Source organism: Podarcis gaigeae (genome assembly GCF_964106915.1).
Source record: "Podarcis gaigeae genome assembly, chromosome: 4".
NCBI classification, from domain to species: Eukaryota; Metazoa; Chordata; class Lepidosauria; order Squamata; family Lacertidae; genus Podarcis; species Podarcis gaigeae.
The window spans coordinates 58281727-58425905 of record NC_139677.1 but is presented as its reverse complement, the minus strand read 5'-3'; the positions used below and the strand labels follow the sequence as shown (position 1 = coordinate 58425905).

At 39.9% G+C, this 144179-nt stretch overlaps 3 long non-coding RNA genes across 3 annotated transcripts; 1 reads left to right on the top strand and 2 right to left on the bottom strand.

The window, feature by feature from the left end:
• Nucleotides 1-8838: 8838 nt before the first annotated feature.
• LOC310843923 lies at nucleotides 8839-40837 on the bottom strand. The gene is made up of 7 exons (XR_014563786.1): nucleotides 40540-40837; nucleotides 26172-26265; nucleotides 23688-23772; nucleotides 22467-22585; nucleotides 15889-15991; nucleotides 15389-15422; nucleotides 8839-9975 (listed from the first exon to the last, which is right to left on the bottom strand). It is a non-coding gene; the product is annotated as an uncharacterized lncRNA (long non-coding RNA).
• An 8993-nt stretch (nucleotides 40838-49830) lies between these two features.
• Nucleotides 49831-128743, bottom strand: LOC310842813. The gene is made up of 5 exons (XR_014563354.1): nucleotides 128723-128743; nucleotides 126742-126852; nucleotides 125533-125606; nucleotides 119705-119751; nucleotides 49831-49959 (listed from the first exon to the last, which is right to left on the bottom strand). It is a non-coding gene; the product is annotated as an uncharacterized lncRNA (long non-coding RNA).
• Nucleotides 72079-82025, top strand: LOC310843918. The gene is made up of 2 exons (XR_014563780.1): nucleotides 72079-72318; nucleotides 81645-82025. It is a non-coding gene; the product is annotated as an uncharacterized lncRNA (long non-coding RNA).
• Nucleotides 128744-144179: the final 15436 nt, after the last annotated feature.

Below are 144179 nucleotides of genomic sequence, written 5' to 3'. Positions count from 1 at the left end.
CAACAAGTTGAGTCGCAATCGGTGACAGAAAAGAGTGAGCACGCATGCCTTGTTAACCGTGAAGTATGAGAAAACAGGCAGAAGCAACAACAAAAACAACCTGTGAAAATCTAATAGGCCACTTTTATTTTTGCACAACAATGAAACAAGCAGAATGCATACCTAATTTTGGTACAAGAAAGAAATGTTTCAGTGCATTTCTGGGTTGCAGTCACAAAGCGTGTTCTCCTTCATGGAGAGCACATGTTGCGATTGGGGCCGACAGGACACTCCAAATTTGTGGGGCAGGCTGATTGATCGTTGGCCACAGATGTGATTGGGCTTCCCTTGTTGTTGGGAAGAAGCTAATGTTGCCATTTGTTGATTGACAACCAGAAATACTAAAACTCCCTGCACGAGGCGTAGAGCTTTCTCTTTTTGCCCCGTGCATCGGATTGCCCATCCCACCCTCCCTATATTTAGGGTTGTTCGCTTAGACCTTGCTATGCCTGTCATGGGGTCGTCTGCTCTTGGGGCCCGGTATGAATTTTGTCCATCTGGCTGATTGGCTGTGGCCATTTGGTTTTTGCCTACTGCATAGCAAATCGTCACAACTTGTAAGGTTGCTGTTAGGCATTGGTTTATGGTTTGGTTGGCTGAGGGGCATGGATTGGCTGTGCCTGCCCCTCTAATGCTGCTGCTGCAAGGGATTCTGTTAAAGGAATACAGGGGCTCACTATTGTTCACCTCCGCTTTTGTTCACCCTGTCAAGGGGCTCGGGACATGCAAGAGCCCCTGGTTGCATTTGGGAAGGGCTGAGGGCAGCTTCCCTGCTCCGTCGCTACCCCCAAGTGTAATCCCCTTTTCTGACTTTCGAGGGCGTGGGGAATGTCAGTCTGTCCCCCATGGGGGGGGGGCAGATAGTCGCAACCAATGCCTAAGCAACCACTCACATTTTTGTATTTTAATAAAGTTGTGGCCAAAATTATGCCAAAAACCTTAAACAAAATTTCTGTGTGATGTGTGAGTTATTGGAGTGGCCCTGGGGACCTCGACACGCAAATGTGAGAGAGCATTTTTTTCCATCTTGAACATAATATGCATTGTCAAACTTATTTTTTCTGTAATAGAACAGTAGTCATATTGAATGCTGATTGGTACAAAGATGGGATAAATATCAATGCAACAGAGGAGGACCAGAAAGAATCTAAAGATTGTCATGTCCTGTAACATTCCTGTAGGAACGGAAGCAATCCTAGCTCAGTATTAGGGCACATGCTTTACATGCAAAATGTTCCTCGCCTGATTCCTGTAATGTCCAGTAAAAAGGGTCAGCTAGCAGAGTTCTGAGACTCTGGAGAACTTCTGCCAATCTGAGTAGAGCCGTAGACCACAGTGAGACAGATGGACAAATAGTCTGTCCTGATATAAGACAGCTTTAATATGTACTTACACTAGATGGTAGAACCCATACAAGCATACCACCCAGTAAATGCAGATGCTGCCAGCTTTCGAATAGTGGATCTGGCAACATTCAGGCTCCTTAAAGCCCCATCGTATTCTATTGCTGCCACACATTCATAAGCCTCGTCAAATGAAAATGCAGAGCTAAAAAAGCCAGGCCCATAATTATGGATGGCATATTCTCTGCACCATTATTAAATGGCAGAATCTCATGTATTAATTTTTCTACATATGGCTCAGAGCTGCTATAGTATTATAGGCGGAGTGTTGGATTTGGATGGGGAGTCTTGCATTCAAATTTCTGCTCCACCACATGAAGTAGCCCCAGCAGTTCACTATCAGTCCACCTAACTTAGCTGACGAGATTGTAATGAAAACAGGTATGGCTCCCTGAGATCTTTCTCTGAAAGGCAGCATGAAATATCTAAACTAATGGATGACAGAATGGAAGGCCTTCAAGCTTTGGATCACATTCCATTCAAACAGAAAACCTACTCAGGCATTCATAACAGGGCTTAAATAAACATGTGAAGAGAGTAAAGCATGCATGAGTGTGATAACTTCACATCGCTCCCTCTTCACTTCGATTTCTACGTTTGCTGTGGAGTAACCTCTGTACATTCAGCCTTGCATGCACATGGTTACAGGGATGGGAGAAAGGCTACTGTGCTCATGCATACTTTCTCTTTTTGACATGTTTATGTAACTCCTATTATGAATGTTTAAATACTTATAAGTGTGAATGGGTGATGTGTGTTTTTCATCCTTACTCTGGTTTGACTACAAAGCTCATACATCCAAGCTCTCTCAATAGTTAGCAAGGTTCTCCTTAGGTGGCTTTATTCCACAAGTTCCACAAGTCTTCTATAATCAATGAGTTTATTTCTCCCTTTCTCTCTCTTAGTGATATTTTTGCATTGTTGGTCTGTAGTGTTTTCCCTGTTTTTCTAACCTGTATTTTTAACTTGATTTCAAAATTAAATTCCATGGTACAGGGGCTCATCCTAAGATAGTAATATTTATAATATTAAAAGCTATCTCACATTTTTCCCAGACAGGGACTCAAGGTGGCAATGAAATGCTAAGAATTTTTACGAGCAACCTCCTCCATCCAATATTTTATAGTAAACTGTGGCAGAACCACTTTCCCCAGTTGGCCATGGGGGTGCTGGCATCTGCTATTCAAGAAAATGGAAGTCTAAAAGTTCCTCAGGGTCATGAAATTGGTTTTTACAAATTTTGGGGGGTGGGGGTGTGCAAAATGAATATGAATACTTATCCAACACAGGTCCAGTGAGATCCATTCCAAGGTACTTAAATCATGCATTCACTAGATGACATTTTAAGCTAATAATCCACTACCCCCCCCCTCTTTTTGCCATCTCTAAAACAAGAATAGAAATAAGTTACCTTCTGGGGCTGATTGTGAGGTATGATAAGGTAAGAAAATGTTATCCTGTCTAATGCTTTAGTGATAAGATTCTATATTTTTAAACCTAATATGAGAAGAGTTCAAAAAAAATTAAGCAACTTTTTGAAAACCCACTGTTAAAACAACGTGTGTGTGTGTGTGTGTGTGTGTGTGAAAGCTCCTAGTCCTCATGGACATCCACAAAAGGATAGCAAGTGGTCAATGATACTTATACTGTAGGTCTCATCAGTGCAGCTACCTTTCAACCACACTGGATGGGAAGGAGCTATATAAGTATGTTTTTATGAAAGCTGTGATTGAGACTTCTTGAGTAGTTTTCTTTCATAATTACAAATGTGATTCACAAGAGTATTGAAAACAATTCCAACGGAATAGGTTAATACTGTAATGTGTACTCTTCTACCACCTGTCATTTTCTAATCTCTCTTCTAGTTACCTACCAATTAACTGGGTCTGTCAGCAAATCTGTGTTGCGCATATGGATAGTAAAAGAAAAAGACTCCTCAGCTTCTGAAATATGGCATCTGCTCTTGCTTTGGGAATGGTGGCTCAGTGTTATATTTGTGCAACATGCTGATGTTGCTCTCACATTGGAAGTCCTGTTTATAGCAGGGGAATGCCTTGGCTTTGCGTGTACCCCAAAATACATGGTGAATTCATGAATTCATGGGGTGATTCAGGGAAGGTTATCACATTCTGAGAATTCAGAGTCAGATAGTGCAGTTAATAAGGTGTCTTGAGGTGGATCACTATGTGGCCTCAACTGCTCAAGTGTGTATATCAGAAGTTAAACAAAGGGACTTAGGCAGCTACCTTATATTGAATCCACCTAGTTGAGCATTGTATACACATAAAAAGGTAAAGGACCCCTGACAGTTAAGTCCAGTAGCAGACGACTCTGGGGTTGCGGTGCTCATCTTTCTTTACAGGCCGAGGGAGCTGGCGTTTGTCGGCAGACAGTTTTTCAGGGTCATGTGGCCAGCATGACTAAGCTGCTTCTGGAGCAATGGAACACCGAAACCAAAGCATTGCACAGAAACGCCATTTACTTTCGAACTGCTAGGTTGACAGGAGCTGGGACCAAGCAACGGGAGTTCACTCCGCCATGGGGATTCGAACCACCAACCTCCTGATTGGCAAGCCCAAGAGGCTCAGTGGTTTATAATAATGTAAAAAGTACCCTGTTGGATCAGAACAAAGGTCCATCTAGTCCAGCATCTAGTTCTGACAATGGCCAACTAGATGCCTATTGGAAACCCTGCAATTGACATTCAGATGCATGCCACCTCTGATACTAGTCTAATCCCTATTAAAGACAGTTCTGTTGGCAGACATGACTACATCTTGTGATAGCAGATTCCATATTTAACGATACGCTGTGTGAAGAAGCACTTCCTTTTGCTTGTGCTGAATCTTCTGACACTCAGCTTTGTTGAATGTTCTGGGTTCTAGTATTATAAGAGGAGGAAAACTTCTCTCTATCCACCATGGGTAAATTTATACACTGACCAGAAGCGGCTCTTTGTTATTGGGATTACCTGCTCTTCTCTTCTCAGGCACAATTTACTTCCCTAATTCAAAAAACCAACAAAACCTCCAAATTAAAAAACACACACAAGTTAAAAACAATTTAAAGCAATTGAAGCAATAATAACAGCAGCAGCAGCAGCAGAACACCCCCCCCCTTTTGCCCAAGAGTCTGGTCAGCCACCTCATCTTCTGTAGCTGCAGTCAGTCAGGGACCCAGATTCCCAGACCTGCAAGGCAAGGAGCAGGTATTCCAGGAGTTATAGCCAAGATTTTAATTGTAAGTTACTGACTTGAAGAGTTACTCCTGATTTTAATCAGCCTCTAATACTCCAACACCTGAAGTTACAGAATCTGAAGATATATCATGGTAATTAGGCTTTCATTAGTTGAACCTCCATATCAATTACTCCCTAGGCAAAATACTTTGGGTCCAAAAACCTCTGTGGAGCATAAATACAGCATGTGAAATATATCTTTGCTTCCCTGTAACCTAATGAAAATCAATATTGATGGCAGGCTATGGCTATAGGCCAACTAGATGTGGTGCCCAAGGCATTATGGCTAATGTACATCTTTCTATAAGGCTGACTGCTCTCTTCATTGAGGCTAACAGGAAATGTACAGATCACAGTGGAAAGAGAGGGGTAGTTTAATCCCCCATTATCCCATGATTCTGACAAAAATCACCTCCCTACTTTGCTCTTGTGCATTGAGAAGTAAGATGTCATTGCCATTGATGTCAATGCAAAGAGCAATGTTGATTGCAAGGTGTGAGGTTTTAAACTCCCACTGTCTACTTGTTGATTCCCAATCCAGCTCACCACTCTGTGGCATCTGTTTGAAAAATTCACACACATTAAATGCTTTAATGTGGGCTTTTGTCCTACCAGCCAGATAATGTGGTCAGATAATATGTTACTTGTTTTTAATCTGACCTCCTTGCCTCTGTTGTATTTTTAATAACGTGGTTTTATGATGATACTGTGATATTACTTGCGGTAAGCTGTCATGAGTGATGCATATGCATTACAAGGACATGATAGAAATTCTCATATAAATAAAATGAAAACAAATTTAATCTTATGTCTAGTTTGGTCCTATGAGGCCCATTGATTTCTTTCCCCAATGACTGTATGCCACTATTAATTCCCTCAATATTACCTTCTAAACAGTTGTTTTGTGGGAAGAGCTTAGTACAAGAGAAATAGCATAAAGCAGACATAAAGTGATCCTTTGCAGAAGTTTTAACAATATCGCTGATGAACTGCTATAAAAATGCTCGAATGAGAAGGAATTAATATGGAAATATGACCTGTCTCTGCTCCAATTGTCATATACAAGAAAGTTTAGAAATAAGTGGCAAATGCCACAATAAAGGGAGTTCCCCTGTGAACAACAACCCAAGTGAAAATTCAGTGTTTGAAATGTTACATACCAAATTGCTAACAATGAGGTTAAAAAGGTAAAGGGACCCCTGACCATTAGGTCCAGTCGCGAACGACTCTGGGGTTGTGGCGCTCATCTCGCTCTATTGGCCAAGGGAGCCGGCGTACAGCTTCCGGGTCATGTGGCCAGCATGACTAAGCCGCTTCTGGCGGAACCAGAGCAGCGCACAGAAATGCCATTTACCTTTCCGCCAGAGCGGTACCTATTTATCTACTTGCACTTTGATGTGCTTTCAAACTGCTAGGTGGGCAGGAACTGGGACCAAGCAACAGGAGCTCATCCCGCCGCGGGGATTCGAACCGCTGACCTTCTGATCGCCAAGCCCTAGGTTCTGTGGTTTAGACCACAGCGCTACACGCTTTCCGAATAATGAGGTTAATTTACCCTAAATCCAAATACTTCAACCAAAGCTGGATTATATAATGGGATTTCAAAAATGTAGTGTGAACATATTCACCCACATAGTGTTCAGTATTTACTCATCAGGGGTAACACATTTCGGGAGTTATACAAATATATTACAGCATTAGAAAATTCATGGCAACTTCCATATTTGTTCTTGTTGTTTTAATCGCATCATTAAAAGCTTTTGGAGAAATAGATTTGGTGGCATGTTCTCTCTTTTTTTCTAATGATATACAAACTTTAAAAAGGTAAAGGTACCCCTGCCCGTACGGCCAGTCGTGTCCGACTCTAGGGTTGTGCTCCCATCTCACTTAAGAGGCTGGGGGCCAGCGCTGTCTGGAGACACTTCCGGGTCACGTGGCCAGCGTGACGAAGCTGCTCTGGCGAGCCAGCACCAGCGCAGCACACGGAAACGCCGTGTCCCTATACAAACTTTAAGTTATAACTATTATAAATGCCATTTTAATACCCCAGTATTGTGCTGTGTCAGCCCAAAGCATGTGTATTGAAAATGGATGAAAAAAACAACAGCAATTTATATTACTATTATTTAGATTCCTTACCTGTCCTTCACCATGAGGTCCCAAGGTGGGTTGCAAATATGTTAAAGGCAGTTAGAACAGATTACAATAGTGTGGGTGATGATAGGGTAGCCTTTGAACTACTCTTGACCAAAAATACAGGTTATAGACTTTAATAATTTAAGAAATCAAACTTAAAAGGAGATATTTTGCTTCTCTATTTTAATTAACTAGTTATTTCAATATGATCTTTGTTTGCAAATATTCAAAAACTCAATTCATTTTCTCCAAGAAGAAACTCAATTTATTTTCTCCACCTCAATTCATTTTCTCCAAGAAGATGGAGATAATTCTTATGTTATTTAGACATGTACATTTAGTACTTGATGTTGTATCTCACTCACTAATTTGCCCTTTAAAAGAGGCCAGATCTCGCTCATCGGTTAAGTGAGATAGATCAAATGCCAAGAACAACAAATTGAATTGTCCAGAGTTCTGATTCATCACTTTGCAATGTGGAGATTGTGATGTGCATTTTCTTCCCTATCCATCTTGCAGGAAGATAAAGCCTTATTGAGTGTCTGTGAAAAGTGTTTTGTGTGAGATAAACAGACATCGGCACACCTGCTTATCCAATCTTGTTCTCATGTTGCGTGTGCTGAAACCAAGATACGTAGCTAGCATATATTGAAGAAGCACAACATATATTAAATATTACTTCCTGAAGTAATATAATGTGAAGAAATTAATGTGAAATAGAGCATCTTAATTTGCATTACAATTTTTTTTACAAACAGGTCCTACAAAGTTCTAAACTCATGCTGAACTTTTAGAATGACTGATCTGCATTGAATCATAGAATTATGTACATGTTCACAATTCCAGTAAGCAATGGCTCTCATTATATTTTAGTATTGATAGAAACTAAAAATAAATGATGTCAAAATGCATGGAATGTACAGTACATCTAAACACACACAGTAATTCTAATGCATGTGCTGCTTGTGAACTTGTGGTTCCTAAGACTGGTCCTAAGTCCCATAGAGCACAAGCGAGTGTTGTTGTTGTTGTTGTGTTGTTGTCATTTAGTCATGTCCGACTCTTCGTGACCCTATAATATAACAATAATATAACATAATATAACATATTATAATATAACATAATAACAAGTGAGTGTTACTGTCAGGTAAACAGGCATAGATCCATGCTGCACATCTCTTTCTGGAGTGGGACTATCTGGGGCAGGAGATTTTATTCCTAAATTTCTCAGTCAGTCCTTAGATAATCAATGTGATACAACAGCAAAGGTTCTGTTTCAGTTTCTATTATTAATTAATTGCTTAAATTTGGAAACTGCCTTCATCCATAGGTCTCGTGGCGGTTCAAAACGTGAAAGTTCAATATAAAAAAAACACAAAATACATAATACCCCCCAATAATACCCCCCCACCCTTCTCTCACAACACATTTAACTGGGTATCAGATATAATCAGTCAAAAGCCTTGTTGAAGAGGAACATTTCCCCCTGGTGCCCAAAGGTGTATAATGAAGTGTATAACTGCAGAAAAGGCCTGTTCTCTTTTTTTATAATAAATTTTATTAATTTTCATCCAGTTATACATTTTAACCCGAATACAACAAATTATGACTGTTTTGAACTTCCTTCAGCGTCTCTGACAATCATCCATATTTATACCTTTAATACACATTCCCTTTTTTCATATTGCCATTGTTCCTCCTTACTCCCATTATTTCTAATAAACAATACTTATTTGTTTTTTTACAGTGCCTCTTGAAATCCCACTAGCGTTGTGTTTACACCACATATGTTTTTCAGATAGTCCACCAATTTTCCCCAGTCCTCGATGAACTTTTGGTCTTTAGTATATCTGATTTTCCCAGTTAATTTGTCCAATTCCGCATAGTCTATCAATTTTAATCTCCATTCTTCTATCGTCGGTATCTCCTCTGGTTTCCACTTCTGGGCCAACAGGATTCTGGCTGCCGTTACCGCATATTGGAGAAAAGGCCTGTTCTCATGTTGCCTCCCTCCAGAACTCTCATGGTGGAGGCACACAAAGAAGGACCTCAGATGGTGTTTTATTCAAATAATCATATGGGCACAGGAAAAGGCATTTCAAATTCTGGCCTTCAATTTAACACCATGCATAGAAATTGGATTTTACCACACATGGGCAAATGCTAATGAGCACACTCACTTGACCAATTTGTTCTGTTGAACTTGCATAGACCAGAGACCACAGAGAAAGACAACAGTCAAAATGCATTTGGGTTTTGTGATACTTTGAAAGTTGTAACTGTTCACATTGTTAGTAACACCCATCTACCCGCAGCAGCAGCCCAGACAGGGCCCTTTTACTGGTGGTTCCCCATTTGTGGAATGCCCTCCCTAGTAAGGTGTTTTTGCCCACATCATTATTAACTGTCAGGAGGATTTTGAGAACATTCCTGTTTATGCAGGCATTTGGTGGCTGAAGAATCATGTTACTGGCAACCCCGATATAACTGGATGATATAATGTTTTTAATTGTAATTGTTTTCAGAATGTTATATCTATTTTAGAATGCTTTTTTTTTTAATAAAAAAGAAATGTGGATGTGTTTGCTGCCCTGGACTCCTTTGGAAGGTAGAGCATGATGCAATTTCAATAAATAAATACACATTTTGACAGGATATATGTTTTTAATTGGGGTTTGTTTGTTTGTCTGTCTTGCTTGTGAAATAGGTAAGTGCATCTTGTCTGCTTTTACTAGTACAATGGGAGATGTCACTCCCCACCCCCACCCCCAAATGTGTATAGCAAACTTATAGCAGCTTAACAAAGTTAAGGTCAATGGCATTTGGAGAAAACACACCTGGGGACTTGCACAAACAGGATGTCATCAGGAAGGGAAACTGAAACAAACGAAAGTTTAAGGACCCTCATAATTCAGCCCTAATAAAACAACAAACACATGCATACAAAGCACAGAATTGCTCCTGGTTATGTCAAGCCAATTATGACTAACCTGTTTTCCTCCCACAGCCCATCACTTTCCTCTTTTGCTTTGTTTTGGGTTCAAAACAATTCCCCGCAAAGGTCTCAAACAGCACATTGTGTGTGGAAGACAAGCATATCTACCCAAAAGCATTGTTTCTGCCGCCAGTGTCAGAAAGCCGTTTATCGCTGTCATTTCCCTGTAACACAAAAAAACCCTGTCAGTGTGAACAAAGGAAATATCTGGTACTACGGTGCAAGATACCTTTTAGCTGACATAAAAGAGAAACAAAGGGAATGAAGGGAGACCTATTAAGGTGTCTTTCCCCCCAACATGAAATGGAACAATGCTGAACCTTTCTGCCAACAATAATAAAGGAAAGTAAAACTTGATGGCTTCATTATATTTTAAAAACATTTTGTTTGGTTTCTTTTTTTAAGTCTCTGCATGTCACATAAATTACCAAATAACATAGAAAGAAAGCAACACTGCATCAAATAAGTATTTAGGATATGTAATTAATGAGTTGAAATATACAGAGAGAGAACTTTTTCAGCAAAATGAGGTGCAGCTACAATAGGCTCTTACTGTAGTTGAGAATTTTGTTAAGATTCTGACTGTTGACAACCAAAGGCCCATCTAGTCTGTCAGTAATATAATAGAATGCCCCTTCCAAAGTTAAAAAAAATTAAAAAAATAAATCCTTCCAGTAGCACCTTAAAGACCAACTAAGTTAGTTTGATTTACTCCACGAAAAAGGGACCCCATGATTCAGTTATTTCTGCCTATCTGGATGGTTGAATCACCTTGGAGATAACTGGTTAAGACTCCCCAGTGTTACTGGTCTGTGAAAAAGCCACATGGAAACCTACTGGAAGTTGATGAACTGAATCAGAATTAGGTAAGGCTCTAAAGTTATCTCCGATTATTATCATTAGAATTCTTGATGAATTCCACTGTAATGACATGCTAACAGTCTTATTATACCAATGTAATTTCAAATTAAAATAATGATGCTTATAATTGTACATCTCCACTCAAAAAAACAAAAAAACCACCCAGAATTTACCGTACCTGCAGATTAAGGTGATGTATTCTAAACCTGATCACATGGCACACATTTCATCATAGCATTTAGCATGTTACAAAAGAGATCATTTACTAAGAATCCCACCCAAAGGCAGAGAAAATGAGAATTTTCTGTCCAACGAAGTCACACGTGTGGAAATGGATCTAGTCACTTGCCTTGTGTCTCCCTTGTTCACTGGGGGAGTTTCCTGCTGCCAACCCCTACATGTTGTCAGCTGTGCTGCAAGTGCAAAGTTGTATTTATGGGAGGGGCTGCACATGTCTAATAGTATGCATAAGCAGCCAATTGTGTATACAATATACTGATGATGCATACAGTATACAATTTTTGTTCACAAAGTATACTGCTTAGATTCAAATATGAAATATTTACCTTAAAGGTGGAACAAGACTTTGAATGGGTTATAATGTGATATTTAAGAAAGGACCATAGCTCAGTGGTAAAGCACAGGTGTTGCATGCAGAGAGCCGTAGGTACTATTTCTGGTATATCCAGTAAAAACAAAACAAAGTAAGATAACAGGTGAAGTGAAAGAGCCCAGAGAGGCTAGCTTCTGCATACACAATTGGAAGCAGTACTGCTTCTGATACCAGTTGCTGGCAACCACTGGAGGAGAAACTGCTATTGTGCTCAGGTTCTGCTTGTGGATTTCCCATAGGCATCCCACAGGATGGTGGACTAGATGGGCCATTGGTCTTATCCAGCAGGCTCTTCTTATGTTCTTAGGTGGATAAATAGTCTGATGTAGTCTAAGGATGTTTCCTATGTTCCTGATGTAATAGTGATCAGGGAGGGCATAGCTTTTTAAATATAGCATCTTCTTCATTGTTTATTGTATTTGGAGGTAGTAGATCCAAGGCCACCTCCAGCAAAGCCTTGATGCCCCTGGAATTCCTCCTCTGGTCCCTACTTCTGGTGGGAGCACCAGTGATGGCAGCTCTACATCCGTGGAGCTTTTCACAGGCATGAGGGGGGTCTGGGCTGAACATGTTGCACCACCATCTTTGCTGATGGAGTGACACCACCAATAGCACTTCCACCCTCTTACCCAGCCAGCCTTTTGTGGGGGTTCAGGATGGCTCAGTGCACTATCTATTACCATTTCTGCAAAATGTCAGTCAATTAAAACACATTTTAATTAACTAAGTAACATAGCCTTTCAATGCACATTTGCTGATTACACAGCTATACCTGTCAAGAGATGTGTGGTATGAGGTGGTACCATCAGTTTGTAATTAATTAGGAATAACAGGAATGCGAAAACACACATTTATTAATTCAACACTAACAATGTAGTCTTATTATAAACAAAAATGCACTGTGCCTAATCCTGGCATTTATTATTTTGGTGTAATGGGTTAGGAAAGCTTCACAGTAAACACAAGAAAAGCCCTAATGGGTCACACCAAAGACCCATCTAGTCCAGCTTTCTGTTCTCATTATGGCTAACAAATGCAGAGGCTAAAATTCTTAATTAAATAAATTGGCAGAACTGCATACTTGAAAGTGAACATGAATAGAAAACTTGGCAGGAAGGCCCCATCCTCCTTCATCACTGTCCAGCAGGAGGTGGGAAATTATGTGCATAGCCACTGCCATTCATAAATGGATTTTATGCCATCTCTTGAATACTGCTAGACATTCTGGTGCCACCAGCAGAGCGCCAAGACCTCTAGCTGTTAATCTATTTCACAGTTTAATTTTAGTTAATGGTGTATGTGTGTGATATATACAAAGAGAATATGGATCCCGTCTCCACTAAAGAGGAAGTTTGAGATGTCCACCCTTTAGTCAATATGTAAACAATGAGTTTATAGTATTACTTAGAAACTGGATCATCAGCAGTGCACCACAAAATCAAATGAGAAATGTGAAAAATATATTCCATACAAATAATCCCCAAACCAGCTTTCCCCCAAAACCAGATTCCTTAGGTTTTGTTATTGCTGTTTTAAACTTGACATATTTAAAAAGGATGGTGCAAAAACATGAATAAAATTAAGCTGCCTTTCAAAATCTGTATTAGTGTGAAACTAAGGTCCTTGTGAGTGAGAGCAAATTTAGCTGTTCCTTCATGGTTTGACTTTAAGAGGAAAGTGGTTTCTCCGGCAACTGTGGGGAATAAATGCCCTGATTCAGCCTTTCTTCAAAGAACACTACTTGCTGAAGAGGGAGGGGAGGGGAATGACTACTCTGCTCCACAGTAGTGATGTTAAATCTGTCACAGAGGCACACCCACAGAACAAGGAATTAGGCTGTGCACCTGGTATTGTAAAACCAGGCCAGCTCTGCCCTCCACAGCCACTCATTTGAGCATGGACATAGGAAGAGGAACACATAGGTATGAACACCTGCTCATACACTGGGGTTCTATGCCAGATGGCTATGCTCAGCATGTAGACAACTAAGGGCAAGACTAGTCTAGACATGTGACAGTAGGGCAGAAGTGTGGCTCCATTCCTTGTTCCTCATGTGGATATATGAAAGGGCTAGCCTTTCCTTCATTTTCCAGTGGACTGGCATAGAAATAACAGCTGTATGCATGTAAGCTTCTCGCTGCCACTTTCACAGCAGGCATAAATAGCTCAGTTGGTTGGACTATAGTGCTGATAACACCAAGGTTGCGGTTTCGATCCCCATATGAGACAGCTGCATATTCCTGGATTGCAGAGGGTTGGACTAGATGATCATCAGGGTCCCTTCCAACTTTATGATGCTGTGAATTCTGTCCTAGTATGCAGGGACCCATGACATTTCACCACAGTTTAAATTGACTGATTAAATCTATAGAAGTTTATCCTTTGGTGTTACAATATGTTAGAAGCCAAACTATGAAACACCTGAAACAACTGGATCGTTACGGGTTATCAATGTATATTCTAACCAGTGTAACCTACATATAGGAGAGCCTACAAATAATGAATGAAAGAAAAAAAGGGAATCTTTTAACAATATTGATTTTGATCAACTTCGCTGGACTGGTCATGTTGCTTGGATGCCTGATTATGATCTTCCAAAGCAACTACCGGTACTCTATTCCGAACTTAAAAATGGAAAGCATAGTGCTAATGCTGGTGGTCAACAAAAGATGTTTAAAGACTCTCTCAAGGCAAATCTAAAACAATGTAGTATAAACACCGAGAATTGGGAAATACTGGCTTGTGAGCACTCTCCAACTGGAGAGCAGCCTTTACCAAAGGTGTCATGGACTTTGAAGACACTTGAACTCAGGATGAAAGGAAGAAACGTGCTAAGAGGAAGGCACACTTGGCAAACCCTCACCATGATCAATTCTCACCCAGAAACCTATGTCCTCACTGTGGAAGGATGTGTGGATCCAGAACTGGCCTCCACAGTCACTTACAGACTCACTGTTAAGACCGTGTTCATGGAAGGCAATATTACTCAGCTACGAGCGATCGCCAAAGAAGAAGACTCGCACAAGCTACCACACAACAAAAACAGCAACATGAGAAGTACTTGCACATCTGTGACTAACTGCTTCACAACATCAATTTTTCATGGTTTACAGGAACACAGTCCTGAAGGAAAAGCATAACCTCATGTGTTGTACAGTTCAGTATCTTACAAAGTGAACAGGTAAAACTAATTTATGGGTTTTTCAGGAGGAAGTGATGCACTGAGCTTCTTTTGATGTACCAAGTGAGTTAGAACTGCGTGGTAGGAATCCTTTCTTGACTGCAACTTTCGCATTTATTTCCATATTATTTGCAAATGGATTTTTTTTCTTGGAAGCAAATGACATGAAAATGAGCACTAAACTTGAGTTGCATTCTGCTATATCTCTGGAAGAAGCTTTTATGTCATATGAAAGTGAAAATATAATGCAGAAATTAACAGTGAAACCACAGTGATTCCCAGTATGGTTTTAATGAACAATTCCCTATGTTAGGTGTCCTAACTCTCAGACCCTTAACAGGCTTTGGTTCTTAAGATTCCTGGGGGGGGGGGGAGGTATAACTGTTAAAGTATTTTAAAAGTGCTTTAAATGTATGGTGCAGACATGGCCTGGGAGAGATGCACACTGAGGCTCAGACAGCACATTCGAAACTGGGATATTTGGGGGTGCCTTCTGGAGTGTTAAGCTGTGATACCCGTCCCCCACACTTAACAAAATACCTGAAAATCACTGCTGACCTCATTCCCAAGAAAACTGAATACCTTTTGAGTTCTCATACTCTCTGTTTGTCTGGGCAGTTCTGGGGATTCCATTATAATAGCGTTTCCCCTTGCCTGAAGAAAACCCTACAACATTGGGAAGTCAAGTATTCAATGCTGCCCTGCTTTCAGCACCCCAATGACCACTGCTGGTTTTTCATTTCCTGATTGTTTCTTTCAACTTTCCACAGGCACCCAGTTGACCAATGATAACAGAATTCTGGACTAAATAGGCCTTTGGTCTGATCCAGAAGGGCTCTTCTTATTTTCTGTTGATCTTAATATTCCTCATATTCCTGGCGTATTCCTCAGGTAATTGGAATGCCTGTGGTCAATGACTTACCTCAGGATTTTAAGTACCAGTTAATTTTTCAGGCCTGAGAAAAGAAAAAGAAATAGAATTAAATTAATACTCTTCACTACTTACTACGACCTCTGCTATGAACAAGTAATGGACGATCGCAGTTTGGCAAGGAGTTTGAAGACTAGTCAGTCTAACTCAACCAATATCATTTCAGTGAAATAAGAATCATAAATTTGCTGGACTAGCAGAAAATAAAGCATCTTAACTGGTGCTATTTCAGTAATCGATATCTAATCTGAGCTCACCACATTTTTATTTTAGTTTGAAAGTGAGAGGGCAGAAAGGTGCTGACTTCTGTAGCCAAGGAAGGTGCTCAGCTTCTTCACATTCAGTCCCCTCTGCTGTAGAACGATCCACAGTTTCTTTCTTCTAACATTGACAAAATAGGCAATCCATCTTTTTCCACTGAGTTATTTCTACCTATCTAAACACAAGTCCTGCTTTACTAGGCATTTTTTAAAAAGAGAGTCTTAACTGACCTTATTGGCATATCCTACAGCATGTAGTCCCTCTTCCAATTGTTATGCCCCAGAATTGTAGATGTGTCTGAAAACCATGTGGAGATTGCCTGATGGGACACCTCTTAAAGCATTTTGTGCAAAAACACAGAAAGGAAACATAAGAGGTGGTCATTAATATGTAGGTATTTACAGCTGTGGAATACAAGGGCACAAGAATACTAAGACTTCACCTGTTTCTCCATAATTCACAAAAATATTTGTTAAAAACTTAGCTTCCCTCTGCTGCTGCAACAACATGACCTATGGTGCAATCCTCAAATTATTTCCTTGGAAATGCCCTCTTTAAACTTTTTATCCTTCTTAACTTTATGCCAAAGGTCTAGTGTCTAAGGAATCAACATCTTTCTATCAAGTTCAGCTTCCTTGATATTGATATTCCCCTTTCTTGTGTGCTGATCTAAGGGATAAAATAATGTTGCAGTTAGGCTGTGGCAACATAGTCATTTGACTGCTTCACTCAGATCACATTTCAGCGTGTAGTAAGGCAATTGATGAAGCAATCAGATGACCACTTGTAAATCTAACTTGATTCAACGCACATTCACACAGTTATAATGTGGGGATGCTGAACTGAAGACATGAAGAGGATGGAAGAAGGATTGTATATATGCTATCCCCACTCCCAACCTCTGCTAGATTTTAAATCCCCTATGGAACAAAACCTACAGGCATGGAAACTGTATATACACATAAGTTTTGAACTTGAGGTTGGCATCTTGCAAACAGTAGAATCCCTAGCTGTGTCAAAAAAGGCTTTGCATTACACAATTGTCATGTGTTTTATTATTCAGCAAATGGGGGAGGGCTCGGGGCCTTGACATGCAAGTAAGGCTATTTTGCCTGATCCATCCCCATCCAAAAGTTACTCTCCCCATGCTTCCAAAACCAGCTTCAGAGGATTTGGAAACCATCTGGAACAGCATGGAAGGTGGCATGAGGTGCTGTAGGGGAAATGGGGAATTATGAAAAATTGCTTCCCACCCCGTCCATTTTAGGAAGCCCCTTTAGGTCAAAGAATCTTTGCTCAACATCAGGGATGCTACTGAATGTACCCCATAGGCTCTGCTCACAAACACTTGAGAAAAACGGGCACTAAGCCACTCTCTTTCTACATGCACCATTTCCCTGAATCTCTGTGAGCAGCTGCAGTGAATTCAGAGAAAAGGTAAGAGGCGATGTGACCAAAGTTTAGACAATATTCATGACATGGAGAAATTGGATAGAGGAAAGAAGTTCTTCCCCCCTTTCTCATAACACTTTGAATTGTGGGCATTCAAGAAGATGAACGTTGAAAGTTAAAGGCAGATAAATGAAGTTTTTCACAGAGTGCATTGTTAAACTTCCACAGGAGGCAGTGATGGCCACCATCTTGGATGGCTTTAAAAGAGGATTAGACAAATTCAGGGAAGAGAAGGGTACCAATGGTTACCAGTGCATGCTCAGAGAGAGTAATGCTTCTGAATACCAGTTGCTGGAAAACACAGAGTGGGAGAGTGCTCTTGTGCTTTGGTCCTCCTTGAGGGTTTCTCACAGACATCTGGTTGGCCACTGTGAGAACAGGAAGCTGGACTAGGTGGGTCATTGGCCTGATCCTCTTCTTACGTTCTTATTAATTGCTTGAGCAGCACCTTTCTTTTACAAAATGCCAAACCCTCTATCCCTTTTCTTTGAAATATGATTGATAACTGCTGCTATTCTAAAAGTTTTCTCATCCACTGAATCAGAAAAGTGTCCATGTCCAATCAGCAATTTGCTGAACCCTTTTAACAGATTCTTGGATTGCGTAAAGCCCCAATACTGTCATGTGTCCGTGCTCTTTATAACTTTCACATAAAAGTCAAATAAAATAAATGAATAAAATTATAAATTTTTAAGTGACGAGATCTTCAAGGGTAATAAGTCAAACCAGATTGAAAATAAAGTGCCAAAGGGGACATGGCAGACTCTTTCACACTAAAACTCACTCCACTTCATAAAATGTTTTTGGGGGGCACATTGTATAGTGTAATATATTCAGAATCCCAAAATTATGAGACAGATTTACTACAGGAAAGGCAACTCTATTGTATCGCCATCCTGAGTAGAAATGGGTATATTGCTCAAATTTGTCTGAGCTGCAGTCTTATTATATAGTCACTGAACATGTAATTACACCATCTATTATTATAATTGCTTTGTCCTCTGAAGACATCTGAATATAATTAATAAGACAGGGCAAAATTATATGTTATAAAAATATTGTATGGTACATCCTGATACAAAGATTCCCCCCTCCCCATACTAATAGTCTTTTAAGTCTGCTATTTCATGCTCTTCAAGGTACAAAAGCTTTCTAAAGTGGGGGCGGGGAGACATATTTTTATTTTTGCAGCCAGTGTTTATAATAGAACAGGTAAGGCTAAATGTATGAAAGCAGTATTGCTTATACTAGTTGATCCAGCTTAGGACTAGCTATAGATATATGTGAACAGACTGCAGACCCCCTGGCTGGGTGACGAAACCCAACATGCCAATAGATGCTGCATGTACATTTCTTCCCACTGAGCTGAGGCTGCACAAGCAAACAGAAAATCATCTAAGAGAGCAAAGTAGCTATTTGGGAAGGAGAGCAGAAGGGGCACTGGATTGACTATCTTTGTTCCTGGAAAATAGCCAGTTGATATAGCTGATTCCTACAGGGCTTTGCGTGTGTAGGTCTCCAAGGTTCTCTGGAGCTGTATTGTCAGAACATGGTCATCTTCTTCACAATGTCCCTACTGGAACTAAGATCTGCCTAATTTAGGCACGATGCTGGCAGACCTATGCACTGGAAGTTGGAGCTGCTGAACTGATGGGGAAGGAGGGGTGAGTCCTTCTTTAAGAGCAAGAGGGTTGTCTTAGTAGGGAGTTCAGAATACTCCCTCCAACTTGCAACCTACCTTCCCTCAGTTTGACCCCCAATATTGCTTTTGCTTCCAGCTGGGCTCCGATACTGAAAGTGAGCCAAGCTTGGAGAAAAAGATTGCATGGGAAAAGTAGTGTTAATTCCAGGTTTGGGATGGCTCTGGCACATGACATTTTTCATGAGCTCACTTAATGAATCTTCCTCTGCATGCAGTTAGGTATATGGAGGCTCTTGCTTGTACCCTAGCTGCGGACTGGGCCCTCAACAGATGCCCTGGCAGAAAACCTGCCCTATTAAGCAGTTGGTGGAGGGGACCGAGGAATCTTTTGCTGCCTAAAAAAGGACCCTTCTACTCCATTGATTTTGATGAGAGCACATCAGATCCAAGTTTAATTATGCCAGTTTGATGCCATCATTTCTGATTTAGCTTGTCATGTCTACTCTGGCTTCTTCATTGTCAGAAAGAGACATGCTGGTGACCTTGTCATAATCATTAATGAATATTAATTAATCTGCCACAACTAAGTATTTTTAAATACTGTTTAAACCCCAAAGTGAGGGGTTTCTTGAAGAGAGATGGGTTGTTGTTAGAGTTCTTCCTTTTCTCACTTGTAAACTACAGAACACCTAGCACATTCACATAAACACTGCATTTCTGTTTTCCATTGTGAAACCTCAGCAGTTTCTCATCCTCTGGTCTTTAACAGGATATCTTTCAAAACAAACTTGAAGAGTAAGCTTATATTAGAATATATTATTGTAACTCCTGATTTAGGGATGCTTCATTAGGAAACATGCTAGGGCCTCCATAAGCTCAATCAATCAATTCTATTTAAAATTCTTCACCAGAGGTAGCTCCGAAAGTACTCTAGTATTTGACATTTTGCTTTAGAGCTGAAGTACAGGAAAACAGGCCACGTGTGAAGGTCACTGACATTTCGTCAAACAGATTAAGCATTATAAAGTGTCAAGCAACATTGTGAGATTTTCATTTATTCATGTAAGTCATGGCTCATCTTCAAATAGGGTGAGTTTATATCTTTAGAGTAAGAAAAAGAACAATTATGGACTCAGAAACCCGAGATGTAAAATAAATATGTGCTGTGTGTATGTGTCTGTTTTAAGGTATGTAAAATAATATGCACCAGACAGATACAAGGCAGATCTGCAGAAATTGATTGACACTTTCCAGAAATAGATGGGGTAAAAGCCATTAAAAATAATTGTAAAAGCGCATTTTGAGTTAGCTCAGTAATTGGTCAATTTTCCTGTACAATTGTTGGTGAAATTTTTAATGGCATATAACTTTCTTCCTTTCATGGGAACAGCATGAAATATTGCTAAATTCAAAACAACACAGAAAATAATAGAGACTCTATTATATAATAACAGTGATAAAACTAGAATACAATATACAATACTGCTTCACTTAGCTTCTGAGTTTTGCCTTTTGCATGCTGCTGATTATTATGCTGCGGTTACTTTCTCTCTTTTTTGGTAAAAAATAGATGCACTTCTGGTAGACACTAGGAGCAATGATTCTTTCCCATGGGACCTCACCACACACATAATTTTTGTGCCTGTGCTCAGCAGGACATGGACTTAAAAACTCATCTTTAGATTGCTAGGATGGTGTTGTGGATAAACTGATGAACCTGACCTGAGAGAGATGGTCAAATACCTGCTCAACCATGAAGCTCATTGAGTAACCAGTTGCTGGATCTTCACCTTATATTACAGACTTGTTGCGAGAATAAATATTAACATGCTTAAAACTCCACTACATAATAGATCCTGCCAGGAAATAGGATTCCAGTTCACAAAAATCAACATGTGATAAAATAAACAGTGATGTCTATTCTTAGAGCCGATTTATCACAGTTTTTAGCCTACTAGAATGTAATTGTCCTAAATATGGTCACATGAATATTTGATGCTTTCAAATAACCTTGTCCAATAAGAATCTCATTAAACAAGGGTGGGGAGGGGGGAGAGACAATGATGGAGTTGGAAAGGCTTATTGGATCTCTGAATCCCCCTTAACATGACTTACCCACCTCCACCTTAAGAAATACCATTTATTTCCCCCTTATCCACCCACACCCATTATCTGGATCTGACTCACCCAGGAGAAGACTACTTTTAAAAACAAAACACCTTCCCTTATTAGTTGTGTGATGCTTCCCCAATGTTACTTCACTGTTGGTGACACTCTTGCAGAGAATACCACAATGAAAGAAAGACACACCAATGCACCAAGAACATTTTTGCTATGAAAAGTTATAGGATTCCAGTAGGGTGCCACAGGATATGCATTGGGGGTGAAGCAGTAAATCAGTCCACCAAGGCTGCATTTTGTGATTGGTATAATTCACATGACCGTCTGAGAACAGGAAGACCATCTTATCTCCTCCGCTGTACGTGTACTTTTAGAATGTATTTTCACTTCTGTTGGTTCTCTCGGGGCTGAAAGAGAACGGTCGCCATGATGCTTTCTCTGTGTAAAGTCTGTAAATAAAACATAGAATGGAACTACGGAGTCTCCTGCTTATTGCTGTACGATGCCAGGAGAATAGTGTGCACAAATCATTATGATTTCTGTCACTGGGGTGTCTGGAAAAGAAGGGAGAAGCTTTCCCAGAACCATGCTCACCAGAGGACGCCCAGAGGACTGGGGGGTTGCCGACACCCCAGGGCATTTTCTAACAGTATGGCTGTCCTAAAAGATCTGCAGGTGCAAGCAGTACTGAAAGTAAGGTGAATAACTACCCCAATAACATCATGAGCACAAATCATTGTAAGTGCACAATAACCTTCTAACTGTACACTGCCCCCCCAGTAATTGTTCGTTTTTTTTTCTTTTATAGAAGAATGAAGGGGAATTTGCTCCACTTTCAGCCCAAGTAGTGTACAGTTCTTTTTCTGTCACTATAATTAGGCTAGAAACAAACATTCCTTCCGATGCCCCAGTTGAAAAGCCACAGGAGCACCCCCCACCACACACACAAGCTGTAAGACTGTTGCATAGATAGCCCTACACAACCCCCCCCCCCATACAGCCTGTGCATTTTAAAATCTGAAAGAGTCATTTGGCTCTGTGTTCCTATTGCAGGCACAACTGAGGCATGATAGCATTAAATTTGGTGCTGCACAGTGTGCTACTGTGCTCAACCAGCCAAACAACTGTGATGGCCAAATCAGCATTATTTATGGGTGATTAAACTATGGGGCAAATGTTTCCCTCTCACCTTTAACACAGCGGTATGAGCTGAAGAGTGCCAGCTGAGCCTCATCCATGTCAAAATGATAAAGATCTGGAACAAGATCTACATGACTTTGGAATTGGTAGGCAATTATGTATATAACTTTAAAAAATAAAATAATGCCTGGCTGATAGTTGATCAATGATCAGGGATCAATAGCCCATATTTTCTCAGAGAGTCAGACAATTAAGCTCAGTTTAACCCAGTGTTTCCCAACCTTGTGCCTCCAGATGTTTTTGGCCTACAACTCCCATCATCCCTGACCACTGGTCTTGCTAGCTAGGGATGATGGGAGTTGTAGGCCAAAAACATCTGGAGGCACAAGGTTGGGAAACACTGGTTTAACCTACAGAAAGGCTTCATCGTAGGAACTTTTCAAGTCTGCTTACCAGGGCTGGTTACCTCGTGGTTGTATAGGCTCCTGAGGTCAGTTGGTTTCCCCAGACAGCTTCCTCCATGGCTGTTCCCATCTCCCATACCAGAGATGGCTTAGAATGTTTTCAAGTCCCTCAGGAAAAAAAAATGGAATTATGCTTATGGACTTGTTGGTATCTGTGTGTCTCAAGAGAAAAAAGGAGTGTGCCTCCAGGGGTGAAGTCAAACCTGGAGTAGTATGTTAGCAGTATGGAACTGACTGCAAGCCCTGGCAGTGTGCACAGAGGGCTTGGACTGCCCAGACTCCCCTCTTGGCCTTGCTGATGTGGTCCAAAGGAAAACAGAGCAATACATTTGGCACCAGCTTAGCTGTAGGAGTTGCTGGAAGGAGACATGTAGAACACCATCCAACTGTCCTAGGGATTCCACTCTGGATTTGTGTAGGGTTTACTCCTTAGTCTTTTCTTCTCCCAAAGATATTCTGCAATGCAGCTGAGGTCTAGGAACAAAGTTTTCCTTCTCCTAGATGGGCTACTTTCCCAGGTTGATGAGCCCCAACTGCCCCTCATTTACCTCTACAGCATGTGCAGAAACCTCCATTTTGGCTGTTGTATCCCTTCAAAGTGCCATTGAAATTAGTGAGATGCTTTTAAGCAGCAGCATCCCAAGTCTCGCCGAAGTTACTTAGTGATGTTCAAGCTCTAATTCAAAAGATTTTTTGAGTAGATGCACCATTGGTCTCATCTGCTCAATCTGCTAGAGCTTGTCTCCACATGCAGGAGAAGTCCCTAACCAAGGGTTTGAGATGCATTGGCTACCCTCTCCTGGTTTAAGCAGCCAGTAAAAGCCATTCCTGTGGTGTGACTGTTGCTGCATGCTGACAACATCTAGAAGCCACAGGTGAGAGCTGAGTGCAGGTGGATGAATTACCTCAGAAGGGGGCATAATGTGTGAAGACTAGAGGTACTACCTCTCCTCTAACACCCCATGCATCCCTTATGGACTAAAAATGCAAAAAAGGGGGGGAGAGACAGAAAAATATGGACTGTACTATAAATGTAATAATATTCACACATGCCCACCTGAATAAATATCACAGCCTACATGACTGTACACTCTCCCCCCTAAATTGATGTGCTGGATTCTAAGTTTTTAAAATTCACAAATCAGTCAGTGGCATCCACAACAAAGGGAAATTTTAAGGCATGTATTTTGAAGTACAAAATATCACATACATTTTGAAGACGTCGTAGAATACTATGCAGAAATCTTATTCCCCTTCTGAGACATTCTGTGTGTGAGGCAGGCATGAAATCTGCACTAAGAAGGATCAAAAGTTGTGTGTTATCAAATACAAGTTGTTTCTTTCATCAATACATAGCACAGTCAGAGATTATTTTACTGGGGGGTGTAAATAGCCATGAGTCTGAAACAGTGGTATCAAAATACAATCTTCCAGATGTAAGATCCTCAAGTCTTGTCAAATATTGTGACTCGATATCTGCCTTTGAAGCCTATTAAAATACTAGCTAGAGTCAAAGAGCTTAATTCTGTCAGTAATGCCACAACAGTTTACGCCAGCTGAGAATTTGACCTGTAGCCTCTTTTTTGAATTGCCCTCCAGTCTATGAAGCTTACAATATTTTTAAAAAATAAAATCAAGAGGCAGAGTACTTGCTGTGTCCAGATGCAGAAATGAGAATCACCTTAGCAGCCGGAGATACAGCAGGGGGCCTGAAACTCCTGCAGCTTATAATGCAGAAGTGGTGATTGAAAGCAAGTTTGGGGCCACCCACTCATATGCACTATCATTGGGAGCATATTGGGAGCCCATTTAAAGCTTTTTTGGTACTATTTTTGAGTGTGATCTCCTGAAGAGTACCATTAACTGAAAAGTTTCAGCTGCTGCACTCAGCAATCATTATCATTTGCAGTAGCTGCTGATGGACAAAATTTAATTTTACTTTCTCAGTATTGTAGAGATACCTACAGACGCAAAAATTAGACAGACATCACCCTGAGGAAAGAGAAGGGCTAATGTGAATAACGTATTGATAGCCACATGAATGCTCAGCCATATATACAAAATTCTGGAACAGAAAGGAAAACATGCAGCATAATTGTATGTACACTTATTGGAAGTACTCCTCCTCTTCCTCTATACACAATATGCTAGAATAGAAAGGATAACATACAGCATAATTGTACAAATCTATGGTATGGCTGCATCAACGGGGAACGGGTGGAGAGGGTGGCGGAATTCAGGTTTTTGGGAGTGACTATCGATCAGGGCATGACTTGGAGCGCAAATACTACTGCTCTGGTGAAGAAGGCCCAGCAGAGAATTTATTTCCTCAGACTTTTAAAGAAGAACAATCTGAGTGAGAGACTGCTGGTGTCCTTCTACCGAGGCTCCATAGAGAGCATTCTCACATACTGTATTTGTGCCTGGTTCTCCAACTGTACAGCTAGGAAGAGGAAGGTGCTCCAGAAGGTCATAACCACAGCCCAAAGGATTATTGGTCATCCCCTCCCATCTTTGGAAGAACTGTACGGTTCCCGCTGTCTTAGGAAAGCAAACAATATCCTGCAGGATGCATCTCACCCGGGACACAGTCTGTTTGTACTACTGCCTTCTGGCAGGAGATACAGAAACATCAAGTCAAGGACAAATAGACTGAAAAATAGTTTCTATCCAAGAGCTGTGGCCTTCTTAAATGCAGTAACTCGATAGTGTGACCTGGGAGTTTGATGGGTGTGGGTGTGGGTGTGGCTGGAATGTGGTTTGTTTGGTTGTTGTTGTTGTGTTGCTTTTGTTGTTTTTAAGGGATGGCATCCAATTTCGTTGCACTTGTGCAATGTTGCACTTGTGTAATGACAATAAAGAATCTATCTATCTATCTATCTATCTATCTATCTATCTATCTATTTGAGATACATTGCCACCCCATCTCAATATATATATATATTGAGATGGGGTGGCAATGTATCTCAAATAGATAGATAGATAGATAGATAGATAGATAGATAGATAGATAGATTCTTTATTGTCATTACACAAGTGCAACATTGCACAAGTGCAACGAAATTGGATGCCATCCCTTAAAAACGACGAGTGAGACCTCGTCGAAACGTCGCCTAGACACCCCAACTTTTACACGGGAAGACACCCGAGGACACCAAAACCTGCATATATATATATATATATATATAAACTGGGGGAAATGATCTGGAGGATGGTGTGCCTTCTTTACAAGTAAAAAGTGAAAGAATTTGTGGTAATTTATTTATTTAAGAAAAATACAACTGACTGGGAACTTCAGGCAGATAGAAGTTTATAAAAAATTACAATTGTGTATAGGAGGTAGAGAGAGAAGACCATGCCCCTATAACTTAAGGTAACCCACTGAATCTATTGATTAGCAATAGATTCAGGAAAAAACAAAGAAATTACTTTGTAATACAACAGGCACATAATTAGCATACAAATTCATTGCACTTCCGTGCATAACAGAAGTTGTGTGGAAGCAATGATTACAAAGGGTGGTTGTGAGTTTAAAATGGCCACAACTTGGATGGGTTTCATTTCACAGTTTGACACAAGGCTGGGGCAGAAGTAGGGTGAGCACAACCTCCCAGCTATGGATACAGGTAAAAAGGTAAAGGACCCCTGGACGGTTAAGTCCAGTCAAAGACGACTATGGGGTTGTGGCGCTCACCTTGCTTCAGGCTGAAGGAGCTGGTGTTTGTCCACAGACAGTTTTCTGGGTCATGTGGCCATCATGACTAAACCACTTCTGGTGCAACGGAATACTGTGACAGAAACCAGAGTGCACGAAAACACCATTTACCTTCTTGCTGCAGTGGTACTTATTTATCTACTTGCACTGGTGTGCTTTTGAACTGCTAGGTTGACAGTTGTATCCTTATGTATACAACCCAATGTTATCACTGCGTACAGTGAAATCTAGGTCCAACAGTTGTCAACCACAGCACAGCACCAAAATTGTACATGTGGGTAAAATTCCCAATCCTATCCCACCAACAAGTGGCTAACTGCTGTCCACACCAATGACAAGCAGTTTAACTGGAGATGGTGATCAGGGAAGTCAACAACAATGCCAAAACTGAAGCCTGATCCCCTTCTTTTATAAACCAGGAGGCCATCAACTTGACTGGGGCCTGAACCATGCCATCCTATATAACGCTGAAGCTGCTAACCACATTATTTCTTCAAAGAAAGTTGTGGCCATGATTAACTAACTTCTTATTTGTCAGTTTCTTCTATCCTTGGGTCTGAGGAGAAATAATTCATCTGAAATGCAGAAAATACTACCATAAGATTAAATTATTAACAAATTTCTTTATCTAAATGATTCTGGAGAGAGCTAAACTATATGTGAAATGAGATGGATCTCATCCTTTCATATTTAAATATGAGAAAATTTCATCACTACAGTCATGTTCAGCTATTTTGGGATGTTACAGTGTTTGCTTCAAAAGAATCCATTGGCATGCAAAATCCAATGTTCTTGCAATTGCAGGGTTTTTTTCTGATGTGGTATTGCATCTCTCCTCTCAAATAATTATAAAGGTTAGTTTGGGTTGCAGTTGAGCTAAGTAATTGAAATAATTTCAATTTCCTTATTTCTATGCCTTTCTGCTAAACATTTACTTTAGAATTCCAGCCAAATCCCAAGCAGAAGATGAATAACGTGAAAAAAATAAAGTCGTTTTTTTAAAGGAAAAAAACGAACATTTCCTTTTAACCAGAGAACAGTAGCATAAAATTTCTCTATTGACTATGTCACTAGACATTAATAAAAGAGCTGCAAAATGAATACAAATAAGCGATAGCATAATGGTGCCAAACATTTTCCCATGCAATTGTGGATATCATTTCTAAAGAAATATTTAAGTTATCTAAGCAATGTTTTTTGAAGTTTTTCCATAGAAGTCCCAATGGCTATATATAACAACCTTCTTAAAAGCAAGAATTTTATATTGCCAATGTACTTAGTTTGTCTAACTAACTACTCTGTAAATAATAAAGCTCGCATTTGTAAATGGGCACATATTGAATTTGCCACATCGCTGGGTTCTTCTGTCTCACACCCTCTAGTCAATTTTGTCATGTTATCTGCTCTGCATGGAATCAGAGACGGTTTTAGGGTAGCACAATCGGTTTGGCCACACCGGGCACTGCACTGCATAGAGTAACCACAACAGAGCAAAAGAGACAAGGGCCACCAAATTTTAGCATTGCACAGGGCACGACTGACATTTCAGAGCCCAACACTGATGGAATCAAGTTAGAGGCAACCTCAGAATAGCTAGCTAGAAACTTAGCAAAGCTTCATCCTTACCTCCTCAAGCAATCACAAATCCCATTGTATATTAACTGAGTAATCCTATGCATGCCTACTCAATGGATACTCCCAAGTAGGAAGATATAGGATTGCAGCCTTCAGCAGTTAAAGGAAATTACATTAATAATGCAACTGTAAAAAGACACAGCAAAATTCAATGACTTTCTGCATTTGAAAGTGTTTTCTGCTGAGAGCTGTGGTGTATAAAATGTTATAAATATGTGAAACATGAAAGAAAATATTAAAAGAGAAAGAGAATATTAATAAATGTCAAATGCTTGTGGGGGGTTTCCTTTTAAAATGCTTATTTCTGTATTGACAGGCACAAGCAGGTTGCACTGTTCTTTCCATTTGTGCAGGAGTGGCTAAACTATTTTAGTCCAAGTGCCGAACTGACTCACGGCCAACCCTCTAGGGCCATATGTCACAGTGGGTGTGGCTTAATGTCAACACAGCTTCTTTCACAGGAACATTTTTGACAAACCAACCACTTTGCAAATAGGGTTAATTTTTATCCGTTTATTGAATTTTATAACACCCTTCATCGGAGGGTCAGTGGGCAGCACAAAAATATATACCATAACAACAACCAAAAGAATAACTACCGACACCATCACACAGTCTGAAAGGGCATAGATTGTGGAATTAGCCAAAGGCCTGTGGGAAGAGGAATGTTTTGCCTAAAGATATACAACAAAGGCGCCAGGCGAGCCTCCAGCATTTCATAGTGAAACAGTTTCTGTCATGCTGGATTTTTAAAAAGTGCATGAGTTTGAGAGAAGGAGAGAGGGAAGATGACCTTATTTACATCCAAGATGATGCAGAAGTTGAGTTTACATCACTGGATTGTGGCCATATATAGGCTTCAGCCAAAATAAACTGAAATAGAGATTTTTACTGTAGGTCATTTGGACAAGGTCAATAAGAAAGAAACAGAACAGTGACCATCAGAGGTGCATCCATATTCAGCATTAGGATTATTATGCATTCATGCTTCTGCACGTTTGATTAAAAAAATCATTCTTGTTTTCTCTCAATATTATTTGAGCCGCCTGAGCCTTGAAATAGCAGCCCAAGACTCTCTAAGAGAGTCTCTAGTGAAGCTATGAATCTTGCTCAATGCCTCTAGTACCTGCCAGTAAGTTCTGATGTGACCATACTTGCATCAGTGTAGGCATTTCTTCTTGCCAGACAAAATCATCTTCACTTTCCTTCTGTATGCCATTCTGGGGGTTCTCATGACCCCCCAGAGCAGGGCTTTCACAAGATTATTGGAGTGGTGGTGGTTTTAGTTTGTCCTTCAAAATATTGAAAGTGGGTTGCTCTGCTCTGCTTACAGTATGCCTCTTCCTTGAGTTTCTCATCTTCCAAGGTCCTTATTTTGCAATAGGAAGGGAGGGCAACAAATATAATGCTACCAACTATTTGTTCTGTTCAAAGTAGTAAAACACTAGCAGCCATTTTGCCATTACTTATTTCAAAGCCCAAGGAATTTAATTAACATTTTCCACACTTCAAATTAAAATTCAGCCACTAAATATACAGAGTAAGCTGCCGATATAGTTTATGTTTCCGTCCTCAAGAACAGTTGTTAGCTCTGCAGAGTTTTCGACGAGTGAAGACTGCCATCTTCTGACTTCCAACGTGATGCTGAAGAGTTGAACAGACAGCTTAGTTATTCATAATAATACCTGTCACAGTGCTTCCAGATGAAAACTCTTGGCCCGTATCTTGGCCATGTGTTCTGCTGTGATGGATATCAACCAGCAACCTACAGAAGGATGTTTCAGCCTTGCAAGAGAAAACAGTCTTTTATGCTAAAAAGCAAAATGCCTGTGCTCATAGGCTTCCCTGGAGATGCAATATGTTCCCATCCTTCAACTCTATGGACAATAATACTTTTATAACTTCTTTTCTGTGTGGTTAATAGTACATTTTAAAAATGCTATTGTCCCTATAGACCAGAAGGGGAAGCACTTTTAAAGAAATCATTTAGATCAACATCAAATGTTAAAAACAATTTTTCACATTGCTTGGGTTAAAGTAAAAGGATTATATAGCCATTCGAAGCCCAACATACAAACATTTTTTTTAAAAAAAAGGAGGCACAGGCATACAAGTTTCTGAATGAAGTGCAAGAACAGCTGAACTCAAGTAAGCATCTTTTATTTACATTTAAAAATAGGGTCCTCTATACAACCATAGATAACTGTTTACAAAGGGAAGCACTTGATCCCAAGTAGCTCTTGCTTACTTCCTAGGTCACATTCATTATTCATTAGGAAGATTGATCACTTTAGATGCCTTAGTACACAGGCAGAACAAATGGGAGGGTAATTGTTGTACGTTTCTGAGTGGGAGGCGGGACTTAGCTCAATGGTAGAGCACATGCTTTGTGTACAGACAGGTTCAGTCTTGAGCATTAGCATTTCCATCTGGTTTTAGGACTGAATCAGTCTTGGTCACCCTGTTGCATTACCTGTATCAGGAGAGGGGCAGGGGAATGCAACCCTGTTACTCTAACATGATCTCTCATAAGCTTTTGATACCACTGACCTGTGGTATCCTGTGTTGTCTGTGTTGGATAGGTATTGGAGGCTGTGTACTGCAGTTGTTCCAGTCTTACCTGTGTGGTTGAGTCCATGGAGTATTGTTGAAGGAGTGCTTTTTGACACCCTGGCACCTGTGCTATAGCATTCTGCAGGGCACTCTTGTCCCCAATTCTAGACCATAGAGTTTAAGATCATAAGATTGGGTTGGTCCACTGCAAAAATCTGAATTATTTCCCCTTCACCCCTAATTTTGACCCCTTAAGAAATGTAACAGCAGTTATATCTCTCTGCAGATCTAGATTAACAATCAAACCATTCCAGGAACATGGACCAGATACTCAGATATTTCTCACTTGCCTCTCTTCTGTTTAGTGAATGTCACTTTGTCTTTTATTCTACCTTCAAGAAATGGTACTGATGTGCTTTTAGATTCCAGCAGATTTGATTACTGTTATTTGTTTGCTATTAGGCAGGAAAAAAGCCCTTTTGTTAGGAGTTTGATATCCCAGCTTGGCTCCTAAAATATTCCTTTTCTACCTGAGAATGTGCTTGTAATAATTCAACAAAGCTGTTAGCCTGAGCTCTAAAGGGGATCAGGATTAAATGAGCACAAGGAAGTGCATTATCTTCCCCGAAGGTGATCTTTTCAGCTCATGGAGCAGGTCACAAAGCCCTATCCTACACCTGTTTACACTTTATCTTGAGGTGGCACTGCTCAAATTCATCTGACTAATGGAATCTGAATTTACTCTGCTTGCTCACTTGCCTGCTAACATAAATATCTCCAAACAAAAGGAATCTTGACCCACTTTCATGAATTAAACGAGAGAAAGAAGACCTTCTCAGCACTGACGCAGGCTGAATACACACACTGTAGATTGTATATTTTGAAGGCTATAAACTAAAGTCACTTCATCGTTTGCAACTCCAAAATTGCTTCCCTGTGAGGATACTGTGTGCTGTTGCTACATCATATTATGAGCTTGAATTGTGGACCAGCACTCTGCTACAGAATGTCTGCATAAAAGCAACAGTGGCTCCTAGTTAGGGTGGTCATGTGTACTATTTAGAGAAGAGAGTCCTCTACTTGAAGGGCTGCCTGGTTTAAGACTATTTTGAAGTTAAATAATCATAATAAGGGAGAACAGGGGTCTTGTAGATGCCCAGGATAAAAGACACACAGGACACCTAGACACAGTTTTCCGTACAGTTGTAGCATATTTCTACGTAAGTTACAGCAATTGGGTGACATCCAATGATCATTATACTCAGAGTAGACTCATTAAAAGCAATGGTTCTGTGTGTTAAGCCAAAGGTGAAATGTTCCTGGAGGCTTGCAAATGCCATCTTGGTGGTCAAGAACACCTCAAGATTATTTTTTAATTGTTGTGGGAATGAGCTCATGGGTATATTGGACTTCCATGGAGATACGCACAAAAGGAAAGCAAGCCAATTAGCATATCAGTGAGGCCTGGGACGTTGGGCTCTTGGTGCAGAGAGGGGAGCTATCTGCAAGTCATAGATGCCTGTCTCCTATGCTTTCACCAGCCAGGTGTGATGGGAGACTCTGGGTAAACAGACACATGCTGTTTTGTGTTTAAAGAATGTATGAACATTTGCCTGAGTGTGGACTAGTCAGGCTGACCTTTCAGTGTTGCAGTGTCTGTCCCACATCTTTCACAGCAGTGGGGCCTTGCAGGCTGACTTACTGTAAGTTTACTTTATCTTATAATAAAGCCCCAGTACTGATCACTCTGGCATTTTGGACGTCCTTTGGTATCCCTGAACCAAACCACTCCCATGAGCTCACCTTATGGCTGGTGGATCAGGACAGGTCTGCTCTGAGAATGACTTAGCTAGCTCTCACCCAATATTTCTACATGTACATCTATACAGTACATTAAAAATAGGGTGTGCAAATGTTATATATGTAAATCCATGACTGCTTTTGTTCTCTTTTTTGTGATGTGTTTCCTCTTTCTGTGTGATGTGCAAGTGGACACCCTCCCTTGAAAAAGTCAATTTATGTGGTACAGCAGGGATGGGGATCCTGTAACCAGAAAAGGAAGGAGAAATTCGATTCAGTTGTCATTTCGATGTGAACCTATCTAATTCACACTTTCCGAAACAATATGAAAACTGTAACATTGCCATCTTCTGAAATTCACACTTCTCCAACTGTTGCAGTACAGTTATCTAGCCAAGTTATGTGTACAAAAATGTATGTTCTAGGGTAAACTGCATAAAGCTAACATGATAATGAAATAAACATACAAAAATGCATTACATTAGGTGGAACTGTTCTGCAAAAATGTGTACATTAGTCAAAACTGAATTAGGAGAAATTGTACTAAAGTGCTGGTGAATTTTCATGATGACTTAAAAACCCCCAGCACAAACTGAGCTGGAAATGTGAGAAACTGAACTTCAGATTGGAAATATGATAAACTGAAGCACCACAAAATGGTCACATTTGCCCATCTCTACCTGTAGTCATCCTATGGTAAAGCAATAACTTAGGACATATGCATTGAACTATATTGTGGGGGGGGGGGAATGTTTCATGGGTAAGCACAGTTATATGCTATAGCATATGAGCTGTCTCCTGGTTTCTGGTTTTCTTTATGCCCATTTTTCACACCACTATGCTTCCAAAACAACTATAAAATGAATGCATATGTTGGTATTTAATTTGTCCCATGAGAGAAATAATCATAATGATCTCCAAAACTACTTACTAAAATTTATTCAGTACTCCTCCTCCTTTTAAAAAATAAATAAAAAGGATATATACTATACATGATATTTTACTTTCCATGCAAGTGGTAGTGTCTGTTTCATTTTAAGACTTATGACATATAAGCAACTACTCCTTCAGAAATTCCCTCTTTTAAGTGGCTGATAATCTTCAGTAAAGCTCAGAAACTGAGCATCTTGTGGGAGAATCAATCAATTATTTTATCCTTTTTTTACATTTCGAGTCTGCCCATTAACCACAGTCTCTGGGAAGTTCACTTTTTTAAAAGAAACAAAAACCAGATACATTGCAGCAATATGCCTATCAATTATATGCATAAAGTCAACACAAGCAGCATAAATTTATTTTACAATGATAAAACCCAGCTGAAAGCCATTTGTTCCATAGACTAAAATACACTGAAACATAATTTGTAAAGGTATAAGAGACTAAAATAGTTTTCATGTGGCACTGAAAAGACCTTATCATATGTGCTAGTCGAGCCCCCCTGAAGAAGTTATAGTACAACTAGAGTGCCCCCACCAAAAATGACCTCTCCCTAGTGGTCATCCACTTCACTTCTTTAAAGAGAGGAATCTAGAGCAATAAATGTATCTCAGAAAAGATGTATCAAACAAATAAATCAGGTCACGTGTTCCAGGAACTTTCCAAGATGAATTCTTCAGAGGATTTAGTGCCATTCTGTGATTCCTTTTTAAAGGAGCTAATATGTTTTTTATTTATATGTCATATAATACCATTATTCATCAACTAATGGGCATGCATTCTCACCTACTATGGCAACAATACACTTAATTTAAACACAAAGAGAGATTATTTTAAGCATAAAAGGAGAATGTGAATCCTTAGTCGTCTTTTTATCTTTCTGCTTTGTAATATGTTTAATGTTTTCTGTGCTTATTGTAATCAGAATTGGTTAAAATAAGTGAGCAAGGGTTACCAGTATTGTACACAGGATTAAGAGTTCGATCATTGTAATAGTTTAGAATTCAAAGACACACTGATTTTTTCCAGTATCTTAGCCTTGATTGATTTCTCAATGAAAGCTGTCACAAAATAGAGCTAGCGTGATAATGCATCAGCTGGTACCATGTTTTCTGCTGTGGTTGCCCATCAGCCTTAATGAGCACACATTGCCAAGATGGCATTTGTGCTTACTTCCAAGTGCTGTTACCTTGTGGTGTTATCAAGGCAGAGCTTTTTGGACAAAAGGCCAGGGTCACACTAAACTAAACTAAATGAGCATGAAGGTCCACAAACACAGGACTTACCACATTTGGAATATATAAAAAAATAAAAAATTATCCAGTAGCACCTTAAAGACCAACTAAGTTTGTTCTGGGTATAAGCTTTTATGTGCATGCACACTTCTTCAGAAGTGAAGTGAAGTAAATTACCTCCTAGGCCCCCTTCCCTCCTGCACACACACACACACACACACACACCTCATGTAAGACCCTTAAATCCAGTGTCTAAAATAATCTTACTGCACTATTGGTCTCTTATGGGGTGAGTACACAATGAAATGGCCACTGACCACATCCAGTGATACAGAAACTCAATAATTGTATAGCATTAATAGGTTAGCCTCCTATCATTTGAAAATGAATGGTATTTTTCAGAAAAGCTGCAGCAATATAATATAAATTTAACAGAATTATAGATAATCAAAATGGAAGAAAGGTCCTAAATAGAGACACATAATCTGCAAGAAATAAAATAAAAATCCCTCTAGTGTTTTGTTGGTCTGAAAGCAGTGATTGGCAAATTAGCTTTTATGAAAAGCTTAATTTGGGTTTACTAATGTAGGCTTACACATGGCCTAATTCTTAATCAAATATATTGCAGCAGCAGGAGGCCCAACATTCAAATAATGATTAATTGAAAATTTAATTAAATGCTCCAGAATGCAGATGAAAGTGTTACTATAAAGTTTTGGGTCATGTTATTCGTACAGCCCTCTAACAACTGAAGATGAAGGAGCTGGGTCACAGCCTAATTGCCATCACTGAAGTTGCTTTGAGAGGTTTCCAGGAGTTCCTGTAAGCCATTGATATTGGGACTGCATCCCAAAGTGCTCTGCTAGTGCTAACCATGGATCGTAGACTGCAGAAACTTGAAATTTTCCTTTACAAACCTGTCATGTAACACACCACACAAACATTATTTTTAGTCCAATTTATTCCTGGGAATATGAAACATCAAATTTATTTTTCAAGGAACAAGTACTATATGCTTATTCACCTGTTTACAACGTGACTGAGTGTGTTTTTAAAATGCCTCTTTTTGTGCAGACTCTAAATTTCAGATGGAAAAAGGGAATAATTATTTGTGGCCAGTCAGTTTGTAGTTTTCTAGATATTTTAGACCTGTTTTATGTGAATGCTAACAGAAAACAGAAAGTGTCTGGCATTGTTAGGGGATTCAAAGAAAGAAAGAAAGAAAGAAAGAAAGAAAGAAAGAAAGAAAGAAAGAAAGAAAGATCGGTGCAATTTTGAGACAAATGATTAAAATCAAGGCAGTTTAGAAAAATTCTGCCAGCCATCTTGATTCAAAATAGCATCAGATGATATCCAAACATACACAAAAATCTGTTCCTCGCTCTCAGGAACCATTGTGACAAATTTGGTGAGGATATGTACAGAGAACAGACACAAACAACTTTGATGAGGATGATGAAGAAGAATCATAGGATTTAGAGTTGGAAGGTACCTCTAGGGTCATCTAGTCCAACTCTTTGCAATGCAGGAATCTCAACTAAAGCATCCATGACAGGTGACCATCCAATGTCTGGTTTAAAACCTCCAAAGATCCTAAGGTGGCTTGGTTTCTCAACCCTTGATCATCTGAACTGCTCTCCTCTGCACACATTCCAGCTTGTCAATATACTTCCTGTGTTGCCAAGAATAGGACACAGTATTCCAGGTGTGGTCTGACCAAGGCCGAATAGAGCAGAACTGTACAATGATTTCCCTTGATTGGGACATTACTGTCATTGCAACTTAGAAGAGCATTATATTTCCACCCCCACATTGCTGAATCACTTTTTTGACTTATGTCAAGCTTGTGGTCTACTAAGAGCCCTAAATCCTTTTCACATGCACTATTAACAAGCCAGGATTCCCCCATCTTATATTTGTGCAGTTGGTTCTTCCTGTCTAAGTGCAGAACCTTACATTTGCCCCTATTGAAATTCATGTTGTTGGTTTTGGCTCAGTTCTCCAATCTGTTAAAGTAATCTTGAATCCTGATTCTGTATTCTGCAGCATTGGATACTGTTCCCAGTTTGGTGTCATCTGTAAATTTGATAAGCATCCCCTCAGTTCCATCATCCAAGTCATGATAAGCATCCCATCATCCAAGAGAGCCAGTGGTTAAGAGCGGTAGTCTCGTAATCTGGGGAACCGGGTTCACATCTCCGCTCCTCCACATGCAGCTGCTGGGTGACCTTGGGCCAGTCACACTTCTTTGAAGTCTCTCAGCCCCACTCACCTAACAGAGTGAGTGGACAGAACCCTATGGCACCCTACTTGTCACTTTTTTCCAGGATGAACTGTTGGGTACTTGTACACATTGTGGAAGTGGGGAGTGATTAACAAAACCAATCCTCCTGGCAAACTGGGAATATCCCCTCACTCACCCAGGTTTAGGATATTCCACACCTTTCCTTTTGAGAAAAAAATAAGTGGCTCACGTAAATGTAAACTAAGCTTTAATAATTAAGAAAACTGTAACAAAATAAGATGATGAGAGAAACTAAATACTCCAACATGAGGCAAGTCTGAGGCAAGAACCAAGAGTTGGTCCCTCGTAACTGACATTCTTAACTGAACATAATGGAACACACACTGAAGGGAGGGGCCACACACAAGCCCCGCCCACCAGATACCAAGCACTCTATTATTCAAATTAGGTCCCACTGGGTTGTTGTTTTTTACTGTATATACTCTTCATTTGTGATGTATCCTTTCTTCCATTTCTTATACATGCCATTCGTACAGTACATCTCGGCTCATCTGTAAGCTCCTTATGTAGCCACAATGGTTTCCTTAGGTACCTCCTACTTTTATTTCTTGTTGGAATTGTCTGAAACTGTGCCTTTAAGAAACTCCCATCCATCTTGGACTCCCTTTTCTTTGAGTATTACTAACTATGGGATCTCACCCAGTTTTCCTTAAGCTTTTTGAAATCAACCTTCTATGGAAGCATTAGAACTAATTTCAGGGTGTCTTTTTTTTTTAAAGAAAACTCCCACCCCATTTGATGAAAGGCAGGCAGTAGCTCTTTAAAATAAATAGATAAATTAGGCAGGTCAGAGTTTGAAGACTTTCTCTGGAATGAGAGTAAGATTCCTGCCCTGTGCTTCAGATACATTAACAGAAATGAAAGACAAAGTTGTCTCAATCCATTAAAATTGCTCTTCAGGGGGTCAGCATTTCAAACATGCCTCTTCTGCAGTAGCCAAGGACCAATCAGAGGTTATTTCTGAATGCATAGTCTGCTTTACAGGCTTCTGACCATGGCACTTGTCTGATTATAGCCTTTTCACATTAAATGATGGTTAAAATCGCTAAGCGGTAAGTGTACTTCTTAGAGAAGGTCATCGCATTATAACCTACTGTGAAGAATTGGTTGCATGCAGGCAGTTTTCTACCCTTTGGCCATTCTCCCTTTCAGCTTACTAAACGTGCACAGATGTTAAATATGCATATACCATGGGTTTCTGGCAAACTGATCATACCAGGATACTCCAATAGACCCAGCAACGGAATCCTCTGGCTCTCCAGAGGATTTCAGAAAACAGTATGAGTGGTTACAGCCCTGTTGAACTCTCACTAGTATATTTAAATAATATAAAGAGCAAAAATAACAGACATAACTTCTAGGTTACCCAATCAGGTTGTGTATTCCCTAGTTTGAATCTTAAAGTCTTACTTAAGCTTTTACATAGGTTCAATTTCAGTATATATTACACAGTACAGTGTCAGGTTATAGTACATCTTCCTAAGGAATTTTAAGCAAAAGAATGCAGTACTTTATTACTCAACACTCAGGCCATGGCTCTGTTACTAAAACACAGGAAATGTTTAGACCTAAGCACAGCTAGAAATAAAATGCTGATGGCCCATTGCCCTGAGCCAGCACCATTACTAATGTTCCCTAACTTTCCCACCATGAAGCAACAGGTGACTTACTGATGGAACATGGGCTGAACAAATTCAGAGTAATTTAAAGAGGAAGCAGAATTAAATAGTGTGCACATGCTTTGCCTCCAGGTTCATTGGAAAGTCATCCTTTTAAAAAAAATAAAAAGAGAACCTACTGCTTATTATTTTTGTAAAATAAATAGCCCAGCTCTACATTTGCCTGCAGCGACGTGATTTCGGAGTTCTTTCAACTCTCTAGGGCACAGAATGAAAGTGGCGGCTCCCCACTGAGTCTAGCTGCAGCTGAATCCTATTTGTGATTTTTCTATGGAGAGGGAACTCATCATTTCTGGCAAAAAGAAAGTTTTAGTTTGACATGAGTTCTTTTTTTAAAAAAGAGTTTAAATTAAGGAAATTATTCCTATGAACTGTTAGCAGTTCATTCCTCAACACGACACATGCCACATCCTTCCCCTAGAATCAAATGAACCACTTCATTTTGCTCTCTGTAGGCAAAGCATAGGAAAACTTTTCTTTCTTTCTTTCTTTCTTTCTTTCTTTCTTTCTTTCTTTCTTTCTTTCACACTGGAGCTCTCTTCCATGTGTGTGTAAGAAGCAGGTTTTCATTAAAAAATTGTCAAGTGCAAAATACCCACAATAATTTACTCCTTACAGAAAAAAAGGCCCAATTGTCAGTACACTTTTGCTCAATTGTGACCTCAGAAACTGAGTCAAAAATCAAGGAGAAACTGGTAGATGTGGTCCAGGTGTTTAATAATCAGCAATATATATTTCTGGTAAGGCTGCTTTGTATCCACTCACTTCCCACCCAGAGGTTAAAATATGAGGACGTACTTCTGGGACAAAACTGTATGTATATTTAATTACCCTCCATGAAGGTTTTACACTCGATGGTTTCACATGTGAGGCAGAAAACGTATTATACAAAATGTATTTCCAGAGAATCTTTAAATGGCAGTCTTTACTGAACCAAGTCTCAGGTAGACTTTACCCACCTAAAATGGCTATTAGTCTTCTAACCAGTAAAACCCATCACCCCCTTTTAGGATTTAACTTCCCCTCAGAGAATCAAAACCATTTTGCCAGGTTTGGCAACTACACACAGATAATCAGAACCTTATCTGTCCACAGGCAACCCCAATCTCTAACTGAGACCAAATCATCCCAATGATAGATAATCCCTATCTGAGCCCATTCAGACAGTCAAAGACTTCATCTGCTTACCCAAACAACAAGTACCTATCTCACCATTAAACTGTCCGCATCTAACTTAAATTCCACACACACTCTCCTGATTGGCTGATAGTTGCCGGGTCACCAGCAGGGAAGAGCCAGATCCTGCTTGTCACAATCAGCATCTCACAAACACATGTGGATCGAAACATAATTATCCTTCAGGTTTCACATTTCACTGAATTTTACCATGCAGTTCTTACCTTTCCAAAAATATCTCAAAGGGCATTTCAAAATTTGACTTTCAAGTTAAAATACATTTATAAATGTAAGTTTTGTAAGGAAAAAAAACATTCAAAATAGGTATTGATATTTATATGAAATATAGATTTTTATACATTTTCATCATCATGAAAATTGATTAATACCAAAATGGGATGGAACAGGGTTATGGATGAATATTTGTGAAACTGATATAGATAAAAAATAAACGGATCCATCCCAACTGATAAGTTCTTCTGTTACTGATAATTTATCTACATGTTTCTAACCATACTGTACCCTACAAATCACTGCTGCCTGATATGCTGTTCCTTCTTCAACAAAAGCCATTTTGTGAATTTGTTCCTTCTCTTCAATACATTTTTAAGTTTCACATTTTAATGAATAGTTCATAATTTGTAGTACCTTAATCTCTATAATAATTAAAAAAAAACCAGCCTTGTCTACCTCTTAAATTATGAAAACAATATTTAAACTCTATACCTGCTGAGGAAAATTTTATTTGAATAATGGTGTGATATTAACAGTGCTTGAGAACCTAATTGATACCATATTTAGCAAAATGTAGATTCCATAGCATATAATTAAGTTTGAACTAACCCCTCTGTTGAACCACTAGATTCAGATAAATAAGTGAATGTGAGGAGAAAGTTAGGAGTAAACCAGAAGGCAAACTAAATCACTAATGAGTGCAACAGACCACTATGACTGATGCCCCAATTGGCACCTTAAGGAATGCTACTCCCATCTTTGAGTGGGAGTGTATTTGCTGCACCCCAGCTTACCCAGGAAGAAGGTTCAGGATGGTTTGGCCCTTTGGAGGAGTCGAGGAAGATTCACATGCCACAATAAGCTGGCTCCACCCTCAGTCATTCCTCACCTCTCATTGTGCCATCTATTCTCCTTCGGCATTATGGCCTTTGCTAGTTGCCTGTTTGGGGGCGGATTAAGAATTTTGTGGGAAGCTCCTGATTGGCCTAGGCACTTCTTTGCCTACTCCATATTGCCGGGAGTCCTGTGTTTGGAGTGGCCTTTTGATTGGTTTAACTGGATTTTAGTATGGACCAGAATGAGAAATTTAACATTTGGTGGGATAAATATCTGGTGCATTATTAGGTTAAAGGCTTTCTTGGGTCACCCTATCCTGCCAAGATTTGAGATCTTACTTTTAAAAGACATCTGAAGGCAGCCCTGTTTAGGGAAGTTTTAAATGTTTAATGCTGTATTGTGTTTTTAATATTCAGTTGGCAGCCACCCAGAGTGGCTGGGGAAACCCAGCCAGATGGGTGGGGTATAAATAATAAATTATTATTATATTATGATTATCCTTTAGACTTGGCATGCACGCTGGGGTGAATGCTGAATTGGTAGGCTCATGGTGCACATGTCAGGTTCACGTGACCCAGGTTTTCATAGCACAGAAGAATATTTCCTTCTAATACTTTGCTGTGGGGACACAGGTGGCACTTGTAAACATGTCCAAGAAATGGGAGACAGTTGTTTCCTCCTGCTTTATGGAATTTCCTTCCCTGGGTTATATTTTGATTTGGCTAATTATTGTTGCACATTACTCCAATCTCCAAATGGTGTGAGTTTCCAGGGCTTCCAGACATGTATCTGAGGTTCAGCTACCTCAGAATGGGGGACAGCAGAGACTGTGATGTCTTTATGATATATGGTTTATTTACACATATATACAACCTAAACCTACAGAATTAACACCCCAAGAGAGTCTTGCTTCTCTGATAGCCACTGCTTTGGATTCCAGCAGAAATCAGGCATAGTTCTGTCTCCTAGCTACCCAGCCTGAAGCCTTGCTTCTAGCTTCTACCTTACACAACTCAACTCCCAAACTTGTCTTGGTCTTTCTAACTACCAGTGAGTCTTTCAAACTACTACCCATTTTCCATATGGCACAGAACCACTTCCTCTATTACCTTAATGGGTCATACTTAGAGGGCTATTACCTCACCAGGAAGCTAGCCTGGCTTTTCCAGAAATTGTATCCAAGCTAGATCCAAGAATTAACTGTGGTCTCATGCACACAGCCAACCAACTTCCCTGTTGTCCAGAGACGGAAAAAAACTTAAACATGTTGCCGAGTTCCCCCCAAAATAGACCAAAGGCAATTGTACTTCATCCAGCAGAGCTTTACAGCTACTGAAGGCAAATGAGCATATCAGTCACAAATTCAATACATTCAGGATTGGCACAGTCCATAAGAAATCCAGTTGCAGCAGACTTAACCTAAACTTAATAATGACTTATAACAAGACTAAACATTAGCATAAACAACACCACACTAGAACAAAGAGATAGAAAGAGAAAGAGAGTGAAAGCCAGGTGACTCCTGGCCTGACTATTATAGTCAGCATGACCATGACAGAAAGGATAATAGAACCAGTTTAAAACAGCTGTACTCAGCTTCCCAAAAGGAATAACTCGAACAAGAACTTTCTGCCTGTTTTTTTCACATAGAAAGAAACCTTCTAGAACACTCCTGAACCAATCAGAATAGGAAAGATTGATCAATACTTTCTGCACAAAGAAATGCAAACTGACACCCTCCCAAAACCCCCCTCATAATACTACATTTATATGTGTGCGGTTTTTTGCAGATCTTCTATGTTGCGCTCTCTCTCTCTCTCTCTCTCTCTCTTTCTGTCTCTCTCTCTGTGTGTGTGTTTGTGTGTGTAACTTCTTTTCACCACAGTTTGATTTTCTGAGTCTTCTTGATGAGAGTGCTGGCAAAGCCATTTTGAAGCCTGTGGCCAGTGAAGCAAATTTGATCAACAACAAACTGCTCTATCTGCACTCCAAGGATATGTTCTGAGAGACAGTTTTTATATTGGAGCCTGTGTTGAAATAACCAACTCTGCCTGATCTTCTTGACATGCTAGAGTTCCTGACGAGATACAGTATCCAAATAAACCCAAGGTCTTTAAGATCAAGAAGAGTTTAAAACTATGTGACTGAGGGATGAGAGACGCAGATATACGTGCCAAGTGCTCTGTCTGCTGGTTTTAATACTGGGTTGGGAACTAAGAGAAGGGAAATGAATCAATTCATTATATTTGTATGGACCATGGACTTTTATCCATCCTTTCTTACTGGACTATCAGCTTTTATCCATTCTTATTTACTTTTGACCTTTCTGAGCCATCTGGTTTTATTAACAGAGAAGAGAATATTTTTAATAATAAAAAGGCTGACTATTGAAAGAACCACCCCTCTTTGTTCAGGTATGCTTTTCAAAAGGCCATCATAACTGGGTTTAACCTTTATAGCTTTGGGGGAATTGGAGGCACTCTTGCTTTTTTGGAGGGGGGCGGCAGTGGCTCTCAAGTTCCAACATAAAGACTTTTGACCTACAAATGAGGGCTAACCTGTGACACGAGCAATCATTAAACACCCACCAGAATGGAGTTGTAGTATTATACTGTGTTTCTGGGCCCACACAATATTTTATTCAAGTTGGCACCCTTGCTCCTCTCAGATACGGAATGATAACTTGTGAAAAAGGAAGACTCTTCTATCCATGTAGGGCTACCTGTACCATTCAGAACCCGGGGAGGGGGAGACTCCAGGTCACAGTGCAGATAGAAAAGGGTTAGTCCTCAAAAATGTATCCCTTAACACTGAAGGAGCTGAATGACCTTGGGTGCAGGGCTAAACACACATTTGCAGTCTCCTTGTATTCCAGCTGCCCCTTTGGTGTATAGCACATGACAAGGGCTAATGATTTTTAAGTAGCTGGGATGACAAAGTGAAGGGGAAAGAAAGTCTATTTTATTTTTAAAAAATGAATAATGGTGTCAAAACAGTAGCAGATTCAGAAAACATTGATTGTAGGAAAGCATAAAACAACAACAACAAAAGATGGAAGACGGAGAGTTTGGGAACGGTTTGTGCATCCCCCGGGAACAGAACAGCTTCAAAAATATTTGAAACTGAAAATTCAACTCTAATGTCTTCAGCTCTGTGGGAAAAAATGCAGACAGCAGTTTGTGTCAAAATGTAGCATTCATCGCTACCCTTCTGAGGCACTTTTTAAGGTTCCTTCACAACAGCGAAGTCATTAAAGGCTCAGCCATGTAGCTGTTTGTTGGAAGCATTCATTTCTTATTGCCATCGTAAATGTCTCCTCTGCCCACTTAACAGACAACACGGAGAGAAGGGTGTATTCTCAATTGTTTCATTACTCTTACTTCTTGCCTTACCCCTGTTTTCAGGGTATTTTGGAGCCAAACAGTCTAAAATATATATTTGATGTTTAGCCACTGGATATTTCAAATGCATATATTAGTGCAAGAAATGAGAACTTTTAAAGACTATTCAGTATAATTCATGTTCAGAGAATATCTTTCCTATGTTATCTACCACAGATGTTTCTATAATTGTGATACATCTGGGAAATTTAATGTTCAATTGGCCTCAAAATTTCTCATTTCTTACCTAGAGCTGAAGTGGCTTCAAATCTGCCTTATCTATTTAATAATGCTTGAGTCTCCTTCCAAAGCTATTTTTCCTAACATAAACCTTCAGTCTGGTTGGCTGTACACCTACCCATGTTCATATTTTAAGATGTTAAAGATTATACAGTTGGAATTTGGAATTTCACTGTTCCTGACATGAGAAAACAGAGTTCCACAAGATTGGCATCTTGAATTTATGTAACAAGTCAACGTTATCATAACAATTTAATGCATCATATATACTGCATCATAGCTACATGTGTGAAAGTCTGCCTGCTCACCATATTCCTCTTTCCTCCTCCTCGACCTAGCTGACATGGATTGGACAGCTGCCATCAGAGAGGTTATTAAATACTCTACTGAGGTTGGGAACCCCGTGACCTTCTTTTTCCAAGAGATCCTGTCTCATTAACAACTGCATTGATTTATGAGGTCCAAATATAGTTGTTACTGCATTTGGGAGGTCCTTTTCACAGTCAAATGTATATAATGGCTGGCCACACTGCAGTGTGCTTGACACTAAACAGACCAGCAGGTCTTAGTGGTTCATTATGCTCTGCACAGGGATCCCATCCTGTGTACAGACTCTGCTGCATAATTTTGAGTCAGCCTGTCAGAATTCAGCATATGAGAATTTCACCCCAAATCCAACAGTATGTTGCTTAAGCTGTCTGCCTCTCAGACAGTCTATTTTATGAACAATTTAAGTGACAGATAAAGGACACATGCTAATGCTAGCTAATCATTATAAACATCAACCTCTTCTGGTAATGATGTTAAATGTTGGCGAGATTAAAAGATGCACATCTTAAAACTGATGACAACAAATCAATATATCTCAATGCAAGTCTATCTTCTTATTCTTTTTTACCACAGAGAAATTAAACCCATTCACTTTCAATAACTGAATAAATGCTAAGTGTCATAAGGATTAATTGAGATTTGAATGGACCTATATAAATACAGTTATCAATCCTGCTTGAGCCACTATCCCCAGTGGTGCTTAAAAGGATGACAAATGACAGTTTATCATGGTTTCTCAATGACATAGCCTGAAATTACTGGCCTTGGGATATTCATGATACATAACCTCAGTAGGCATACAGCACACAAAACGAGACACTGGATGTTTATGATTTTAAGAAATGTTATCAGCCTATGAATTACATCAAGGGATACCTGAAGGATGGGGTTTGATGCAGCGTAGACTGTTCTACCTGCCTTTAGATAGGGTTACACTCCATGTAAAGGAGAAGGTGGGCTGCCCAGAAATATTCCTGGATTCTTTATTGCTATTGGAGTCCCAGGAGATAGCAAGGGTTCACCACTGTCATTGCATTCACTTATGTGTTTCTTTTTTCTTTTCTTTATCTACTATTACGGAAGTAGTGTAGGCAGTGGAACCAGTGTGCACAACTACAGTTCTGACACTGCAAAGGGAATGTCAGAAAGGGCCTCAGATTGGCAAGTGATCAGATGGTGTAGGACTCAGGAGACATTTGCAAAGATTTTCTTCAAGTAGGTTCATCCACCTTTGGCCAAAAGATCCCACAGGGGCTAAATGAGTGAGATACTTTTAACTGCTGAATATTCAATTAATTTCTTCTTTGCTCATGTAAGTCTGAAATAAATGAGTTGGTCCCTACCATCATCTATGTATCTCCCCACCTTCTCTGTTATCCATGTAATTTATATGAAAGGATGTCTGTGTGACTGAGGGACAAGAGAGCTGTGTAGCTGCCCACCACCTTTTTAGATACTTTCATTTCCCTTCCCCAAATGTTCATATGTTAGGCATAGACATCTACACCATGGAAGCCTACACATGTAGATCTGTAGATCTACATTCATTCAGTGGTGCTACAATATTGGAGCTCCAGAATGTGTGAGTGCAGAGGTCTTCACATGTAGGCTTCCCAAATAAAGATGTACACACATAGTTCATGAACATTTAAGGAACAGGACCAAGAAGCCACTCTAACACTCTGCAAACCAGGGTTCTTGCAGCATAATACTTCTTTTTTGCAGTAGTAGTAGTAAGGTTTCCTAACTTTTAGAATATTAGTGGCTAGAGTCTTCTCTATATAAGGCAAGAGAAATTAACATTTTTAAGTTCTTTCCCCACCATGCCAAAAAACCCAACTCTATGAAAAATAGTGGGAGATGATGACAAATGTAAACATGTTTTTAAGCTAGTACACTTTCTGATCACTGCTGGAACAGAAAACAGAGGATAATTGAAATTTGATGGGAGTAAATCTACCTTCCTTCATGGTCCTCAATTTATTATAGAACAACATGCATTTCTTTAAACTGCATTTCTGTCTCACATATACACCAACAGCAGGAGAAAGGCACAAACATCCTTGAAGGGGCACATATGATAAGGGTCATAATGTGGCTGGAACAACATAATGTATCAATGAAAGTGGCTTTTAGAGGTCCTTGCTCAATCATTCTTTCTCAGGGATTGAATCTCTGAGATGGGAAAATCCATGAGACTTCACTCTATGTATTTACTGGTCTTTGTGTTATTGAGACCTCATCCATCATTGTTATACTGTTCCCCAAAGTCATATTTTCAATGAAGTGACAGGCAGATAGAATTAATATTCTGATATGATGCAGGCTTTGGGAGCCTGTTTCATTAGTATGGATTTATTTATTTAACAAAATCTGAATACTGCTTAACTGTAAATAAAACCTTTAAGCGGTTTAAGTGCCAAGTCTCACAAGGTACACCTACTGCAATATCAACAGTGACCTCAATTCTCCTTGTGACCTCAGTTCTCATTATGTAACCAAAATAACAACACCCACAACAAGAGGTGGTAGCAGAAAAATGAGGAGAACTTTGAGGTGGGCAGGGGGAAGGAAATAAAAGGAAGAAGCCTAAGAGAGTGCCCTATCTCTATTCAGTTTCTCTAAATTACTATATCTGTGAAGGGGCCCTCTTCACACCTGACAGCTACAGTCCTTCCTGTAACACACTTTTTGAATTAATTATACTTACATAGGGCACTATCAGTCTAAACATTTTCACTAGGACATGTAGTTGTAATTGTGCAGTAGAACTTCACTGCCCTCTCAGCTCCATGTGTATCACCTGGGCAGCTCATAAATCTGCTCCGAAGGGTTGGGGAGACCCCTGAAACAGATTTAGGGGTCACACAGGGGCTCATGGATAGCAGAGATGGAATTCTCTTGGGCAACTAAAACTTCCTTTGCTGGACGAACTGTTTAGTTGGATAATAAAATGATACCAAGTTGATATCAATATCAACATTTGAATGACACATGAACACTACTGGCTTGCATAAGGGGTGGGGAAACTTTTTTGTACCATATGCTAGAACCTTATCAGGATCAGCCTCATGGGCCAAATTTGACTAGGAAGAGCTATCCACCTGTTAGTCACATGGCATCATTATGACACTCTCTGCCAAACCTCTTTCTGAGGCTCCTCTACCCCACTTTTAATGCCACTTTAGCTTCAAAGAGCAAAGGGCTTTAACCTCTGCCTCTCAGTTGATAAGTGAAGATTAGCTTCTTCTGCCATGGCTATGCAATCCTTTCCGCTGCTCAGAACAGGGTGCACAGCCCATGCAGGATTAAATTCTGTCCTCCCGCCCATCAGCTGATGTCACCAGTGATGTCAGTTGATGGGCAGGTGGGTATGGTTTGGAGAAAATGGCCTCATGGGCCAAACTGAACTCTCTGGTGGGTCATGATTGGCCCATGAGCCAGATGTTTCCCACCCTTGGGTTTATACTGAGTTGCTGTAAAATTTCACTCCATCAATTTTAATGTGCATATGGTTTATTACACAGAACCAAGGAGTTCAACAACCAAAGAGCCGAAGCAAGTTTCTAAGATAACCCTGCCCCTGGGGGGGAAAACCCCCATCAAACACCAGCTTTTCAAATTTCAAACGCCCATGCCAGAAATAATATTAGAAAAACTCAGAGATTTCTTAATACTCTTTCTGGCATTGGTGTTGTAGTTTCGGATTAGTAACAGAAGCTTAATTACTTATGCTTCAGGTGCCCCACAGGATGGCCCATTAGTAGCTAAAAGGCTTACTGCATGTTGCCAAATCATGTGTAGCATGGGAGGACTTGGGAAGTCTCTGGCAATACATTGGCATAGCAGGTGTCCCTTCTGGTCTCCAGATGGAGGCATTGTTTTCTCCTGGATTTTTTAAAAATGTAGACTAGAACAGCTTGAAAAAAAAAAAAAAAAAAAAAAGAGGAGATAAAAGGACCCATGGAAGGAGAGAATGGGAAGTCACAAAATTTTATTTATTTATTTATTTTGTTTTCTATTCTTTTATGATTTCAAAATTTTATCCAATATTATTTCAGAGATTGTTTTTCCTATTAAGGTAAAGGTAAAGGTACCCCTGCCCGTACGGGCCAGTCTTGACAGACTCTGGGGTTGTGCGCCCATCTCACTTAAGAGGCCAGGGGCCAGCGCTGTCCGGAGACACTTCCAGGTCACGTGGCCAGCGTGACAAAGCTGCATCTGGTGAGCCAGCGCAGCACACGGAAACGCCGTTTACCTTCCCGCCAGTAAGCGGTCCCTATTTATCTACTTGCACCTGGGGGTGCTTTCGAACTGCTAGGTTGGCAGGTGCTGGGACCGAGCAATGGGAGCGCACCCCGCCGCGGGGATTCGAACCACCGACCTTTCGATCAGCAAGCCCTAGACGCTGAGGCTTTAACCCACAGTGCCTATTATTTTTGTATTATTTCTGTTTATGCTCTGCCGATATTGAAATGTATCAGAAATGCAAATCATAATTTAAAAAATAGCTTTCATTTGGCATAACTGTAAGACTAAGAAGCACTTCATTTACAATAGGAGGATAGGAAAAACAGTGGATAAATGCTTCTCTCAAAACTGAGTTGCAGCCAGCCCTGAGTGGTGAGCTGTGTGCATTTCCCCCATTCAATCCAACGGAAGACTGGTGCAGTGATAATACATCTGCAGAGCAAATCAAGTGAAATGTATGTGGGTTGTTGTTTTTTAAATCTACATAACATTTGCAAGAACAGCAGTACTGGAATGTTTGTGTTGTGTAGGTGATAGATAGATAGATGATAGATAGATGATAGATAGATAGATAGATAGATAGATAGATAGATAGAGATAGATAGATAGATAGATAGATAGATAGATAGATAGATAGATAGATAGATGATAGATGATAGATAGATAGAGACAGATAGATGATAGATAGATAGATAGATAGATAGATGATAGATAGATGATAGATAGATAGATAGATAGATAGATGATAGATAGATGATAGAGAGATACACATACATACATACAAACACAATATAGGCGATATATAGATATGTCAATATATTGACATATATTGAAAGAAAGGAAGCAAAGGAAAGGAAAGAGCACAACAGGTCCATTCAACTTTCTCTTAAAATGGGTTTAAAAGTAGCTGGTGCTAATATAGGAAAAAGATAGAGCTATTAACATTGCAAATTGATGCTAATATTGGAGAAATATATAGTTCTAGACATTGCTAGATGCAGATCAACAGATATTACTTATGTAAAATATTGTTACCTTAAATGCTAACTGTTCTTGAGGTAATTTACAATAAATATGGCGAAATAGATAATCAGAATGTTGGTCTCTCACTAAGTGGGGGTTTCCCTAGCCAGGTTCTTAATGATGTGCTTTCTGGCTTGCTTCGCTAAGAAGGAACTAGGGGAGAAAATGTGTTTATAATTGTTTCTTCAGTGATCAGATGTTCCAGCTGTCTCTTTTGTTGAATCACTGGAATACATAAATCCTTGAGGAACTAGGAATGCCTAGAAATGAGGAACACTAGAAATGTCTGGCAAACAAGCCAGTTGTTGGAATCCCGTAGAGGGCTTTCAAAACAGCCAGATGTTGGAATCCCTCAGAGGGCAAGTCTTCCTCATTTGGTCTCCTGGCTCCTGACTACAGACACAAATAGCAGCCATTGTGGGAAGCTGTTTGGAAGTCCACCTCCATCCTGTAAAAAATTTATGGTGCAAGTGCTGATCAGATCCTTTACAAAGAATACACATTATAGTTCCTAACACATGTAAGGAGAGTTCAACCTCTCTCTTTACCCCCAATTCAAACTGCCAGCAGTTATCTCTATAATCTAATCTTCCAGACTTACAGCACTGCAGAAACAATGCATATAATAGAGGAATAGTTATATATAAAAAAATCAAAATCAGCTACAACCACCTTTAAATATAATAAAGGGAAACAGTTATCTTTCTAGGGGAAAATAGCAAAGAAGAATGCAGTCTCAAAGGAGCTTCAAACAACATTATTAAAAACTCTCCTCTCTGGAGATCTGTGAAATGTAGTAATTGTCACATGCAAACCACACAAAAGTAGGGATAATGGGAGATAACTATTTCATATAGGCATACAGTATTTCAGAGGGGGGAAGGTAAATCTATAAATACACTCCAGTGCCTTACTGGATTGCATTCACAAACACAGAGTATAACTGTTTCAGCCATTGCAAATATTTGATTTAAGAAACCAGAAAAAGAGACAGGAGCACCAAGAAATAGATGTATTTCAAATAAATACTTCAAATATTAAACTCGCTCATAGAGTGCAACTTCTTCACCTTTACCTTAGTCATTTTCTGCTTACCTTTATTTCTCCAGATAAATGGTTTTGGGCTGACTCATAAGGTAAAAGGTATGTCCATTTTGCTTGGTCAGCACTTGGGACATTATCAGTGGCTACTAGTCACAAGAGCTATGCTTCGAAATGCCAGTTGCTGGAAACCACAGGAGGGGAGAGTATGTTTGTACCCAGCTCCTGCTTGCTGCCTTTTCATAGACATCTGGTTGGCCATGGTGAGATCATGATCCATCAGGCCCTTCTTATATTCTTTGGTTTCCTTTTAGGAAGCACATCCTAAACCAAATGAGCCATAATGGAAGAAACATATTCACATTAGGTTTGAAACAGATGAATTAAAAACTCAATCTTTCCCATGCAGAAGCATGTGCCATGATAAAAATATATAAAGTCATGGGTTTTAGAAGAAAAATGTCAATGCCATACACAACCTGATACACCAACTCTATTTTTTTCCTCGCTTAAAAAAATACGGTCTCAGATAACCTTCTACATTATTATTTTTTTAAAAAAAATGTGCAGCTTTGGAATTTTCAATCCATGCATATTTGCAGGAGTTTTTTTACATTCACAATTTTTTTTTACATTCACAATTTATTTATTTTTTACATTCACAATATTTTTTTACATTCACAAAATATGAGAACTAGGACATACTTGATGACATGATAGGTATAGATTTACAAACACACAAAAATCTGAAACATTCTGAAACAACCCATTGAAATCATGTTTAGGATTTTTAGCAATGGCAAACTAGATGTTCCTAGATGCCACCATGGATGGAGAAGCAAGTTCAGGTTCATGTCTCCTCCATGATTCTATAATTCTGCAACTCTCTGAATTCCATGCATAAATAAGTAAGCACAAGCAATTTCCACAATATAGATAATTGAATATGTTTTGCAAGTGTGATGCAACACTGAAAATTTGGGAATGCATACAGTTCATGATCGTCTCAGAATCAAAGTTAATTTGATTGTGAGTGATGTCAAGGTTAGTAGCCCAGAGTCTCCATTAATTTAGTTCAGGGGGAAAAACATCATCAGTAAATTAGTGTAAATTGGTAAAGTAACTGTATTAGTGGATTCCAGGCTTACCTGTCACATTTAATCAGTTAACTGCATGTGTGCTATCGTGCACGTAAAGAATTTCAGAAAGCTATCTCTGTACATGTATATGTTCAGAAATCATTACAATTAGAAATATAATTTACTTGGACTTAGTTCAGATAGATTTTAGTTTTTGCCCCCCTCTGAGATCCATCGATGGAAGAGCAGTGAATTAGGAGCTGACTGTTCAAATCAGCGGTAATGCATGAACACTTACTCCTTTCATCAGTAATGAAATGTCAGTCCCCTGTGCTGTTGATTCTAGGCAAGCTGTTTCAAGAATACATAATGGGGGACAGTCTTGTTTTACCCTAAGCATGTGCTGTTCAACTGTAATGAAGATCAGAGAATCAGAACCAGGCAGATCTTATTTACAGAACATCCTTTGAAAGCTTCAGGTGTAACTTCATCCAGGAAAACCACTTTTTGTTGACTAGAAACGCAGCAGGTAAGCTTTTAATGACTGTTTGGCCACTGAGTTGGGTTTCTTTGGGGTAAGCCAGAAGTGACAACTAGGTTGCTCAATAAAATAAGTGGCAAACATCAAAATAATTGCTGTGACTCAGATGCACTTGTACAGTGTTCTAATAATCCCCTGTATTGATTTTATTTGATGTTTTCTTGTTTAAAACACTTTGATGCATTTTTTTCCTCCAGATCTTGTTTCACATAAGCTTTTTCATACATCGTACTTTGCTGCCAAATGTAACAATAACAATAATAATGAACCTCTTTGGAAAACGATAAGTTTTCTTTATACTTCTAATTATGAAACTTACTAAAATTTTGAATAATGTTTTCTTGCTTTCTTCTCCCTCTGTCTCCCTGCTACATTTCCGTACAATAAGCTATCTAACTTAAGAACATAAGTCCTGAAATATCAGGACAAAGGCCTGTCTAGTTAAGCGTTCTGTTTACACAACCAGATGCTTATGAGAAGCTCACAGACAAAACACGGATGCAGTAGTACTCTTCTGCTCCATGTTCCTCAGTGGGTAATATCCAGAGGCATGGGGATCCCAATCCTGGATATCATAAGCAGTATACTGGTAGTCATAAGCTACGCATCCAGTGATTAGTAAGCTTTGCTTCCTGAAGCCCATAAAAGAGGGTTTTGGAAGAGCTCCATCCCTCAAATTACTGGAATAATAATGTCTGCCAGGTTGGAAAGAAGTGCTCACCAGTAGTGGGATGTGTAGTGGGGCATCTATAGAGCCACCCTCCTGACATTGCTGTCACTGATGATTAGCTGGGCAGGACTGTAGCAGGGTGGCAGTGAGGCAAGGGCAACAACGGTGTGTTGGTGGAAGTAACAGATTGGTGACAGCAGACCTGTTGGTAAAACTGCAAGCTCTGACCTCACCACTGCCCTACTCCAGCGTTGTCAGTGTCAAAAGGTTGTCTCTACAGCTCTACCCCACCCCACAAGCTGCTATTGCAGCTCATGTTCAAATCAGAGATGAAAATTGGGTGCTTATGCACACCATCCCTTGACTGAGGTCCACTACCCAGAACGGTTTTCTACACAAAGTGAATCCATTGGTTCTGAACCCATGTTACTCATGCCAGAAGAAACAGATTTATTACACTTTAGAAATGATGGAATACAAAGGACATAGGTCATAACATTTTGTTTGCTGACTGGGAAAAGTTATGGACCGGCGTGTAATGCCCTAAGAGAGAATATTATGAAAATGATTTATAGGTGGTACATGACCCCAGTCAAGCTTGCTAAAATTTATCACCTGCCTGATAACAAATGTTGGAAATGCAAAGAAATTGAGGGCACTTTCTTTCACCTTTGGTGGACGTGCCCGAAGATAAAGGCTTTCTGGGAAATGATATATAATGAACTGAAAAAGGTATTCAAATATACCTTCCTTAAGAAACCAGAGGCCTTTCTCTTGGGCATAGTCGGACAATTGGTGTTAAAGAAAGATAGAACGTTTTTTATGTACGCGACAACAGCAGCAAGAATACTCATCACAAAGTATTGGAAGACACAAGATTTGCCCACCTTGGAAGAATGGCAGATGCAAGTGATAGACTATATGGAGTTGGCAGAAATGACTGGCAGAATCCGAGACCTGGGAGAAGAATCAGTGGAAGAGGACTGGAAGAAGTTTAAAGACTATCTGCAGAAATACTGAAAAGTTTATGAATGTTAAAATAATGTTGCATTTGGAAATAATAAGGCATTAGTGATAAGGCATTAGCTTAAAAAAGTATGCAAAATGCAACAGAAAAGGAGGAAAGATTAAAGTGATATTATGTTGAAAGTAAATAATATCATAAAGGTGTTATGAGGAGAAGTATGAGGAGAAAAGATTGGTGACATAATAGAATGAACTTAATAATTAGAAATGAGATCTGAAAGAGGGTAAGGATTTGCTGTATCTGATTGGGTAAAGAGGAACACAAAAAAAGGGAGGCGTGAGGAAGTCAAGAAAGGAAGTTAATTAAGTATGATAGAAAAAGTTGGAGTTTTTATGTTTTTGTATTTGGTTGGGTGGATTTTTTTTTTACTGTATTCTATATTCTAGTGTTTTGATCTGCTTTATGTGTATTTTTTATTATGTTTTATTCCTTTTTACATTCTTTCTACTTTTGTGGTGCCTATATACTTTTCTTTTGTGTAAAAACCTAATAAACATATTTTTTTTAAAAAAAGAAATGATGGAATACACAGGGGGTAGGGGGGAAATGTGCGAAGCAGCTATTAGTTGTAGACTTTCCAAGGTAACAATAAATGTGTTCGTAGATAAAGTGGTTGCCATTCAAGAAACCATTACTTAAAGTACATCTATTGAAATGAATGGCCACAACTAATAGGTCCAAAAATTTCAATAGGTCTGCTCTGAGTAAACATTAGTTGACTACCACTGAGTACCTGGACATACATTTTAATGTTAACTATGGAATAGATGTTAAAGATGTAAGTTTAATAAGCATAAAGTGCAATGTTTACGTGCACTGAAGTAAAAGAAAACCAACTCATGCAAAGGTTTGCATTTGCAAAGAGAAATTTGCATTATACACAGGAGGTTTCATTAAATACTGCAGAAAAGGTTGGATGTTTCAATTTCAGTCTTTAGGTTAATGGATGTCTTATCCTGAAAACCTGCAGATCTTTCTCGGCAGGAATGTGTGACCTGAGAACACAGCTTTTCTGTCAGTGATGGAGCCAGTAGCAGTAGAGGCTAAGCTCCATGATGAAGAACAAGCAAGTTGCTTAGGATCCTTCTCTGGGATCAGAGACAGAAAAGTTACTGAACTGTTTTAATGACAAAAAGATGACAGGGCCACATTGCTAGTTTGTAAAAGAGTGATGTGCTACAAAATAAATGTAAGCAAAAATGCAAGTATCTGTTTTATGACTGTTTCCAGTGCAACATTGAAACTTAATTTTGTGGTGGAGAGCAAACTAGGGCTGCCATACGTCTGGATTTTCCCAGACATTACTGGGTTTTCAAAGGTGGAATTGACATCCAGAGGGTGTTTCTGAAAGGCACCACTTTGTCCTCAATCTTAGGCAAGTCAATTGAAAAATTGTTTTTGGAAGGGGGAAAAAAAGCCTCAACTTTCCCCTGGTTTTTACTTTTTGAAATATGGCAACTCTACATGAGTTCCAGATTAGGGATTCCAACTGCAGAATCTATAACAATAGATATGCAAGGTGTTTCTATATTAGTTGATTAAATGAGGAATTCCCACTCATTGTCTCATAAGAATGAGCAGCAATTGACATGAGAGAAGATATGTGCATGAGCCTGCTGAAATGTGGAGATATGCTGCTTACAGTGGGAGAACAATGTGTCTGGAAGTACCCTAAGAAAAAAATACTGTGTGCTACAGAAACTACTAATACAATTTTGATATGCAGGTGTTATAGAAGCTACTGGAACTATTCCAAATTAAATGGCTTGCAGGGATAGCTGACACAATTAAACACATTGGCTAGGATCCAAAGAACCATAGAACCATCAGGTTTCATGCAACAAAGGGCTTTGGGACTCATGTCTCTTAAACAGAAACCTCACATGGTGCATGGCATTTTCAGGCTGATGGGGCAAAGATAATTGATTATGATCGCTTTTTTTTCCATTTTGAGCAACCAAGAACAAACTATTGTGAATTTTGTTAATGAATTTCTCTTTTTCATTTCAATATGAATAAATGATAGTCTGATGACCTTCATATTAGTTCCTGGTGTTTAGAAGAAGGCATAATACCCATGATGAATCTAGTGCTGAAAATTTCTTTTTTTACGAAACAAATGATTGGAAATGAATGTTGAGAATGTTGGCCATAGAAAGGAAATAGCTGCCTATGCATAAATCTTACTGGGAAGCTTCAGACAAAGCACTACCTTGACCCAAAACTACTGCAAAGTATTCTTTTGAGGATGAACAAGATTTTAAAAATAGGGCATTCTGCACGCCAGACAGTGAAAAAGACATTACAAGCAATATTTGTCGTTTGTTGTCGTTTATGTTGTACGTATTTTATGTTCTTTTTCTTTTCTTTTCTTTTCTTTTCTTTTTTTGTTTATTTCATTTACTTTTGTCTGTTGTATGTCTGTGAAATATATTTATGCAAAACTTAATAAAAATATTTAAAAAACAAGCAATATTTGTTGTTACAATTATAATTTAAAATAATATACTATAAAAAAACCTTACTTGTGCTCTGAAAACTATCATTTGAAGGATGTTTGAGAGTAATGACCAAAGAAAGGTATGAGATATGTGAGGGTTATGTATCAGACTCAGCTAAGGCCTGAGCCAAATTGGAACCTATTCAAATTGGACTTAGGTATGGGATGAGTTGGGTACAGTCACAGACTGCTGAAAGTTGAGTTGGATAGTCCAGAGTGATCCAAGGAGAAGCAAGCAATGTGTAAAATGTGCACAAAAAGGTCAAGACCTACCTGACCTGAGGTTGCATCTTCTCAGGAGAAGCTAGGCCCAGGAAGGCTTCCTTCCTGACGCCCTGCCATGCAGGAACAATGCTGCCAGTCAACAGCTGCTGAGCAGAGGAATCATTCCTATGGAGTGCAGGTGCTGTTTCACACCATGCAGGATTGGATCTTCCTGCTTTCCAGCTGGTAGGAGGAGAGTCTAATCTGGTCACTGCTCCTTTGTGTGTGGTTTGTAGGCAGGCAAGAGGTTGCAAAGGAGCAGTACCATCAGGGCTGACTTACCCATAGGTGCTAGGGGTGCAGGGCACCCGGGCGCTGGGCTCTCAGGGGCACTAGGCTGAGAGTTCAGGGCCCAAGAGTTGAGTCCGAGGAAGAGCCCGCCCATCGGTCAGAGTGCCGCGGCAGGTTCTTCTGCTGCGGGCGGCTCGGTGCCGCGATTTCGTGAGCGACTGAGCCAGCAAGATGCTGAGGTGGCCGTCTGGCTGGTCCTCCTGTGTGCCTGGGACTGGACAACCTGGGGAGAGGGGCACTGGGCGGATCTTTGTACCCTGGTGCCACATATGTTTAAGACAGCCCTGAGTACCATGCACAATCATACCATCCAGCTTAATAGCATCCAATTATGTGGGATGCCAGTTACTGCTCCTGGTTTAAAATGCTTTGGAACAACAGGGGAATGGTAAATATACAACTCCAATGGAAGGACCTCAAAATGCAGGCCTAGAAGGATTCATAACTAGTCACATTGTCTAAATGTTTCCCTGGCTAGAGGTGAATTTCTGCCAATTATATATTAGATCAATCCCCCCCCTCCCCAATGGGTGTTAAGACAGCTGAAAGGTGGGCAACACATCTGCCCAGAGGTAGGAAGATAAAAGCTCAGGCTCCTCACTACTTTCCCAGGAAAGTAAGGAAAATGATCTCACCGTAGATCACCTTTCATTTGCCATCACTAAAAACCCTTCCTCACTTATGCACCACTATTAGAGAGGAAAGTATATGGAAGTAGTTAGCTTCAAATGTTAATTAACTATTTTGAGCTTCACTGCACCTGTCACAAATACACCATTCATTGCATTTAAAGCCATGACGCTTTGGATAGAGGTTTCTGATGCTTCAGGTTTGAAACTGAGAGAGAGAAAGAGAGAACCTTGCAGGCATGATACGCTCCACTCCTGCTTCTGGCTGCTTCTGGTTAAGAGCTCTTCCACGCATTTGCATCCACCCAGTGGCAAAGAGTTCCTCAATATGAGTCAGAAAAAAGGTGTAACTTAAGAATCTATGTTCTGGGAATTTGTATGGCACATGTCATACTTCTAGCCCTCCCATTTTCCTTCTCCTAGCATCAGGCATGTTAAATTCTTCAGCTTAGAATAGGTGTGCTAGAACTAGAATCAAATGCATCTGCCATTTTATATATACCTGTGCATAGTAAAAACGTTGCATTGTGTAATTTATATGTTTTTATTTTTAATTTCAACAAATCAAATCTTGGTTTGTGTTATTTTGCTTGGGTCACTCAGGCACACTTAGAAAAGTGTCTGTTGCATCTGGGGCAAATATCCTGTCCCTCTTTAGGAGGTGGGTGGTGGGTGTCCCGTGAGCAATAGACATACACAGTATCCATCCAGACCCTTGTAACAACTGGAAGCTACCTCAGAGAAGGAGAGAGGGCTTCATGTGTTTCTGCAGCACTCCCCAGACTAAATATGAATTCTTTGCTTGAATATCCAAATTATTTAAATGATAAGACAAAGCAATTGAAAGAGAAGTAAGATGTTTATTCATTTTTCAGAAGTTTATTGTTTAATTTCCACATAACCTTTCCACGCCTGCTCTCCTGGAGAAACTGTTTCCATGCTATTAAAATTTCCTTGGAATCCAGAAGTTTTATCATCAGTAAACAGGATGGCAAACACTCTTTATGGAGAATGTGGAGAATATGCATTGTCAACAGTTGCTTTGTGAAGCAATAACATATTCAGATCATCCTTCTCCTTGACTGCAAAAAAACATAGAATTTATGTTATTGGGCAGAGGCAGGCATATAATGAGGCAGGCACAATTTAAGCTGCCTTTTAAATTAATTATATATCTGTCTCTGTGCCTTGGTTGAAGCGCACCTTTATAGCATGGCGTGCTTTGCCCGATATAGCCACAAATCTCTTAAGTACATTTTCATAAAAGCTTGTGTGTTTTGTTTTTGCAGTTCATTTTTAATGGCAGCATGTTATTTGGGCAATCAGTCTGAGAAAAAGACTGATTTCCCATTACGTGGAATGGTACAAACAGACCTCTCTGCCTTTGCTTCACTCTATTAGATGCAACCTTTATTATTTACTTACGCAGAGCACTGGAGGTGAAATGGCTTTAATTGCTATTTGTCCTTTCTGTGTCCTGAGTTATTTTTAAGCCCCTATTACATTTTGTGGTTGTTTTTATTCAAATTTAATACCAGGCAGAGCAGCAGAGGCGAAGTTGTTCGCCTTTTTAAAAAAATTAATCAAGCTAACATTTAAAAAATGTAAACGTAACCCATGAAAAACAAGAAAAAAATGGATAGAATTAACTATACTAAATGTGCTCTCTTCAGGCATTATGGTCCACATTATTACAATTGCATAGACTAGAAAGGTGGGGCTGCACCCAATGGGCCCTCCATCACACTCCCACCAGCATAGACCCACCACCATCTACCTCATAGGCTGAAGGTCTGAAGAGGGTGTGTAGGTGTGTAGGCTCCCCTTGTCATTTGGGGCACTGCTACGGGGTCTAAGTTGTGAGGAAAGTCTATGCACATATAGCAGGTTCCCTGCTTCAGACCTTCAATACCCAGGGGTTCTGGGTCTTCAGGAGTGTGATGGAGAGGGGAGAGCCCAGTGAGTGTCAACTGATAACTGTAATTGTATGAGATTTTGAATGGCCAAATTCTCAAGGGTGGAAAATTGCCAGCTCCAAATTAGAGTCAAGTCAATCTCTCCCAGAAGAGCCTCTTCTGACAAATTTTTGCTTCCACTCTCCCATTCAAATTCCTCATGAAATGTTGGAGAATTTCAGCTCTCCATAATATGGTGTGGAATGCCTCCCATATGTCACCCACAGACAGAGTGGAGAATTTTGAGAGGCTATTTTTGTTCAGCCTTGTGCAACATGTACAACCCTCAATCCCTAGGAGAGGCCATTTAATGACTTTTTCTCATCCTCAAAACAGCTATCAGGCAGTATGAACTTTCCATTTTCCAGCAGAATTGTGCATTTGGCAGAATTCTGCAGCAACCCTGGATCCATCTGGAAAGTTGGTGCTTCACTGAGGACATAAGACCAGAAATTTCCACCTTCTCCTCTAGAGCATAAATCATCCTTAAGAGCCCAGTAAATGTGTTTTGTTTTGCTTTTGCTTTTGCTTTTTTACAGCATGCTATGGGAGGACATAAAGAAGAAATATATTGGGGTAATTATTATTTTTCCTCAGCAAGATTTGAAATGGATGCAAAACAGATAGTAAAAGTGAATTGGACACAGTTATGTTTCAGATTGCAATGGAAGCCTTTCATGTGAGTCTTATGGGTACTTATGTGGATGGACTGATGCATTCGCACCAGAATGTTCTATCTGGCTCACACTGGGATGAATGCTGTGCTAATACTCTCTAGCAGAATCATATGCTAGGTTCTACAGTGTATTGAAAGGAACAGCAGAGCTGGAACATTAAAGCCAAATTTGAGAAAGAAAAGGGATGGGGTTGATTATTTTCCTTATTAAACCATCCATTGTGTCTAGGCAGGGGATATCACTTGTGAACAGCACTCTCATTAAGACCCCTTCCCTCCATCTCCCCTCATTTATAGCCTTTGTTGAGATTAATATGTTACAGGCCATTCCGTTTGTTTGGTTTGTTTCTTTACCTTTGTATTCAAGGAACAAAATGTTTAATAATTAGGCTTAAAAGCAAGCTTCTTTGAAAGTGTGTGTGTGTTGACAGACAGAGAGAGAGAGTTCTCATCTTTGCAAGAAAGAATAATAAGCAAAGCCTAATTACTGAGGGGTGGGTAGGTTGAAGAGTAGAAGAAGAAGAGTTTGGATTTGATCTCCTGCTTTATCACTTCCCTAAGGAGTCTCAAGGTGGCTAACATTCTCCTTTCCCTCCCTCCCCCACAACAAACACTCTGTGAGGTGAGTGAGGCTGAGAGATTTCAGAGAAGTGTGACTGGCCCAAGGTCACCCAGCAGCTGCATGTGGAGGAGCGGGGATGCGAACCTGGTTCACCAGATTATGAGTCTGCCGCTCTTAACCACTACACCACACTGGCTCTCCAATAGAGGCAGCTGGGGAGGGGAGGAAGTGGGAGATGAAAAGAGCGATGAGAAAGAGAGAAGGTCAGAAAGAGATAAGTAGAGAAAGAGACGAAATGAAATGAATATGTATGTGAAAGAGTATATAAAGTGACTCTGGCTGTGGTCCAATCTTTCATGGCCAAGTAGCATCTGAATGTGGCCCTCTGGGAGGAAATATCCCCTCAAATTTAGGTAGCCATTAAATTAATGGATATGAGTTAATGAAGTATGTTAAACCAATGAGAATATTTGTTTTCATTATTCACATTCAGGTTTGTTGGATGTTTTCATTCTTTCCTGTATTGCCACTGCCTGTGTCCATAGTGGCAGCAGAGCTGCATCCCGGGGGACTGCAATTTCATTTCCCCCAAAATATCCTGTACAACAAGCTGAGCTGTCCTTCTTCCAAGCAGGATCCATAGCTGAAATTTGAATAGGGGGTAGGCTCTCCAGTCCCTCACTGAAAGAAACCCCCATCTTGGGACATGGGCCAGTCCACCTCAGGGTCTGATGTCACAGCTTCACCTCATTTGTAGGAATGCAGTTGTTATTTTCCCCCTTCCCAACATCTACCCAACAGGCAGACTGGGCCAAGCACTTGCAACAGTATGTAGGTTCTCAGAAACAAAATCCTTGCCTTCCTACTGATAATCTGTACCCAATAAAGTTGTGATCAGCCTTTTCTCCAATTCTGTGTCCCCTGTTCTTATTTCATCATCCTACCTAAAAAAGGACAGGTTAGCGTAAAAATAGATCTGGCTTTGTCTCAGCCTTTAGATTTTAAATGTCACCCTGACAGCTTCTGAGACTGACAGCCAAGTGGAGCCTATCAGAGAAGTCTCCTGTCTGTGACAATCATTGTGCTGTATTTTTAAAGTCATCATTTACTGTAGGTTTCCATTTCATATCCGTCTCTTCTTTGGGAAGTGGCAGTCTTGAATAAGAATGTGTTATTTCAATAAAAGTAATATAGAGAAATTTCATATATATTAATATTGATTTCCCAAAGGGCAGGTTCCATCATCACACTCACAGATTACCCATTCATTGCTATTTAACATCTTAACCATTGCAGACAGTTTCCAAAATACTGACTAACTTTGACATATGTCACAGGAATGCATGGCTAATGCTGGAAAATATAAGCCAATGCAAGTTCATTTTTCAGTAAGACAAACTGCTCCTTCTCAACAGAATTTCAGTGCAGTTGATTTATGGAGCCAACCACGCTGACACTTAGGAAAGAACAATTTCAGCATCAGCTAATACTGTTAAGTCGCAATAGAGCCTTATATTAAATTAACATATTTCAAAGCATGACAGATGCTTAAGCAAAAACATTTTATACCTTCAGATAAAAAAGAAGCTGCGAAAGAAGATAGTTATAGGTCAGAGGATAAATGGCACATATTCAATGGCCTTTATAGAAAGGAGAACACTGCATATAATATGTAAGAGTGGATTTAAAGGCTCTTCCAGTCTCTAACTGTTCAAAAGGCATATGTAACCTTTGCTAGTTCAAAGAATAGAGAAAGGATGAGGAAGTGGGGGGGGGACTATTTCCTACAGCAGTTCCTGACTACTTATGGCAGAAGAGGCTATAGCACTTTCCTTGTGTATGTGACCTTGTATGTGACCGTTGGCTTGTATACAATGGTGTTGCTCAGTTTATGATAAACCTTACATCAGTGGACTGGTTTCACCACCTTGAAGTCACCTGCAGCCCAACTAGACCTGCTCTAAAGGGTCACTCAATCACCTTCAGAAGATTTCAATAGGTTAGATGGAGGATAACCCAAAATTGGTTATCACTCCATTCTGCTGATGGAAGCTTTAGCATCAGCTGAGTGACACCACTGGATACAACATCAATTTTTTGTGCACAAATGGATCTAGAAGAAGAAAAAAACAAGAGAAAACTGTCAGGAGCTGGGCCATTGGTAATAGTTTGAGATGAACCATGAGTCAGAAGCTATGGACTTGTCAAGACCAAATAACAGGCTTTATCCCTCTCTGAGTTTTCAGCTCCTTTGTTAGTGTGTTTCAGTATTGGACCGAGACCAATATGGAACCAGGTTTAAATTCCCATTCATAATCTGTGTTACAGTAATCCAATCAGAAGTGTAGCAGGGTATGGATTGCTATGGCAAGGTTATCCCCATCCAGTAATGGGCATGGCTGGTAAACTAGGCAGAGGCAGTAAAAGTCAGCCAATATTACTGAGCCACCTGGCTTTCCTGTGACAATGCTGAATCTCAGATTGCCACCAGATGACCTACAAGCTATTTAAAACAGAGTGCAACCCCATTCAGAAGAGGTAGTGTTAGAGTCATCAGTGTAGTTAGCTTTCAGCTTCCAAGGTTTGCAAAGAGATTCACCCCATGTCTACTCAAAAGTAAGTACTAGTAATGTCTGTGTATTTACTCCCAAGTGCATATGCTTAGGATTGCAGCTGTTGTTTTATTACATTGATTAGTCATTCTTGTTGTGCTTTTTAATTTGTCACTTTGAAAGAAGTACCTCTAAAAACAGGCTTCTGGGCCTTTCTGCTCATTTTTCTCAAGACAATTTTGTAGTGGAAACAATTTAATTAGCTCTTTGTTATCAGTAATGAGATAGCTATTCTTCTCTGTCTTCAGCAATAAACATTAGTTCCAGTTTTTACCAAGTTTCAAATAAGGTCTCAGTGAACACTTTCACTAATAAAGCATTACTGTTATAAGTGGATATGTGCATTATCAAACTCTCTTTCTTTTGCTGAGTTTTAATTTGTTTTCCATGCTTGCTTGACTTTGATTTTCTATAGCGAACTGAGCCATCACTTAATAAAAAAAATTTAAAGTCATTTTATTTGCATATTTTCTATTGCATTAGCAGCAGAAATTCCTTAAAAGTGAAGAATCAGTAAGAATTAATAAGGTATATGATCCTCCACCATTGTTGGGTTTTTTTCGGGCAGGGGAAGGTGCCTGCCCTCTGAGTTCAAACCCTTATGATCCTTTCAGTGTGAAGGCAAGGAACTCTCCCTGCACCCTGAATTACCATTACATTTCTGCCCCCAAAGGGCTACTCGCTAGTGCAAGCTTCACTTATGATAGATTAGAGGTTATTCATCTGACCCCTGCTATTTTTCTGCAGTAGAAATGATCTCCCCCTATGCCCCCCAACCACCTACACTGGCACTCAGGACAATACTTTAACACTCCTCTGATTCCAAAGGTTTAAACAAAATTCTCAAAGAAAGGCTTACAATTATTTAAGAGTAGTTTAGAATTCAGGGTTCAACCTAATGACTTTCCTTCTTCCAATTGCCAGCAGCTGCCCAACACAAAAAATTATAAGGACAAATATTACTTTTTGCTTGACAATGAAACTAAGGAATAAGGAAAACTAAAGGGGGAAAAAACTATGCATATTGGATAGCCCACAATTCTCATGATGCATGATGTCAACTGCTTTTTAAAGAAAAATCAATGAAAATGCTTTAGTAATGAAACATAAATTCACTGGAACGAGCCTTTCACTTTGTTAGGGTACAAAAAAGATGGAATCCTCATTCCTTGCCAATTTGAATATATTTTGCAATACAAGTTCTCTTTAGGTAATTATTTTCCTTTTTTTTAAGAATAGTACAAACTAATGTAAGATGATTTTGCACTAAGTGAACAGGTACATGGTGTGTGTCTTACAATTCTGTATTAACTTATATGGTTAGTTGCCCTTACTTTCCCCTTCAGTTCTGGTTACAGAGCTGGAGGGTGGAAGATAGCCAGTGGACCCCATTCACACCTGGCTCCTGTCTTCCACTATTTCATCTTTACATACCTAAGCTTACTTATAAACCATTTTAAGGACTTCCTTTGATGTACATGTTTTTCTTATGCAACGTTCACACTGTGAGGCTGTGCGGGCATGATGAAAGAATGCTAGTAGAATGCAATGGACTCTACTACTATGTGCACTTTCATATATTTGTCTTCCTGACTATGTGTCCATTTAGAAATCCTAATCAGATCCTTGGTGTATGCAGAAGCACAAGGCAGTGATCTCCTGGAAAGCAGGGTCACACACATTCATGCATACGCCTGTTGGGAGTAGCAATAATTAATTTAGTTACAGTAATCCTGGAACTTAACACACATTTCACTTGTGCACATTCAGTTTTACATGCTTGGGGGGGGGGATTAAATAAAATAGAAAATAGAAAATAAAATAAAAGCTGGAGCCAGCACTGATGGGAAGAATCCTTAAGCCTTTCCAACCATCTGACTAAATCTATTTAGGCCTCAAAGCACAATTACATGTAAGGGGGAAAACCCAGCTAGCGCTGAAAGCCTCATTTACAGTAGTGGATATATGAACAACTTTGATGGATTATACAGTTGGTTCTCTAAATTATAACCTAAGAGTCAGCAAGTATGACTGAATGTGTTCACAGTGGGTGGGCCTATCTTGCTCTTGTTTCCATGGCAATTCTTTCCCCCCTAGTTAGCTAAGAATTACAAACTGAAACACCTGTGTGCAATGATGCATGTGCCTAATAGAAAATCAGACAGCCAGCTGTTTTTTTTAAAAAAAGGTTCTGGAGTTGGGAGTTTGGGAGAAGAATTCAAGTTAAATTGCATACAACCCTTCAAAACTTTCTGCTTATAGAAGTAGATCTGTACAAGGCAAGAAACTAATCTGTGTCCACAAAGAAACTTGCTGGATGTGGCCCATCTTAAATTAACTGCTTCATCTTGACTCCAGTAATCTGCTGCCACTTTTCCATACCCTTTAAAAAAATTTAAAAATGCCCAGGCAGGTGGAGATGCTTGCTAGTGACCAACTTAGCAACTTAGTGCAAGGTCTTTGTCCCTGCCTAATTACTTCCCAGTAGGGCTGTACTGAAATCTCTCCTAAAAAAATTAAGTTTTCTCTAGTTATAGTTAAAGAGAATTCCAGCTTTCTGGCTCTTTCTCAGGACATGATAGAATTTATTTAGAATTTTGGTGGAAGTGGAGAAAAGCTTATCTTATCATTGTTTTGGGTGGCTTGTGTCCTTTTATTTCCATTTTTAAAATCTCAAGCACTCTGCAGCCTCCCTAGCTGCCTACTTATGCTGTTCTGAAAAAGGTACATGGGGTAAATTACCTCATGATGCCCTTTCAATAGTGGCATCACGGCCACTTACTGGGAAGCTGGGGTACGTTGGGAGGTCAGTGCTATGGCAGTGCACTCACACAGCCCTGTCCTTGCTACCTTCCTACCCATAGGAGCCAACTCCTAGGGGCTGAGGGGTCTTGGCCCCACTCACAAAATATTTGAGGGGGCTGCCCCCCCAGTTGATGGGCATTGCCATTCAAATGGTGTGTGCGAACCATGTCATGTGACTGATTATGTGGGAGGAGCTTACCCCCCATATTTTATTAAAGTTGGAACCCCTGTTCCTGCCCTATAATGACCCAGTAAGCAGTAGCCATATCACCATCAGGTCAGCTACACACCTCCACAGCATGCCAGCCACTCTTTTTTGTTCCACTAACCTCAGAAGCTCAGGGTGCCAGAGGACATTCTCTTTGGCAGCCCCTGTTATAGAACCTGATCCCCACAGAAGTGCATTGGAACATCTTCATATTACATCTTTGAGTCCATTTTGAAGACACACCTCTTTACACTGTCTTTTGACACCTGGGTTCTATATTTTTAGAAACCACCTTATTTCTGTAATTGTAAGTTGTTTTACATAGTTTTTTAACATTGTCTTTTAAATTTTGTAATCCACCCTGGGATCTTTGGGTGAAGGACAAGCTATCATCGACATCAAAAGTAATCTTGTAACATCTATTTTTCAGAACTAATGTAGCTAGTTCATCATTGATGTACATCGTGACATCTCATATCATATTTTCTGAGAAATAAAATGACTAGGATGTTAAGATAATAAAACAAAATGCAATAAAATGGGAAAATTGCCAAACTAGAAATGGCAGTGACCTTTAAAATTCTCTCTCTACAGTGTCTTCCAGTCTTTAGCTTATCATGAAACTTACTTTTAAAAAAGAGTATCTAATCCTTCTCATGGAGATTTTGGTGAAGGAATGAAGTAAGCATCATTGGTTTAATCAGACGCTCTGTTAAAAGTTGCATTACTGCATCTCAAATAGACGCTCTGTTTCTTACAATAAAATGTTATAACGAGATGCATTTCATAATATGAATCTCAGTGGCAGGTGTTTAAAGTAATACAAAGGAAATTATTAAGTTAACTTCCACAAGACTAGTAATAGGTTCCCAAATAGCTCTTCTGCAGAGGCAAATAATTATAAATTTGAAAAAGCATACTGTTAATTCGACACCATTGTAATGACATCTCTGTAGGTGGCACATATCATGCACCATTTTATAAGCTTCTTAGGAGCCTAATGGCAGCATTTGCACAATAGGGATACAGGAGGATGAGGTAGCATAATTGCAGCATCACTGAAGCATGACTACATGCTAATTAACAAAATTGGAACTGCTGCACTCATGCTCCCATTTCATCTATCTTATTTCATTTACTTTTACATGCTGTTATTGCCAAAAAATTGCTGTCTGTATGTTGTTTGGATATTATGGTGATTATTATCCGCTTGATGCTTCCATGCTGCTGTAGTACAAAAGCCTGGTCAATTGGCTAATGGTTTCATTCCAGAATCTGTTGTTCTTAAGAGTCTTAGGCAGTCATCACCTTTCTAATCTGGCTGCTCCTAGATCTCACTACATTCTCTTTGAATAGCAAAACTCAAGCTAAAAAAGCTATATAAATGTGTAATGCAATAAAAAGGTAAAGGTACCCCTGCCCGTACAGGCCGGTGGTGTCCGACTCTAGGGTTGTGCGCCCATCTCACTTAAGAGGCCGGGGGCCAGGGCTGTCCAGAGACACTTCCGGGTCATGTGGCCAGCGTGATGAAGCTGCTCTGGCGAGCCGGCACCAGCGCAGCACACGGAAACGCCGTTTACCTTCCCGCTGTAAAGCGGTACCTATTTATCTACTTGCACTTAGGGGTGCTTTCGAACTGCTAGGTGGGCAAGAGCTGGGACCGAAAGATGGGAGCTCACCCCCGCCGTGGGGATTCGAACCGCCGACCATGCAATTGGCAGGCCCTAGGCACTGAGGTTTTACCCACAGTGCCACCCGCGTCCCTGCAAGTGTAATGCAATAGACACAGATAAATCTTAGCTGGCAATACTACATTTGGTCAGGTCTACAATTATAGCTGGACCATAAAGAAGGCTAATTGCTGAAGAATTGATGCTTTTGAATTATGGTGATGGAGGAGACTCTTGAGAGCCCCATGGACTGCAAGAAGATCCAACCTATCCATTCTGAAGGAAATCAGCCCTGAGTGTTCACTGGAAGGACAGATCCTGAAGCTGAGGCTCCAATATTTGGCCTCCTCATGAGAAGAGAAGACTCCCTGGAAAAGAACCTGATGTTGGGAAAGATTAAGGGCACAAGGAGAAGGGGACGACAGAGGACGAGATGGTTGGACGGTGTTCTCAAAGCTACCAACATGAGTTTGACCAATCTGCGGGAGGCAGTGGAAGACAGGAGTCCAAGTGGTCATGAAGAGTCAGACATGACTAAAAGGCTAAACAACAAAACAACAACAATTATAGCAGTCTTACGGTAACCCCATAACTTGGAAATCTGAATCACAGTACAGCTCATGTTAGCATATGAAGGAGCTTCCAAAAATTGTGCTGCCTAGAATAGGGTGCCAAGAACCCAGTCAGTCAGAGTTCCTGTCCCCATGGAAGGAGCCCCATGCACATACACCTGTATAGATATGGTACCCACTTCATACTAATAGCAATCATGAATTGGCTGGGGGCGGGGAATGCTGAATGTACATATTGGCCAAAGATAAAAAGTGATCAAAATTATAAAAATGAGCACATTGATGACTTGATGGCATGGGCTGTGCCTGCACTGTGAGAGGGAAGGACGCAAGGCAAGCTGGTGAGATTGACATTGAAACTGTCACATGAATGTGACTTGGCTGTCACATGGAGCAAGCTTATTTTATTCTGCTTTGGAGACTAGGACCCGAACCAATGGCTTCAAGTTACAACAGAGAAGATTCCAGCTAAACATCAGGAAGAACTTTCTGACAGCAAGAGCTGTTTTGACAGTGGAGTGGACTCCCTTGGGATGTGGTAGATTCTCCTTCCTTGGAGGTTTGTAAGAAGAGGTTGAATGGTCATCTATCATGCATGAGCAAGATGAGATTCCTGTACTGCAGGGCGTTGGACTAGATCAGCCTTTCTCAACCTTGGGTCCCCAGATGTTTTTGGACTACAAATCCCATCATTCCTAGCCAGCATGACCAGTGGTCAGGGATTATGGGAGTTGTAGTTCAAGAACATCTGGGGACCCAAGGTTGAGAAAGGCTGGACTAGATGATCCATGGGATCCCTTGCAACTCTACAATTCTATAACTCTATAAAAAACAGTATTACAGCAAAAACACTGAAAAATCATTTGGTCCCTCATTCTAAACATCAATGAAACACACTTCCATATATGAGGGGGTATGGCAAGGACATATTAACCAGAATTTCCCTATAAAAAGTAGTTAGAAATTTCTAGTTTATATTCCTGTCCATAAAAGTTGTTTAATAAAATGTTAGTAATTACAATGCCAGATTGGGTTGATACTTCTTCTGTTGTTGTTGTTTAGTCGTTTAGTCGTGTCCGACTCTTCGTGACCCCATGGACCAGAGAACGCCAGGCACCTCTGTCCTCCACTGCCTCCCACAGCTTGGTCAAACTCATGCTGGTAACCTCGAAAACACTATCCAACCATCTCGTCCTCTGCCGTCCCCTTCTCCTTGTGTCCTCCATCTTTCCCAACATCAGGGTCTTCTCCAGGGAGTCTTCTCTTCTCATGAGGTGGCCAAAGTACTGGAGCCTCAGCTTCACAATCTGTCCTTCCAGTGAGCACTCAGGGTTGATTTCCTTCAGTATGGAGAGGTTTGATCTTCTAGATACTTCTTCTAGCTGTCTTTTAAGTTTGTATTCTGTCCTTCTCCAGAAGCATATGTGATTAGAAATAATTTTATAAGACAGTACTGATTATGTTGTTTTACTATATGCCATTTATCAAATACCTGCACAATGCTTTGAACAATGTACACTAACCAAATAGAAAATCACTTGGCACCACACAATGAAAGTGTTTGTAAGGTGTATACAAGATAATAAATATCAGGAAAGACAGAATGGCCATTTGCAAAAATGCCCAGACATGTAGCTGCAAGACTTGACATACTGTAGTGGTTCTTATTTGCCTTGATTTTGTAACATGGCAGAGCTACAGAACAGCAAAACGGGGGAAAATGGGCATAATTTCTAAAGAGGGCCTGCTTTAAGAGCAGGACTATGACCACCTGTTCATCTGACCTGTTTTAGGCAATGCAAAAGGAAATGTTTGGTGAATAGCTAGAGAAAATGCAACAGTGATATCACAAAGAGCAGAATCAGGAGAAATGTGACAGAAGCCCCTGCCCAATTTGTTTGAAATGAGACTGGTCACTCTAGAATAAACAGCAGGGTAGGTATGAAGGATACGATGATAGCAATCAGGCACAGTAGGGTGTGCTTTGCCTTTGACATCAAATGCATTTGGCTGAGTGCCCACCACAGCCACTCCAGTAGGGCATAGACAGCTTACTAATGTAACCCCTCTTAAGTGATTTGATGTTGTTAGTGCACTACTCATGCATTTTATCTTTGAATTAAAAACACAACTATTATAGCATTTGAAAGTGACACAACATATGTCCTTTCGCAGAGAAAACATGCACATGATACTTATTCGAATGATCAGAACACATTTTCTTCTTAAGAACTGAAAGCAAAACTCAGGAAATGAAACAGGGGAGAAATATGACATAAAGCAACTTTACATGATAAAACAAATGGCAGCAATTAAAGGAGTAATCTTAAGGAATCTGGAAGGGGAGTTCAGGGGCTCCATCTTCACCTGCAAAAGGACATCTGCCCCTGGTGGTGGAAAGCTCACCCAGCATCAATATCCTTCTGATGGCAGAAGAAGAAGGGGGGCGGGCGGTTCAGAGGCAGACTGAGGGAAGCCTTGGAACTGCTTGATTCAAACCCTTCCCATTACATAAGTTACGTAATTTTGCCACAGCAGACAGTGAGCCAAATGTGATGGTAACTATCCCATTATTATGATATTGACCTATACCTGGGGAGATTTATTAGTTTACAGCTAAAGATCAATTTCTCATCCCAAATCTCTTCCAATACAACTGGAAGAGATAATAAGAGTACCACAAAATGATACCGTGGTTTAAAAAGGGACTAGTTAATAGTTCAGGGGCAATAGCAATAATAACAAGAAATCAATCAGGCATCGCAGAAAAGAGTAGACTAACAAAAGAAATGAAACATCAAATGAGACAAAAGCCAAGTTCCCTCTCCCTTTTCACAGAATCATTCTATTTGTTTTTCTTAGGGCAAGATAATTTCTAAGAGGGGTGTGTGTGTGTTTTTTTTGGGGGGGGGCATCTTTATCTTACCCTAAAGACAAGGAGGCCTAGATTACTTTTTTCTTTCCTTTAAAAAAAAGTTTAAAAGAAGTTTTGCCAGCTACAAGTGGCCAGTGAGTCTTTCATATCTTGGCTGTGTTCCGACTTCCTTCCACTATGTTCATCTTCCTGTGCCAGCTCACCATGGAAATAATGCTAATGCTAGCATTGTTTCCATGGTAATTTGGCACAGGAAGAGAATGCAGTGGAAGGAAGTCAAAACACTACTGACAAATCAGTCTTCCCTCCAAAGCCTTCTGGACCTTGTGATTATCATCAGAGGCCCTTCTCCATGTGCCTCCTCTGAGGGAGGTTGCAGAGGGTGGCAATCTGAAAACAAGCTTTCCCAGTGGTGGTTCCCCCATTTGTGGAATGATTTCCCTAGGGAAACAATGGTTGCCAACTTCCAGGTGCCAGGTTAAGACATTCTCATTTGTTCATGCTATGGTATGCTTTCTGCCTACTTTTGTGATTGGTTCGTATTCATTCTTTTAACAGTTATTGTTGGATTGGCACTTTTAGGAATTTGGTTTCATTGCATTTCCCTAGAGTATTTGGTTTTTATTATCAGGTTGTTCTACCTTCTATAGATTTGTAAGGTGCTTTGAGATATCTTGTCTCAGACAAAGTGATGAAAAAAAGTAATAGAAATAATTCAGATTTTCTTCCACACATATTGGAGTTAACATTACTGCTGGTCATTTAATCTCTTGTCCATTCTGTTCCAGGCATTCCTGCGCATTAACAGTGGGCAACAGCAGGCACTTTAGAACCCCTTCTTGGTGCCAAGTACTTTGCTATTCCTGTGCCCTAAAGTGTCATGGAAAGTATATATGGTCAATACTTCTTTTAAACTGTGTTTAAAAAGGGAGGAGTGGAAGGCTACTTTCAATGACATCATCTATATATGAAATATAGTATTTAATACTATACTTAATACTATATATTAAATATAGCAATCTAATGCCTAGTCGCCCTCTAACCCTGGTATTCTTAAAAATTCTTCCTAGTACAAGCCAGTTATTGGCACATTTTCTCTTTGGTCCTTCCCATGCAAATGAACAAATTAAATTGTCCCGGGGGGGAAAGAAAGAATCTTAACTAAAACACATGGTTTCAAAAAAAGACAAAGGAGATTTTCACATATAGAACACTTTTGAATTGTCAACAGAGTTCTTGAAAGAATCAGCAGGCAATGCCTTCTTTAGGCTGTAAGAAAACAGATTGTATATTTATCACTTATTACAGAAGCATTTTTAAGATAACCACTTGCACCACTGATTCCAATCTCTGTGAGATGATTCAGTATAATTGATGTCTACAGCTAAATTGCTCCCTAACCTGGCTGGTGCCAGATATCTGAAATGGGGCAAGGAAGTAAAACAAGCATGGTTGTCAGATGTAAGGCAGCTACATCTCCCACACGTTGCAGTTCCAGATGCACTGACAACCTGCCCATCTATGTGACATTTGACAATATCAGCCAGCTGCTAGTGAAGCTGAGTAGGATGTTCCAAGAATTAGTCACAGGAAAGAGACCTTTGTTGGCTGTTCTTTTATGCCTGGGAGCATGAATTTAATGATATTTTGTCTTAATTCTCTCACTATATAAATCAGGAGTGGGGAAACTTCAGGCCGTTGATGTTTCTCTTTTTTAAGAAAACATAAATCTTTTTTATTAATTTTCTCAATAAACAATCATGACATTGAAAAAGAAAAAGAAAAAGAGAGAGAAAGAAGAAAAGGGGGGAAACTACACAAAATAAAACAATTTAAACATCTATATTCACTCTTAGTATCAATCCATATTTGGGGATTCCCTCCACTCCCTCCCCTGGTTCCTTTGTGTTATTTTCATTTGTGCACGTCAACAAAAAATCTTTATCTCTAATTACTTCCTTATTTAAACATTCTCCATAACATTACAAGTATTGTTGTTTTTTTAAAAAAAAATCCTGCTAATGTATTAACTTCCTTACATTGCTTTTGTATATATGCAATAAACATTTCCCATTCTTTTTCATATTTGCTATTGTCTTGATTTCTAAGTTTCCCAGTTAATTTAGCCATTTCTGCATATTCCATTAGTTTAATTTGCCAGTCTTCTTTAGTAGGGACTTCTCCTTTCCATTGCTGGGCTAGCAATATTTGCACGGCCGTTGTTGCATACATAAACAGAGTTTTGTATTCTTTTGGTAGATCAGTTCCTCTAATTCCTAATAAGAAAGATTCTGGTTGTTTAACAAAGGTTATTTTAAACATTTTTTTCCCAATTCGTTATATATCATTTCCCTTTTTTTAATATAACCTTACATTGTCACCACATGTGATAAAACATACCTTCCATTTCTTTACATTTCCAACACTTATTTCCCCTTGTTTTATACATGTTTGCTAATTTAACTGGTGTTAAATACCACCTATACATCATTTTCATATAATTCCTGTTAAGTAATGTACACACTGTAAATTTTATATCATTCTTCCATATCATTCCCAGTCTACCATCATATTATGTCCCACATCTATTGCCCACTTTGTCATAACACACTTGACCTCTTCATCCTTAGTTTCCCATTCCAACAATATATTGTCATTTTCTGTTATTTTTCTCTGGAAATTTGAAATTTCATAATTAAATCCTTCCTTTTTATCCTCTTTTAATATACTGTATCATTCAACTGGAAATATTGTAACCAGATTGTTACCTTTCCTCTTATTTTAACCCTCTTATTTCTTGAAATTTCTTCAATTTTAATTGGTTAATAATAATAATAATAATAATTTATTATTTATACCCCGCCCATCTGGCTGAGTTTTCCCCAGCCACTCTGGGCGGCTCCCAATCAGTGTTAAAAACCGTACAGCATTACATATTAAAAACTTCCCTGAACAGGGCTGCCTTAAGATGTCTTCTGAACGTCAGGTAATTCTTTATCTCTTTGACATCTGATGGGAGGGCGTTCCACAGGGCGGGCGCCGCTACCGAGAAGGCCCTCTGTCTGGTTCCCTGTAGCCTCACTTCTCGCAATGAGGGAACCGCCAGAAGGCCCTCGGCGCTGGATCTCAGAGTCCGGGCTGAACGATGGGGGTGGAGACGCTCCTTCAGGTATACTGGACCGAGGCCGTTTAGGGCTTTAAAGGTCAGCACCAACACTTTGAATCGTGCTCGGAAATGTACTGGGAGCCAATGCAGATCTCTCAGAACCGGTGTTATGTGGTCCCGGCGGCCACTCCCAGTCACCAGTCTCGCTGCCGCATTCTGGATTAATTGCAGTTTCTGGGTCACCTTCAAAGGTAGCCCCACGTAGAGCGCGTTGCAGTAGTCCAAGCGTGAGATAACTAGAGCATGCACCACTCTGGCGAGACAGTCCGCGGGGAGGTAGGGTCTTAGCCTGCGTACCAGGTGGAGCTGGTAGACAGCTGCCCTGGACACAGAGTTAATCTGCGCCTCCATGGACAGCTGTGAGTCCAAAATGACTCCCAGGCTGCGCACCTGGTCCTTCAGGGGCACAGTTACCCCATTCAGGACCAGGGAATCCTCCACACCTGCCCGCCTCCTGTCCCCCAAAAACAGTACTTCTGTCTTGTCAGGATTCAACCTCAATCTGTTAGCCGCCATCCAACCTCCAACCGCCTCCAGGCACTCACACAGGACCTTCACCGCCTTCACTGGTTCTGATTTAAAGGAGAGGTAGAGCTGGGTGTCATCTGCATACTGATGAACACCCAGTCCAAACCCCCTGATGATCTCTCCCAGCGGCTTCATATAGATATTAAAAAGCATGGGGGAGAGGACAGAACCCTGAGGCACCCCACAAGTGAGAGCCCAGGGGTCTGAACACTCACCCCCCACCACCACTTTCTGGACACGGCCCAGGAGGAAGGAGCGGAACCACTGTATGACAGTGCCCCCAGCTCCCAGCCCCTCTAGACGGTCCAGAAGGATGTTATGGTCGATGGTGTCAAAGGCCGCTGAGAGATCCAGCAGAACTAGGAAACAGCTCTCACCTTTGTCCCTAGCCCGCCGGAGATCATCAACCAGCGCGACCAAGGCAGTTTCAGTCCCATGGTGAGGCCTGAATCCCGATTGGAAGGGATCCAAACGGTCCGTTTCCTCCAGGCGTGCTTGGAGTTGTTCAGCAACCACCCGCTCAATCACCTTGCCCAAGAATGGCAGATTTGAGACTGGGCGATAGTTGGCCAAATTGGCCGGGTCTAAAGATGTTTTTTTAAGAAGTGGTTTAATGACCGCCTCTTTCAGCGGGTCTGGGAAGGCTCCCTCACAGAGGGAAGCATTCACCACCCCGCAGAGCCCATCACCCAGCCCTTCCTGGCTCGCTTTTATCAGCCAGGATGGGCAAGGATCAAGGAGACAGGTGGTCGGTTTCACTCGTCCAAGCAGCCTGTCCACATCCTTGGAGGTAACAGATTGGAATTGATCCCATGTAACAGGACCAGACAGAACTCTAGCACTCTCCCGCCCTGGCCCTGCTCCCACAGTGGAGTCTACCTCCTTCTGAATCTGAGCAATTTTATCTGCAAAAAACTTTGCAAAAGCATTGCAGGAGATCTTGGGGTCCCTACCAGGCCCCGGTGGTACAGGTGGTTCTGATAGATTGCGAACCACCTGAAAAAGTCTCCTGCTGCTGTTTTCTGCAGATGCAATGGAGGCGGCGAAGAAGGCCCTCTTCGCCGTCGCCATTGCCACTTGGTAGGCTCGACGTTGAGCTCTAACCCGTGTCCGGTCTGATTCAGAATGAGTTTTCCGCCACCGGCGCTCTAGCCGTCTCAACGATTGTTTCATCACCCTCAGCTCTGGGGAAAACCACGGGGCTGTCCGGGCTCCATGCAATCGGAGAGGGCGCTTCGGAGCCAGACAGTCAATAGCCCTGGTTAACTCCGCATTCCAGCGGGCCACCAGGGAATCAGCTGAAAGGCCATCAACTTGGGATAAAGCATCCCCTACCACTCTCTGGAAGCCAATTGGATCCATTAAGTGGCGGGGGCGGACCATCCGAATTGGTCCCACCTCCCTGCGAAGGGGAAGGGTTGCGGAGAAGTCCAGTTGCACCAGGAAGTGATCTGACCATGGCACTTCTTTTGTTTCGCTTTTAGTTAATGTCAGATCACCAACATCCGTAGAGGTAAACACCAAGTCTAAGGCATGTTCGTGGCTATGAGTTGGGCCAGACTTATTCAGGGACAGCCCCATGGAGGCCATGCTTTCCACGAAGTCCCGAGCGGCCCCTTGTAAGGTCGTGTCGGCATGGATGTTAAAATCCCCCAGGACAACCAAGCTAGGTGTCTCCAGGAGCATATCCGCCACGACCTGAAGCAGCTCGGGCAGGGAATCCTTGGTGCAGCGGGGAGGTCGGTACACCAGTAGGAATCCTGTACTGCCCCTATTGCCCAACTTCCAGAACATGCACTCAGAAAACTGGGTCTTCCCAATAGGACGCCTGGTGCAGACTAATGACTTCCTAAAAATCACTGCAACCCCCCCTCCCCGCCCACATGACCTGGGTTGCTGTGCGTAAGAGAAACCTGGTGGGCAAGCAGCGGCAAGGACAGGCCCATCTGCTTCATCCAACCAGGTCTCTGTCACACATGCCGGATCAAATCCTCCATCCACAATCAGGTCGTGGATGGCAGTGGTTTTATTAATCATTGACCTGGCATTGCACAGCAACACTTTCAGGTCATGTGGGTTTCCCTTGCTGATTACTGTATCCTTTCGGTCAGGACCAGACCTGGAGGCAGGGATAGTCCTCAAACAACGACTAAACCTGCCTCCTCGGTAATGACATGGTCTGGTCTTAGCATAACTCCTCCTCCTGCCCGTGATCACTGAGATCAGGTGTCCCAATACATCTCCCCCTGTGGAACCTGCCCCACCCAATCTATTGGCTGAGGCCCACTCCCAGGCAGCCATGACCCTTCCCCTTAAAAGGCAAAATACAAACTATATAATAATTTAACAGAATAATAATAATAATAAAACAAAACAGAACAAAACAAAACAAAGCAAAGCAAGAAACAATAGCCCTGACTAAATGCTTATCCCACCCCAAGCAAAAATAAAATAATGAAATAATATAATATAAAAAACAACAACCACCATTTAAAGTGCTGCAAATTAAAAGCAATTAAAACATTTAAAACCATTGTGTCCATTGCTGCCGGTAGCTGCTCAGGCCTCCTATGCTGTGGCAGTGAGCGCAGGCCCCGCCCCCCAGGCCGGATGGAGTTGGCAGGAGAGGGAGCGGTCTTCCCAACACTCACGCAAGAAGCAGCAGCCGTGTCCCGGAGGCCTCTCTCAGGCCTCTTATGCTGTGGCAGTGAGCGCAGGCCCCGCCCCCTAGGCCGGATGGAGTTGGCAGAAAAGGGAGCGGTCTTCCCACACTCACTGGTTATCCTTTTCTGTTAACAATTCTCTGTATGTTGCCCAATTAGGATTCAATATTTAATTTTTTCAAGGATATTGCTTCCAGTGGGGAACCCACCATGTTGTTTTTTGTTCTAACAAGCCTTTATATTTCCCCCCACACTTTAAAAATCACATTTCTTATTATATGGAAACTTTTATGGATTTTTGCCTTCTGATACAATAAATATGCATGCTATCCAAATCTATTATCATGTCCTTCTAAATCCAATAAATCTGTATTTTTTAATATTAGCCAATCCCTCATCTAGCAAATGCAAGAAGCTTCATATTATAGCCCTTGATGCTTCTTCATCCAGCCTTCAAGAATTCTCCAGACCATGTCCTTCATAAATCCAACAATATGCTCTCCTTCAGTGCTTTTTCCTAGTTGGGATGTGTCATTGAACTGTGAAAATGCTTCCTACTTCCTTGAGTAGAGGGTGGAGATTGTGTGTGTGTGTGTGTGTGTGTGTGTGTGTGTTATATGTAGCCTACTGTACAAAGGAGACACACTCATTGCTCTGCCTAGTTTTGTCTCTGATCCCACTCATCTTTTGCCTCTGTGTGTGTCCACCACTGACATATGGCCCCAAAACTGCTGTCCACAAGGGAATATGGTTTTATGTGGAATAAATAGCCCATAACTTTTAAGCTCTGTGCAGGTGGTACAGGAAGGAAATTCATAAGGGCCAGTGGAAAGCAACTAGATTCATCAGAATGATAGAGGATATATTAGCCAATAGTTCACAACCTACAAATATAATACAATCTCATTAACCTCATACTACCTGGATCAAGTGGTGACACTGATGACACTTATGGTCCACCTTCAGCACACTTTTAAATTGGTTGGACAGTACAGTGTAAATATCAAACAAAAGTAAAGCAAAATTACCTACCTGCATTATGATTCAGTGATGATAATGCTTTAGGTTTTCATGTTGACTTTGGCATTATTAAAATTGTTTCCATTTCACTGCTTTCAAAACAGTAAAAGCAGTAGAGTTCCTATAGGCAGAGTCAACAAATTCATACTTGCTGTTTCAGTTGAATTACAAAGTATGATGTTGTAAAGTATTAAATTACTTGCTTTCCTATAACAGGCAATTTCACAATCTGCCCCTTCAGATTCTCTTGGACTCCAGCTAGTTTTGCCAATGGTAAGGGAAGATACTATCACTCTTGGACAATACTGGTTATTTGGACCCATTCCAGTATGGGTTCAGGTGCAGTTATGGGGCAGAACTGGCCTTGGTCACCCTGATTGATGACCACTGTCAAGAAAGGGGCTAGAAGAGTGTAATCCTTCTCCTTTTTATTGATTTCACCAAGGCTTTTGATACCAACCATCTTCTCTACCACATTCCTGACTTGACTATAGTTCCCTACAGAGGTAACCTTCCAGCAGATGACTTAGGGAAAAGGTGCTTCAGTTAGCAAGGCATCACTGGAGCTGTCCATGGTCCTGTTCTTGTTCGCTCTCTGCTTTGCTTTGCTTTGCTTTGCTTTGCTTTGCTTTGCTTTGCTTTGCTTTGCTTTGCTTTGCTTTGCTTTGCTTTGCTTTGCTTTGCTTTGCTTTGCTTTGCTTTGCTTTGCTTTGCTTTGCTTTGCCTTGCCTTCACAGGTTTCTGCTTCTCCTATGAGCCTCATGTTCTCATCAAGTGGGACACTAAGGAGAACTAGAAGACACAGGGACCTTACTCCACTGCTTCCTTTAACAATCTTAAAATAATAAACAATATTAAAACTGAACCCACAGATGCATCCAACATTCATGGATGGAGAGACAGGAGTGGCTATTTCATGAAATATTCTCCAGGGAAAGATTTAAATTATCCAACTGTTCAGGAGGAGCTCCAAAATGAACATTTTCAAATATTTGTCAGATAATAATAATAATAATGAGAAATGTAAGCTAAGTCTTGGTTAGAGTGTGTGATTCCAACATGTCTTATACCCCACAATTGTCAACTATCTTTAGGGCACTTTCCACAATTTGAGAAACTATGCTATAGCCAGACGAGGCCTGCTGACTCAATTTTCATATGATGAGAGTGAATAATTGTGTTCTAGGTTACACAAATTAATGGAGGATAGATCTATCAAAACGCATTAATGAGGAGCAACCAAACATTCACTACACCTCTTGCACTACCTCTTCCACATAAGGAATACACATACATATGAACAGTTAGCAGTTATGAACAGTTAGTTTGCTTTCCAGAAGGAAATCCAAAATCCCATTAATTTAATATTATATTTCTCTGTCAAAGTTTGTTCAGATTGAAAGCAAAGTTAATGTTGAAATTTTTTCTTAATACATCTTATTAGAGGAGCATTTATTTTCCAAAGAAAAGACCTTTGGAAAATAGCTGTTTTGATGTAAGTTGAAATGATTTTATTCTGATGTATTAAAATGCAAATAACCTTTCCAATAAAAGGCAGCTGCCCAGTGTTAACCGAAAGGACAGTGTGTGAAGGCCAACTGTTTAACATTTACTGCAGAACGTCTGACCAATATGGCTTCAAAAGGCTGAAGAATAATTGGAAATTGAGGTTTCTAGTTTTATTTATTGGACTTTATGAGCTTTTTATGTATTTGGAATAAACAAAGATGTAAAACCCTGAGGTTAATAATGTGTAGAAAACTGAAAATATTTTGGTCCCCCCTGATCAACAGGTTAATGACACCAGTGCAGACATTAAATGTGCAGATATTTTACCTATAACACATTTCTAAATATTCTGCTATAAATATTTTCATTTTAGATTTCATTGTCTACATTTTTGTGCATTTTTTTAAAAAAAATCATATTCCAATGCCTCTAAAAGTCTGCATGTAGATGTCTACATCATTCTCCAATGTTGTGCCCTCCAGACATTTTCAATTAAAGCCCCAGTTAGCAATGTGAATGGTCAGGGATGATGGGTGATGTAATGCAAGCACTAGACTGGGGAAAATCTCTCTTGTTGTCATGTTCCAATGGTGTAAGCAACCCTTATTCAGGACAGCTTAATTTTAGAAGAAATCAATCAAGCATTTAATTAAGCTCTATTGAAGGCAATGGAATTTAAGCAGCCACTCAAAATCAAATGTTTCTGAACTCAAAACCTAATTAGGTAATTTCAGATTATTGTAAACAAGGAGATGTTTAGTTGATTTCAGATGTGCCTGGAACAGGTTTGTTGTTGGGGTGTAGAAGAAACTCGGTACTGGATGTTGCTTTGCTTCCAACTCCACAAACATATTTTCTATTTCCTCCTACTTTCCCACCAAGCAAAGTACATCACCAGGTGTATCAAGAAACCATACTTTATTAGAAAATACTTCTTTTACATTGCCTATTTAATATGCCTATTTCCTTTGCCAGAAGGTGGAAGAAGCAACACGGGACCAAACTGGGACCTAGTCCTCACCAATGAGGAAGAATTGATTGATGAAGTGGAAGAACTGGGAAATGGGAGAAAGTGATTGTGTCCTTATGGATTTCAAGATACAGAGGCAAGGGAAAGCTGAATGTAGCCAGAGATGCACTCTGAACTTTAAGAATGCCAACTTCAGAAAGCTTAAGGAACTACTGGTTGAGATCCCACGGTCAGAAATACTCAAAGAGAAGGAGTTCAAGATGGATGGAAATTTCTTAAAGGTGAAATATTGAAGGCACAAAGACAGACAATTCCATCAAGAAAGTAAATTTGGGAGGCAAGCAACTAAATAAACCAGTGTGGCTGCATAAGGAACTTGCAGATGAGCTGTGATTTAAGAAGACATGCACTGTATAAGAAGTGAAAGAAAGGGGAAATCAGGAAGGAGGAGTATACTTAAGTAGCCAACAGTTGCAGGTTGAATGTCAGGTGGGTCAAAGCTCAGAATGAGCTCAGGCTTGCAAGATTGGTTAAAAATAATTTTAAAAGGTTTATTCAGCTATGTTTGAAGCAAGAAGAAGAATAAAACAAGTAGTAGGACCTCCAAGTGGAGAAGACAGAAAAATGTTATTGAGTGACAGAGAAAAGGCAGAACTGCTCAACACCTACTTTGTTCCTGTTTTCACCCAAAAGGAAATCAATGCCCAACCTGGTGATAACAAAATAAATGATACAAGAAGGGAGCTGCAGCCTAAGATGGGTAAAAAGGTGGTAAGGGAACACCTTAATACTTTACATGAATTCAAAAATCCAGGGCCTGATGAGTAGTACACAAGGAAGTTAAAGGAGTTTGTGGATGCAACCTCAGATCCTCTGTCTATAATCTTTGAAAATTCTTGAGAACAGGTGAGGTCCCTGCAGACTGGAGGCAGGTAAATGTAGTCCCCATATTCAAAAAGGGGCAGGGGAAGAAGACCCGGGTAACTACCAACCTGTAAGCTGGACATCAATACCAGGAAACATCCTAGAATATATAATTAAACAGTGGCATTTTATTCTGCCTTGGTCAGACCACTGTGTCCAATTCTGAGCATCACAGAACAAAATAAGGATATTGAGAAGCAAACCTTATGAGGAATGGTTGAAGGAGATGGGCATGTTTAGGTTGGAAAATAGGAGACTGAGAGGAGATATGCTAGCCATATTCAAATATCTAAAGGTCTGTCACATGGAAGATGGAACAGGAGTGTTTTCTCCTGGTCTGAAGGGTAGAACCCAAACCAATTGATTCAAGTTACAAGAAAGGAGATTCTGACTAAACATCAGGAATAACCTTCTGACAGTAAGAGCTGTTCAACAGTGGAATGGACTCACTCATGAGGTTGTGGACTCTCCTTTGTTGGAGGTTTTTAAGCAGAGGTTGGATGACCAACTGTCATGGATGCTAATGTTGCGATTCCTGCATTGCAGGGGGTTGGACTAGATGGCCCTCATGGTCCCTTCCAACTCTATAGTTCTATGATTTTTATAAGGTTGATATCTCTAGCTATACAAAGTCCAGTGGGTCACACTTTGATGCATACAAAGCCTACAACACTCCAAATATTCACAGTTTCTGGAGAGACTCCATATTACTTCCCACTCATCTTCATCTGAGTGAAATAACATAGAAGCATCACTGTGTTTCTTCACAGCATACCTTCATTTTGTCCAGCTTTCCCCCCCTCATCAATGGGCTGTTTCAAACATTATGGATCAAATCTGAGTGCTTTCAGAATCACTTCTATATGCCAGTACTTTGTACAGTGGTTGTAGCTTGTTCCTGTCTATGCAGTAGTCCTGAATCCAAGTTCAAGACTACATTATATGTAACACAACGGCCAGAATTCAACAATTCTCAATGCTGTGTTTTGTACGTGCCTAAAATGTGCAACTCCAAGTCAGTGTTACTGAAAAAGACTGATGATTAATGTGAGTTACTTGCCTAAATTCCCTATGGGTAGGGTGCAGCACATTAGTATTTTTGGAGATGGCCCACTGTACTATAAGCAACAACCTTCTTAAATAAAGGAGAATGTTTTCTGTGGACGACATTTCAGAGAAGACTGAGTAATTTGTAGACATTAATAGACTGGGACTGACTTACTACTCTGACTTGCAAAGCAGAGCATTGTGGGGATTTTCATAGGTCTACTTTATAATCCCCTTAAAATGGAAGCCCATGCATGACTAGACAATTAATTCTCAGAGAACTCGAGACACTTTCCCCTCATGCTCTGATTATGAAAACTGAGCAGTTGACAGTAAGTGAGCCAAAAAGACCCCACATGATTGGTCACAAGGAAAGCTACTTAGGACGACAGAATGAGCACGAGTCGGAGAAAGCTCAGCACCTCTGTGCTAAACAGATTTATCCAAGGGGGAAAGAGGAGACGGCACAGTTGAAAGATTACAAAAATGGAAAACTTCATGGTACTGTGCTAGAAGTGGCATTGGTGAAGTCTATTTTAATCCAAATGTCCAAATTGTACTAAAGAAAATGTAACATGGCAAGAACTGGTTTCACACTACAAAATTCAAATAATACCATTTAACTCATGTTTACAATTTCATTATATAATTCTATAAGCAGTCTATAGTCATAAACATTGCATACATTTGCAGAATCACACTGAATCACAATGAATCACACTGAAGTGAGGCAGCAGTATGCCCCCTTTTTCCTTTTGGAAATTATGTATAATTTATGGCTTTTAACTTCATTGTTCACCTTGTCTTTTTGACTAAATGCTGAAGAAAGTAATAAATTCATACCATAGTTTCAAAACCTCTACCTAATGCTGGAGGTCATTTGGATATGAGACTGCCAACATTGTCCAGAAAGACAGATTCTTTGTTGTCCCAATGTCAATTAAAGTGAAATTTATCAATTAGTCTGTGTAGTACATGGGTCCATACTAATTCAGCATGTAAAAGAATACCAACCTTCCAATACGTGCTGTGAAAAATTCTGCATGGAATTAATTCACTAATAATTTTTTACGTTGTATTTTTACTACATTATATATCTTAGCTAAGACGGCTTTAACCTTCCAAACTTCATCAGTGAATATAAATACATTTGCTTCCATTAATATAAAAATGTAATAATTAGTTCTCCACTGTCATGGAAGCAATAGAGGTTCACCTTGAATTAAGGAACTTGATTAGTTGGCTCAGAATGCCCCATAGTATGTAAGCCAGATAAGTCACTAAGAATGTTCTCGTGCCATATTGAATGTTCTAAGACAATGTCACTTTAAGAAAGACTTTTAAAAGTAGGTTAACTTCATTGTTTTGTGATGACCACAGGACAGATCAGCAAGCATTCGACAGTCATATACCTGTGGACACTGCAACATTAGCGGTGTGCATTGGCTCTCTGTGTACCCTCCAAAAGGAGGTGAATTGGAATGATTTGAGGTAATATTTCACATCACCAAGTTGGATTGCGCTGTTAACAGGGCATGCTGTAGCAGAGCAAGGGATGTCCAGTCTTCCAAGAAACTTGGTTGCCTTGGTTTTCCTATAAAGGCAAATGCATAGCTGCCCCCTCCACTTGAATGTTGCCTGCTATGAGTGGCAACAGCTCCACAAAGCTCTTTCCCAAACCAGCCATTTCTTAACTGGAGGTAGTAGAGTTTGCATCTCTGATCTCCTACATGAAAATATGTGTGTGACCAGTAATCTAGGTTCCCTCCTATATTTCTCATAGGAGACATGTCTCCATAGTGACAAAGTAGCTCAGTTTTTAAAGATTTGAGGAGCATGCTTAAATTGTAAGGGGGAAAGTGAACTCTAGGCCAAATTCATATATCATTTTTTTTCTTGATAGTTCAGTAAAGTACTACCGTATTTCATCTGTGAACTGATGATGGGCATGTTAATCTAGTTTTGAGGAACAACAGCAAAGTGCTTTCTGCCGAGCATCTACCTATATTTTTGGTGACCAGCTGGGCTTACCTGTTGGTGGGAGGGGGCAGCAACACTACAGTCTGAAACAGGAATCTATGGACCACCCACCCTCTAAATGACATACTATGCCCAGAACAATTTACATTCGAGCACTGTGGGTAATTGAAATGAGAGGTGGCTTAATACCCAGATACCCTGTGTCCTTCTATGGACTGTAGACCTTTAGTGGGATTTGACTGAATCTTAAGTACTTCATTTCTGATCTGTTGTGGATAGAATTAAACCATCTTTTCAAAATAGAGAATATAATGGTTTGTATTTTTCAAACTATACTTACCATGCAATCCTAACTATATCTACTCAGTTGTATGCCCTGTTGGATTTAATGGGGCTTTCTTCAAGGTAAGTGTGGTTAGGATTGCCATTTAAATTGGTAAGACTTTTTAAATAGGCTGTGCATGCAATTTTCCAAACAGTTTTACTAGGAATTACTGGGCTGTAACTTTCCTTACAGTGTTTTATTTAAAAAAGAACAAATCACAAATTGTCAAATGCAAAAAATATAATCCAAAGGTAACATTTTCAGAAGTGAAGTTATGGATATGTCCCTGTCAATCCACCCTTATTTCACAGACCCACAATTTTGAGTTGTTATGCATTACACAACAGGAACAGCACAATCAGTCTGAGTCACTACATTCTAAGACAATGCAATTCTTAAATAAGAACTATTGATCTGTGACAAACAGTCTGGGGGTCTCGGAGCAAAAACTGAGACTGGTAGAATATGAAACAGCACTTAACTTATCTCATCTTCTCTTTTTAGCCTAAACCCACCCTTGAATACTTGAGACAGTGAAGTTGTGGCTACTTCCTGAAAGCAATGTACATATTATTGAATCCAAGTGCTGCAAAACTGCAACAAAAGTACACAAAAATGAAACATCCTGCTGGAGAAGGTAGTAAAACACCAGAATCCGTCTTCAGTTCATATAAACCTTTTAAGACTGAGTACTGTATTATGGGACGCAGGTGGTGCTGTGGGTAAAACCTCAGCACCTAGGACCTGCCGATCATCAGGTCGGCGATTCGAATCCCCGCGGCGGGGTGCGCTCCCGTTGCTTGGTCCCAGCGCCTGCCAACCTAGCAGTTCGAAAGCACCCCCAGGTGCAAGTAGATAAATAGGGACCTGAAATATACTCAGAGTCGCAAAGTGATTTCATGCTCTTTATTCAGCTCATAGTGGTGTGGAGGAATGAATGAATGTCCCCTCAAAGTATCTGCTTTAAATACATTATTTACACAATGGGCTGCACATGATTGGCTAATTCCGGAATTCTACTGTAAGCCAATCAGGTTGTGGATTCACTTCTATCTGGAGCATGATTGGGTGGTTCCTGCTAACCAATTATACTGCTGCATTGTTCTAGGACCAATCAGACTGCTGCATTCTGAATCCTATTGTTCTAGGACCAATCAGACTGCTGCCTTTTGGAGCCTATTGTTCTAGGACCAATCAGACTGCTGCAGTTTGGATCCTATTCAACTCAGTACATAACAGGACCGCTTACTAGCGGGAAGGTAAATGGCGTTTCCGTGTGCTGCGCTGGTGCTGGCTCGCCAGATGCAGCTTGTCATGCTGGCTACGTGACCCGGAAGTGTCTCCAGACAGTGCTGGCCCCTGGCCTCTTAAGTGAGATGGGCACACAACCCTAGAGTCGAACACGACTGGCCCATATGGGCAGGGGTACCTTTACCTTTACTGTATTATAATTTCTGCCTATTTTTAAAACAGCCCTTGACAAGTCCCCGTCCAGCCTTTCTTTTCTGGCACAGGCATCTGTTGCCCTGATGGTCAAAATTGAAAGAGGGTTGTTGTTTTTTAAGTTGTCTACTATGTTTATGGTATTCTATAAGGGTGGTATGTTAATTGGCCCAAGCATCAGCTGCAAAGTAGGCATGCCAGGGTGGGGACTCCACTCACCTGAGCAGCTGGAAATTGATTTTACAAACTATTGTATTACTGAGGTTGGGCGAAGAAGTGTGTGAATGGGGGCCAGAATAAGTCCCTTCTTGGTTTCCACAATACTTTTGCTAGACCATATGTAAAGTTAATTCTCTGACTTATTCCACACATGCCATCTAGAAGGCAATTTATGTGAAAGAGTGGGAATAAAATAGGGCTAGGGTAATATTTCCCAGAAAAGATTTTTCTGATACATTTCTCAATTTCCTTTTTTAAAGCTCCTACCTTAAAAAGGAGAATATTTGTTTGTGCTCCCACCTGACCCTATGCAAGACTGTATTCAGCAAAATGGTTTCCTGAATTTTGCTGCTTGTTGACAGGGTAAATAGTTTCAGCCACAACTGTTGATCCATTTGTTTTTTGTTTTTTATGAGGGAAAACTTATCTCTTTTTTCTTTTTTATTAAAGATTTATTGGTTTACAAAGGTATGCACAATGTCTTTTTTTTAAGTTACATTTTCCATAGGTCAGTTTCCATTTTAAAATACAATTTGATTTTCTTTTAAATGTTGTAGAAGTGAGCATATGACTTACCCCCCTTTTTATTACTTTTACTAGTGCAAAGTTTCCAGTTTCATCCAATCTGGTTTGTCAACATTCTTTTAGAAGTGAAATTCAGCAAGGCACTCCAGATTCGTATTGGTAATAAACAGTATCACCAAGGGCCAATCTATACAGCTTGCTGTTCAAGGTGAAGCAGTAAATGTTATACCACTGTCAAGTTAAGGTATATAGTACTAACTATTCAAATTATTATGACCCCTGAAAATCACAGATATGCTTTCCCATGCCAGCATAAAATACAGTAACAACAAATTGAATAATCAATGCTTTCTTGTCCTTACAGGCAACTCAAAATCTGCTGCCCAAGGCAGCTGCCCTATTCTAATGGTAGTATGGCCCTGAATTAGATAATGTGAAGTTCTGAATCAAAGGTAGTGTAGCTGCCACCCTGACTAGAAGAAAGACCAATGAAAGACTCTGTTCATTTTCATTTACAATTGTACTTAATTATCCAGTTTCTACTTGCATGTTTATTTTTGAAAACTTTTGATTTATTTTTTTAAAGACTAACTTAGTTTTTGTGAAATTTGTGTCATATCCATCAACTACGGGAGGAAAAGAAATGCAAAATAAGACTTTCCTTCCTCCTCTTTTAATTTTCCAAGCTTCATTAAATTTGGTTTATCTATTCCATGGTAAGAAAATGCATTCCTTGAAGCAACATCTATCATCCAAAGAGTTTTTATAAACAAAATATATCCACATCTGTATTTCAGTTTCTGTCAATTTTAAATGGAGCTTTGCATAATTCATTTGAATATTTTTTTCTTAGAGGCATAATGTTTCAATACACCATCGGAGAATGCTATTTTTATTGCCATCAAAAGAAGGTATAACATGCGAAACCATAGGAAGACAGGCATGGGCATTTAAATTGCTCCAGCTACTATGTCTCATTAGGAAAGTTTCCAAAGTAGATTCTTAAATTCCTCATATTTTCTGTGTAGCAGCGATAGTCAATGTGCTGTCCTCCAAGTGTCATTGGACTACAACTCCCATCCGCCCCAGCTAGCATGCTCAATAGTGAAGGATTATGGGAGTTGTATTCCAACAACATCCGAAGATCACCATGTTGACTACCCCTGAATGAAATGGGACTGTTCAAAGGCAGAAGAAAATAAAAATAGATTATCAGTAAGATTACAGATGAAAGTGGTGACCAAATTCTTTCCCAGTCATTGTTTCTGTGAATTGAAAAGGGAGCAAGATCTGCAGCTGTACTCTGACATCATTTCCCCAGTACAAAATATTGTATGAGGAGCTGACCTTGTGCATTATTGTGTGAGGAGCCAGACCCAAAACTCATTGCCAAAGGTTTCTCTAAAATTCAAGTGGGTGCCTCACATGCAGGGGTAGAATGGCTTCCTCTACACTATTTGCCAAGCAATATACAACTTCAATCGTTGCCAGTCCTTTGCATAATTATCCACATATCCTGTGAGCAGGAAAGGCAAGTGGCTAGAAAGAACCCAACCTCCCACATCCCTTCAACTTTCCACGCCATGGAGAAATGCTTGCATAGCATAGCAGTGTTCTATCAAGAGGGAAAGTCAGGCTTGGCAATCTGGCACTGATGGGTACCCTCAACATAAGCCAAGGGATTGGGTGCTGGAAAATGTATGCAGAATCCCACAAGCCATTGTACACCACTTACAGAATAGCTCATGAGGACTGGGTCTTTAGACACAGACAGAGTCTAAATAAAGTAAGGCATTACTTCAGTGTCACACAATTGGTGTTTCATGTCTAATTTCCATAAGCTTTCAGGTTGATGGATCAGTCACAAGCTGCCAATTGACCCACTGAGCAGCTTTATCTCCTTGATGTCAATTGGCTTCTGCTGCAATTGAGCAATATTTGTGCAGTATCATATATCTCCATGATGATTCCCATGGAACACCTTAACTAGATTTATGGGAAAGGGCTCTTTCTCAGTAAAATGACAAGGTCAGCAATGAATATATGCATGTTGTCTATATGCAGTAGAAAAGAAAAGAAAAGAAAAATCACTTCAGAAGAACTAAATGTAGTGCTGAATCAGTTCTGAGGGTGCTGATAAAATACCCTGTATGCAAAATACTTTGTTTCTAAACAAGGTAAAACCACAAATAATGTGGAGCACAAATATTTCCTTTCAAGATGCTTCTACTCAAATTTCCAATTGCATGCTCTTATGACAGTGTTCTGGTGTTGTCTATTAATTAAAACTAAACCATTCTGAAGAGCTTGGCACCATCTTGAACTGACCTGTTTTACCTAATCAAAATGCTTTTTTCTAGGCTGTGGGTGGTATTCAACTAAGTTTAATTCACAGTAAACCTGATGAAATTAATGGACCTAACTTAGTCATGTTCATTAATTACAATGGGTTTACTCTGAGTAAAACTTGAATACCACAATGTATTCTCTACTGTGTGTGTGTGTGTGTGTGTGAGAGAGAGAGAGAGAGAGAGAGTAGGGGGGTGCTAACTTGTGACTCTCCAGATGTTGCAGCCAATTGCATTTAATATTAGCAAGATTTTACAGTGAGCAGAATTCTAAGCTTGTAAACCTGAATGTGTTTAGAAGGCCTAACCTGACTCCTTGCTCAAGAGCAGGGCTACTGTGCACCTCCCTACTCATGCTGCCTTTCTCTGTTCATGAACAACACCTAAACATGGCTTGAATTGATTCGGGAGGTGGGTGAATTTGACAACTTCCATTGCTCTCAGTTTAACTTTTCCAATCTTAACTCTGGTTCACATTTTCACATCAGTTTGCATTTTTATGCCATCCGTGTGGAAATTCGTCAGCATTCTCCTAATATACCATTATGCAAGCATTTTTGCATTTTTACTGCTATTCTCACAGATATGTGCATTTTTATGAACAATTTCACACGATATCTACATTTTTCTGTAAATCATTTTGTCGGAAAAATACATTATCACATTTGTAGAAGCGCAAATTTTGAAGGATAGCTGCATTTTTGTTTATTAGGTGGGTTCATCCCCGCCCCCAAAAATCATTTCTAGTTTAATTGCCTTACATTACTCCATCATCTTCTACAATTATGCACTCAACAGTCTACTTGGTACTTGCTTTCCTGCTTTTATTTCTAATTGTCCCATTTTCCTTTGAAGTCAAATAAAAAGGTTTAGCAGGATGATTTCCACCCTGTTTCAATAAAGAGTACCAGTTCTTCGTATATTAACTCTCACCTCCGAGTAAATTGGTTTATTAAAATCTTTGCTATGAATTTGTTTGCCAGCCTTTTAGTACTCTCAAAGTGAAATTATCCCACCTTCCTCCCTTGACTCTTTCCCCAGCCACTCAAGTTGAGTGCACGCAAGTTTTGAGCTTCATTTCCGACTCAGGTGAAGTGTTACACATTTACAGTAATTTGCCTTGAACATTCTGCTATCTGAAGGGTCTATAGCTGCCAAGCAGCTCAGTTGGCACCTGTGATCAAGTTAAATTAGTGAATCATCTTGCAAGCAGGAAGTATGCCATCCTAACAGATGGTTACGGTGTGTAGTCACAGCCAAGTGATCATGTATGTACATCACTTGCGCATGTTAAAGACAGCAGCCTCCACAGCCAGGTTAACTGACAGTCTATCAAATGCTTTCATGCATAAGATGACAAAAACATGGCTTTCCATATGCTGCACCTTGCTATTGCTCAGCTATATCTCACTGTGTATGTTTTCATAAGTTTCTATGAAAACAGGGCACAATAATACGAAGGCATACCTGCATCACAGCATGGATCTTGGAGACAGGCACTTAAAGGCATTTTACTGAGATTTCCATTTTAAAAGAAAGTTGAGCATTGATAAGGCAAAGTATTATCCATTCAATCTCAGTTTTCAAAGCCAGACTGAGCTTCCATTCCAAAGCTTTTGCAAGATAACTGCAAAATGATGTTTAGAAACAACATTAAGCCCCCAGGAACAGCAAAGCCAGAATGACACCTTCTGTGTGGATGGCACTTTTATCCATGAAAGGCTTTTGATCCAGCAAATAGATACTTCTGGGGGAGGGGATCTGCCAACCCTCAAGAAGAATTGGGAGAAGCAGCCCAGTGAGTTACAGGAGGGGAAGTGGGCAAAAAGCCCCCTTGGCCACTAGCGGTAGTGTCCCCTGGTCCCTGGTCCTGATCACGTTCAGGAGCAAAGTTTGGATCTAAACTAATGGATCGTCTCTTGCTTTTCTCCTTGTGTGCATCTCACAATGAAGAAAGCTGAAATATACTGAGCTTGTCAACTTGTGCAGGTAAACTAAAACCAACATCAGCTACAGGACCCCTGATGGCACCTTATCCAGGAAAGGCTTTTGATCAAGCAGGTGGATCTCTCTCTCTCTCTCTCTCTCTCTCTCTCTCTCTCTCTCTCTCTCTGTTGTATTTCATTTAGATGTCATTTTCATTTAATCACTTGTTTAAGAAAGCATTTAAATGTGTAATGTAGCATTCAGTAGAAACCATTAGCTATGTGTGCTTTAGGATTCCTCTACTCATTTTAACATGACGGTAAATACAAAAACAAATGAAATGGCATTTGACCTTGAGTACGAATAGCTTGTTCCACTTAACTGTTCATTGCTGGACCTTGGAATGCTGATCACATACAGAAGGGATTTAGACAAAATAGATTTGACTTTTTCAGTAAATTAATTTTAAACCAGCTTAGACATTTAAATAATGAAAAAAAAATCTAAATGAGAATTATGAAGGGAGATTTAGCTCACCCTGGTTAACAAAATCTCTCATCATGATCTTCGTTTAGCCAGTTCATTTAGAAACTCTAAAAATCCCTCCTCCTCCAATGTTTTAGTAAAATAGTTGAAACAGCCAGAGGACTTTTTTAAAAAAACAAACCAAAAACTGCAAATAAGCATTTTTAGGACAATTTGTTCATTTTATCCATTAAACAGAATTATTAACAATGCAAAAACAAGAATAACCAAGTAGAATAAGCACTATAATCTAATGAATTAAGTATTTGCAAAATACAGAGGTTAGTTACTAAAATAAGTCCTAACAATTAAAAAAAGCACAAAGAAGTTGAAAGGTTATGCTATGCAACACTTTTTATTTTATTTTTCCTTTTCAGACTTTGTTGTGTTATAGACGAACCCACAGCCCAACCCTAAGATTTACTGCCACAGAAATAAAGTATTGGTATGGACTGTTAAATGCATTGAGTGGTACTCAACTTACTTTTACTCAGTGTAGACCCATTTGAATTAATGAGCCAGCAGGCAGAGGACAAGGTGATGGTGAGGTTGGTGTGGAACAAGAAATTGGCTCCGCTGGTGCATTTGCACTGCACAGCCCTGCCTCACCCCTTGCCAATGCAACCAATTGGAGGTCAAGTGACCAGCAGTGCTATAATATTTTTAAATGGATGATCAAATCTTCTCACATGTTTCTTCCAAGCAGAAGTTTGAAAATATCCAATTTCACTGTAGACAGAACTTTGTAGCAAATGTTGAAAGCTTGGGGGCATACATCTTCTAACAATTCCACTAGTGGGTTTTTTTTGGGGGGTAGAGGTAATTCTTTTTGTTTCCCTTGAGATTTTTTCAGTATTTTGACCAAGCAAAACTTCTATTTCAGAGAAATTCAACGGCAGTTCCTGTCTTATTTTCCCTGCTTCCTACCCTGGAAAGAAAAAATAAAAATAAATCCAAGGAACTGAACATCAAATGGTGGGGAAAGCTGAAGTAAAAGATTGGATAGATGATAGTTAGATAGATGATAGATAGATAGATAGATAGATAGATAGATAGATAGATAGATAGATGATAGATAGATGATAGATAGATAGATAGATAGATATAGATAGATAGATAGATGATAGATAGATAGATAGATAGATAGATATGATGATGATAGATAGATAGATGATAGATAGATAGATAGATAGATAGATAGATAGATAGATAGATGATAGATAGATAGATAGATAGATAGATAGATAGATAGATAGATATCAATAGGTAATAGACCGGCAGAAAGACGTCCCTGCATACCAGTGCCCTGTGTGATTTTAACAGAGAAGGCTTTTTTAAGCAAATGCAAGATGCACCACCTTAGTGGGAGTGCTACTTCATCCTTGCATCTCTGGAGAACTTCATTATGCGTGCACCATGGGAAGACTAGCTTTTGCTTCCAATTTATTCTAGGAAGTAGAAACATCCGGCATGAAAGAGTAAAGAGCAGATTACCCTGTAGTTCATCTATATTTATTTCCTATATCCTATTGTTTTCCATCTGTTAAAAACTCAATAGACATCAGCCCTCTGGAATTAGATAATAACCTCGCTAAGCGGCAGCATAATGGGTTAATCAGTCAAGCAACGAGAAGTTTGTACTTTGAAAAGTCATAAAGAAATACTCCAAAGAGAAGCACAGCTGAGCGAGTCATTAAACTTAATGCAGATGTGTCGATGAAAAGTACAAGACAAAGGTACAACAGTTCATTAAGTTCTCTGCAAAACAAAAGTTGTTGTACTTAAAAAAATCTACAGGCTATGAAGACATCTATTTGCACACGTTTGACTAAGGTCATAGGCACAAACTGATTCAAGCTAGTGGCAGCATCAGATTTCAAAGCAGGGGCTTGGAATGAGCATGCACATCTTCCACCTTTCCAAGCCTTCAGACTGGAGCCAAACAATCTAAGTGCCATGTTCAGCTGCAATGGGGTGACCTAGCGATGTCCACCCACCCTACTACTGTGCAAACATTTCTAATCAAACCTTACAATACATTGACTTTATAGAGGGATCATGCAACCCTACAAGGTTGTTTCAGCAGCATCCCATTACCAGAATCCCCAGGGAATGGTCTTACTATACAGACATTAGGATACATTTCTAGGTTCCTGGGACACTGTCAAAAACATGTACATCAACATTTCAAGTGCCATGAGGCAAGGGAAACATAGTTCGCAGGACTCCTGTGATCCCTAATGAGGATATTGGATTCTGTGGAAACCTCAGTGTCCACATTTCTTGGAAAATATCTTGCTATGCCAACCACTTCTCAGTAGAAAAGTTACACAATATACTTGAACACTGAATGTGTAAGCTTATGTCTAAAGCCAATGGATGGAACAAATGTCACTAGATGTATTGCTGGATAAGTGTTTAATGATTCTTGTATTTGTTTAAAAAACAATAAAAATTATGGGGGGGGTGTTTAAACTCATTTCACAGGGATTTTGATGTTCAAGCTGCTTCCAGAGCAGTGATCTAAGGCATAATTGAGGTCTGATTCTAAAGTTTCTCCATTCCTGACTGGGAACAGTTGTGGACCACAGGTATGAAATTTACGGCATGTAATGCCTTAAGAGAGAATATTATGAAAATGATATACAGGTGGTACATGACACCAGTCAAGCTTGCAAAAATATATCGTTTGCCCGACAATAAGTGTTGGAAATGTAAAGAAAATGAAGGTACATTCTTTCACCTTTGGTGGACGTGCCCAAGGATTAAGGCCTTCTGGGAGATGATCTATAATGAATTGAAAAAGGTATTTAAATATACCTTCCTGAAGAAACCAGAGGCCTTTCTCCTGTGCATGGTCGGCCAATTGGTGTTAAAGAAGGATAGAACTTTCTTTATGTACGCTACAACAGCAGCAAGAATACTCATCGCAAAGTATTGGAAGACACAAGATTTGCCCACCTTGGAAGAATGGCAGATGAAAGTGATGGACTATATGGAACTGGCAGAAATGACTGGCAGAATCCGAGACCAGGGAGAAGAGTTGGTGGAAGAAGATTGGAAGAAATTCAAAAACTATCTGCAGAAATATTGTAAAATTAATGAATGTTAAAATGATGTTGGATTGAAATGAAATGGCTTTAGCAACAAAGCTAAAAAGAATATGTAAAAATGGATTGATAATCAGATCAAGATACGAAGTTTTAATATGTTAAGACATAGAATTAAGATAAAAACAAAGAGGGAAAGGATTTGCTGAATTAACTATGTGAACTGGAATACAAAAAAGGGAGGTGTGAGGAGGTCAGGAAACAAGTAAATGAAATATAAGACATGAAAAGATTGATCTGTTTTTAACTGTTTTCTCTATTTTTCATGTATTTTGTATTTTTCTTTGTATTTTGGTATTTTTTCTTTTTATCTTTATTTTTCTTTTTTTGTTCTATAACTTTCTTTTGTTTGTAAAACTTTAATAAATATCTTTTAAAAAAACCCAAAAAGAAAGGTAAAGTTTCTCCATTCCAATGGTTTTCAATTGTCATTGTTTCAGAGAAAGTTAGGAATTAAGATACTCATTTATTTCAGTGTGTGTGTATGTAAGCTAATAGATGCAAACTAATATATATATCAAGAAGGTTTTGACCCCCAAGTGTAGAGATGGGGCTTATAGCTTGAGTTTGAATGAACAAGAACTTTATTGAAAGTGAACATAGATGAAAGTGTTTTCCTTCTTCTGCAGCATTTTTGGGGAGGATCAAGCCCCCCTGGCTCAGGGTTAGTAGTTCACCTTTGTCCTATATATGCCCCTTCAAAGCCCTCACCACCACCACATGAGTCTCACAGCTTTGCATGAATGAGCCAGGAAGACCACAAATTGGATTCATGCCCTTCTAATCTCATAACCTTGATGGGGGGATCTGAAGAAGTTTTTCTTCACCTTAACACTTGCTTAAGGGTGCTTACCTGAGGATTCTCTTCATTTCTGTTGGACATATACTGCATCAGCCAGTCTATACAGCTGTGACAACCAATCGTTAACCAGGAGGACCAGCAGGTCATTGTAGCATAAATGAAACCTCCTTCGCCAGCAGCCACAAAACTGTACTTGGTCTGTCAGTAAAAACAACAACAGCTATGTGGCAGAAACCAGTTTAACTCACATTGTATTCTGGGTGGGGAAGTGCCTGCCAAGATGAATGCAGAAGAAAAAGTATCGGAATATAATTGTATATTGTCTTACTCTGACTTTTTTTTAACTGGCTCACCAATTTACTCAGCTAGTCATTCTTTTTCCTCACCAGGGGACTAAGTGCAAAGATGCCTTTGTCTTGTTTTGAGGATTGGTTTTTACAAATGATACTTCACATTTCTGCCTAATGTCTCCTAACTTGTTAAGACTTGGCTTAGTTAAATCTTAATTGAAAGATGCACAGTTGCTGCATACATTTTTAATAACACTCTTTTCATAAGTCCGGAATTGTGATACATCATACAAAATAATACATTCTGATTGCTATTTGTTGTTGAGCGGAGTTATTTGGCCTTCAAAATAGCAAGAACAGCCTGCCCTTCTTCAAGTTGACACACACACACAAAGCTAGAGCTGCAGTTCCCTTTTCTTCCTCTTTTACCTTTCCCATATCTTCTAATTTGTTGAGGGAAATGGTCTGACACACCAAGTTCTTATGAATGCTTTTACATAGTCACTCTCTGTTATAAAATTATTGACTAAAACATATCCACTCCAGTTCTTTTCTAACGTTTTAGTAAGTAGTCCCAGGTTTCTTTTGTCTGTTCCCTTAATAATGTATTCTGAAAGGAATGGAAAGAACATGAAGGAAGCGACTTGATCAACAAAAAGAAAGACAAACTGTTCTAGGTGCAGGAAACCACACAACGCATGAACACTCAAGGATGTAAGTGGGAGAGGGTAGCAGCACTGAATTATAGTAAATTGACTTGTTTAGAGCAATAGAATAAAGGAATGATGGGGCTCACAAACCAGACTGTTCCTCTAGGCTGGCTTACATCCAACATCATTTTATTTTTCTGAATAGCAGCTGTCTTTCCTGTGAGTCACACACTGGGTTAAAAAATTAATGGTGTGGCAAATGAGACTCCCTATGTTAGGGATACTATTTGTGGTGGAACCTTCTAACTTCAAAGCTCTAAGAATCAAGGATGGCCCTACCGTAAGACAGAGGAGGCAGGCACCTCAGGCAGCAAATGCTGAGGGGTGAGGAATAGAGCTGTGTGTGCCATATGGCCTGGCCTGTATTCTTTGTGCTGGATTGCTGCCCTTAGGTGGATTTGAGGATACTGTTCCCATAGCCAGTGTAAAAAAGGATTCAATTGCCAGATTGGTTAGTTTCTGAAGATTAGGGCTGCCATATTTTACAGAACAAAAAAGAGGATGCTATGACGGCCATTCAAAGCAAATAAATGATTCAAATTTTACCCCTGAAAAAGAGGACATGCCCTGAAAAAAGAGGGCATATTTACTCAATATCTTGTTCTTTGTCTCAGGCAGCAAAATGCCTTGGGCTGGTCCTGCTTAGAATCATAGAGACTGAATAAGAGACTGATGGGCTTACCCAATGGGAGAGAAGGTTGAGTCTAGTCAATGAATCCTGGGTTAACTAAGAAGATCATTGGGAGAGAAAACAGCATGCAGAAGAGTCTGAGTGTTGACCAGAGCATGGATAAGGACTTGAGAGATAAATGGGATCCTCCTTATTGAGGGTCCTGGTTGCACGCGGGCCCCTAGGACACCCCTACAGGGTTAATTATTTAGGAGTGTAGCCTAAGCCTTAGCATTTTGACCCCAGGATCACGCCAGGCTGTTTGGGCCAATCGTGTGAGGCAGCGTGATTCCCGGGGTCTATAAAAGCGGCAGCGTGACATGATTTGGGGCACTTGCTTGGCACTGCTTGGCAGTCATCCACCCTCCTTAATATTAGGTGTTGCTGCTTTGGCCTTGCTTAGGATTGGGTCGTCTGTTTTGGAACAGGGGCTGGGTAGGAATTTTCCCATTTGGCAGATTGGCTCTAGCCACTTGATTTTCGCCTACCCGCTTAGCAATCGTCACAACTTTGTAAGGTATGGCGGTTAGGCATTGGCTTATTGAAATGTGGGGGAGGGGAGGTGCGGTCATCACCTGCTCTTCCAGGAATAGGGTATTCCGGTAAAGGAATCCGAGGGTCATGGATCTCGTCTGAAGTCTGCTTGAGAGGCTAGGGCCATGCCAGGACCACAGGAACCCTGGGGTGAGCTTTGGTTGGTCTTCATCGATGTTGCTTCCTCGTTTGGTGTTTCCCCTTTCAGACTGCCAGTCAGAGAGGCGGGGAGTCAGTTATAGTCTGTTGCTAATGCCTAAGCCAATAACACTCAATTTGCTGTAATCAATAAAGTTGTGGCCTAAAATTTTGCCCAATAACTTAAACTAAAATATGTATCCATGTGAAGTTATTTACGGGAGGAGGGTCTTGGAGGCCTCGAAGCGCTAAAAGCCACAAACAAAAAAATGGAAGAAGAAAGCAACCCTTCTAGTGGTAACACTACGATGGAGCAGAACTGGAAGATTATTGTAGGTATTCTGAGACACTGAGGTTGATCAGCCTGTACGCACATTCCTTTCTATCACTATTGAAAGAGAGCGGGTGCTTTTTTCTGTTTATTATGCAGTGATTTATTCTGGGTCTTTGAATCAGTCCTAGTAAAAATATGGTAAAGAAGGTTAAGGTTTCTGCCAGTGCTGTGTCTTTGAACATAGGTTGATGAAGGTTGCAGTCCTAAGCCTCAGTGAATCCCATAGTTGTTAAAAATGAGTAGATATGGTAAGAATTGTGCTGATTACTTAGAGTAAGAATGTTTAGACTTGCAATGCAATTCTTGTTAGTGTTGGTGTTGTTTGTTTTGGCTTGAGGCTGTAAGATGTGAGTGTACCAGGATTCAAACACACCCATACCCACCCACCCACCCACCCACCCACCCACGTGCTTCAAAAAATAAACAGTTCTGTTTTCTCCATGTTAGATTTCAAGTGATGTGTTATCAAATGGACTAAAATAATGCAAATGTAGTGGTAGAAATTTGTACATATATACTTACAATGACTTTTTAAAAATCCAAGTTTTCACATGTCTCCTTGCTTCTGATATTCTGCAAGTATGGCATATCCTGGAATGCCTTCTCCTTAAAGGGCACATGTAGGATTCATTTACCCATGTAATCTGAGCTAATACATTCTCCAACATATTTACACCATTTTTGTCAATATGTGAATAATATTTCTGTGTTTATTTAGTTATAATGCAATTAGCTGATAAAGGCTTATTACCACTAAAACCATGTTTATCGCACTAGTCCTGAAAGTCATTCAGCTCAGCTTTCTGTTTATAGTAAATAAAACTAGCTTTAGCCACACAGGAAATCACTGCCATCTTCTCTAAATGACATTTGAATGCTAACTGTGATCCTCATTGGCAAACTTTCTCCTTCCCTACTGCTGAGAATACAAACCAGATAGAGTTAGAAATTATGCATGTGGACTTTGAAGAAATTCAATGAGCCTGTCTCCCTTGAAAGACTTATAGATTGATGGCAGATGGCACTTCACTGTCCTGCAGCAGGCAAGTAACATGCAACAATACAGAAAATAATCATATATGATAAACAATCTTCCCATGGAGGCAGACTCTCATTTCTCCCCCAAGTGATGATTTTGGAGTATCAAAATGGTGCATTTAGGGGAGTATGACTGGTTTGGTTGCCTTGGGCACAGAACCTCAGGGGCGTCCTAGGGGGAATCACAACTATGATCCATAATAGAAGGTGAGAGGCAGGTGCCACTGAATTTTGGTATCACATGGGGCATCAACGACATTTGAGACCCTGAGATTCTTGTTTCTGGAAACCAAGCCTTATGAGGAAAAGTTCAGGGAATTGGTATGTTTAGTCTGGGAAAGAGGAGACTGAGAGGAGATATGATAGCCATCTTCAAATATCTAAAGGGCTGTCACATGGAAGAGGGAACAAGCTTGTTTTCTTCTGCCCCAGAGCCTAGGATCTGGACCAATGGTTTCAAGTTACAAGAAAGGGGATTCTGATTGAACACCAGGAAGAACTTTTTGACAGTAAGAGCTGTTAGACAGTGGAACGATCTCTCTCGGTTGGTGGTGGAAATTTTAAAGCAGAGGTTGGATGGCCAACTGTCATGGATGTGAATGTTGAGATTCCTGCATTGCAGGGAGTTGGACTAGAGGACCCTTGAGATCCTGTCCAACTCTACAAATCTATGACACTATGATCTAGACTTCAGTTTGTTTATCTGTGTTTAGTGTTTGGTCAGGGATCACATTCTTCAGATTTGGTTTTCTGCCTTTTCTAGTAAGGCAAGTATGTGGTTTTACCTTTCATGCTTTTGGGCACTGGGGGTCAAATGTTGATTTGTGGGATCTAGAGCTATGTAAGTAATTTTCAGGTTCATCTGAATTGTAACATCAGCATTATCAATTTGAGAATCAGAATATGTCCAGAGTAGTGATGATTTTGATCCAGAATCTAGATAGGGTCTCAAAGGGCCCCGTTTTGGAAGCAATGTTAACCAAACAGAGGAATAAAATAACTGCCTCTCCCTAGTTCTTGGTCAAGTATTTGAAACTGCAGCAAATTCATCTGGACTGCAAAGAACCTTTACAATCTAATTTTAGTCTTGTAATTTGCCACCTAGGTTAAAATCTGGACCTAGCAGCAAAGGCAGCTGTCAGGTAGATAATGAGAGGGAAATATCGGTACAACTGGGCTAAGGTCATCAAACCATGACATAAACTGGGTTTGAAAGAAAGAAATGCCACTTAGTCTGCAGGAGCTTAAGACCTTAGTTGAAAGAGGCTTGATAGGGAAATGGCATGAATTGGGTAGGAAGAAAAAGAAATGGAAGCAAATATATAACCTCTGCTCTCACTTTGGGGATAATTATAGATCCCATCACCCAGAAAGAAGGGTGTGCTTTGTCACAAATGTGACTCTGTAGGAAAACATATAGATATGTTCTGAGGCTTCAGTAGAAAGGGGGAAAATTATTATCCCTTGTTGTACAAATGTAAGGACGACTAGTCAGAAATCATTACAAAACTTATTTCTGTTTTGTACATTAGGAGCCAAAGCTTCTTAGAATACAGATGCTGGAAGTAAGATTCTTCCAACCCCTATTGACAATGGTCTAAGTATATAAAAAGTATATAAAAGGCACACAGAAGGAAATGGTTGCACTCAATCATAGATCAGTAGCAATAGGTGCTATTAAAATCCGAAAATGCATAGTGGATAAATGAAGATGAGAAGATACCTGGAAACAGAAAAGAAACCCAATTGTATGACCAAGTAGCACTACAAATATTGAGGTTTCTTTCTTCTGGAATGTTGGGATGCAACTCAACTTGCACTGGAGGCTAATGTGTCTGCATTAGAAAGGGTAGATAGAGGAACTTCCAAGTTTCCTGGCCTGCCCTTTCTGACCTAACGTATGCTGACATTCCTTTGGGTAATCTCTTAGGGTTGCTGACCTCTTTTCTTACTCTCTTCATCTTCATCCTCATCTTGGAAGAGGAGACTTTTTTTTGTATCTCCCACTGAGATGCACAAACAAAGCAAAGTTCAAGGCATCTCCACCTGAGTTAGACAGACCTAGGATCTTTCCTATAAAGCATGTGTTCCTTGTAATAAATGTTGTTTTCTTATTTAGCAGAGTCTCTCTGTGAATATATCCAGGTTAAAGTGATACAGGGATTCTGTATTTATTTCAGTTTCTGCTGAAAGTTTTAAGTCTAACCACCAACAGTTCCCTATGGGTTTGCCATCTCAGCCTGAAAATCTTGTTCTATAATTAGTTTTCTCTTCTTCCATTTGCATCAAGCAGCCTAGCCTCCTCCCCATTACCAGAATTGTCCTCTCACTGTTACCTTTGACTTGAAATTTGCACTAGCAAGTGCTAGCCTATTAGGACAGCATGTCCTTTGCAGATCAAGTCAACACTTCCACTGAAATGGCCAGCCAATAACGGCAGCCAAGGACCTCCTGAAGGCATAAAAGCAATATTTCTTCCTCATAATTCAGTCAAGACAACATTGCACCGCTTTACATTGGGTTGATGAGAGTCTTATGTAGCTCTCATGTGACCTTCCAGGTAGTAACTAAACACACCCATCTAGAATCAAGTATCTGCTTTTAACAGGAAGTGATTATAAATTTATGTATGGAGTTGAAAAAGTGGATAGAGAAAAGGTTTTTTTCTAACCCCATATATCTCTTGTAACACTAGAACTGATGGATACCCAATGCAATTGCGTGTTGCAAGATTCAGGAAACAAAAGTGGAAGTAGTTTTCACAGAGTGCACATTAAATTATTGAACTCTCTCCCGCAGGAGGCTGTGATGGCCACCAACCTGGGTGGCATTAAAAGAGCATTGGGCAAATTCACGGAGGATAAGGCTATCAGTGGCAGTAGCCATGATGGCTTCGCTCTGTCACGACAGCTGTACATAGTAATGCTTCTGAATACTAGTTGCTAGAGGCTACAGGAGTGTGGAGTGCTCTTATGCTCAGATACTGTTTGAGGGTTTCCCACAGGCATCTGGTTGGCCACAAGATGCTGGACTAGATAGGCCATTGGCCTGATTCAGCAGGCTCTTCTTATGTTGGGATTGTTTTTAAGTGCAGAATATATTCATACAAGCATATGGTCACCCAACGGTATTGCATCAAACCCTCAAACCAGACATGAAGGGCTGCAAGTTCCAAGAACCCTGTTCAAATGGCATACCAATTTACTCCCTTCTTCTTAACCCCTGCATTCCTAATTTCTCTCCACATAACCTACAGGCATTTCCTGCCATATCAGTTTTCATTCCAAGATGTGTAATGGCAGGCTCCTTCTGTCTCTCTTTCACAAGAGGAAAAAAAACTACTCTCTAACAAGCTCCTGCAATGGACCCCTTAGGGTATCATTCTCCCCTGAATCAATTTCCATGGCAAGCAAAATACTATTCAGCATGCAGTCTCTTATAATTATTTGGTTTCTCTTTAGGGCTTACTCTAGCCCAGCACCTAAACTTCTCCAAGACAAAGCAAGGGGAAAAGTGGCCCATAGGCAATATTTCACCCACCCATGTAAGACTTCCCATCGGAAATCAATTTTGTCAGTAGAAACTGGAAGCAGGGAGTTTGTCTTAACAGTGCATTTTCCCAAGAGGACTTGCTTTCCACTAAGCCAAATCATAGATATAGCATATCAGAATAAGTATGTGTCAGAGAAGACTATGCTGGGAGAATTGAAAGATTCCTTTTCCTCCTGACAGGAGTCAGAAACATAGCAAAAGAATCAAGTGTGCTCTCATGTCATTTCTGCAGCAATTTCAAATCGAGACTTCCTCGAGTTAACCATGCAGAAAAGTCCTAAATGAGATATACTCAACTCTTCCTGAGTATTTGCCCTTGTTCCAATACTTGACTACTCATGGCCAGTTCTGCAACACTTGAGCACAGATAGTACTGTATAGTGTTTAATTAGGGCCAATGGTGGACTTTAGGCTCTCAAATTTCAGCGGCACCCAGGAATCTGATGCCTGATACTGGTCATAGGAACCTTAAAATTAGCAACTGTGAGGGTATGTTTCTGCTTTTAAATGTTTTTAGGTTTTCTAAATATTTTTAGATAGATTTAAATTGTTTTTCAGTTTTGTAAGTATGTTTGCTGCCCTAGGTTCCTTTAGGAAGAAGGGATAATGATAATGATGATGATGATGATGACTGACCCTGTCCTCTCCCAATTCCAGATCACTGTTAAGTATTATGTCAACCAATATCCCAAGACACCAAACATTTAAAAAGGAATTGAATCTAATTCCAAATGCATTGTAGATCAACAAAGGTATGACACAATGCCATATTTGTAGGCTTCTGATTCTGTTACCACCTTAACTGGTATTTGAATTTAGGCTGGAAAACCTAACCTTGAAGATCTGTACTCTAATATTCAACTAGGAAAGTGCATCTCATAATACTTCGATGTTAATTGTTTTCAGGTCTATTTTACAAAAGTTAAGAATGCTCACTGAGTTCTAATTAAGTATCTGCACAAGTCTTCTCTGAATCAAAGTCATGAATATCTATATTTCATTTTACTTTTAATTAAAGCATAACTCCTATTTCAATAAGTTGGCTCACTTTAAAAGGTAATAGAAGATGGCTACTTTGCAATTTGTAATCCAATTTATTTGTGTTGAAAATGATCTCCTAATGTCATTATACTTGTTATTAAATGTTCTTTGATATTGATGGAATATTGTTTAAAATGTATTTTTAATATTTTACATTAGACACTACCAGTGCTATTTTCTGGGGGGGACGCAGGGGTATGCATACCCCTAAATATTTTTGAATCTAAGTTTGGCTTCATTGAGGGGCAGTATTTCAATATGAGTAGGAAAATGAGAGTATCTCTAAACATTTTTTTTAAGAAGAAAAAGCACTGGGCATTACACATCAGTGGTGACAATAATGATGATGTTGTAGTCAACTGACTTTTACTCAATGTAAATCCATTTAAATTAATGGTGATGACTTAGGGCTAGTGATTTTAGTGGGTCTACAGAGGTTTCCCAGTGGGGAGGGCAGTAGCAGGGGGAGTGGCACTTGAAGCGGGATGGGCCACCCCTGGTCATTGGATGCAACCAATGGCTTTTGCATGTGCTGGTAGCTCTTTCCACCACATATTTCTACAAAAGATATTGATGGGTTCCCTTCAGCTTGGATCTAGTGAATCATGAAGCTGGACTTGACTCAGAACAAGGGAGGTGCCATCAGTCTTTAATCACAGGAAGTGTGCTTTATACAATTTTGAGGGAATGTGAATATGTGGCTGGCCCCCTCTCTAGATAGCCATTGGCTACAAGTGAGCAGCTGTTCACATGCCAGTTTCCATGCTATCGGGAGCCAGGAATGAACAGGGTTTCCTCAGTACAAAGAACCATGCTGGCATGTGGATTATCCCTGATAAAGCACTCTTCATGTACCTTTCCAGTGAATAGGGGCAACTGATTAAGGGCAATCCAATGGTGTTTTGTCAATGGGTTAGGTCAAGACCCTGTTGTTTCCAAATATTCACCAAATACACTGTTTCTACACATAAGGTGACAAACCTTGCCCAAATAGTCTTATAACAGAATTAAAAACAAAACAAATTTCAAAATACTTATAATCTGAAGCAAGAAAAGGAGAAAATTAAAACCATAACAATGAAATCATAAAAAGGTGACAAAGTGAGACATACACATACAGCATATAGATACATTATCATTTTTATTCTGAAAGTTTTGATTATGAGTTCTACCCCACCACTAAAAATATTGGGAGAGGCGAATTTGATTTGGGTAATATTTTCAATGTTTAGAATAGTCAAAGAGTAAAAATCTTAAAAGATCAAGAGTTCCTCCCACTACTTTCCCTTGTTTTCGGCAGAAACAAATGGGATTTTTTCTTTTTCTTTAAGAAGCGAAAAACAGCAACTTGTTTGTTTTATAAGGTCACGGAGACAAATTGCCCTTTCTGCTGTTAAAGAAAGCAGCTTGAATCTTCCCCTTGCAATTTGTCCTGGGTACTGAATACATTGTGTTTCCATATAAATGCAGTTAATGGACTTTAAAAACACAAGATAAATGGCAAGCTTCTGAAGTAAAGTCATGGTGCTATCAGGGGTCCTATAGTGCCATCATACTGATTACAGGTGAGTTACAGGTAGGTGAGAAGGGAGTAAAATGCTCACTAGGTGCCAATCACAAATAATAACGTGTCCTCAAATGAAGAAGTGCTCTGTCACTAATAACACCTTGCAATTTTCCTATGTTCTACTCAACTATTTAGGGTGCTGGTAGGTTTTAATTATGGCTGTTTTTAATGCTTTGATTATGTATTTGCTTTATTGTGTATTTCAATTATGTATGTTGTTACAATTGACTTTATATGTGTAAACCACCTGGAAGCCATTTTGGCATGCACATAATTAATATAATAAAATACAATTAGTACTGATGATAATGATGGTGGTGAACACCATGGGAGCAGGTCTAGCCCAAGCTTGGCATGCTCATTATAATGTACATGGAATGCTCTCCACATAGACGGTACTTACATGCACTAGTAACTGGACTCTAGTTTAAAAGAAGATCAAAAGAGATGTCCCAATTAGCCAACCCATTTGTGTGTGGTGAATTGGGGTAGTTACTGGATCCGCTGCCCAAAGTGGTTTGGGAGTGAGGTTTATAACGGGTGGGGGGAAGAGGAAGAAGATGTCTACATCTTTTACAATTATAAGCACTTTCCCCTTCTCTCTGAAATGGCTTCATTCTGCTTCTCTCCTCCCTATTTCAGAATGTCCCAGTGCCCCAACTCCTGCCCCCAGGTGGGCAAATGCTGAAATAGAGAGATGCCACATTTGCATCATATCTTTAAAGCAGTATCATACCACTTTAAAAAGTCATGGCTTTCCACAAAAAAATTATGGGAACTGTAGTTTGTTAAGGGTCCTGACTCCTGAGAATTTTGAAGAGACTTCCAATTCTCTTCACAGAGCTAATAATAATAATAATAATAAATTTTATTTATATCCCGCCCTCCCCAGCCGAAGCCGGGCTCAGGGCGCCTAACAATAATCAAATAATCAAACAATCAAATAATCACACATTCAAAATATTCATTATAAAAATTAATTAAAATCAAATTAATGGCAACCAATTAAGTAATATTCTGTGCAGGTTGCCAGAGGAGGGAGTCAGGCTGCGCCCTGACCAAAGGCCTGGTGGAACAACTCTGTCTTGCAGGCCCTGCGGAAAGATGTCAGGTCCCGCAGGGCCCTAGTCTCTTGTGACAGAGCGTTCCACCAGATTGGAGCCGCAGCCGAGAAGGCCCTGGCTCTAGTTGAGGCCAGCCTAACCTCTCTGAGGCCTGGGACCTTGAGGATGTTATTACAGCTACAGTTTATAGAGTGCCTTAACAGTCTAGGTCTCTTCACAAGGAACTATGAGAATTGTAGCTCTGTGTGAGAGTAATGGGGGGTCCCTTAACAACTCTCAACACCCTAGCTCCTATATTGTTTTGAGCAAGTAAAGATTGATTAAAGTGGTATAAAGTGGTACCTCGGGTTACATATGCTTCAGGTTACATATGCTTCATGTTACAGACTCTGCTAACCCAGAAATAGTGCTTCAGGTTAAGAACTTTGCTTCAGGATGAGAACAGAAATCATGCTCTGGCGGCACGGCAGCAGCAGGAGGCCCCATTAGCTAAAGTGGTGTTTCAGGTTAAGAACTGTTTCAGGTTAAGAACAGACCTCCAGAACGAATTAAGTACTTAACCTGAGGTACCACTGTAATGGCATTTAAAATGTACAGTATCAACATGACCAGAAAATAGACCATCTCCAACCCAAGTGCTACATTGAGCTGCTTCCTTCATAGACTCTCGTTCTACACCAGGCTTCCTCAACCTTGGCCCTCCAGATGTTTTGAGACTACAATTCCCATCATCCCTGACCACTGGCCCTGCTAGCTAGGGATCATGGGAGTTGTAGGCCAAAAACATCTGGAGGGCCAAGGTTCAGGAAGCCTGTTCCACACTAATAAATACCTGAAAAGGGCTAAAGCCTACTTCAGCCTTCTCCAACCTGATATACTCCAGATTTTTTTTACTACAGCTCCCATCCTAGGATGGGACCCTAGGAGTCTTCATAAGGGAGCTGGTCCTGAAGGAAGAATTGTGAGGTGAGAGACTCCATCAGGCAAGGCCTCTTTCCACCTGCCTTGCTCTACCCTCTAGTCTCTGCTTCTCAATGTGTATTGTATTGTTTTACGTACTGTGGCTTGCCATTGTTTTATTGATTATAGTTTAGATATTATTTATCGTAACTGTTGAGTGGATTTCTGTTTAACTTTTATATGTTGATATTATTATTTTATACTATTCTAATGATTGTTGAATGTTACTTTTTATGTAGGTTGCCTATTTTAAAGTTATGTTTTATTATCACATTTTTGTATTGCATTTGATTGTTATAAGTTGTACATTTTTTGTTTCTTCAGCTTGTAAACTGCCTTGAGTATTGTAAGATAGAAAGACGGTATACAAATTTAAAATAATGATGATGATGATCCTCCCTTGCGATTGGCCATGCTGGCAGGGACTGATGAGAGTTGCAAATTCCAAAACATGTGGAAGGAACCAGGTTGTGGAAGGCTAGTCTTGGGAACGTAGCTAAAACATTATCTTCTTCTGAGGTATAAAATATGGTTCCCCAGTTCACACAACTCTCAATTTCTGGCACAGTGCTCTGCTTTCCCATTTATTTCATAAAATTTACATATGGCTTGACTGTAGAAAAAACCTCAAAGAGGTTTCCTGTCGCAAGATGTAGCTCAGTCTCCCAGGATCCCTAATATGCAACATTATAGAATTTCAAGCTTGCGTCTCAAATGAGAAACTTGGAATAAAAAGTATTTCACATGTTCAGCATTGTCTTAGTGCACCTATCTAGTTGTTTCAGATTTTAGTTTAATATCTATGCAAAAGCAACCTTTTTTTCTAATACCTGGCATGAATAGATAAATCTTTCCTGAGACTTGTATTTTCTTGACTATAATACAACTAACAGATTTATACTAGAAATATATAGCATCATAAATTCCTACCTTAAAACATCCTGCTTCTGACTCTTCTTATCAACTTTGATATAACATGAATCAGCGCACACAATAATCTTACATTCCCAGCCCCCAATAAATTTTGCCATGCATCTGTGCACTTGCCGATGCTTAGTTTAAAAATGGTATTTCTTGGAAGAAAACTTCATACTTGCTTTCTAGAACTAGTCTGTCAGGTGAAGTCAATGGAAAATAACTAGAATCTTTTTCCAAATGGCATTGTTAATCAAAGGAGGATACAGCTTTATCACAAAATAAAAGGGGGGGGGGTCAAAATAAAAATCTGGATAACTGCCATCAATGTATCAGTGACAATAAATTTTAAGCCTCCAAATGACCAGTGTTTTTGGTTGCTGACAGGAACAACGTCAGTTGCCCCAGGGACACAGAACACAATATAAAAAGCTGGCTGCTGAGTAACGCTTCAGGAAGTAAATGTGAATTCAGAGAACGTAGGCTAGAAACAGCTCCACGTTTTTGCAGTACTAGGATATAACCTAACTGTGGAAGGGCAAGAAGGCAGAAGTAGAAAATCCATACTGGGAATGTGCTGCACATGTGAAAAACTGCTGTGAAGAAATACCATATATTCTGATATGGAAGCAGGTAGGACCGAGCTGGCAGGTGAATTTGTTATTGCTTTCCAGGAGGGAAAGGAGGAGGGGACAAGTTGTGGGGAGCTTGGCATGGTGCAAATGTACCAGCTGAATCAATCCAGAGTTCCTGCCAGTGTGCTTGCACCCTGCTGACCTATCCACTGTCTCACTCCTGTCCCTCCTACAGGAAAAGGAATGTAGCAAATCTACCCTGCCAGGTAAGCCTCTTCTGCTCTGATGTCTGGACAAAATAAAAAATTCACAAAGAAACCTAGAACAGGAATTTGGACTATCATCCATCTTCTGATCCAGTCTACAAGGCTTTCCTAACCTCGTACCTGCCAGGTCCCACCTGCTTGATTAACTGAATAAAAGAACCCAGATGTCAAAGCAGCGGTGAGGAGTATTCATGACACTGAAAGTTAGTATTGACAATTTTATTGGAATGGTTTGGGGTTTTTTCATTTCCATGCACACCCAATGGATCTCCACAGGGATTGCATTCTGTTAGAAGCCTTGGCTAAACAGTGCTTAGATTCTACCTGCCTCCCTTATTTTAAATGCCTACATGGAGAATCCATGAGTCATCTTACTGGGAAAGTGGCTAAATAAATGTGTGCAAGCCAGGTATCATACATCTTCCAGACAGCTATGAGTAGACAGCTAAAAAATCCTACTCTTAGCATTTACCCTCTTTCAATACGAGAAGCTGGAAGATGAGGTACAGACCACTTCATAAACCTGGGAGGCATGGTCCAGTTACTCCAAATAGTTGGCTAACATCAAGGAGGCAGGTGCAACTAATTGGAATGTCTTGTGGGTCATTCTCAGGTGAGATAGTTCAAAATCCAGACCCCCACCTGACCCCAGAACTCTCTTGTGGGAAATCAATCAATCAATCAATCAATCAATCAATCAATATAATCATTATTGTGGTCAAAGACCAGACAGCTCTTTTGTGGGAGTAGAAGGGACATATGAAGTTACTATTCTAGAGCAAATCAGCTAAATTCAGTGTGTCTCAGCAAATATGACCCAGTGCTAAACTAACATATGGTTAAATCCACTAGCAATTCATTGGTTGTGCTGGGAAGAGATTCAATGTCCCTTCACATCTGTCAGTAGCATGTCTCAGTTTCCCCAAGTTGTTATTCTCAATTATTTTCATCACCTCCCCAGCATACACAGATTGTAAGACTGATTCCTGGTGCCTTTGTTGCACAGATGGCTTCAATGCCTACCCAACATGAGCTATTCAAGTTGCTCTTGTTGTTACGCTATCAGTATACAGAGTGCTTTACAGAGTGAAATCAGGTAAGCTCCAAGGAGCTTGCAACCTATTTGTTGACACTACTGGTGACATACGGGGGAGGAGGAAGGAAGACTTAGGAAAATGTGACACGCAAATGGAGAAAGATAACAAATGAGAAGGGTAACAAGGAACAAATTGTTCCTTGTTAAGTCATGAAGCCAATATTTCTGTTGAGGATGAGTATTAGTTTTGGACTACAACTCCCACCAGCCCTGGGCAGACCATCTTGGCTGTGAGGCTTGAAGGACACACTCCCTGCTTTGCAGGCCTTTTCCCATCTGACCTGGGAGGGCAGGGCCTGACTGATTCTAGCTACAAAAGCTAAGGCTGTTGAACTGACTTTTGTCATGGGGTATTGCTTAGGGCAGAGCTTTCCAGACTTTCCATGTTGGTGACACACTTTTTAGACATGCATCATTTCATGACACAGTATTTCAGTTTTACTAGCAAGCCGGATATTAAACTAACCCCTTTCCAGCCCCAGGAGGAGTGCAGGAAGCATTCGCATGACACAGTCAACACACTAACATGCCACAACACAGTTTGGAAAGCTTTGGCTTAGGGTTTTTTGTGAGGGGTATTGTTGCTGTTATTGATGTTAATTTTTTGTGGAGGGGATATGTATGCACTGGGTATGTACATATGACTGTGTGTGATGACCACATTCACTGCTGGGAAGTGGCAATGGTGAATTTAGCCCTTGGACAAAAAATGGTTATGCCTGGTCTCGGATTCTGCCAGTCATTTCTGCCAGTCCCATATAGTCTATCACCTTCATCTGCCATTCTTCCAAGGTGGGTAGATCTTGTGTCTTCCAATACTTTGTGATGAGTATTCTTGCTGCTGTTGTAGCATACATAAAGAATGTTCTATCCTTCTTTGGTACCGTTTGGCCGACAATACCCAAGAGAAAGGCCTCTGGTTTCTTCAGAAAGGTATATTTAAATACCTTTTTCAATTCATTATATATCACTTCCCAGAACGCCTTAATCTTAGGGCACGTCCACCAAAGGTGGAAAAAAGTACCTTCATTTTCTTTGCATTTCCAACATTTATTATCAGGCAAGTGGTAAATTTTTGCAAGCTTGACTGGGGTCATGTACCACCTGTAAATCATTTTCATAATATTTTCTCTTAGGGCATTACATGCTGTAAATTTCATACCGGTGGTCCACAACTTTTCCCAGTCAGCAAACATAATGTTATGACCAATGTCTTGTGCCCACTTAATCATAGCTGATTTCACTGTTTCATCCTGCGTATTCCATTTCAACAGCAAGTTATACATTTTTGACAAATGAAGAGACAGCAGAAGAAGATTGGAAGAAATTTAAGGACTATCTCAAGAAATATTGCAAAATTAATGAATGTTAGAATGACGTTGGTTTAGAAATTGAGTGGTTTCCAGCCGGATTGGATAAGTAGTAAGAAGAGAAGGGTTAAAAACTAAACGAAATTAAGGGAAAGGATTTGCTGAATTAATAAAATAGAAATTGGAATACAGAGAGGGGAGGTATGGGGAAGTCGAGAAAGTAAGTTATAAGAAAAAAAGGGAATGAAATTATACTTGTTTTTTTCTTTTGTCTTGTTTTCTTTGTCTATTTTTTATTATTGTTTTGTTTTGTTTTTATATAACTTTTGAAAAACTTAATAAAAATCTTTTTTTAAAAAAATGGTTATGCCCCTCCGGTGTACCACACATTAAATATATTTTTTCACTGCCCATACTGTGTACAAGTAAATGTTTCCTATAACTTCATATGTACATTAAAAGCCTCAACTATTCTTTCTGCTTATAAGACTAGAGAGACAAACCTAAAATAAATGTTTTCAGTTCTAAGCAAATCATTCTTCTTTTCTGACAGTGTAATATTGTTGCAGTAGTATGCCCCTGATGCCTAGGCTACATCTAATTGAAACACCACTTTTTACTGTCAAGCTGAGCAGAAGTCAAACGCATATCATTTGTTTCAGTTCTGTCATGCCACACAAGTGTTGCATATGAAAGTTAGCTTCTAATAGGGGGAAATGTAAAGCAGATTATAAATAACTTTACAGGACTTGCATTATTAATATTACATTACCAAGCAAACTCCAGGAAAATCACATTTGCATATTGATACTATAAGTAAGTTTGGAATTAACAAGACAGCAATCAGGGTAACACAAATTGTGCAGCGATGGGAACATTCAATCACAAATCATATGCTTTGCCTTCTCTTTGTATGCCTATGTTGATGTTTCACTCTATACCCCAAAGCAGGTTCCCTCTCTGGTTCCATAACCCACTTTTGGAATCACTATCACCACCAAACCTAACACATTCATCCATTCATTCATTATTTACATCAGAAATAGCAGCAGCCAAAAGGGTTCTTAGATTCAGGTTATATGAAAACCAATAAATTAAAACAAAGCCACCACTGCCCCCAGGCTTACAACCCAAAAGGTTCAACATAGCAGGAAAAAATGATAGGGAGGGGGAAAAACAAGCTGAGGCTTAAATAGTAGTTCTCATGCTGAACAGATGCAATGGAAACAATTATGGAACTAAAGGAGCCTGGTAGAGCTGGTCTTTCAGCAGATCTGATGAAACAGGATTGCTTCCTATCTCTCTTGCTCAACATGAAGACAGGGAAGGCATCAGATTTGTTTCAAAAGACAAGTTTAAAGGCTTGGGGTAGGAGACACCACCAACTGGTTCTGAAAAGAACCCACAGAAGGGACGATGCATCTTTCATAATGTAGGTGCCACCATTTGTCTGCAGACAAAGGTTTCACTTGACTTGGTGGTGGTACATGGAGTTGAACATGCCTCTGAAGAGGATTGGTAGGTAGAATGGAATGGTCACAACCTTATCTTTACACTTGAGGTGTATAATTTTAGGACCCACTTTCTTACAAGTTGTTTTAAACTGTTTTCAGTTCCTAAAGATGCTGTAACACACCCGGTGACCTTTAGAGTGAAAGGTGGATAATTTATAATAATTAATAATTATAAATCATTTAGGGCTAACATCAGCTGTTTAAAATTGGAGCCAGATGAACTAGCCCAGTTTTAAATTCTTCAAGCCTGGCACAGTCCCATGGACTAGATCATATGCCTCCTTTTTGCCCTCGCCAAGGTTGGAGCGATAGTGTCAGTTGACCTTTCTATAGCCTCACAAAGGAGGCTTGTTATGTTGGGTTTACCTCTCTTAGGGACAACCTCTCTCTGCCCACAGAAAGGGAAAAGCCAAATGATCCTACATCTCCTGAGAAATATTCCCAGGTACCATAGAACAAATATGTATCCACAAACCAAAACTAAGTCCATTTGAGACAGACTCATTTCCCTCAAATTTTCTGTTCTCAAGATATGCTTATTTGTATCCAGCTGCCCATGACTATATGTATGTGTGAATAAAATGAACTGACTTTGTGCTTGTTATTAATTCAGGTGCCCTTCTTTTCCTTCTGTTTAAGAAAACAAAATGAAACGAGGAAAGTTTGTTCTGTGTTTTTTTGCAAAGCAACAGGAATAGCTCTTAACACTCCATTGCTGACTGTTTGTTCATTATAGACTGTACATAAAAATGGATAAAGGAAGAAAGGTTTCACTAAATGAGAATGGTTAAGAATACACACAAAGGGTTGTCTTCAATCAGTAATAACCTGATGTCAGGTGACATGTTTATTATAGTACTTAGTGCCCTGGCAGTGAAATGAGGGTGTACCTGTCAGAGATTACATACTTACAATTGTCAAATCAAGTCATTTAGTTACTGACATCATGACAGTAGTTAACGCCAGTTTATTTTTTCATTCCATTGTACCTAATGTCACCAGCAGGAGAAACATTTCAGTTTTTCTTCCACTCTGTTCACATGTTATGAAAAACATTGTACAATGACACAAATATGCTTGCACAGTCCTGGCTTTAATTGCTTAATTCTTGAATTTCAAGTACCTCAGAAAAAATGTTGAAGTTTGGTTTCTCTTCCTTGCTTTTCAAAGAAGCGTTGTCATCCTGTACTGGTATCTTTGTTTCATAAGATAGAAGTGAGAAGGCAAAACACACACACACACACACTAATGTATCTGTCACTCACCGTACTTTGTTTATCTTTGACTTTTCTTTCAACTAGGATAATGAAAATCAATAAAGTAGTTTCACTTCTACGCATTCACAGTTTGCAAGCTGCTCTATATTATATCTGAGAGCTACGATTCTGCAAACTTGCTTAACCCTAGGCTTTGCTGGTCAATAAGAGACCATTTTCAATTTTAAAGCTGGTATGTATGGTTGGCTATATATTTCTGTTTTTAGAGTGAATCGCTTGGCTATGAAGTCACTTTGTATTTCCATTATGTGTCAACCTTTCATTTACAGTTTCATTACAAGTTTATTTCCAAGAACTAATATTTCTCAAGAAGGGTATTATATAGGCAAATGCATCAATTTCGGTTTCTCTGAGGGTAGAATTAAATGTAGTGCTAAGTATTAGCACAAGCATTTCTCCCCTCTCCTCTTCTTGCACATTGTTTTGGGGAAATCTCCTGAATCTCCAGATCTGAGGGCAGTGCAGGGGACACAAAAGGAGGAGTGAGCAAAGTCCCATTTTGCATTAGCAGACGTCTTTAAGCTGGCTTCTGCTACAAGAGCTCAGTAGTTGAATCTGACTCTCAGTTTCTCATTTACCCGACTCCCACACCAATTTGTGAATTCTTTATTTTTAAAGTCCTCGTGAAAATTTATCAGCATTTTAGTACACATTTTCCTCCTAATATACACAATGTGCAAATTTCCGTAATGTACACAAACTTTCACTAATATGTGCCTTTCATGCACTGTTTATATACTCTGCATTCTTGCACACACTAGTGGGCTGGAGAATTGAGCTGCAAAATTCAGAGAAATGTAAGTTTTGAAGGATGACTGTGCTTCAGTTCACATATTGGTACAGGCAGAAAAGGGTAAATTGGCTAGATTCATCTTTAAATGTGAGCTCTGCCGAAGTGAGCTTAATAAAATGTATGCTGGGCCCATCCCTAACTTATACCTTGTTAAAACAACAAAGATGACAATGCTGCACACAAATGTACTGGATCTGTCAAATCAGGATGAATGCTTATGCTCATTCATCAAACAAATGCCCAATAAAGACTTTGTGCAGGATATTCATAGAATTGTAGAGTTTGGTGGGACACCAATGGTCATCTAGTCCAACCGCTTGCAATGAAGGAATTTCAACTAGATCATAAAAAGCAGAATTCAGGATGAATGTTTGGTAATCTGGAGGAGCCCTCCATATGGTGAACATTTCACTTGCCTACAAAAAGTCTGGACATACAGTGATATCTCTGGTTACGAACTTAATTCGTTCTGGAGGTCTGTTCTTAACCTGAAACCGTTCTTAACCTGAGGTACCACTAACTAATGGGGCCTCTTGCTGCACCTGTGCCGCCACTGCATGATTTCCGTTCTCATCCTGAGGTAAAGTTCTTAACCCGAGGTACTACTTCCAGGTTAGCAGAGTCTGTAACCTGAAGAGTTTGTAACCCGAGGTGTTTGTAACCCGAGGTACCACTGTACAGCCTAAATTTGCCCATGGAAACTTGAATTCTGTTTACGATACAGCATGAATAATAAATTATGGTTCTATTACAAGAAAATCTTTATCCAACAGTATCACATAACATATATACATATGCGTATGTGTGTTAGATACTTGTGGGATTAAAATGCTTGTCCGAAAATAGCAAATGTCACCAGTAGTTATTTATTCGCTTGAGGTGAAAGAATAAGATTAGTCACTTGACAAAATTGTGGAGCTCCTCTTAGATAATAGTACAAAAGGTCAGAATGCTGTATGTCAAGAACAAATTTAAACAGTAAAAACACAAATACTGTACATTGCAAAACAAGCCATCTTTACAAAACATAGATGAAAGCCCATGTATTGATATATATAGCAAGTCGCAAAGGTTAGGAAATAACAACAGTGATGGCAGTCTTAGACCCTTCAACATTTTCCTGTGAATATCTACTTGGAATGGAACAAAATTATGAGCAGCAGATATGGGCATCTACTTCCCTAGTCCAAAGCAGTGAGGAAGAAAAATACGAAGGACAAAAGCGGTAGGCAGGAGTGGTGCTCAGCTTTTCTACTTCTCCCCTGTAAAACTCAACCCTGCCACCATCACCACCCATTTGCAAATGTATTATGACAGGGTTATATGAAATTAACTTAGATCCATTAAATTAAACATGTCTATGCTAAGAAAATCTTATTGGATACAACCCAGATTTTCCAGGGTTTTAAACAGAAGACATTCCCAAGCTTACCTAGAGATGCTAGGGACTGAACGTGGAAATTGTTGCATGCAAAAACATGTGTACCTGAGCAATGGGCTTTTTGATTATTATAAATGTAGTAAGCACAGTCTGACTTTCTGATGCACCCACAAAATGAATGTAGTATTCACGAATGAAGAAAAAAATACTTTTTTCACACAAGTTATTAACAGTTAACAGCCAACTGAAATTTGAAATGTGGCAACTTCCATGGTATAATTTGTTAGCAATTTCCCAAACAGTGTAGAAATTGGAGAAACACCACCATTTTAGTAGATCAGTTACTTTGTCTGAAAAACATACTTTTTATTTAATTTCTTTCTTCTTTTTTAGATGTAAGGCGTTCTGACAAACAACATACATTTGACTTTATAGAGCCAAACATTTGGAAATTCAGATAAATGATCAAACATTTGAAGACCAAAGCTAGCATTCTTTATAATGTGCCTGCCCTAGGCATCTGCCTTGGCTCTATAAGTGGAAAGAGCAGACCTGATTTTCAAATATATTCCATAGACTTTATGAAAGTGTAAAATGTAGCTAGATTAACGCTGAAATGAAAAATACATGTGAACCTAAATATTTTAATTTTGACTCAGTGAGAAAACTGAAGCTGAAGGTGAAATATTTAAAAATATGAAAGCAACTAATCCAAAAATGATATTTAAGAAGCACTTTAAAAAAAACACCATACACTTTTGAAATGGCCTAATGGGCAAGCTTGTTGAAGCAAATGCATAAATGTAATCAAGAAGCAATTAGAAGGAAATGATGTATTAAAATGGATAAACTTCAACAGACTAAATAGCTCTCATTTTGAATCATTTTTACAGCATTGTGAATTTAAAACGTAATGGGCAAAAAGGCAGCTTCTGCCTCTTCAAATTCTGGCAAGCTAAGAGCATTTTTTCCACTTGATTAAATCACTGTAGGAAACCAATATACATTGATTAACTTTCATATTTCTTCAAAGGAAGGGAATGTTGCATATGTGAAAACAAAACCACGTGGGCAGAGTTAATTTGAATACAGTTAACAGATATAGATGAAATTTCTCAAATCTAAGATCTGAAATGCTCTGAGCATATTTTTTTCCAGAACTAGAACATTCACTAAACTTGATGAAGTAGGTTTCTGTCATCACAGAGACTTAATCCAATGCCCATGGCAGTCCATCAAAAGGATAAGTCCCTTTGTAGCCAGGTCAGAAAATAAAGGAGACAGTTTGATTTAACATGGCATTTATAGTTAAATTACTTTTTAATTATATCCCTGTGGTTTGCGGACTAACAGACAGACAACAAAATTGGGTTCTGGAAGCCATTACTTTAGCCAAGATACTAAGACCCCATCAGAACTAGACATTTAAAGGAGAATCAGTCCTGTCTACCCCCCAAAAATTATGAGAATTGCAGATTATTAAGAGCATGGGAGTTGTTAGGACACCCATATTTCCCTCACAGAGCTACAGTTATCAAAGTGGTTTAACAGTCAATTCCTCTTCCCAGAGAATTCTGCCATTGTAGCTCTTGGAGGGAAATGTTTCTTACTTAACAACTCTAATCAGCCTTAAACTACAGATCCCAGGATTACTTGAGGGAAGCTACGGCTGTTTATAGAGGTATGATACTGCCAGAGTTGGGAGGACAAATGCACATCATCTACAACTCAATAGTTTCACATCCTCTCTACCCTTTGCACGTGATTTATAGTCATCTATCTCATTTAAATATGTATTTGCACATATAGACTGCTCATATTAATCTATACATTTAATGGAACTGAGAAACATTTTCCATAACTCACTTAACGTGATGAATATGACTTCTACCACAATAATCATGAGAGTCCGTCTGCAAAGAAATATACATTAACGTTTGAGAGGAAATGTAACAATCAAAGGAAACATCAGCAAAGATACCACTGAGATGATCCATCTACCATCTGAATCATCACAATGTACCTTTAAAATTCCTAGGAACTAACAGATAGCAGAGCCAGAAACCCCAAAAAGTCAGGATTCTGCTGTCATTTACTTTGTGATACCTGTGATACAACAACCCAGCAGATTGCTGAAGAGCACTTGCCTCCTTTAATAAAGTATTATAGGCAAGTGATTCAATTAGTCACCTAAGCTAACAGTATGCTCTGCACTGGAATGTCTTGAACCTAAACCATCAATAGCAGACATCTGCCCAGTCTTACTAGGAAAATCACCAACGGAATAACTTCCATTGCTAGTCAAATATGCTTCTTGGAATCCATGCATTGTTCAGAAAGAAAGAAAGAAAGAAAGAAAGAAAGAAAGAAGAAAAAAAGAAAGGAAAGCAAGAGTCACACTTCTGCATTTTCCCCATACGGGAAATACAAGAGATATCATTTGTAGTTCAGGGATCTCACAAAGTATGAGCTGTTCCAATCACCACTTGCCCACTTGTGACTGGGAAATCTAGATTATATATACTGGTTGAGCTTATGCTTTATTTGCCTTTTTTCCTTCAAAAGGACTGATTAAAATAGTCATTTTAAGTTTTAATGTTATTTTGCATTCATAAATCAACTGAATGGTGCATTAATTTGAAATTACTTTGCAAATGATTTACAAATGTCTAACACTCTGAGGCAGAATTTATGCAAATGGATTAACTGGGTATCTTAGTAATGCAGATGACAATTATTAATGTTTTTCCATTAGTACAGTTAAGATGCATGAAGTCAGTGGTATTTATGAATCCTAATGCATTCAGTTTGCAAGCTATAGTGTTTGGTAAAGGGGAAAAACAAACTTGCTAATAGAAATGCACTTTTTATTAATTAACATTTCCAAGTGTATTCTAATAAGTTGCTGATAACAAAATCTAATTTTAAATAAAGAATTAATCTGATGTCTATCTCTCAGGCTCCCACTTCAAAACGGCAAGCAGGTTTCAGCAAGTGTGTCTTCAATGTGTTTTAAGATACCTGGTTCCCTACCCCATCCACCCACCCACAGTTTTCACTTTCCTTGGTGTACAACATTCCTTCACTACAAGGATGTAGGGAGTGGTGGCCACAAGAATATCAGAAAATTGTATCAACCTGGTGCACAAAGTCACTCTTGTTTTGTTTTGTTTTGTTTTGTTTTGTTTTGTGTTGTGTTGTATTCTGTTAACCTTGAGTTTTAGTTTTAAGCAGTGTGTCTTTAACAGCATCCAGTAGTTGAGGGGGAAAAGGGAAGGGGTGAAGAAGTAGGAAGACTATTCTGAGAATGTGATGATTGGTTATGAATAGAGCTCTCTTTGAGCATTATTAGAATCCATTTCTTATAGTTGAAAGGGTAGATACAAAACTTCGCCTCCCAGTTTCTTGTCAACCTGCTGCCATGTACTTTGCTGAACTGTTCTTTAAGGATAAAGCATGGGGAAATGGGACCACTGTGTTGCACTCCTAAATACAGGGATGTGGGTGGCGCTGTGGTCTAAACCACTGAGCCTCTTGGGCTTGCCGATTGGAAGGTCGGCGGTTCGAATCCCCACGATGGGGTGAGCTCCCATTGCTCTGTCCCACCTACTGCCAACCTAGCAGTTCAAAAGCACACCAATGCAAGTAGATAAATAGGTACCGCTGTGGCGGGAAGGTAAACAGCGTTTCCGTGCACTCTGGCACTAATCATGGTGTTTCATTGCACCAGAAGTGGTTTAGTCATGCTGGCCACATGACCCAGGAAACTGTCTGTGGACAAACGCCTGCTCCCTCGGTGTGAAAGCGAGATGAGCGCTGCAACCCCATAGTCGCCTTTGACTGGACTTAACCGTCCAGGGGTCCTTTACCTTTACCTTTTACTCCTAAATATATAAATTCAAGTCTGTCAAAAGCCTGACTTAGAATCTGAAATACATACCACAAACCTCTTTGGGTATGAATAGAGAGGGCTAGTGCAGCCTCTGAATCTCTGCCACACAGAGCAGGCAGTAATTCCACCACTCTCTAAGTATCTTGGAGGTCTTGATGCTATCAAAGTGCAGAACAGGGGAGTTATTGCTACATGTATTCCAATGTCTATGGAGTGCCAGTGGGATAGCAATACTCTCTTAACATACCAGAGGCTTCCATGCATAGGAAGTTTCACATTGGAAGTTATTTGAATCTATTGATTCTCTAAGGTTAGCCTTCCATTGTACATAATTAAATGGCATTTGAGCAAAGTAATTTCTGTGGGATAACCAGCCAAATAAAACCAACATGCTTAAGTCTAATTAATGAATGAAGGGGTTAAGACCATAGAGTAAGCTGTCCTGCCAGGCTTAGCTCACCTTGGGAAGGACTTCGTCATCAAGCCTTTGTTATCCTCCCAGGAGTCAGCTACAATGGTGAAGAAAAAGCACTTTATTTGTGTAGTATATGCATTATAACACTGTGACACTACATGGTGCTGTGGAGTTCCATTTTTGCCAATATGATTTCTTATACAAAGTTTACAACACATTTAACTGAAATGCTTCTTTGATCCAGCCACTGTCTACCAAAGAAGCTCAATGTGTAAAGAGGTTTTGAGCTTGTTGATGCAGATCAAACTTCATGGCTATTACAGTTGCATGTGTTCCTATACCAATAATTTAGGAACTCACCACTGAAGCTAAAGCCAAATTTTACTGTCTGTGCAACCTTTTCTGAATACTGTATGGAAAAGCACATGAATTTGACCTTTGGAGAGTTTGTAAGTAAACTATTTCTAACTTATCAAATGTGTGGACTTTTACTATGCTAAGGAAAGAGGGAAACTTTTGAAGGAACTTAGAAGGGCATATTTTAAAGGTCTATGTTTCCACGCTTTTATTTCAATCTCTATATTTAAATCTCTGTTGGGGTTCTCTCACCAAAGAGTACTTGCCCAATTTGGGTCTTTGCATGCAGGAATTCTCTTTTATACACCTATTTTTCCTTGCCACTAACAGTTTCAGGAATAGCTTGCAATATAGCACGAGTGCCTGCTGCTCAAAGAATCCAGCTGGGTACATACAATTCCATGGGAATATTTAGAGTAGCTATTTGGATGCTATCCAGTCTTATTAAGTGCTCTAGAGTTGCTAATTTTATTTCTAGTGTATATATCTGTGAAGTGATGAACCTTGTCCAAAAATTTACCTAAAGCCAAATTTTCTCACGGTATCCAAGCAAATTGTTTCCATATAATGACAGTTATCCACTGAGACAGAACCAGCACCACATAAATGCTTGTTTTGGCATCTTCTGGGGCTCTAGGATGTCCACCTCTGATACTCAACCTTTAGCTTAAAAAACAAAACAAAAACCCTCAATTAAGCTGTTTGGAGCTGTAGCCTTTCCCCCCTCTTCGTGATTGACAAATCTATCAATTATTGGTTCTCTAAGTTGTTGATTCGCTAAGTTGTTCATTGTTCCAATCTTAAATTGTGAGATGTAACAAGAAACCCCAGGGAATGAGAAAGAAGTTTCATGGGCTCATCAAAGATAACACACCAAGAACAGTGAGTTGAGAGGTTTAAACTTAAAGCTTCAAGAAAATAAGCTCTGCTGAAATACACATATTCAATAACTGTACAGATTTTAATGACGTACCCAATTATATGGTACTTCACCACAGTTCCTTTTCTTTATAAAAAATAACAAAACATGGTTATTTGCCTTTTCCGTCATGCTTTCATAAAGCAGTGTATTTGGGGGTGATACAAATGTAAAAGGTACTGCCTTTTACATTAAAATAATTGAATACCTATGTGTGGTCAATTTTTGAAGGACCTTTCAAGGGAGAACATTAGGCCCTTATATTTAGCTGTGATGGATTATATCTGGCTCGCACACGAATCAAAAAACAGGAACTGACTTGCATTCTCAAGCTGGTAGAGACACTAATGGCTAGCTTTGCTTTCTATGCAATTTAAATTTGCCTTGTATTTGTCCATGCTGGGAGAGACCTGCCTCTGAAATCTTGGAGAGATGTTGCCAGTCGGTGCAGATAATACTGCGCTAGAGGGACCAATTGCCCAACGCATTATAAAGGAAGCAGTGAAAGTTGACAGTTCCCTGTAGTTTCTCATGTTAAATTCAAACCTGCACAGGAAAAAGGAAGAAATTGAAAACAAGTGTCCAATATGGTCTCTCCCTTGTGGGTAATGTTGAGCACATGTTGCCCTCCCATGAGCCTCTGCATATGTTGATGCAGGTGACAGGAAGCATACAGTAAGAGGCTGGGTTGCCCTTTAACCTTCCATAATCCTTGGCCAAATTTCATTTTTATCAGAGATAGGAGCTATCAGAGGCCAGGCTGAGGAGAGCTACTCTGTTGAGGAATGGTGGGTGCCTCCCCCTCCCCCTGCTCCTGACCAGAATCCTGCAACTGCCCAGGAACAGTGGAGCAGTATAGATTTGGAGCAGTGGTTTGCAGAGTAACATAGTTTGGAAGACAGCAGCTGGGCAGAACTGAGTGGGGAACAGCTAGGAGAAGAAGAACAGGGAGAGAGAGAATTAACAGACTCCCTTTTGCTGGAAAGTGTCCCAGTGCTCAGTCCAAAGTCAAGGAGAACAGATAAGGTAGCTACACAGAAGACCAAATGGTTGCGAGATCAGGTTACCAGACAAAAAGTGATGGGGGTGGCTGGGGGGGAGTGGGTGGAAACCTTAATTAGGAGACCTTTCCTCTGGGAATGGAGTCTTTGTTCTTTCACTGTGAACATTAAATATCTCTTTAACTGGTAAGACTAATCACTTTGTCCTGCTCATCCACGGCCAAAGGGAGGGAGGAAGCCATTTCCCCGAAGCCTGGCAGGAGCACTGGGGGGCTCAGCCCTCCCACAGAGGGAGTTCCACACCTCCTTTCCCTTTTTGGTTACTCTCAGTTCCCAAAGTGGGCAATATTGGACATGGCTGTCATCAGGCATGGGTCATGGAGTGGCTTTTCTGTTCTGTTCCCTTCCCTTCCCTTGACAATCATGCAAGTCCTATATTGTCACATGGCACTCTGGGCTGTGTGGTGGTAATTTAGTGGAAATATAACAACAACATAAATTCCTATAAGGAAGCAGCCTTATCCTGAGACAGAACACTGGTCCATGTAGCTCGGTATTTGACACACACAGTCAGCATCTCTCTAGAATTTCAGACAGAGGTCACTCACAGCTTTACTGGGGCTGTTGCAATTTTAACCTGAACATAAGACCTTTTGTATGCAAAGCATATGTTTTGTCACAAGAGCTATAGTGCTGAGTTCCTATAGTGCTGAGGCTGAATAGCACTTGATAGCAAACAGGATGCCGATCTAGTTCCTCTCTTCTGCATCTTCAGCTTGTATACCATCAGGCGGTGATAACTTAGATTGGATCAACAAATGTTTATTTATGGATTCAGTTTTATACTTCTGTTGCAGCTTTTTTATTATTATTTGTGAAGAACTAGGTAATTTGCTTCTGGAAAGTGCTAGAGTTAGCCGTAGTAAATCTTTCACCAGAGTAGAAAAGTAGTTAAAATCAAATGAGCTGGGAGCCCATAATTATTTTATAGAAGTCTCAATAAAGACACAGATCCTGAAGGACACACTGGGACAAAAAGGTCTAACATGTCTTGACAGAAGCCAAACAGCTTTGAAATACATCACATATAATAGTTATTGGAATGATTACCTTTCCTGTTCAGAGTACGCCTTGTATCTGGTGTCTATCATCTTAAAATCAACACATGGATCAGCTAATCCAGTCTTGAAGCAAATGAGAGAAATGTATATAATCATAACTTTCTAGTATTAGTAGCTGGAATTGTGGTTGGCAGTATGCATAGATAGGTCAAGGTTAATAAACAACGCAATTAAAATCACTTTTTGGGTATGGGAATGTTGAATTTAGTTTCAGCTAGATTTCATCTGGTGCACTTGAATCCTTTTTCTGCATGGTTTTTAATATTAGAGAACTCTAAGGATCCATGTAAACAAAATCCATGTAAACAAAATAGAATGTGTAGCGTTTGATTTTCTTCCAAGAGATACCTGTCCCATTTCCAGATTCCTAAATGCTGCAACAGGTTGTTTGAGAAAGATAATTTAGCCTTGCCTTGTCACTGGGCAGTACATCCCCTGCATAGCTAAAAAGGACTGGCCCACAAGGTGATACATTTTAAATCCAATATGTATATTTTGTGATGCACCCAGAACCTTGGATCTTAGCTGTCAATCTTGCTTCCACAGACAGAAAAAATCTGCAAGACCCACAGATTTAATGAAAGAGGGGAAGAAAGGATACTTTGTAAAGAGAGAAAAGAAAAATGAAGGGACATTTTGCACCATATTATCCCATGGTATTTCATTCAGTGCTGCCAACAATATTACAAAAATGAAACCCTTGTAAATTAAAACTGCAAGGATGTTAGGGAAAAAATTCAGCAATGAGAGCAATAAGCACAAAGTGCCCCCATTTCTCATCAACTATAGCCTTTAGAAATTTACCACATAGTGCTAATGCTAGTCAATCAATATTTCATTTTGGTGCTCTAAAATGATGAAATCTTTGACCATAGATCCTGCTAGATTAAGAGTTACATAACATGAATTGAGGTCTGCCTTCACTCTCCTAATTGCTCCTTTATTTAACTACATCAGATGAAATAGCTTTCATACTTCAGTTTAATTCAGAACAAATCCTTTTTCCAGATATTCTGAAAAATATATATTAGAGATTGGGTCTCTATTACTGTTTAGCAAAGAGATGGGAAACATGTGGTCCTTCAGATGTTGTTGGACTCCTAACTCCCATCAACACCAACAAGTCTGGTCAAAAGTCAGAGATGATGGGAAATCAGAGACCCGCAGTTCCACATCCCTGATTTAGCATAAAACCTACCTTTTCAAATGCCACGTCACTGCAGTTTAACAATTGAAATGGGAATTTGTGTTTTCCTCCATTCTGTTCTTTTATTGCTTCTTTGCCTTCTATAATATTCTTCTGGCATTTCTAAACAAAGAGAAATTCTAAAAGCAATTCTAGATTTGGAGCATGCAGAGTTTGCTACAGGCTTCAGTTCCATCAGTACACTTACTCATTTCTTAACCTTAAGGATGCATTTCTAAAACGCTACATTTCTAGGGCACATATCTGAAATGTCTATGTAACCTCGCAGGATAAGAGAGGGGGTTGGTATTGTTAACTACAACTCCCAACATTCACAAGTAGGTTTTGTTGATTTTATTGTGAGGAAAGGGAATTAGTGCAATATTGTTTATGAAATATATTAAAGCAATTAGGACTAACAAATTAAAATAAGTTTGCTTTTCTTTTGCTTCTTTTGCAAAGCAAAGATTTTTCCCTAGGAAATAGATTCTATAGGGTCTTGTCAACAGTATATTACCCATGTAGAAACTGTTATGAGTTTTGGGGGGAATTAGGCTGAATCCCTTGGCCCCCTTCCACTTCTTGGAATAGCCAGGCTACCCTTCTGTTGAGGTGATAGCCTGGGTAATGGGCCATTAAGGGAACAAAGGAAGTGGATCCATGCCAGACAAGAAATTGGTAGGGCCCCCACCCTTAACTCACAGGCTCAGTTTGTATATATAAGTATGTAAACCATATATCATAAAGACACTACAGTCTCCACTCTCCATCATTCCAAAGGAAACACAAACCATGAGTAAGTGCTTGAAGCCCCTGGAATCAGAGATTGGGGTTGTGTGCAACATCCGTTTTCTCCCAGCAGTTCCCAATGCAGCTGGGGTAGTATTTAAAGTAAAGGTAAAGGTAAGGTCCAGTCATGACCGACTCTGGGGTTGCGGTGCTCATCTCGCTTTTTTCGCCAAGGGAGCTGGTGTACAGCTTCCGGGTCATGTGGCCAGCATGACTAAGCCACTTCTGGCGAACCAGAGCAGCACACGGAAACACCATTTACCTTCCTGCTGGAGTGGTACCTATTTATCTACTTGCACTTTGACGTATTTTTGAACTGCTAGGTTGGCAGGAGCAGGGACTGAGCAATGGGAGCTCACCCCATCACAGGGATTCAAACTGCCTACCTTCTGATTGGCAAGCCCTAGGCACTGTGGTTTAACCCACAGTGCCACCTGGGTAATACTTAGATGATTCTAAATAGGCTCATCACTTGGGTCCCTAGATAACAGAATCTGCACTCTGCTGAGAGATGGGACACACGCCAATTCCATGGGTCCCAGCTATAACATTTTGTGATTTACATGTTACATTTGTCATTCAGGAGCTACTTGTAGGAAAATAGCAAAGATGTGACAATGGTACAATGTATAGGTCTCTAAATGAGTTAATGAACCACTATCAGATTCTCACTATAGCATGAGTAATCAAGCTGTGACTTCAGAAAATTCCCCCGAAAAGTATACTGAATTTTAATATATTATTCATATATTTAACAATGTCTGACTGAGACAGATGTTGGTAGAAATAGTAACAGATGCTAAATGATTCTCTTTTTATAAGACATTTATAAAAAAGGAAAAAACGTAAATGTCAAAGTGATAGAGGTTGCTCAGTACAGAGATATAAACCTCCTCAAACTCATTAAAGTCAAAACAACATCCAGAACAGGTGTGTGTCAGTGGAAACTTAAATTTACCATCTTTGAGGGGCGAAAATGGTGCTAGAGGACAACCTTTAAGCACTAAAGCACTTGCAGGTCCAAGCATTGTGCTCCCCATACCCCAACCCATATAAATAAGAGACCAATAAGACTGGTTTGGATCAAATAGGCCACAACTTTATTGAATACAGATGAAAGAGGTTTGGCTTGGTCATGGGAAAATCAAAATGCCTCCAGCCCGCCCACATAGTCAATCCAGGTGGGGGGGTCTCTAAGACTTACATCAAATAGGGTGACCCCCATGGGGACCACCATCTGGGGGTGTGCCTTTGGCCCTGACCCCGCTTCGGCACGCAGACATGACTACTCCCACCAGGTCCCTTTAACACAGCCTTTCTCAACCTGTGGGTCCCCTTATGTTTTGGGAGTACAACTCCCATCACCCCTAGCTAGCAAGGCCAGAGCTCAGGGATGATAGGAGTTGTAGTCCAACAACATCTGGGGACCCACAGGTTGAGAACCACTGCTTTAACGGGATACGCCAGAGTTTGGAGGGGTAGGAAGAGACTGCAACCTCCTCTCCATCCAAGACAAAGGACTGCCCCAACGCCCAACCTGTTGTGACAATTGCTATGAGGTAGGCAAAACCACAAAGTAAGAGCCCATTTGCCTGGTGGACAAATTCCTACCCGGCCCCATAAAGAACGGCAACCACCATAGCCACAGCATAGTCATTGAAAATCAGCTTAAACCAGGGGTGGGTGGGCAGGGAAACCCGATGAAGGAACAAACAGGTAGTGCCCCAGGTGCACGTTGCTTAAATGGCTAAGGGGCAGACCTGAGGGAAGCCTTCCGGCTCCGCCCCCTGCCACAGCCCAAGTCCCAGCTTGCATCCCTATTCACCAAAGCAGGGTGCAGGCTATGTCTCCACCGCCTACCAGGAAGGGCACTGAAATCATGCTTCCTTCATCAGGGCCCCAGAAGAGCCTCTGCTGTCCTGTAACGCTGCCACAGCAAAAGAGGTGAGTGGACTTGGTGAATTGTTTGTAATGTTAGCATGAGACTCCAGCCAAAAATCCTGAAATGTAAGGGAAGGTTGCTTTTCAGTCCCGTCCTGTCTGTCCCATCCCCCGTATCTATATATCTACACTCATCCGTTCACCCACAGGCGTTCACATAGCCAATAGATGGCCCTGCAAACTACAATGTGAAGAGAGGTGGGAGATGTGTAGTTAAGGCAAGCCATAAAGGAGCAGGCAGTGCCAGCCCCCCAGATCCCTCTTAATTTTATCCACAAATCACCACCACCATGTTAGGGGCTAAAGGTGACTTGCCCATAAAACAGGAACAAGAGGGGGGACCCAGCCATTAAAAACTGAATGCTGGACTAAATAGGCCTTTGGTTCGATCCATCAAGTTCTTATCTTCATGTAGCCAATGAGTTTTCTTTGACATAGGAAATTAAATTAGAGTAAGGACAATGCTTCCTGACCTGACTTCGGTTAACCTATGGGTAAAAGTGAGCACAATCATCATCACTACCTAGAAGTGGAGAGAGCTTAAGTGTTTCCTGAAAAACCACCAAAATGTCTCTCTCCTGACTTCACAGCCTGTAAACTGAATAATGAACTTGTGGGTGCCATTTTTAACTCTGTGCTGCTCTTAAGTCACCTGAACTAGCTCCTCTTTCTTTATGGTCTCTCTTGTTCACTAATTCAAGAGGATTGTGTTAAGAGTTGTAGAGCAAATATCCCTGGTCTGGACCTTCTGTAGAAATTAATTCTCTCCACCACAATAATGAATTTTTAAGCTTTACTGCAGAACCGTCTTAAACACTTAGGTTACAAAAGAAAATGTCACAAAATAAAGTAATAAGTTGCCCCCCACAAAAAATAATGAGTTTCAGTTCCATAAAGTTACCATCTCCGCTTCATATTTTACTGAAATGAAGTTTCTTTATCTCGCCAATAATACACTGTATCTGCCATTCTGTGTTGCAAGAAACCTTCAGGGAAATACATTTATTCAGGTTCACAGGTTACATCCTCTGTTGTGCTTTGTGACTATCTTGTGATGGACCATGAGATTAGTCATGAGGTGTTTAGCTCATTCACAAAAGAAAAACACTAGCTCTATGCTGAAGGTAAACAAAAGCAACATTCCTATACAACATTTCTAAATATAATGCACTTAAATACAGCATTTTATATACATTAAACTTAACAGATTGCCCCCTATCAGCACCTTCTTTCTTTTGCTTCAAGGTGTGAAGCAAAAAATTGGTGTGCAAAAAATCAATGAGACTTGGAAATTGGACTTTTCACAATCACACCACTCCAATGTACTGGCCTCTTAGCAAAATCTCTTGTATGTTGCCCTTTGTTGGCATGGAGGTCTTAGGTTCAATCTCCAGGATCTTCAGGAAGCAGACGGTAGAAAAGACCTACTAAAACCTTTGGAGCCAGTGCTGGTCAAAGTATGCAGTACAGGCCAATTGTTTTATTCAATCCATTAAATATGAAGATTAAAGTCAGTAAAAGTCAGTAGAATAATCTTTTGTATTTCTGGAAACATGCTTGTTTCCCAAAGAAAAACTCTCTTATAATACATGATTAATTACCTGTTGGATTTAGGTTTTAAAAGAAACTTATTTAACTGAAATGACTCCTCTAATCAGTAATTAATATGCACTGCTCAGTGTTCTGCTGAAGTATTAACATACCATATTTTCAGTGTATTAAATGTATTTAAAGGGATTAAAACTTGATAAATAAAATTATAAAATTTAAAGACATTATTGTTGAGGCAATTTGGTAACAAGACAGACAACAACGGTACTCTTGAAAAACATGTAGCAATAATTACTTCGGTTACTTAATGTATTAATTAAATATCGTTACCAGTCATTAAAAATGTAATTCTCTAATAGGACTTTAAATCTGAATTTATTACTTGCATAAATTTGTGTTAAAGGCAATGCCATTAGATTCATATTTCACTTATTGAACTTTAGAAAATGTTCAGCTAAATTATTCATGATGGATGCCATATCGAGAAAAATCTGTGCTTAAAATGGAACATCAGATTATATTTCTAAAAGAGGGCATTAAGACAGGAGTGGAGAACCTCAGGCCTAGAGGTTTAAGGCACCCCTCTAAGACCCTCTATTCAGAGCTTGTTATTCTGCTCAAATCATGCCCCATCTCTTGACTCCACCCATCAGTGCCTAGCTCTGTGCTGTCCTCTGGTAATTTTACCTGGTTAGAATGTATCCTTCAAACTGATATAGTTCTTGCCTGTCACACTCTGACATTCTCTTTTCAGCATCTGCTGTCATGAGAACACCAAAGGCGGTGGACTGAAAATGGTGGAACTTTCTACTGCCACATGCTTTTAAACATTGAGCTTCTCTATCCTAAGACCTCTCAGCCACTCTCATAAGGAGCATGGACCTTCCAGAATATTGCCTATTATTTGAAACAACAATGGAAAAATAACTATAATTTCTGATCAACTTTTTAGTTGCTTTCGTTGCACATCCTACACTAATTATTTAAATGCAGCCAATCTTTTAAGACAGCAATGACCCAAAGTATAAGTTTGTTCTCCCTGAGAAACTAGGAACAGATAAAATATATTGGTAATAATGCAAACTTGTCTTATCCTACAGAAGGGAAACTGAAAATGAGATAAATGAAATATTAAAGCAATGTCTTTTCCATATCCTTACTCCATATTTTAAGCTAAAATCACTTGCAGCTAACAGAGGGAAATGAGATAAATATTGCAATCCACATGAAATATTCTAAATGCATGAGTAAAATTATTGTGTAAGGGCATTTGCCCCTTTTGCTGTAATATTTTGACTAGAGACACTGTGACGGACAGCACAAGAATTATAAATTTCATCCAAAGTAAATTCCTCAGGTGTGTCTTTTTGTCACGCTCTAGCATGACTAAGAGGAGAGCAGAGGTGTGCAGATTAAAGGGTGGAACAATGCAGGTAAGAACAGATTCTTTTTCTGAGACAAAATAAACAGACTGCAGTCATTAAGACTACTGACAAGAGACCAAAATCTGTTCATCCAAGAAACCACCAAGGCTAGATGACAGATTTCACCCATCCCCTCATTGATTGTCTTGAATTTGCATTTTTCCCTTCTCCCATATAAGGGGAAAGTTGTCATTATGGTAGACATACGGGATCCATCTAGCTCATGAATATTGCAAGATGAAATTTCTGTCAGAAGAGGCTAAGCTTACCAGTGTAAAGGCTGAGGATTGGCATTTTTGTCATCACCTGTGCTCAAGTACAGTGGTACCTCTGGATACGAACGGGATCCGTTCCGGAGCCCCATTTGCATCCAGAGCAGAACACAACCCATGTCTGCGTGTGTGCGGGTCATGATTTGCCACTTCTTCGCGTGCGCATGATGTCATTTTGATCGTCTGCGCATGGGTGGGCGGCGAAGCCCGGAAGTAACATGTTCCGTTACTTCCGGGTTACCGTGGAGCGTAACCTGAAAACGCTCAACCTGAAGCAACTTCGACCCAAGGTATGACTGTACAGGACTGAATATTTCTCTGCCCCCTGATAATGAATGACAGCCATTTAATTATGTGGCAAAAAGGTAAAGGTAAAGGACCCCTGAACAGTTAAGTCCAGCCAAAGGCAACTATGGGGTTGTGGAGCTCATCTCGCTTTCAGGCAGAGGGAGCCGCCGTTGGTCCACAGACAGTGGACTATTCTGGGTCATGTGGTGATAGGTGAGAGAATAGGTTTTGTCATCACTTGAGCCTGTGTATTTTGTCCCATAGAAGTCTATGGGGTTTTATGGAAGACACAGATGGCTATATTCAGGGAAAGTATCTATGTGGGTTTTGTAATCAGCTGAAAGAAAAATGTCAAACAGCTATTTTTTTTTAATAATAATTTTTATTAATTTTCCAATTTTAAGACAAAACAACAACAACATACAAACATCAACAAATACAAACAAACACATAAATATAATTTCTTAACCTCATTTTCATAAACCTCCTTTCTCAGACTTCCCCATACCTCACCCTTTTTTGCATCCTTATGTTACGGTTTTTCAGCAACCCTTTTTACCAATTAAATTTAAATTTAATATCCTTCTCGATTTCACCTATACCATTTTCAAACCTTTGGCCTACCCCCATCCCATGGAGATTCTTCTTCATGAAGTTCCAAGAAATATTATCAAAGGCTTTCTCCGCGTCCACAAAGATTAAAACTGCCTTTGTATTATTATTTACTGTCAACATTTCCATAATGTGAATTATGTTCCTTACATTGTCTGATAAATGTCTTCCTGGGAGAAAGCCTGCCTGGTCCTTATGAATCTCCTCCACCAACACCCTCTTCAGTCTTTTTGCTAAAATGTCCGCAAATATTTTGTAATCCACATTAAGTAATGATATAGGGCGGTAGTTCTTGATCTGATTTTTCTCAGTTTCAGTCTTTGGTATAAGTGTAATAAAAGCTTCTTTCCACGATTCAGGTGCCTTTTCCCCCCTCTAATATTTCATTGCAAACCTCCTTAAGCGGCTGTATTAACCATTCCTTCAATGCTTTGTAGTATCTGGAGGTTAGTCCGTCTGGTCCTGGAGATTTCCCTAATTGCATATTTTGAATGGCACCCTCTATTTCTTGATCTGTTATTTTCTCATTTAAAACCAACAAACTTTGTTGTGAATTTTTTTGTAATCCATATTTCTTAAGAAAATCTTCTATTTCTCCTTCGTTTTCCGGCCCTTGTGCATATAATCTTCTGAAATAGCTCTGAAAACAGTTGCTGATCTCATTTGGTTTAAAAATGTTCTTTCCATCCACCTCCAAGCTTGTGACTGTGTTCAATTTCTGTCTCTTCTTCAGTTGCCATGCTAGAAGTTTCCCACATTTGTCCGCTGATTCAAATGTCCTCTGTCTCATTTGCTTGATTTTCCATTCTATCTCCTGGTTCATCAATTCCATATACTGCATCTGGTAAAACTTAATTTCTCTCAAAATCTCATGAGACTTTGGTTTAGACCTCAGTTTCTTTTCTCCTTCTTTTATTTTTTCCAGAATCTTATCTTTCTTCTCATTTTGTTTCTTCCTCTTTAAAGAATTCTGTTGTATTAGGAAACCTCGCATCACGGCCTTGCTTGCGTCCCAAATCACTCTTTTCTCAACATCTGTCCTCAGATTTATCTCAAAATAGTCCTTCAAAGTTTTTTGGGCCTTTTTATAAATCTCTACATCTCTAAATAGGGTGTCATTCATTCTCCATCTGAAGGAACCAGCTGTTGTTAATTTCATTTCCATCTTTACTGCATTATGGTCGGAGCATGTCTTTGGGCAGATTTCCACTTTTTTTATCTTTGGAGCCATTCCACTAGTAGTCCATATTTGATCTATTCTTGTCCATGTCATCTGTGCCTCTGAGAAAAATGTCCCCTCTCTCTCAAGAGGGTTTCTTGTTCTCCAAATATCAATCAAATCCATATTTTCAGTCATTTCAAAGAAAGTCTTAGGTAGTCTCCCGTCCTTAGAAACCACCTGTCTTTGTGCTTTGTCCATATTGGTAGAAACCACGCCGTTCATATCTCCTAACAAGATCACCTTATACTCCAGATAATCCATTAATGTCTCATGCAATTTCTTGTAAAATTCTACCTTCCCTTCATTTGGTGCATAAATACCAACTGTCAAAAATTTTTCTCCTTGGATTTGTATCTCAATTGCCAAAATGCTTCCATGTTCATCTTTAAAGATCAGTTTGGGGGCCAATTTCTCCTTTACATAGATCACCACTCCTCTTTTCTTGACTTTATCTGATGAAATAAATTCCTGTCCTAATCTTTTGTTTATAAGCAATCTTCTATGTGCCCTTGTCACGTGGGTTTCTTGTAAGCAAATCAAATCCAATTGTTCTCTTTTCAAAATATGAAAAACCTCACGCCTTTTTCTGGGAAGGTTCAGTCCATTGCAGTTCCAAGTTAAAAATCGCAGAGACATTGTTAATTAGTTACCTCAATGTTAAGGTTATACAGTTCAAAAAGTTCAAAGTTGCTTTTCCTTCAATTGCAGCTTTCTACTTCCGTTGCTTTAAGAATCATGCAATCCGGGGGAGGCAGACTTCCTTTATTTACCGTCCCCGATTTCGGCCAAATTTCAGAAACTTTTTTATAATCCCAGTAAGGTTTCCAATCCTACTTATGGGTATTCGATTTCAGTCCAAATTTCAGGAAGGAATCGGCGCTCTCCGCTAATGGCGACGCGGCTTCACTCCACGGGCTGGGTAGTGACTCTCAGCACCGCACGCACCCCAATGCCACTCCGGAGCCTTTAAAAAGGCTCCTTAACAGTAAGGGGGGCGCAAATGGTGCCCACCGAGTCTCCTTGTTCACAGGCTTCCGCGCCTGTGATTTTAGGGGTCCCAGCTTCGCCATAGCGGTCAGTCCCGAACTCGTGAAGCAGTCCTCCTCCGGAGCTCAAAGAGAGGACCGCCATTAAGCGCTGGCGCCGACCGGAAGTCTCAATGTCAAACAACTATTGGGCAAATTAAGACTATTGCATTTTAACACTAAGGATATTGTGAGAGGGTGAGAAAATCATCTACCTATCCACATTCTCCACTCCAGACACGACTGTATGCATTCCTGCTTACTTTTTTAATTCCAAGCTAAAAAAGTCCCAAATGTTGTATACTTTTTTTCATAATGGGGTTGCTACATTCCTTTGTAAATTTTGGTTGCCATCAAAGGGCTGTGATCACTTTTATATACAGTGGTACCTCAGGTTAAGAACTTAATTCGTTCTGGAGGTCCGTTCTTAACCTAAAACTGTTCTTAACCTGAGATACCACTTTAGCCAATGGAGCCTCGTGCCACCACTGTGCGATTTCTGTTCTCATCCTGAAGCAAAGTTCTTAATCCGAGGTACTATTTCTGGGTTAGCGGAGTCTGTAACCTGAAGCGTCTGTAACCCTAGGTACCACTGTACTCTTATCTCACAAGGGAGAAACATGCTAAGAGGAAGGCACGCTTGGCAAATCCACACCATTATCAACTCCCGCCCAGAAACCAATGTCCCCACTGTGGAAGGACGTGTGGATCCAGAATTGGCCTCCACAGTCACTTACGGACTCATTGTTAAAACTGTGTTTATGGAAGACAATCTTACTCAGCTACGAGTGATCGGCCAAGACGACTGTTCAGACACAACGTGTGACCACTAATCTTTTTATGCTGTCCTTCCTCTTCTTGAAGCAGACACAGCACCACACATCAAATAATGGAACATGGATGAAGATGCATACCAGGTATATAACAATTACCCTTCACTTTGGTGATTCAAGTCTCTGTAATGGAGGGTTGGTGGAGTTTTGTTCACCCACAACTATGCTCTGCCTTTCCACCCCTTTGCTTTATTAGTCAAAATATATGAAATCTGGATTTCAGTGATTTAAACTTGTATTTGTATATTTGGACAGAGAGTTAGCTCTTTTTATATTTATCATTTATTTTCTGCACTGTTTCCTTTGATGGTGATCTCACCCTGTCATTTGTAAAATTATATTAGTTGTGTTGCGCACATGGCTGGTGGCTTTCTCCATCAGGGCAGGCAAGTTGCTGAACTAAGACTGAAGCCGATTGAATTTTCTCTATTACAAACAATTATAATTAAGCTATAATGACTGCATGTGGGTCAAATTCTCATTTAAGCCAAACAAAAGGAGGACAATAAGATTACCCAAAAAGTCAGAGCATGTCAAATACACTATATGGATGTTTGAATGTAAAGGTTTCTAATAAAATACTGCTGCAGCTACATTGAAGATTAATGTCAATGTCTCTTCTCACTCTTAGTGAGCTTAAAAGCATTCCACGAAGGCATGAAATTATAGCGCACATAGCATTTCTAGCCATAAACTATTTTGACGAACCATTTACAATTCTGACTACAGGTTCAGAATCAAATTGGCTTATTTTTTTTTTATAAAAAAATAATACTTTTACTCCCACATGCCATCTGTTCAAAAAGGAGAAGCAATAATTTTATGCTCAGACAGATTTTTTTTTTCTTCTGATAATGTTGTATGGACTTTTGCAGGAGAACAGTGCACACTGTATTCACAACAGTGTACTTTCCTGCTTCTCTGGACTTCATACCCTATTAAATTTGGAGAAATCCTTATAAGCCTCTAGGCCTTTAATATGGCTCCAATGCTACTCGTCTCCTCTCCAGCAAGTCCTACAACACTATTAAGTTCCATTGGAGCACCTGTAATGTTTACTCACACAGTAAATAGCAGCTTTATGGAGAGCATTTTTCATGGTGATTTATGTGAAAAGGTTAATCCCCTCCCACAGGGCTGCATTCCTGCTTAGAGACCCAATGTTGCATACTGGCTAGGTCACCATACATTTAAAGCATTCTTACACCCCTAACATTCATTGCTTTCCACAGAATCCTACAGAAGGAACTGTAGTTTCTTAAGGGTGTTGGGAGTTGTAATAGGTCCTTTAAATGACAGTTCTCAGGATTTCTTTGGGGGAAGCCATAACTGTTAGTGTAAATAAAACATAAGGTGTGGTGTAGGACCTAAGACAATGAGCTATGACTCAATAAGTGTCTGGTTTGATCTTTGCCTCTGCTGTACATAAGAGCCAGTGTGGTATCTAGAGGTATAAAGTGTTGAATTAGGACCTTGGAAACTAGTGTTCAAATACCCACTCAGCCTTGAATCTCACTGGGTGACCTTGGGCCAGTCACTGCCTTTCAGTCTAACCTACCTCACAGGGTTGTTGTGAGGATTAATTGAGAGGGAGAACCATGTTGAGCTCCTTCAAGGGAAAGGTGGGGTAGAAATTCAATTAGTAATAAATTTAATCCATAGCCTTATGTAAGCACCCATTCTTGGTCTCACTTCCCATCATGTTAAGTGTTTGGAACCCTTGAAATGACTATACAAATATTATGTATTAGATTGGGGGGGTGTCTCTTGAGGTTCCTATTAAAATTCAAAAAATTAATTACATTGGGGAATTCAGCATGAATCACCTTGTGTTATATCTAGCTGCAACCTTAGAACAACCTCATCAGTTGTTTGCTTATTAAAGAAACATGGATGGTCCATTTCAACTTGGAGAGGTATATTCCTTCAGATATACATCCCGAGGCAATGATCCATGCCATCACTCTCAAATGTCTGCCATATGTCCAATAAAGAAAAAGAAACAATAGATGGCATTTCCTTCAACCACCCTGTCCTATTGTTTGTACATAAGCCTGCCCCAGGTGACATGGACCAGGATGCAAGTTTAGATTAAAAGAGTTAACTTGATTCCTGTCCACTGAAGTTCTCTGGATTGTTCTCTGAAGTCAGTTTGTCAAGCATCCTGCAAGGCACCAGGACTCTGCAGAATGTCAGGAAGACAACAGAATCTGAGATTCTCCATTCATTAGCATGGCAGGGAGGAAAAATTGATCCGTAACTTTTCAAAAACAGAGATTTCTCCCTTTGGAACCCATGAACAAGACATGTGTAGATGAGCCATTTTTCTGTAGCACATCACCTCTGAAATAGTATATGACTTCCCTTAAGCTAGTGTGACAAGAATACAGTGGTACCTCAGGTTAAGTACTTAATTCATTCCGGAGGTTCGTACTTAACCTGAAACTGTTCTTAACCTGAAGCACCACTTTAGCTAATGGGGCCTCCTGCTGCTGCCACGCCGCCGGAGCACAATTTCTGTTCTCATCCTGAAGCAAAGTTCTTAACCTGAAGCACTATTTCTGGGTTAGTGGAGTCTGTATGTAACCCTGAAGTGTATGTAACATACCTGAAGTGTATGTTACATACCTGAAGTGTATGTTACATACCTGAAGTGTATGTAACCCGAGGTACCACTGTACACCCTTTCTCAACAGAGAAGTAGGACAGGTTGAAAAGTCAACTGGCAGTTCCTTCAAAATGGTTAAAGAAAAGTTAAGATGACAAACAACCTTACAATATTCTGCATTTATTGCTTGCTAGACCAAACATCATCAAAATAATTACATGTTTGATAGCCCCAATTTTCAAAATGTAAAAAGAAAAAAGCCCTGTAACAAATTTATGCCCATAAACCTTCATCGACTAGAATCCACTTTTTGACTCCCCACACACAAAGGAAAATTCAATATCTTGTCCTATATATCTCTCTCAGCATTTTTAAAAACAATCATTTAAAATGGCACTCTTATCTGGAAGTAACTTCCATTGAACTCCACATGACTTACTTCTGAGTGTCTGTGCGTGCTCCACAATAACCTGTGTTGGGGACTGCAGCACAAGAAAGCTATAATTATAGATATCATAACCACAGTGCATTGTTTCACTGCTTTGGAAAAAAACAAAACGCATCTGCTCCATTTTAATCCTTCAAGAGTTTGTCAGCACACATTTTTCTCCCTCCTATGCTGAGAATTTCTGTATGAAAATCTACAGAGAGATGTCATATCAAAAGTATAGGGTTACATTCAGTTCTTTGTTTTATAGTTTCGTCCCTAATAAATTATAAATGTTTATCCCCATGTGACACTTCTCTCCCTCTGATGAAGCTTCTGCCTCTTTTGGAAATGTGTTTGATCCCTTCCTCACAACACATCACTTGAGGATTTAATATTCAACAAAAGTTGCATTGAGTACCACCAGTCTGATGCATTCCCAAACAAGCTATAATTCTCCAGGGATTTTAATTACATAGCTCTAAACCACCCAAAATAAGGGAACAGAAATCCATCTCTGCAAAATAATATCCACCATGTTTAGGGCAGTTTTATATGCAGTCCAAAACACTATCACTATCACATATGTGGAATGGCTATAGTTTAGAGGCAACATTTCCAGATGGGCTGAGAGAGACTTGTGTCTGAATTCTGAAGAGTCATTGCTGGTCATTGTAGACAATACTGAGCTAAATGGACCAATGATCTGACAGAAACTAAGAGGCTTCACTACATTACTGGTTTATTGTAGGTTCTCTATTGTAGGACACTTGATTTGTACCTCCGACTTGTGTGGATCAGAACTTAACCAGCCACTGGTTTTTATGCCTCCCAAATATCCTACACAGTTCTTGGCTCAAACATGTGTTAAACCCGATTTTGAATTGTTGAGAAAATATGTGTATATATTAAAAATCACAGATCATATGGAAAGAGGACGGAATGAACTTTAAAATGAACACATGCAAAACAGGAATGAGCCAGAAATAGACTGATTTTTCTGTCCTTATTTTCAAACCACCAGCTTCTCTCCAGCCCTCACCCAAGTGGACAAGTTGTGTCTAGGAACCAAAAGGCAGCAGCAGCAAGACCATCAGAGTTGATTTAAGAAAAACATCTGCTTGCCCTCAATGCCCATGAAGGCAGCATAATTACCAGTTCACTATACAAGAGACTTAAGAGGTCATTTTCTCTTTAGGTAGTCTTTGATACAGTCCATTCTTCCACTAAATCACGAGAAGCTCCTAGCAGACTTTTTGAAAAACAAGTAGCAATATACTAAGCCTTTCCTTTCATACATTTATTCTATTCCCCCTGCTATGGACTGCCTTTTTAACACATCAGTTATGGAGGAAAATTGAAACAGCAGATAATGTATCACAGTGCATGTAAATAGAGTACACTTGCTTGCAACCAGGAATTTAAGCTTATTCACACATTATGCTGCACAGATATAAACTGACTCTACAAATGTAGAAGTGTTTGTGTGAAAGATTATACAGCGGTACTTTGGTTTTCTAACATGATCCATTCTGGAAGACTGTAAGAGTTCTGAAACATTCAAAAACCGGAAACTCAGTAGCTGACAGCTAGGCCTCAGGATCGTGTACTCAGCTGCGTGACACATTCAACTTCTGAGGCATGTTCGAAAACCAAAATATTTGTGAATGGACATGTTCAAAAACTGAGGTATCACTCTACACTTTGCATAGCTCAACTATTGTGTATACAGTTATGCAGACTGTACCCTTACTGAATGCAACATTTTAGATGGAGTACACAGTAGCTATCCAAGACAGAGGTCAAAATAGCACATCCCTTGCCCTCATACGGAAAATGATCATATTGGCAGTTGAATCTTATTTCAATATTGGAAACAAGGTAATGTCTGTCACCACATCTGGGGAAAGCAGGGTACCATAGATGGCACAGGATACAAGACACGCCATGTAGCACACAGATTCTGTCCTCTGACAATTCCCATACCTCACAGCCTCTGCCACATGAGGTAGCTGCCTTATTTTGCCTAATGGTTGAACCGGCTTAGACATGCTCCCTTCTTCGTCTCATTTCCAAGGTTTGTATTTGTTCTAATAGTGTGCTAGATGTCATTATTGTTCCAACACCAGATTTAGGGCAATGTGGGTGGTTCCCCTGCACAAGGCACTGAGCCAAGGGGGCACAAAATAGTAATAACTATTTATACAGGTACCTATTGAGACGATCCATAAAGAACCAAGTGCACCAAAAAGAATTATTGTGAAAATAAGTATTTAGTTGGAGGGGTACAATTCTTGTCTTCTCTCAGGGTGCAATATTACCAAAGTCCACCCTGATTGTCATCATAAACAGGACACATTTTAGCAAAACAGTGGTTTATACCAATTTGAATTCAATACATGCTCTGCAGTCTAGAGGAAGTGAAGCAGACTGGAGGAAGTTTTCCTGTTCCTTCCCTGTAGAACTCCAGGCACACAAAGATAAAGAAGGATTCCATTTGTCTGTATACTTAACATCCTTTACACTGTATTTAACTATAGTCAGTGAAAGGGGATTTAAAAAATAGAATAGAAAACATATAGTTAGCTTAGCCGGATTCATACATCAAATGCTCTTCAGTGATAGTGACAGGGAGAGAAAAGCAAAACTTGTAAAGAAGACCATTATTTTAGTGCCCATTTTTCTTTTGATTGATATTTTCCTACACATTTCATGTGAGTAGTTAATAACAGCTTAAGCACACACTGAGCATTCCACACAATAAAACTTTGATTCTCAAAAAAGCTCATTTTAAGCTTATATGAGTGGGAAGAAAACTTGAGTAGTGGACCTATATTATGAAAATTGCTTCGAGGATACTCTGGAAGGATGATGCGGATGTGAAAGATGTGAGATAACCATTGGTAGCATAAGAAAGGTCAATGCAATGATGAAAAGAAACTTTTCCTTCCTTCCTTCCCCACCCAGTCATTTCTGTCCTCCTTTCACTCCCAGACCCTGAATAGAAATGTATAAGATTACCCTGTGAAAAGGTTAAACCAAAAAAGGAAGATGTATACATTGTTGTTTGTTGTTTAGTCATTTAGTCGTGTCCGACTCTTCGTGACCCCATGGACCAGAGCACACCAGGCACTTCCGTCTTCCACTGCCTCCCACAGTTTGGTCAAACTCATGCTGGTAGCTTCGAGAACACTGTCCTGCCATCTTGTCCTCTGTCGTCTCCTTCTCCTTGTGCCCTCCATCTTTCCCAACATCAGGGTCTTTTCCAGGGAGTCTTCTCTTGTCATGAGGTGGCCAAAGTATTGGAGCCTCAGCTTCACGATCTGTCCTTCCAGTGAGCACTCAGGGCTGATTTCCTTAAGAATGGATATGTTTGATCTTGCGGTCGATGGGACTCTCAAGAGTCTCCTCCAGCACCATAATTCAAAATCATCAATTTTTCGGCAATCAGCCTTTTTTATGGTCCAGCTCTCACTTCCATACATCACTACTGGGAAAACCATAGCTTTTACTATACAGACCTTTGTTGGCAAGGTGATGTCTCTACTTAATATGTATTTAACAGGTTGCATTCTACTGATTTACACAGCCTAAACATGGTTATGGTCTGAAATAGGGTTGCTAGGCCAGAAGCATCCTGACCTGGCATCCAAACCAGGATTTCAGGAACCCCCAAAGGATTACATAGGAATCTGAGGTTACCCACAACTAGGTAAAAGGTAAAGGTACCCCTGGATGCTTAAGTCCAGTCAAAGGCAACTATGGGGTGTGGCACTCATCTCACTTCAGGCTGAGGGAGCCAGCTTTTGTCCACAGACAGCTTTCCGGGTCATGTGGCCAGCATGACTAAACTGCTTCTGGTGCAATGGAACACTGACAGAAGCCAGAGCACACGGAACCACGGTTTACCTTCCCACCACAGCAGTACCTATTTATCTACTTGCACTGGTGTGCTTTTGAACTGCTAGATTGACAGAAGCTGGAACAGAGCAATGGGAGCTCACCCCGTCACAGGGATTCAAACCACCAACCTTCTGATCGGCAAACCAAAAAGGCTCAGTGGTTTATACTACAGCACCACCCACAATTGGAAGCATTCCAAACAATCAAGCACATATTTGCACCATCTTTACAATCCCCACCCATGCAGAGCTCTTTCCCTTGCAATATTTAACATCTTACAAGATAGATTTTCAAAAATCCCATACTCTGAAATATACTGCCCTTGGGCACAAAACAAGTGGAATCCATCACACACGTTTTACTTTATTGCCCATTTTATATAAAAATATATGATAAGTATTTGGCCCCCTTATTGAAGGGGATTTATTGCAGTGACTCTTCCAGGGTGTCTTATCTGCTGAATAATTGTAGGAATGACATTGTGGAGAATGTGGCAAGATTTTTGAATGACCCCATGAAATGATATCACTAGAGGTCCTAAGAGCCATTTTCATA